Raw genomic sequence first — 108,790 nt, 5'->3', positions numbered from 1 at the left:
ACTTATCAAGTTCTTTCACTTTCAATTTGGAAATGTCACCATTTCTGACAAGCGCATCCCAGTCATATTCATCAAATTCAGATATGTTTTACAGAGATATGTTTTAAGCATTCCAAAAATTCCACAGTTTGTGCAAACACTACTTTATGAAAATGTTTATTGAGACTATATTGGAGTATTTGCTCATATTGTTTCAGTTCACTACCTCACTCCTGCCATATATCGTTAGGGTAACTTTATATTGAGAGTTATGTCAAAGTTTATTTATTTATCTTTATATTTACAAGTAATAATATATTCATGCAAAGTTGAAAAGTATGTGCAAAAAACTTATTTTACTTTTTCTCTGTTAACTCAGCTTGTGAGATATTGTCTTCTGTTTCACATGTAGCAGACGTTGCCAATATGCTAATTTTAGGAAATATTTAGAATGTGTTATTAAAAGGTTCTGTTGAAAATTATAGTCATATCTATAGGATGAAAAAATACCTTGCACAGAAGTTTTTGATAATTGTCAAGTATGTTTTAGTGCAGGTGCATCTTTTACATTTTGATGGCAGGCTGAGATGAACCTTTTCCAACTCTTTTTTTTTAACTTCCAAGAGCTGCAAATGTAAAATGTTGTCTGTCATATTTGTCTGTCATTTAATACTAGTAAGAATTTACATGAAAAAGTTACATATCATTGTGATAACCACAAACCAAAACACAGTCATGTCACAAAGAATATTTTCAGTACAGTGTAAAGGTAATTTCACCCACTCAATTCGCCCATTTCAATTTATCATACATTAACAGTTTATTAAAAGAAAATTAAAATGTGACTGTTTTTGTTTTTCATTTTACTAACTTGTGAGCAACTGTTGTTTGTAGCTGCTGGTTGTTGTTGTTGTTGTTGTTGTTGTTGTTGTTGTTGACTTGTTGTTGTTGTTGTTGTTGTTGTTGTTGTTGTTGTTGTTGAAAAAGGAAGACCAACATTTTAAAAGCTTATTTTCCCATGTTTGAAAAGTCATGATGTCAATTTATTTTCAGGTACCCCCCCCCCTACAACCCATAACATTTTTTCAGGTACCCCCCCCCCCCCACACACACACACACACACTATCCATATATTTTCAAGTCGTCCCCCCCCCCAACAACTTTTTGTGAAAGCAGCCTTAATAGAAGCAAAAAAACTGCAGATCTGCCAGGGGGAAAACCCCAAGGACTCCCTCACCCCAGAGGTCACCCATGCATTCAACCAACAATCTCGATGCACCAACAACCCTACCATTAGATGTGCTGACCTTTACTACATGTATATAATGATGCCATTTAACTTTTTAAGAACATATTTCAACCCTATGTAAGTTATAAAGAATAGTTTCTGATACTTGATGGCACTGTCTTGTAAAGCATGGATTAAGTTATTGCTTGAAAGGGTCTGAATAGCCTAAATATTGGCTTTAAGAGTGAAAACCCTCCAGGGCTTCAAGAGGGAGACCCCTCGGGACCCCCCCCCCCCATGAGGTGTACACATCCCAGTCTCAAGCTCTTCCCCTCTCACTGTCAAGATGCTATAAAACTATATTTCAAATATATTTCAACTCTATGTAGTTGCTTTTTACATGATGGTGCTGTCTTGTAAAGCTTGGAAATTATTTTCTGAAAATGTCTGAATAGTCTCAAAATTGACTTTCCAGAGTTAAAAACCTCCTGGGTTTCTAGAGGGACCCCCTAGGACCCCCCATAAGAAATGTACATATTCTCTTCTCAAGCTTTCCCCCTACCGTTCACTGTCAAGATGTAATACATGTATATTTACCCTGCGCTGTGTAGTCAATAATTATAATTGTGACTGCTAACCTGGGATCTTATAAGGTAGATGCAAGACAGTCAAGCAGTCCACACTTAACCACGATCCAAAATACCTGTCATGTGAATATTATATATGGGGGGGGGTCATCATGTATTAGAATTAAGTTATGGGGGAGGGGGTCAGCCTGTTTTTGGTTTTACAGATAGGGGTGACTTTTTGTTGGCCCGATTTAGGAATCCTCCCCACCCCCACCCCCAGGCTGGCGAAACTGACCAGTATCGAGCCCAAACCCCTGTGGATATACCAAAAGTACCAGGCAAAACTTTCTGGAAATGGCTACTGATTTCTCTATAACCTTTTCCTGAATCGACCATTTCTTGAACTTCATTTGGCTGAATGTATAGCCCTAAATTCATTGTCTGAAATATACTACAAGTCTAACGAAGTGGTATCTATTATATGTAACCAACTGTGTCTGTGAGTGGAGGTGTAAATGGTAACGATACTGTATATAATAGAATAGCATCTTTATTGCATCCGTTATGAAAATCTATATTTCTTCATTTGATTTTCGGCAATAATTGTTGGTGGAAAAAAAACTACGAGTAAAATAGATCAACTAGAGTAATAATAGTTAACAAAATAAGGTATAGGAACTAGACTATATCCAAGCAAGCCGAAGAAAGTATGTTACATTACATAGCAAAATATTGTTTGATGTGCTAACATTATACGTCTTCATGCAGTACCGTGAGACTACGTCTTTATGTAGTACCTCGTACTATTTTCTCACTAGAGGGCAGGATTTTCTGTAGCTTTATATCGCCATTTTTCATCGTACCTGTTTCATGCGCGATATCCGTCCGCAGTCTGTGTATATCCATAGAAATGAAATAATCCTCAAAGGGCTAGGGCTACATACTACTAAGGTGACAGCGATGCTGCAACGGTTCCGCACAGAGGGGGATTGAAGAGGGTGGACAAGGGATATTTTCGTACTTCGTAACTGCATGTTATCGACACTACTATAAATGACCACATCTCATCAGATTCCAGTTTCTATTACATAGTACATGTAGTTGGTATGAGGACCTTACATTCTCTAACATACCAGTGAGTTTACTATATATCTGCAACAGTAATGCCACTATACCAATGTTACGGACACTACCTGACCCATTTTTATGTGTCATGCAAAACCCATAACTTACACTAGCTTAAGCTTTTCGAAGCTGTGAAATATTATCTTAGCATGTAAAAGCTAAACTTGCCTTAATAGAGCCAAAACATCTCTAGATCTGCTAAGGGGAGACCTGCTAGGACTACCTCACCCAGAGGTCACTCATGCAGTCAACCAACAATCAGATGCACCAAATTTTTACTGTCATAATAGTATTAAACTTTTCTTAAACATTGATTGCTAATTTTAGATGTACTATCTAGTAGAGATGTGAAATTATTGCCAGGATAGTTTAAAACTTGCCTTAAAAGACTTAAAGTAAAGAAACTCTCCAACTCTCCCCTACCAATGATACAACCCCTTTACTATAATGATGCCATTTAACTTTTTAAGAACATATTTCAACCCTATGTGTAAAGAATAGTTTAATTTCTGATACTTAATGGTGCTGTCTTGAGTTATTGCCTGAAAGGTTCTGAATAGCCTAAAGGTTAGCTTTAAGAGTAAAAAACCCCAGAGCTTCTTAGATAGGGGGTCTCTAGCCCCCCTCCCCCTCACAAGAGGTGGACATATCCTAGTCTAAAGCTCTTCCCCCTATCTCTTACTGTCAAGATGCTATTAAACTGTTCTTTTAATATTTCAACCTTATGTAGTTGCTATTTACATATTGTTGCTGTCTTGTAAAGCTTGGAAATTATTGTCTGAAAGGGTCTGAATAGAATAACAATTGGCTTTAAGAGTAAACAATCGCCAGGGCTTCTATCTTTGGGGGAAACCCCCTAGGTCCTTCCCATGATGAGTGTACATATTCCCATCTCACGCTCCCCTTCTTTTTTCTGTCAAGATGCATGCTATTAAACTATAAAAAATATTCAACCCTATGTAGTTGCTGATTACACATTGGTGCTGTCTTGTAAAGCTTGGAAATTATTGTCCAAAAGGGTCTGAATAGCCTAAAATTGGCTTTTAGTGTCAGAAAACCTCCAGAGCTTCTAGGGGGAGACCCCCTGGGACATCATGAGAGGTCTACGTATTCTCATCTCAAACTTCCCCTACCTTTTACAGTAAAGCCGATATCAAATTCCTTTTTTCAATATATTTGCCCTGTATAGTTGCTAATTTGGTATGATGCTATCTTATAAAGTATTTAGTCAAGCAGTCCGCTCTTAGTCACTATCAAATACGTGTCATGTAAATGTGATATATTTGGGGGGGGGGGGGGGGTCGTCACTATGTTTTTGAATTAAGTCGTAGGGGGGGGTCAGCCTGTTTTCGGTTTTACAGATAGGGGGCAGTGAATCTTCGTCGGGCCGATGGAAAATCCAACGAACCCCCCCCCCCCACCACCACCACCACCACCACCACCACCACCACCACCACCACCATCACCACCACCACCACCACCACCACCCGGCTGTAGAAAAATGACCTGCCCCTTATTGGCAAGTTGTTTGCAGTAATCCTGAACACAAGGCTAATACATTACCTTGAATATAACAAGATCATTCATGATAATCAGACTGGATTTCGACAAAAACATCTCACCACAGATCATGTTTTGACCTTACATACCCTGGTGAAGAAAATACCAATTCAAAAAACAACCCTTATATTCATGCTTTGTGGATCTCAGAAAGTGCTTTGATACTATCTGGCGGAAAGGTCTGTTCTACAAACTCCAACATAACAACATAAACGGAGCAATTTACAAAATTGTGAAGAATATGTACCAAAATATGAAAGACCAAGTTAGACTAGAGGGAAAACTAACACCAATATTTACTTTAGATGCTGGCTGTCCTATGAGTCCCAATCTGTTTAACAACTACATCAATGATCTAGTCACAGAATTGACAAGAGATCAAGAAGACTTCAACCCACGTTTAAACAACCAACCCATCTCTTCAGTGCTATTTGCCGATGACGTCGTCCTTCTATCTAACTCGAGAGAAGGTTTACAAACACTGTTAAACAAACTCTACAGCCACACCAGTAAATGGGGACTAGAAGTGAATAACGAGAAAACAAAAATTATGATTTTTACAAAATCCCAGAAAAAATTTGGTAGAAGGCCACTTTTGTTAACCATCCAAATGAAAGCAATTACAGTAGTATAGAAATATAGAAGACAATAAGAAAGGACACATTGATCACGCCATGAAAGAATTACAAACCCAGTTACCCAGTTATTCTAGCGTATGGCTAGATAATTTAAACAAAGTGAAAGAAGAATATGGAATTTCAAACATCAACAATACCACAAAGGAACACTTTTTTGAACATTTGTAAAGATTATTTCACTAAGAAATGAACCACTTCAAGACAATGATAGACAAGCCTCAGAACTTACAAATTGTTACACAAAAAGATACTAACAGCCAATTATATTAAAATTATGAAAAACAGAGAAGAAGTTGGTTTAATTTCAAGAATTAGACTGAGCTCACATGATCTACAAATTGAAATTGGAAGACATAAAAGACCAAAAATAGAGATAGAAAACAGATTATGTAACACCTGAAATATGATAGAAGATGAAATACACTTCATCACAACATGCAACAAGTATAACATTGAGAGACAACAAATGTATGCAAGACCAAGTGCAATCAGTGGTCTGATCAAAGACACATACTTATGGCACTGACAACTTTCATAAAATCAGCATTTATCAAAAGGAACGACATTCCAGAATTAAAAGATATACATTATATTTATCTAACCTGAAGTTTACACTTTCGTATAAACCTTGTTTTGTTCCATTGTTAACTATTACTTTAGTTGATATATTTTCTAGTTTGTTTTAGCACTAAACACTTATTGCAGAAAATCCAATGAAGTAGTTTTCTTATCGGATGCAATAAAGATTCTATTCTATTCTATTCTATTCTATTCTATTCTATTCTATTCTATTCTATTCTATTCTATTCTATAATATTCTATTCTATTCTATTCTATTCTATTCTATTCTATTCTATTCTATTCTATTCTATTCTATTCTATTCTATTCTATTCTATTCTATTCTATTCTATTCTATTCATATACTATACATTGTAAAACATTGCAATATTAAAATCGTAATTCAGTGGTCAGCGTACTGCGTAATCAACTGTTTATTTTGACTATATCCGTAAAAGGGAAATACATACAACTGTACGCCGTCGGTACAAAATACAGGCCAGGCCAGGTCAAGTAAAGACTTAATATCAGTCATTGGACAAATACTTATTGTTTGAACCCAATTACAGACGTAATGCCTTGGGTGGCCGTGCTTTCTCATGGGCCGCACCGCGTCTTTGGAACAAATTGCCACTGGAGCTTCGACAGACACCCACAGTCAATGCCTTCAGGAAGAACCTTAAAACACAACTTGGTCCTTTATTACCTGTGTATCATTATCATTTTCGGATTTCACCAGAATTGTTGCCTCATGCCCATAGTCTTCAAACTTATTCAAGTACTTACACTGTTGAATTAGCGTTTATAAAAGAGAAGGTGAACTTTGCCATGAAAACCAATATATTTTGCGAATAAAAACAGATGACGAATCTTTGGATCCGACTGTGAATGTGAATCTTAAAAAATATACAGTCTTTACCTGGCCTGGCCTGGCCTGGCCTGTACCTGTATTTTGTACCTACCGATTCAAACTACTCAATGCAAATTCTCGCAGTTTCTTGTAATAGTGTTATGCTCAGAAACATCTAAAAGACTCATCGAGAGTAAAATTAAACTCACAGAAAAAAACTAAATGGCACTCAAATACACTTTTCGACAATCGTACATGTTGGTAATAATCATGATCAGAACTAACACTGGACTCATACTTGCGCTGCGATACTACGACACATCATGGGACTATCGGAACGCATATTATAAGACTAAGAGCTCGATCAGAACAGGCCATAGTTCTCAACACGTTTGCAATTTAATGATTGGATCGGAATGTTTTTTTTCATTTTGACAAATACATGCCAAATGTCTTGGAATATTTTAGTCAAACTTCGAACGGTAACTTATTGAACGTGGAAAAAATATTTAGTGTTTAGTAAAGCATAGCTGTGTGAATACTCGAGTCCCGGGACATGCAAGTAACATTTACATTTTATACAGCTAAAATGATGTAGGCTTGGTGTTTCACTCATGCAACATGATATTTATTACACACCCTCAGACAACTTTTAATGCAAAAGAAGCAATTACATGGGTACCGGGGTACCGTGTACTGTGGGGATGTAGAAGTAATCAAGTTTAAATTTTGATTGTCAGTTAGAAAATAAACAATTACAGCCATTAAAATCATCAAGTCCATGTGTAATGTCTTCATTAATAGAAGCCTGTTTTACAGCACTGTGAACGAATAGCAATGCTTTAGGGACCGGTCAGTTTCTCCAGCCTGGGGGGGGGGGGGCGGTGGATTCTTAAATCGGGCCGACAAAAAGTCACTGACCCCCCCTATCTGTAAAACCAAAAACAGGCTGACCCCCCCCCCCCTATAATTTAATTCTAAAACAGGATGACCCCCCCCCCCCCCCATATATAATATTCGCATGACAGGTATTTTTTTATCGTGACTCAGTGTGGGCGGCTTGACTGTCTTGCATCTACTTTATAAGATCCCAGGTTAGCACTATCATATTTATAATTATTGACTACACAGGGTAAATATATTTGAAAAGGAGTTTAATAGCATCTTGACAGTGAAAGGTAGGGGGAAAGCTTGAGAAGGGAATATGTACAGCTGTCATGGGGGGGGGGTCCTAGGGGGGTCTCCCCCTAGAAGCCCAGGAGGTTTTTAACTCTGAAAAGTCACTTTTGAGACTATCCAGACATTTTCAGAAAATAATTTCCAAGCTTTGCAAGACAGCACCAACATGTAAAAGGCAACTACATAAGGTTGAAATATTTTTGAAATATAGTTTGATAGGATCTTGACAGTAAGAGGTAGGGGGAAGATCTTGAGACTAGGATGTGTACACCTCATGTGGGGGGGGGGTGGTCCTAGGGGACTCCCCCTAGAAGCCCTGGAGGTTTTTAACTCTGAAAAGTCAATTTTGAGACTATTCAGACCCTTTCAGACAATAATTTCCAAGCCTTAAAAGACAACACCAACATGTTAAAAGCAACTACATAGGGTTGAAATACTTTTGAAATATACTTTGATAGCATCTTGACAGTAAGAGGGGAAGAGCTTGAGACTGGGATATGTCCACCTCATGTGGGGGGGGGGGTCTGAGGAGGGTCTCCCTCTAGAAACCCTGGAGGATTTTTACTCTTAAAGTCAATATTTAGGCTATTCAGACCCTTTATAGCAATAACTTAATCCATGCTTTACAAGACAGCAAGTATCAGAAACTATTCTTTATAACTTACACTAAGGGTTGAAATATGTTCTTAAAAAGTTTAAATGGCATCATTATATACATGTAGTAAAGGTCAACACATCTATAATGGTAGTATCATTGGTAGGGGAGATTTGGAGTTTAAGGCAATTTTAGACTATTTTGGCAAACGTTTCAGATCTTGAAAAGACAATATCATATCAAATTAGAATAGGGTGAAAATATTTAAGAAAAGTTTAATACCATTATGACAGTAAAAAGGTTGTTAGTGCATCTGATTGTTGGTTGAATGTATGAGTGACCTCTGGGGGTGAGGGAGTCCTTGGGGTTTTCCCCCTGGCAGATCTGGAGTTTTTTGCTTGAGATACTAAGGCAATGTTTAGGTTATTCATAACCTTTGAGGTAATATTTCCAAGCTTCGAAAAGCTAACGTAAAACGTTTTTAAATGAGTTTCTCATATCACATAAAATGGACACGTAACATTAGTATATAGGGGCATTAATATTGCATGTATAATAAAGTCACCGGTATGTTAGAGAACTTTAGGTGGTCATACCTAGTGTATAATAGTAACTGGAATCTGATGAGATGTGGTGATTTGTAGTGTCAATAGCATGGCGAGTAGAACAATTTAGATTAACTTCATTTATTAACTATCTATGAAAATTACCATTACGAAACCTTCAAGTTCACTTTTGCCCCAAACTGCAATATAAGCGAAGCATTGATTGTGAAACAGCCAAGCATTTACATGACATGTTTTGTAACCGTGTGGTAGCTAGGTAATACCGGTACATGTATATGAATATGTATAGTTAGGTTTGAACTAATAAGTAATGTTAAAGAATACATGTAAGAAACAGGGACAAGAACAAATATTGACATGTACCACATTTCAGACAAGGCTATATGCCATTGTAGAAAGGATTTTTTTCTTCCATCAAAACACAATGACCCCCCCTATCCACAATTTTCAAAACAGCATGACCCCCCTACTGCCAATTTCAAAAACAGGGTGACCCCCCCTACCAATCCACCGCCCCCCCCCCCCAGGCCGAAGAAACTGACCGGTCCCTTAGCGTGATATTGGGCAAAGGATCCTGCTGTGTTTATTGTGTCTCTGTTATTGTTAGTCTAGAGTCGATATGCGTGTAACTTTTGTGTCAAAAACGCAAGACCAAGCCTACATTTTAGCTATAAATTATTTAAACGCACAGTATACAAACTTGTATTCAACTCATTCAGGATATTTCAACCGGGTATGGTAAACAGTACAGTTACTCTCGATAATCCACAGGGGACCAAGGAACCGTGTGACAAACAAAACAAAACTAACAAATGAATAAACTATCAAATAAATGTAGTGGTGGGTACGAAAACCATATCTAGTATACCCCCACGAGGATCTGTTTATTTGTTGGTTTATTTAATTATTTTATTTGTCCCTATGCTTGTCGTTCGTTTGCTTGTTCATTTGTCATGTATTTGATAGTTTATTTATTTATTTATTTGTTTGTTTGTTTGTTTGTTTGTTTGTTTGTTTGTTTGTTTGTTTGTTTGTTTGTTTGTTTGTTTTGTTTTGTTTTGTTTTGTTTTGTTTTTCACACGGTTTCTGGGGCCCCTGTGGATAATCTAATTCAAAACCTTTTGTTTTATTTCTCTTATATAGTACCTAGTCCTATATAATTAATGAACCCATGTGATAAACTTACAGCCCTGACCAGTCTTTACCGAAAAAGATAGTGATTCTCATCAGCTTGGTCGTTAATTATTCAGGAATAAGTTAGGATTACGTCGTTTGCAGAATGAACCCGTGTGATAAACTTGAGGAGTGTCAAAATTTTACTTCGGGGGGGGGGGGGGTCAGGGGTTGGCCATCAATTTTTCTCAGGAAATATTGGGGGGGGGGGCAAAACAAAAATTTCACAAATTTCTAGAGGGGGGGGGGGGGTCATGGAAAAAACTCTTTCAACAAAAATCAACCTACAATTGGATCTGCCACTTCTCAAAGTAACTTGTCCGCGAGGATGTGCAAGACTTGTTTCATCACAATCACTATCAGTGAATTTTCTGAGCTATCAGTATCACAATTGTCTCTATCACTGCCTAGAATATGTATTACAGAAGTGTCACTTTCAGTCTCAGAGTCACAACTATCTGTTTCACTCAGCCCATGATATTAGTTTTAATTTCATTTGCAGTCAATTTTCTACTATGTGAGTGGATATTATGTCTAATTTTTCTCTTTTTAGTTTTCTCGGTTTTGGTAATTTATGCTCATCAAGATATTTATCTAACACTTCACATTCAGTTTTTCAAGAGTTCCACTCAAGAACAACTTCAACCAGTCATAGTCATTATATTTCTTGTTTTCTCTTTTTTTTCTGTTGCTCTTCCCGATGTTTGGATCTGATGTTTTTACTCTCTCCAGATTTTTCAAATGTTCAATGTAGTTTTTGACAATACTTGTGCTGACAATATATTTCTCATCATGTAATTGTTTTCAAGCATACAGCATTTTTTATGTTGGCACTTGGCAACACAAAGCGGCATTGGAACTAAAGTTGTATTCAATACATTGTCATGACTCTACATGTTTTAGTATTTAATAAGATAGCATGTCTGGAGAACAATTGTCCTCAAGGCGTCCTTTTGTTTCAAATTCACGGACGCTTCACATAATAGTGATTTGTAAAATTAGAACAATTGTCCTCAAGGCGTCCTTTTGTTTCATATTCAGATTCACCGGCGGACGCTTCACGTAATTTACATATAGTCATGTTTAGACAATAGACATTCCAAGTTTTCCTGTATTAGTGATTTGTAAAATGTTGTTAATATGTTGTTCTTGTCATTGTGCATGAAATGGTTATCTCTCCCCCCCCCAGTATAATGATTTACCCTGTAAAAGTTTATACACAAAACATTTATAAATGTTGTAAGTATCTTTTTTAGCACAACTGAACAAAGGTTCAGAGGTTCAAAGGCAAAAATGAGTATTTAAGTATTCGTTGGTAGAGAAGGATTGGCGCTTATAATAAAGCCTCTTGTTCATTGTGAGGTTTGTACTCTTTTGTAAATTGCATACACACATACATACATACATACATACACACACACATACATACATACATACATACATACATACATACATACATATATAACATACATACATACATACATACATACATACATTGTGTATAGTGTGTTTGTGTGTAAGTCTATGGGGGCATGGAAAAAAATATCAAGAACTAGTAGGGGGGGGGGTCAATTTTTCCCAAGCTTTTGTAGGGGGCATGAAAAAATACACAAGGAAAAAAGGAAAATCCTCCGGTGTCCCCTTGGAAGTAAAATCTGGACACTCCCTTACTTCCCTAAAGCAAGCCGATGTCAAGGCTATACAGCGTACAGATCTGTCACGTGACTACGTCAGCTGATAACGTCAGCTGATAAGGTTCTATGTTGTCAATAAATAGTTCGCGAAGTTCAGGACAGTGTTGAAGTCCACTATGGCGACAAGTTCATGTTCATTCTCCGTTATCGATGATTTAGATTATCTAGTGAACCCAAAGACCACAGTCAACGATTGTCAAAAAAGACAGTTTGGTATCGACAAAGACAAACTGGACTTATATCTACCAAAAGAGGGGAACGAGAGCGAACGAGCGTGGGAGAAGAGTGTAACTGGGACGTCCTCAAATCGCAATGGCATCAACACACCGATCGTTGTCTTCATTCATGCCGGTGGGTGGAGAAGGGGAGACAGAAATTCTTGGAGACATTACCTGTCATCTTACGACACTAACATTTTAGTTTGCTTGTGTCATCTATTTTTCTCGCTTTTCCGTAATGTGGGCAAAGCCTTTGCTACACATGGGGTAGCGTGTGCTGTTATATCATATCCCTTAAACAGACTTAGATTTCCCCTGAATATCATGGAAGTGCTGATGTCATGCTGTATGTCCATTTCTGCCATAGGAGCAATTTTCTTCGGCATAGCAGTTGCTATATGTTTGCCTATATCGCTCCTTATTAAAGATAATTTCGTAGTTCAGATGTTCACACAGTTCGAATTTCACTGGTCATCGGTATGGACGTATATAGCGGCTTGTCAAATCATCATATGGGCAATTATTTTGCTCAATAAACGAAACTACCCATCATTGCGAACGGAAGTTGTGTTTTTAATTGTTATTTTACCTGTTTATAGTTTTATATTTAGCAAATATAATGTCTTTAGTGTTGAACTTTGTTTGATGGCCTGGTCATGTCAGTTCGTAGTATTGTCTCAAGTGTTGTTAATCGTCGTTCAAATGATGGACGTACCAATCCAAAAACACCCAACTCAGATAAGAGCAGTAGCACAGAGTGTAAAATGGGTCCATCAATTTGGACAATTATCGGGCTACTATAACCACGAAGCCCTCTTCCTGTGTGGATATTCAGCTGGCGGACACCTGGTGTCGTTACTGACACTAAACGACAATATTTACCTGCAGGACGTTGGACTTACTAGCAACCATATTAAGGTACTGTACAGAACACGTTATAATAGTATTTGAATATATTAAACTTCTTACAGACAAATGAAACTGAGCCGAGTCATGAATTTAAATACTAAGATGTATCTGCACTGTTATTGTATACAGTGAACATATCTCAATGATACATCTCACCCACTAAATGATAGGTTTCAATACCTGCCTTCAGGTTGCCGTTTACGTATAGGGCTCATAAAAATCTTTTATCCCGTCGACAGTTGCCGTTTTAAACACGAGCATTTCAAAATCATGAACAAGGGGCAAAGCTCCCATTGCATTTTAGATTGTTAGTCAATTCTGGACGGTTAATACGGCTCTTATCCATTTATACAATTGTAGCGGCTTTGTCTTTTAATGCAACATTGTTTTATTTACATTGTTGTTCTTGTAACCTGTCTGTTGTCTTTATATGTATCGCCTAGTGCCAAAACAAATTTCCGTGTTTTTTGTGGATAATAAAGTATAGGCCGAGTCTAGTTACCACCCCGGTGTCAGCAGCCGGTCCTCACTGGAGAGACTACTACCACCGCGGTGGCACTAGCCGTTCCTCACTGAAACGGCTAGTGCCACCACCCACCCTAAAGTATATCTTATCTTATCATGATGATATGTTACGGTTGAAACTGAACAGACCCAGGCTGTTACCAATATGTTGATTCCATCATAATAAACTATTCGTTGCAGCTGTGTAATTATGCGAATTGTCATTATTGCAAATATTTATATTCATATAAATATGTGTTGTAATTATACTGGTACTAGTACTAGTACTACTACTACTACTAGTAGTAGTAGCATAGCATAGTCTTGCTTGCAGACTGGTTGTCTGATGACTTCGTGTCTGAAATAGTATAGCGGTCAATTTTAGAAATGGCATGATAATTTTGGCCCTCGGCCCCCAACCCCACCCCTGGTAGGAGTCGAGGGGGGGGGGGCTACTGATACCGCCGGGGTCACGGTGGTACTAGACACTCCGATCACAGGCATTTGTTTCTCGAGTTATGTCTCAGAATATTTCTATCAGAATACAATAAAATGTCGATAATATCGTTAATATTGGCGTAGTCAGCCAACTATATATGAAAGGGGTAAAATTACACTTGTTTCTGTGATCGCGCAGGTTCACTCACTGAGAAAGAAGACACTTCTTTCGCAGTGAGAGGGGGAGGGGTAGACTCTACTGAATGAATGCGACTCAAAAGAATGAGGCGGGTTTTATGGTCACGATCCATATATTATCGACAATATACAGTATCCCGTTAAACGTCAATATTACCAATCATTATCTAGGGCAATGAACAAACACACCATAATCACCCATAGAAATGATACGTGTACGATACAGGCGTTTATTTTCCTGTGTTGACGCACGGAAGTATAACCCACTTCCATGGTTGACGTAAACATTTATTTTCATACTGGTTACTGATAGGTCAGTGGCAGTGTCAATCAACTTTGAAGGCCGCCAATACTGGCTAAGGTCAGTGGCAATGTCAATCAACTTTGATGGCTGCTAATACTGGCTACTGATAGGTCAGTGACAGTGTCAATCAACTTTTTGATGGGTGCTAATACTGATTACTGATAGGCCAGTGGCAGTGTCAATCAACTTTGATGAATACTAATACTGGTTACTGATAGGTCAATGGCAGTGTCAATCAACTTTGATGGCCGCTAATATTATAACAGGAAACATCTTCATGCTTTATGAATACCTTCACAGCATCAGAGTAAAGGTAGCTGACTAGATGATTTTCCCAAGAATTGGTCTTTTTTTATTGATCATACATAGGTAGATGTTTTCAACTCGGGCCACACATCCCTGTCAGAAAATTTGGGGGATTACTCCCTCCTCCTCCATGAAGAGGGGGGGGGGGGGGAGAGATGAGTATGGATGACCTAAAAATTGATGACTTTCTGTTTTGTTTTTCTTACAGGGAGTGATATCAATATCTGGAATACACAATCTCTGTTCACTTACTGGTGGTACCAGGTTGTTACAGGAACTATACATCCACCCAACGTTTGACATTGAAGAGTTAGCATCAGCTTCTCCAATTACATACATTAAAGAACAAGTGAATAATGACAGAGAGACAAAGTTCCTTGTTATAAATGCAGAAATGGATTTGGCAGTGTTCTTGAAAGATGGATGTGAATTTACAAAACGACTACAGAACTCGGGTTATGATTGTAAATATGTCATTGTAAGTGGGATGAACCATTTCACATTAGGGTTGTTTTTTGGCCTGGAATACTTGACAAACAGCCCAGTGCACACTACCTGTTTATCATTCATATATGATACAATGAAACATTCATCCAGTGTCACAGAATAGATACTTCAAGTGTATATGTTGTCTTGGTTACCCACCCTCACCACTAATGGGGTCACTTCATGGCCAAGTGAGACCTCTCTTGGGGATGGCAGAAGTTAGTGCGCCTGAGTAACCGAGACTAGTGTAAATGCAGTTTAAACTTTGAAAAACTGGGTGCTCAGGTTCTTGCCATTTATGTCTGTTAACATGTACATGACATTAGGGACTTGTACTCTGAACTCTTATTCATGTTGAGTGACTTTAGCTTTGGTCTTATGTCATGTAATGTTCATTTAATTGACACCCCCTCTATATTTGTATGGCATAAATGATGTTAGTTAATACAGAATATTCACTACAAACCCATGTATGCTACAATTCATCTATGTTACACCATGTATGTTTATCATAGAAGTGATATTTTCAATATAGTACAAAAATTCACTTCATTCACTTGGTGTCTGGGTTGGTGTATAACAAGAAAGGTCACCAGGCCTCTAGGGCCAACAAAATACTTCAAATGAAAAGTACAACAAAAAGTGATGGTGTATTTTATTTGGATTTAGAAATGACTATGTTTTGAATAAATAAATTATCCTACAATATCGACACTAGATGTAGCTATGTTTCAACATCCTCAGTGAAGAAGAGAACTCATGTAGATATAACATTGAATAGTTCTAAAACAATATTGCCAATATTTTGAATGAAAAAAAAGAAATTATCTATTTTAGACTTATCAAATGAATGTGAAATGTATATACTGTGTCATTTTGCTGATAATATTACATAATCCTTTCTCCCAACTTATACTTAGTTATGTACAAATACCCAATACGGAGAAAGAGGGTTAAAATCAGTTGTTTTCAAGATGAATAATTATGCATTGATATACATAATTTAATTAAATTTATGCACTTTATCAAATGCAATGAATTTTATGATATATGAATTATATATATCAATTTGAGCTATCTGTAAAATGTAATATAAATTAAACTGAATATTTTTAGAGTTGTAGTAAATGTATGTATGTATGTATGTATGTATGTATGTATGTATGTGTGTGTGTGTGTGTGTGTATGTATGTATGTATGTATGTGTGTGTGTGTGTATGTATGTATGTATGTATGTATATATGTATGTATGTGTATGTGTGTGTGTATGTATGTATGTATGTATGTATGTATGTGTGTGTATGTATGTATATGTGTATGTATGTATGTATGTATGTATGCATGCATGCATGCATGCATGCATGCGTGCATGCGAGCATGTGTATTTATATGTATAAGTATGTGCATATGTACGTATGTATTTATGTATGTATGTACATAAGTATGTATGCACACATGTATGTATACATGCATGCATGCATGCATGTGTGTATGTATGTGTGAGCACATGTGTGTATGTACATATGTATGTACATGCTCACATATAGTAATATGATTAAAATTATGAGACAATGTGATATCACACTTAAATTAGTACACATTTGATATGTACAGTAATGTTGGATTCTTACAATAATTATTACACACTGACAACTTGCAGTAAATCCATCAACACATGTCATTATTTTCGATGTTTTAATGGCATTATTTACAAAGGGCTTCACAAGTCACATGGTATATTGATGTAATGAGACTATATTAGATATAGTAACAGTTAAAACTAGACAATTTATGTTCTAATGTCACACAGTGTTAGTCACTAGTTTGAAAACCTGTCAGATGTTATACAATATCAGATTTCAGAATACCTACATTACTATGGTGACAACAAGTTTGAGAAGTGAACACATTATAAATATGAAGACTGGTAGTTCCTTGAGTTTCTCCTGCAGTAGAACTCTCTCTATCAATACATTTGTACTTGATGGTACTGTGTATACAAATAGTATAACTCTCTATCAATGCATTTGTACTTGATGGTACTGTGTATACAAATAGTATAACTCTCTATCAATACATTTGTACTTGATGGTACTGTGTATACAAATAGTATAACTCTATCAATACATTTGTACTTGATGGTACTGTGTATACAAATAGTATAACTCTATCAATACATTTGTACTTGATGGTACTGTGTATACAAATAGTATAACTCTCTATCAATACATTTGTACTTGATGGTACTGTGTATACAAATAGTATAACTCTATCAATACATTTGTACTTGATGGTACTGTGTATACAAATAGTATAACTCTATCAATACATTTGTACTAGATGGTACTGTGTATACAAATAGTATAACTCTATCAATACATTTGTACTAGATGGTACTGTGTATACAAATAGTATATCTCTATATATCAATACATTTGTACTTGATGGTACTGTGTATACAAATACAACTCATAGAACAAGACTTCTCCCATTAATACAGTCTGTATGCTTCAGTTTACTACGTCAATGTAATTATAATGACACTGAATGACTTCAATGTAATAGTGACATTTTCTCTATCATCCTTGCTAGTTATACAGTTTACAAGTTTTCTTTGCATCAATCAATAACCCAGAACATGAGAAAAGTAACTTGTATCCTTTGAAGGGCTCTAGTTTCTGTAAATAGGGATAGCATTAAGATGACACTCACTATGCTGGCTGGCTTTGACAGGATGGAATGACACATACCCCATAATGTTTATTATGTTCTCTTGTTGTGGACAATTGATTTGATGCTGGATTTTATATATATACTAATGAACCAACAAACACCTCCTATGGTATCACACAAAAACATAAAAATATTATTTAAATAAAATTCTTGTTTGTCATACTTTTGAGAGTTGGAACTTGAAGGAAATTATGAAAACCCTTTTCTGTCAATAAAAGAAGATTTCACATTTCTTGTGTTATACTTACAAAACCATGACAGACCAACAAATACCATTCTGTTCATTTGACATTACTATATCATGATTTGAATAAAGTGGAATTTTCCTATTATTCATTGATTCGTATTATGACAAGCAAAACATCAAACACTGTATATTGAAACAACATAGCAAATGTTATTTCCTACAGCAACATCATAAATAATTATTTTGACCAAGTTAATCATTACCAGTCCTGTTTCAATGATTAGTTGATTTACTTTCTGATAGTGTTTGACAACTTGTTGTGTTAGTTAGTATCATGGGAATAATAAAGCCTAGAGGACTTTGACGTCAGAGAATAGGATATTGTTCAAACACACAAATGCAAACAAAGTAAAGGTCTGAAAAACAAGACTGCAAATGCCATTTTTCTGATTCACAAAGACAGACAAAATTTATGGCTATTTGGAAAGTGTGAGTGAGTTTATATTATTGATGGCCACCATATTACAAGACAACATACACGGTTGACATTTTACAAGGCACTGATATATAAGAATCAACCCTAATGTTAAACTAAAAACTCATCTGTTAACATTGACATAAACTTTGTACTGCAATGAACAATGTGTGACTTGACATCCCTGAAGAAGACCTGATTTTTACTAAAACAATACTGCCATGCATAGTCAAATCTATAAATTGTCATCATCTTTGTTACTGGGGATGCTAAATGTTGGCAAGGCTTCTATAATAAAATACAGGACAGCTTAGAGTATTGTGCTATACACTTGGGTGTCCTATCTGTCTTGATTTTGAACCATCCACCACTTTAAGAAAGAGATCGGCAGCATTTTATCCATCACCACCACCACAATGGAAGTCCTTACAATATCTTCTTTATCAAACCTGTATCGTTATAATTTAGATATAGAATCCATTTTGTAGCTACGAGTCAACTTGAGCCATAGGTTTCAGATTTTCAGCCACTTCAAATGTACAGCCTGTAGATTCAACGATGTCTTCTACAGTCACTCCTTCAGCCAGCTCTGACAAAGTCAAACCTTTCTCCTTATCCACATCAAATACACACTGTATGAGACAAGTCAAAAAAGTCAAATGAATTAATATTTACTGAACTCAATACTCTTTGATAATAATTTCTAATACTAATGTTTCGCTATGGTGGACTCTCTAGGACCTTAATACTAATGTTTTGCTATGGTGGACTCTCTAGTACCTTAATACTAATGTTATTGTGTACCTTGTCTCCATTATTTCATTTGGGTTGCAAAACAGTCTGGGGTACCCAACATAAATCTCTGGCCTAGTGTTCGTAAAGTCTTGTTGCATCATACTTGTATCTGTATATGAGGTAACACTGTCTACTCACCTTCTCTGTGATAATTTTATTGACACACTTGACACCTGTCAGAGGGAGTGTACATTCTGACAGAATTTTATGTTTGCCGCCCTTAGCAACGTGTTCCATAGTAACGATAACCTTTGTGCCACCACTAGCACTAGATACTAGATCCATAGCCCCACCCATTCCTTTGACCAGCTTCCCTGGAATCATCCAGTTAGCAATATCTCCATACTTAGAGATCTGCATAGCACCAAGAATTGTCAAGTCCACATGACCCCTGAAAAGAGAACAAGCCTTCATTGATGACACAGCCCCACAAGAAGTATTTTGGTATATTTTAATGGTAAACACTTATTGCATGTAACCTGTTCTATATATTGTTCTCAATCATGTTCAAAGGAAATAAACCACAATTTAATGTCATATAGGTGAGGCCTGTAATTATACAGGAAATTGTTATTTTTTGTGTCAGACTCAAAGCTGCACCAGCTGATAAAATAGGAAACGTTGTATAGCAATTTGATCACTTTTGATTGATTATGGTTGTGTGAGCTACAAAACAGAATAATAACAAATGTATGGATTACTAAAAAGTATACTCAGTTATTGTACTCCCTTTTTCAACTCATGTAGATGTTTGACTCTTGATTTTCCAAGCAGTATAGAGAGGTAGGACCCCCTCTTTGAACACATCTAAACTTTTTAACCCCATATTTTGGACAGTGTATTTTTCAGGTTGCCTTTTTTCACTTTTTTCAAGATTTTACAAAAATCACAGTTACTGGTTGTCAATTTTCAAATTTTCCAAGGATTTTGATTTGTATTTTCATGCAAAATATAGACATTTGACCTTCAGTTTCTGGCTGAAATGTATACTATCCCTTAGTTTTTAAATATTTGTGTTTGTAATTTGATTCCACCAGGGTACCCATTACCCGGCCAAGTACCCCCTCCCCCCCTTCCAACTATACAACAGTTGACACTATTATAAGTCTGTTATCCAAATATAAATGAGTAATACAGCTACACCTTTCAAAGTATAAGTTCAGAATATTCTAAGAATAATTTGTACAATTATAGAAAGTGTTTGGGATAAACTGGTGACATATATACATCAATTTACTGATGATGTAATAAATCCTGTATATTCAGTTCCAATGCTATCAAAGTCATAGTAACATGTATATTGACAATAATTACAAATTTGTCCTTACCCTCTAATCATGCCAAATGATTCATCACTGGAAAAATAGGAAGCTCCTTCAATGACTGTGACAGTCTCTTTGCCAGCATTGATGAGATCCGGATCTTGTTCACCAGGTTTTGGGAATGGACCCTATCGTAAAGAAGATATAAGTACCAAGAAATTAACATACAGGGACAAAGTATGAATAAGTCAGTCATTGCAGTTACTAAAACCCACTAAATACATCTTGAATGATCAAGGGTTTTTGATCTCAATTCTAATCTTACTTTCACACAAGCCCTTAAAGACAATGACATGGTTTTCATTTGTCATACGCCCTCACATGGCCAAAACATGCCATTATCAGACAACATATTGACCAATCAGAAATTTCCTTTTTACACAGCCACTTAAAAACACACAACAAATAGATGAAGCCATTTTTAAATGGAAGCCTACTAGTATTTGCAGTATTACGAGTGTGTGTGTATAAAATAAAACATGTACAAGATATACAACCATTATCTGTTTCCTAGTGGTTTTAGAAACAATGTTGTGAGCAAGTTAGAGTGGACTAAATTCGAACTGACAGACAATAAAGACAACACCTGTTGGGCCAAGAACTCCATTGGGTTAGAAGTGAACTGAGAGTGTACACAGACAATACTTACCAGGCCAAGAACTCCATTTTCACTCTGTAGATGTACTGTCATACCTTTTGGAATATAATTACTGGCTAACATAGGCATACCAATACCAAGATTGGCTGATTACAAATGTAAGGAAAGTCATTTTACTAAATACTACATACTCTGTCTTGTTAGTTTGGTATGGTTGGTCTTATTTAGCAAAACATACATAAACATTACAAGTGCAGTGTTACCTTCTACTAACTATACATGTATTGTTATACAGTGGAATCATCATCACTATCCCATCCCCCCCCACTACTATCACCACCTCCACCACCACCACCACCACCACCACCATCATCATCATCATCATCATCATCATCATCATCATCATCACCATCACCACCATTATCATCATCATCATCATCATCATCATCATCATCATCATCATCATCATCATCATCACCACTATATTCAAAGGATACCATACATGCCATCTTCAAATTCTAATGCAGCTCTCTTAATAATTCTTTCTCTAAGGGCAGCAGCTGGACTCTTGGGTTTACCATCATCTTTCTTTTCTTTAGTTAATGTCAGTCTCTGAGAGAGGACCACATGTATTAAGATAGGTAAATAGTAGTACACCAAATGGACATCATGATAAGTGATGTGATATTGTAGAATGAAATTAACATTTATGATACTATCAGGGATTTGATGTGCAATTTTTCATGATTATTCAAATGGTGATGTCATTTTGTATTTGCACTCTCAATACGTTATACTTGTTTGTGTCTATCTGTTTGTGTTTTTGTTGTCTTTTAGTTAAAACAGGAAACTTGCTGTACATTACAATTATTTACTACGACTTAAAACTGTATTTATGTGCATAGTTTTGTAAAGTGCTACAAGAATCCAACAATTATGGTAACCGTTAGTTGTCCGCAATAAAGAACATTAAAAAAAAATATCAATTAGGTATGTGTGATTAGGCTTAGTTTGAATATACAAATAATCTCATTCTTTCACAAGATGTATATGTGTGTATACTCTGTACTGTACTACTTATGTGTGTTGACTAATATTCAGATGCCCCATAAGATGGTGTTTGTTACTTCAAATACTTACCTCAATTCTTTTCTCATACTTCTTTCCTTTGACCACTCTGTTTACAAATATGCAAGGAATGTCAACATCTTCAGCCGGGATTGTACCATTCTCAACAATTTCCTCAACCTGCATGGCAGTTAACATAATTTGATTTTGACTAGTAAAGGTATCAGGAGATAGTATCTGTTGTTAGCGTACACACCAACAACACTTACTCTACATACTATTACATTACTGTTTACCTATTGTTTGTAAATGCACCATGGGCAAACATAGTTTCCATGGTAATATGATATTTTGTTATCATTATATTTCAAATAAATCTTTCATCAAATTCCATAGATAGTAATGGTGACTAATTTCAGCTATGTTCAGAATGTAAATGGTGGAATTACCATAAACAAAACATATTAGATGTTTTGAATTCATACATATGTAAACATCATATGAACAATCAGAAGATGGGTACTCTTTGAGTATTGCTATATGCTTACACATACAAACTACATGCACAGACTTACACACTGACACAACACACACACCATGTGCTACATGCACATGCATGTGCACACACACACACACACAATACATGCACAAACTTACGTACTGACACTACACACACACAACATGTACTACATGCACATGCACACACACAATACATGCAAAAAACTTATGCACTGACACTACACACACACACACACACACCATGTACTACATGCACATGCACAATACATGCAGACTTATGCACTGACATTACACACACACACACACACACACACACACACACACACACACACACACACACACACACACACACACACACACACACACACACACACCATGTACTGTGCACACACAAAATACAAAATATGTCATGGTATTCCCAGCAATATTTAATTTTAGTGTTTGGAAGAAACCAGCATTGTAATTCTGTGTACTCACCTCTACAATTGTCATTTTTGCTGCTTTACACATGGGAGGGTTGAAATTCCTGGCAGTTTTCCTAAATATGAGATTTCCAGCTTTGTCAGCTTTCCATGCCTTAATGAGTGCAAAGTCACCAGTAATGGAATTCTCCATAATGTAATCTCTACCATTAAATTGTCTGGCCTGGCAAAAGTAACACAAAGCATATCTATTTAATAATTCCATTCCCTTCCACATTAGATTATTCACAAATTGTCAATGAACACGTGTAGACATGAGTTTACCTACTTTAATGTTAAACTTTTCTTTATTCAGTGTACTATTTGTTGTCTCATTAATGCATTAAATAGAAAAGATGAATAGTTCATTACATATTTCCAGTAATTGCAATGTTGAAGAATTGAGTCTAATAAAAATAAAAATATCTGTTTACACCAGCAAAGCAGATTAACTCCTAAACTGTCAATACACTCATCTCTAATAATGGTAAGATAAAACATTGTATACTTTGGCCACTGGGGGCACTATTTGGCTACAGATTTTGGACTAAATTGAGGGGTGCTGTAGATATTTACTTATTCAGTGTAGAATCTCCAAATATTCCAGCATACATAATGCAAAGACAGTAGAGTTGATGGTTTCAAATCTGTCCTCATCGGCATCCATGTCACTGACCATATAAATGACCTGATACTGTCTTTGTAGCTATTCAAGTCATTCACACCTTATATTCCACATAACACTTTGTAGCTATTCATGAGTCTGTAGTCACCTGACAATGAAACTTGTAGTAAAGTGGCCAATAGGATTATGATGAATGTTAGGCAAGAAGTGTACATATACAGTTTGACATACCTCTCTGGGATCACTGGTTATGGCTACACTACCATCACCATTATATTTGATTGGTGCACCACCCTCGTGAATCAATGTACCAAATGCTGTAGGTGTAAAGAATGCTGGGATACCTGCACCACCAGCACGAATCCTTTCAGCAAGGGTGCCCTGGAAAGAAATGTTGTCATGACACCAAGAATTATAATATTTGATATCAACTTGGTTATTTTATATGACGACTGAAGTTTTAACACAAGAATACATCTATGACCTCTACGTGAATTTTATCAACCTGAACCACACCAAAAAACTGTCTACCCACCCTTGAATGAAATTGGTGTTATTGGAACCACACTGTTTTTTCTTTGGCCTTAATACAAATAGGGAGTAATATAATAACGTCATAATATCACAAGAAATTAATGCAAATACTGTGACTACCAATACTGGCAGTCACACACATCATGGCATTCTCATATAATTACACTGTTTATTTCAAAAAATTTCATAAAATGTACCCACACGAGTTCACCTGATTTCATAATTCACTATATATACTTCAAATGTTTGTGTACCACAAAAAAAAAGACATACATTACTATTATTGTTCACCATTACAGATATTAACAGCTGGTACAAACTTCCACCTTTTGTCAACCACAGATTCACACCTTATATTCCACATAACACTTTGTAGCTATTCAAGTCATTCACACCTTATATTCCACATAACTTTGTAGCTATTCAAGTCATTCACACCAGATATTCCACATACCACTTTGTAGCTATTCAAGTCATTCACACCTTATATACCACATTACACTTTGTAGCTATTCAAGTCATTCACACCTTATTTTCCACATAACACTTTGTAGCTATTCAAGTCATTCACACCTTACATTCCACATAACACTTTGTAGCTATTCAAGTCATTCACACCTTACATTCCACATAACACTTTGTAGCTATTCAAGTCATTCACACCTTACATTCCACATAACACTTTGTAGCTATTCAAGTCATTCACACCTTACATTCCACATAACACTTTGTAGCTATTCAAGTCATTCACACCTTACATTCCACATAACACTTTGTAGCTATTCAAGTCATTCACAACAAGAGAGTAGTATTACCAAGTTTCTAACATTTACAAGTAGATTTATCGTTGACAAATCCTGTCATGTTACAATGTATATACTTTGGGTGAATTATACAATAACTATAAAGTTGGCTGCCATTACCTGTGGAGTAAGTTCAACTTCTAGTTCTCCACATAAATACTGTCTTTCAAATTCTGCATTTTCACCAACGTAAGATGAAATCATACGTTTGATTTGCTTCTTTTTTAAAAGAAGTCCTAGACCAAAGTCATCCACTCTGTAAGATATGTAGCAAAATAGTTTGGAATATATTAATGATTGTATGTGGAATAAAGGTCAACACACTCTAAGACTTATCTTCCAGGATATCAGTAATGTTAATGCATCTTAAGAATGATTTATTTATCCAGATAATACCTCAGTCTTAACTTGACTATTTCAGTTGGTTCAAGTCATCACAAACTATAGTCTACATTATGCAGCCTCTTCTGCCCATGTTGAACTGACTGCCCTTAAGAGTGAAAATGCTATGGAAAAATTTCTGAGCCATGATGCAAATGGACAAAGGTAATGCTTTGTTGAAACAAATATATTGGCATGATAAAAGACTGCATTAGAAGAAACAAACATGAATCACCCTATCAGCCACATTAAGCCATTTTTGCTAAGAAATTTTCTATAGCATTTACTCACATTGTCTTGAGGTGGAAAAAAGAAGAGAGCCCCCAGTGGTGGGTTTGGGTAACCATGACTACACAAACTTACCCTGCATTATTGCTGACTGCTGTAATACCTTTGACACCTGACTCTAGTAGACCATTTATAAGATTTTCAGGAATTCCACACAGACCAAAACCTACCAACAAAATCATTACAATTAGCACAATCATGCACTTCAAGATATTGACTTAAATAATAAATTGTACAAATAGAATAATAATGATGATTAAAGCATTTTTTGTACTCATTTCATAGTACTGACAAAGAAGGATGAACACTAACTTACTTACACCAAAGTTTTTGAAAAAGTTAGGGTGTAAAATTATATTTGTAAGTATATAGGTTTTGTGTCAAATTACATTTGAAATGGTCACAAATATAGGTTTTATTGCCAAGTACCATTAAATATTTTGCTGCATTATGTCATTTTTTTCAGTACTACTAACAGTGAACCTGGGGTAAGATCAGATGCATTGATTAAATGAAACAAAGTTTGCTATCAATTGATTTCTTAAAATACCTGTAAATTTTGCCTGCATCATTTGGAATTAGTGTGTTTTTTAAAAGTCAGTGAAGACACACTCTTTAAAGTATACAGGGTATTCATACATTATAACCCTTGCCATAGTCTACATTCAGTTACAATTTACTACATACATTACTAACTAAATATAATGAATTTTAACCAAATCTTGAATGTATCCACCTGTGATGAAGGATTATTACTTTGTTCTATCTGAGGTACAGTAAACATTTCCAACTTTGACGATACCTCCAATCAACAGTGTCAACTTTGACCCTACCTCCAACCAACAGTGTCAAACCATCTCAACTTTGACCCTACCTCCAACCAACAGTGTCAAACCATCTCAACTTTGACCCTACCTCCAACCAACAGTGTCAAACCATCTCAACTTTGACCCTACCTCTAACCAACTGTGTCAAACCATCTCAACTTTGACCCTACCCCCAACCAACAGTGTTGAACCATCTCAACTTTGACCTTACCTCCAACCAACAGTGTTGCACCATCTGGGATATCCTTCACTGCTTCTGTTGCATCATCATAGAACTGTATTTTGCGTTGACCAGTGGTTGAGAAATAGGCACACGATACGGTCTGTGGAAAAGAGAAAAATCAATAATTACTGCATTTATCTATTTTAATTAATTAATAATTAAAACTTTTATAGGACCCAATCTTTGAACTCATAGAACAGACACCAAGCTCATAAAGAAGTGAAATAAATCAAAGAAATAGACACTTCAAAAGTTAGCTACTTCAAAGTACTTCAACAGTTAGTTGCACCCCTGTCTAGGGGTTAGTGACTGAACTTTAACAGTACACAGTGATAATCTGTGTATGCCACAACATAAATCATCAAACACTGCCTCCAAGACACTGTTTCTTTCTTTTGTGTCTACTCACCCAATTTTTTGGCCAGACACTAAAATACAGAAGAGTCTCCTTTTTATATACCAAATGAGGAAATCTTTTTAACAGGTGACTTGAGTGCAGTGATTACTCCACTATGGTATGGTGCATTGCTATAGATATTTTGGACCATACAGACAGTACAGTGTATACTTATTTATCACTAACTCAGCACTTCAGAGAATACACACACAGGTCTGATTTTGTTACAATCTGACAACAGAGAAGCCATTTGTCATTTTTAAATTTTGTATAATTCATAATAAATCAATTTTATCAATGTTTAAACATATAAAATTTCAAATTTTATTTGATTAAGCTGGTATTGTATAAACAATGAATGATTCTCTTTCAAAGAATTTAAACTTTAACAAGATGAAATATCTATGCCAAGTGTACAGGAATGTAGATATTTTCAAAAGCAATGTATTCAAACTAATAATTCATTGGAAGAACAATTATTACTAATGCTGCCATAAAATATACATCCACATTTATTCTAATTTATTTTGATCAAACTTATAGGCTAGATTTGTATATGGTGTGGTCCTAGTACCTGTACTTTATACAAAGTGTGTAAATAAAAATCTCTAGTCTGAAAGTAGATTGAAAGCGAGTTAGAATAGTCACTAACTCTGAAAGTAGATTGAAAGCGAGTTAGAATAGTCACTAACTCTGAAAGTGGATTGAAAGTGAGTTAGAATAGTCACTAACTCTGAAAGTGGATTGGAAGTGAGTTAGAATAGTCACTAACTCTGAAAGTGGATTGAAAGTGAGTTAGAATAGTCACTAACTCTGAAAGTGGATTGAAAGTGAGTTAGAATAGTCACTAACTCTGAAAGTGGATTGAAAGTGAGTTAGAATAGTCACTAACTCTGAAAGTGGATTGGAAGTGAGTTAGAATAGTCACTAACTCTGAAAGTGGATTGAAAGTGAGTTAGAATAGTCACTAACTCTGAAAGTGGATTGAAAGTGAGTTAGAATAGTCACTAACTCTGAAAGTGGATTGAAAGTGAGTTAGAATAGTCACTAACTCTGAAAGTGGATTGGAAGTGAGTTAGAGTAGTCACTAACTCTGAAAGTGGATTGAAAGTGAGTTAGAATAGTCACTAACTCTGAAAGTGGATTGAAAGTGAGTTAGAATAGTCACTAACTCTGAAAGTGGATTGAAGGTGAGTTAGAATAGTCACTAGTGAATATGAAGTCATACACATGTATAGCCATGAATCTCATCACTTCAGCTAGAATATGTTTTGGTGGGCTTACAGCAATGTTTTTGCGAAGGTTGGGAACCCCTGTAACAGAAAGGGGAATATGTTAAAACTGGCATAGTTTCCAGTATAGTACATGTACACCACAATTTTGGTGGGGAACCCAGTAAAATGACAAGGGAACTCAGGTAGATTTTACCTACTTACCACTGTTAACAAAAACACTACAGTAACTGTACATATCTACAGTGTTTCAGTAATGGATGGAGTCGAGTGCTATCCTTGGCATCAAATCCCAAGATTCAAGTTAGAGCTCGGCTACAATTGGTGCCAAGAAAGTTAAAATCTACCTGAGTTTGCATGTAGTTAAGTTTACAAGGTTCCCAACCCAAATTATGGTATATAACATACAAAATGTATGGACATCTGGTTTTAAGGATTTCTATGAAGATTTACCAGATTTCTCCCCTCAAGGTTTACTAAATCGTAGAAAAAACACTGAATGACCGTCACTGGACTTACAATGTTTGTATTATTATCATTTCAGTCAGAGTGAAATTTTGATAGTCAAACAATAATTAAAACTAAAACACCATGATGTGTGTTTTCAAGATACAAAATAACGACACATGCACACTGAGCTGGGTAGGAATGCTTTGTGGATTACACTGTACTCAAATTACAAGTCACAGGATAATAAAAATAACATTACTTACTATATTTTACGTGAGATCTATTCAACATTCTATTAGTACATGTATGTGACAACTGTCGTGACTCAATCAGAAGAGTTTATAAGTTCTATATTACATAATTCAAATTGTTACTGGGCATTGAAGGAATTGAAACAAACTATTCTCACTGACTCCTAATCATTAATTTTATCATCTATTGCGAAAAATGCAGATGAAACTTCCTAAAACTATTTTCTTTTAAACACAAACAGCTCCCACCAGAAGGCTTCATGTTGTCACCAAAGAGTTCTATTATACTCTTTCTATTTTGATAGTATTTTAACATAACAAAGACATATAAGACTTCCAACACAAGATTGTTATTAAGGTAAAATATCACTTGATGTAACTGATAATGATATAAGATTTTTTTTGTTGAAGACAGGGGTTTAATTCATACTGATGTTATATTATCCAGATTTGATTGCAGTATGCCTGCAACACAATACTACAAATACCTACTAGTACAACCAATGTTACACTGAATGGTAATTCAAAGGTAATGATAGTTTGCAAATCTTTGGCATATGGCTGATTGTGGAAATTTCGGAAAGTTTAAATCATATATACATCGTATTGGAATTAAAAGTTGTGTGTGTAATATGTCTGTGCAAAGCGCTTACAATATAAATGAAGTAAAATTATAAAATCTCACTGTATGACCGTACACGTGTAGGGTGTATGATTACAATAACGGATTACACTAATTCTAATACACCGGTGTTTATACAGACAGAACTGTTATTTTCTCTCCAGTGTCTATCAAAGTGTACACGCACATTCACACTGGCTTGTTTGTTGTCTAGTGAGGTCATATTCCAATTACCGGTAAAACCTTCTCGCCTTTTGTAAAATGTGTGCTGGTTTTGTCAATCTTTAGGCATAGGGCTGTAGCTATGGTTACTAAGTCGCTAATTCAGCATTTGATTTTCTACATGTAAATATATGTAATGTGGGTCACACATGACACATTGGGGTCACCACAGGACATGTGCGTCATCGCATCACCATGCAGCCTTGCAAAAGTTTCTTTTCGCGGCAACAAACATAAATGATACAATATTCTACACAAACATCTTCAACTGCATGTTATACAAACCTTCAAACTATGCCCACTTCGGCCGAAAATTGCCGCCTTCCTTGATGCGCGCTGCAGGACGAAGCTCAGTGCACGAAACGACGCCATTTTGGATATCGTGAACACCATCTGCGCATGTCATGACCTCCAGCTCACCAATCTTTATTACATGTCATGTTACTTTTATTTATAGCCGAAATGAAAATTGCATCGAAACATTTTTTTAAAAACGTGTTGTTATGCACAATAATTGAGCTCGTAATATCGTACACCCTGAGCAATTGTGGGTGGGTGAACATGTTTTTTTTAGTTGTTTACATGATAAATCAAATAGAAAATTGATTTTTTGGGTCCGCACCCAAAAATAAGCGTCCTCAACGTCGACCACGACAATACTTCGAGCGAGTGTCAATCCAATACAATCTTTATTACGCTACACACACTACCAGAGAGTGTGGTATGGTACACATTTTGAAGAAAAAAAATGAAATATAAAAGGTTCACAATTGATAAAATGTATACAATCCACTTGCTGCATGGAGCTACTGGAGAGTCAGTACATAGCAGTGTTTTTAAAAATAAAACAAGATTAAGATAATTGTGTTTCACTATCATTTTTTAAGACTTTTCCTTTTTTTTAGTATAAGTATTCAAATGAAAACTTTGTAACAATATAATTCTTTCAGATTTGAGTTCCTTACATGAAAATAATAAGTGATACTTATCATCTATTTCATTATTATTGCATCTGTGACAAATTCTTTCATTTAAAGATAATCTTGGTTTTACATTTTCTTCATATTTCAATACCTAAATTATGATCACTTAGCCTAAATTTTGACAAATTTCTACTTAGTGTAAAATCTAATGCAGTTTAATAAGTCTTCAAACTTAAATTCATTTTTGAAAATTCTATAAGTATGTATATCGTTGAATAAATTTGTTTCCAAGCAATCAAATATTCATTAGATAATTTCTTGTTTTATTTTCTTGTTTATTATTATTTATTATTATTTATTATTATTTATTTATTTCGGAATAGAAAAAAATTCCATAAACTGAAGAAAAAATAGAAAAGGGGAAAAAAGATGGATTAAAAAATCCTCTGGCCCCACACATTCCACAAAGTGCTTTTGGTGACAATGGTGTTATATAAGACACTCGCAATAATCGGGTTTTGAGATGCCGAAATTCGTTGGTAAAAAGCACTTGTTTTTTTTCTTAAAACTTCATCAAAAGTACAGACATACATACTTACAAACAATGCACGGTTGCTTTGAATAACAGAATGTTTAACTGATAATATATGATTTAACTCCTAATGATTTGAACACATTTAGTATGATTGTAACTTCCTAAATTCTGATGAACAAAATTTGCCCAGGGTGAATTTATATCAGTATTTACTTTAAATGCTTTTTTCAGAATGTGATTACTTGGTAAACTATTTAATCTACTCCAATATGTAAATACAGACATATGACATGTGAAGACACCCTATCCATGTATATCTCAACAATACGTCGCTGAGCAAACGAATGTTATGGCGCCCTCATACTTGCTAATGCTAACACAGCGTTAACATCGCACTTGGCGAGATCTATGCACGCGACTTCGTTGCTATCAACATGGCGGAGTTTCATCGCTGATCCAAAACATTGTATTATATTGCTCCATTGAAGAAAAAAGTTTGGACTCTCCAAGTCCAAGAACCTGCGTAAGGTTTCTTTCTACTAAAACAGGTGAGAGACGACTAATTTTATATTATACCAATCAAAAGAACTCGAGGGACGGACGACGTTTACTGGCTCTCGCATCGTACGTAGATTCAGTGTACACTCACCCCACCAGAAATCTGAACGTTTTTCGGTTAGTCGGTATCCTGGTATCGATGGTGTAGTTGTGGTTGTACGACATATTTCACGAAATCATAAACAATTTCACAATACCTTTTAAATTCCTGGCCATGCATTACGTGTAGCAGCGATTTAAGCTGTACTAACACAATAAAACGTTTGAAAACACAGCCCAGCAGTATTGAGCTATAATTTACAAGTAAGCTTATAACATTATGTATGAATGATGTAGAATTTTATGAAAGTAATACAACCCGAGATATTTGTTATGCAGTGAAATCATTTTCAATATCTCAAAAGAAAATGGGGCTTTCTAAACCACAAATTGTAAGTTAGATTCAGAGCTAGCATTTCTCTAAGGAACAACTTTTTTGAAAGTGCAGTGTAAATAAACACCACGCTACCTACACCAAAGCATGGATACATCCATGACCAAAGTGACCAAGTATTATGATAGTGTCAGTTTTGTTTCAGCAAGGAGGTTTAAGAGAATCCCGTCATACCTGTATGGTTTCTTGTACTTGTAGTCATTAATTTCACAAAGGAAGGGACAGTGAAAACACTTACTTTAAAGTTTAGGTCCCTCACATATTGAAGGCCTAGGATTTGTTGTGTACGTTCCTTATCATCACTTGTAATTAGTAGATAGAGTTTGTCTTGTCAGTGTGTTTGCTAAGGTTGGGGAACTCCGGTAACAGAAAAGGTTGAATATGATAAAACTGGCATAGTTTTCTATATATTGTACCATAATATTGGTGGGGAACCCTGGTAAAATGACTTGGGGGAACTCAGGTAGATTTTACCTGCTTACCACCCTAAACAAAAACAGTGGGCGGTCATTTCGTCCCAAAACCAACTCGTCCCAAACTAACTCGTCCCAATAAAGTTGTTCCCGGGCCAACTCGTCCCACTGCCATCTCGTCCCATTCAAAGAATTCCTGTGTGGTTCATAATTAATTGCAAATAGGCATAACGCATGTAGCATCATAGTCCTGCTTGCCGACGGTGCACGGGTCTACACTGTCTTGAGGATCAAAGGGATGACTATTAAAACTCTGTATGCAAACAGGACTAGTGGCATCATAGATTGTACGTCAAAATTTCTGTCATCGTATTTTTCATATCAAAGTTCGGAAACATAACTATAAAGTAATTGTTTGTAATTGCAAAAACTTTCGACAGATGAAAAGTCGTGTTGCCTTCTCGACAGAATCTGCCAAAGTTGCATCATTTCACGTTTGTGTTTTGTGTTCTGAATGCGTAGCGTTTTGGGACGAGTTAGTCGTGGGACGAGATGGCGATGGGACGAGTTTGTTTGGGACGAGTTCATTTTGGGACGAGATGTCTGGCAACCAACAAAAACACAGTACAATGTATGTGAATGATTTAATCCTACATGTATGCAGTGGTTATGGGTAACCCTATAACCCTATCCCCTAACTTGAAGAAAGCCTTCCTTTGATTTGTTTCATGTTCTGTATAGAAAGTCTCAAAGTGTGTTGATCCACCTAAAATAACATGTATTTCAAAAGTGAGGAGGGGGAATAAAGAAGTCATATCAGGGCACTTCCTGTAACTTGCAGCAGGACTAAATTTTGGGATAGTCAGCTATTTTATTCATCTGTTACTAAATGTGATTTAGTTATCTAGTGTCCCTGTGTTCAGTGTTGGATGGGCATTTGTCTTGTTTCTAATCGCACAGCTTGACTGGAAAAAACAAACATCTGCTTTATCCCAGAAGTCTTCTTATCTGTTCTCTAGCTCTGCAAATTAAACAAGCTCTTATATACAATTGCTGGTCTGAGACCCAACTCCCAAACAAAACCTGTAACTTTAACTTTGACCTTGACTTGAGCTTGAGGGTCAATTATCACAATCCATTATCCAGCCATTCTTACCTATCACAGACACTTACATATACATAGCAACAAGACCATGCCCATAACAACAGCCAAATGATACAAATGTTGCAAAATAAAATTAGGGATGGTTAAAAACTTAGTGAAGTGGATAAACATCTAAAAAGGGATTGCATATATTCCTAGTAGTGAGACCACACCCTTAGCAACAATGAAATGGTGATGTATGGTGCATAGATAAAAATAGGGATGGTTAGGCAAAAGGATAATGATCCAAAACGTGAATGCATATATGCCTAGCAACAAGACCATGCCCACGGCAACAATGAAATGGTGATGTATATTGCGAAACTAAACAACATGATGGATGGTTAGGCAGGTGGATAAACTTTCAAGAAATTGACATAATTGACCCAGTAATGTAGATACTGCCCATACCAACAGTAAAAATATGGTGTATGCAAAAGTTAAGAATCAACAACACATACTCTATAGCTGTGCTACAACACTGTTGGTACTATTTTATACTTTTGTATTTCAAGTGAAATATATGTCATCCATGTTCCAGTTTTTGAGTTGTTTCCGCTCTCTTTTCATCTCAATTATTTTTACGTACAAAGCAGGGTGTGAACTGAAAGTACAGACATGGAAGACAGTTCTGATTTGCAGTCCCCTGATGTTCAGGATGATTTCCGTCCAGAAAAATATTTCATGGAATCAGAAGAAACCCCTCTTGAATATGAAAGTGATCCAGAACTGTGGTCATACAGTGATGAAACTTCACATACTGGGTAAGTTAGTATTTACACATGTACAGTACCAGTGACTACTTTATCAATCATGACTTGCGTTCTTGGACTGAAGTTGTTGTGTTTTTGAGTTGTCATGACTTGCTGTATATTCTCTCTGTGACTAAAGTTGTTGTTGTGTTTTTTTGTGTTGGCCTTATGTAGACCTGATGAGAATGACTACCCTCTGACCACATCAGAGAAGATAACAAGACAAGAAAAACTGAGAATGATTGCATTACGAAGACACTTGGATGAACTGAGTGAGAAAGTACTAGATACGGAATATCTAGTCACCAAAACAAGGTACGTGTTGAAATAAAATTGGTTTGTTAAACTTAAAGGAACAATGGCTAAATCAGTAAATACTGCTGAGTTGTATTTTGTTTGAGGTGAAGAATCACAGCTTACTCAAACTTGTTGAATCTATATATCTGTCTGTGTTCAGGGTAAAACAATTTGTTGAATCTATATATCTGTCTGTGTTCAGGGTAAAACAATTTGTTTAGTCTATATATCTGTCTGTGTTCAGGGTAAAACAATTTGTTGAATCTATATATCTGTCTGTGTTCAGGGTAAAACAATTTGTTTAGTCTATATATCTGTTGGTGTTCAGGGTAAAACAATTTGTTTAGTCTATATATCTGTCTGTGTTCAGGGTAAAACAATTTGTTTAGTCTATATATCTGTCTGTGTTCAGGGTAAAACAATTTGTTGAATCTATATATCTGTCTGTGTTCAGGGTAAAACAATTTGTTTAGTCTATATATCTGTCTGTGTTCAGGGTAAAACAATTTGTTTAGTCTATATATCTGTCTGTGTTCAGGGTAAAACAATTTGTTGAATCTATATATCTGTCTGTGTTCAGGGTAAAACAATTTGTTTAGTCTATATATCTGTCTGTGTTCAGGGTAAAGCAATTTGTTGAATCTATATATCTGTCTGTGTTCAGGGTAAAACAATTTGTTTAGTCTATATATCTGTTGGTGTTCAGGGTAAAACAATTTGTTTAGTCTATATATCTGTCTGTGTTCAGGGTAAAACAATTTGTTTAGTCTATATATCTGTCTGTGTTCAGGGTAAAACAATTTGTTGAATCTATATATCTGTCTGTGTTCAGGGTAAAACAATTTGTTTAGTCTATATATCTGTCTGTGTTCAGGGTAAAACAATTTGTTGAATCTATATATCTGTCTGTGTTCAGGGTAAAACAATTTGTTTAATCTATATATATGTCTGTGTTCAGGGTAAAACAATTTGTTTTGTTTATTTATCAGGGAAGAACTGAAAACATGTCGAGAGAAAGTGGAGAATCTAGAGATTGAACGAGATGAAGTCTATGAAAATATTCAGCAAGAAGAGGAAGCTAATAACATGGCAGCAGTATATAGACTTAGATCAAAACATGAGAAGTTGTGTGTTGAACTTGAAGCAGAGGAGGCCCTTGAGCAAGAAATCTCACAGAGACTTGAACAGTCTGAGTATGTATAGACTAATATAATTGAAATGACTGAGACAGTGTGAGTATGTATAGACTAATATAATTGAAATGACTTAGACAGTCTGAGTATGTATAGACCTATATAATTGAAATGACTTAGACAGTGTGAGTATGTATAGACTAATATAATTGAAATGACTGAGACAGTCTGAGTATGTATAGACCTATATAATTGAAATGACTTAGACAGTGTGAGTAAGTATAGACCAATATAATTGAAATGACTTAGACAGTGTGAGTATGTATAGATCTATATAATTGAAATGACTTAGACAGTCTGAGTATGTATAGACCACTATAATTGAAATGACTTAGACAGTCTGAGTATGTATAGATCTATATAATTGAAATGACTTAGACCGTCTGAGTATGTATAGACCACTATAATTGAAATGACTTAGACAGTCTGAGTATGTATAGATCTATATAATTGAAATGACTTAGACAGTCTGAGTATGTATAGACCACTATAATTGAAATGACTTAGACAGTCTGAGTATGTATAGATCTATATAATTGAAATGACTTAGACAGTCTGAGTATGTATAGACCACTATAATTGAAATGACTTAGACAGTCTGAGTATGTATAGATCTATATAATTGAAATGACTTAGACAGTCTGAGTATGTATAGACCACTATAATTGAAATGACTTAGACAGTCTGAGTATGTATAGATCTATATAATTGAAATGACTTAGACAGTCTGAGTATGTATAGACCACTATAATTGAAATGACTTAGACAGTCTGAGTATGTATAGACCACTATAATTGAAATGACTTAGACAGTCTGAGTATGTATAGATCTATATAATTGAAATGACTTAGACCGTCTGAGTATGTATAGACCACTATAATTGAAATGACTTAGACAGTCTGAGTATGTATAGATCTATATAATTGAAATGACTTAGACAGTCTGAGTATGTATAGATCTATAGAATTAAAATGACTTAGACAGTCTGAGTATGTATAGACCTATATAATTGAAATGACTTAGACAGTCTGAGTATGTATAGACTAATATAATTGAAATGACTTAGACAGTGTATGTATAGACTAATATAATTGAAATGACTGAGACAGTCTGAGTATGTATAGACCTATATAATTGAAATGACTTAGACAGTCTGAGTATGTATAGATCTATAGAATTGAAATGACTTAGACAGTCTGAGTATGTATAGATCTATATAATTAAAATGACTTAGACAGTCTGAGTATGTATAGACCTATATAATTGAAATGACTTAGACAGTCTGAGTATGTATAGATCTATATAATTGAAATGACTTAGACAGTCTGAGTATGTATAGATCTATATAATTGAAAAGACTTAGACCGTCTGAGTATGTATAGACCTATATAATTGAAATGACTTAGACCGTCTGAGTATGTATAGATCTATATAATTGAAATGACTTAGACCGTCTGAGTATGTAAAGACCTATATAATTGAAATGACTTAGACAGTCTGAGTATGTATAGACCTATATAATTGAAATGACTTAGACAGTCTGAGTATGTATAGACCTATATAATTAAAATGACTTAGACAGTCTGAGTATGTATATATCTATATAATTGAAATGACTTAGACAGTCTGAGTATGTATAGACCTATAGAATTGAAATGACTTAGACAGTCTGAGTATGTATAGATCTATATAATTAAAATGACTTAGACAGTCTGAGTATGTATAGACCTATATAATTGAAATGACTTAGACAGTCTGAGTATGTATAGATCTATATAATTAAAATGACTTAGACAGTCTGAGTATGTATAGACCTATATAATTGAAATGACTTAGACAGTCTGAGTATGTATAGATCTATATAATTGAAATGACTTAGACCGTCTGAGTATGTATAGACCTATATAATTGAAATGACTTAGACCGTCTGAGTATGTATAGACCTATATAATTGAAATGACTTAGACAGTCTGAGTATGTATAGATCTATATAATTGAAATGACTTAGACCGTCTGAGTATGTATAGACCTATATAATTGAAATGACTTAGACCGTCTGAGTATGTATAGATCTATATAATTGAAATGACTTAGACCGTCTGAGTATGTATAGACCTATATAATTGAAATGACTTAGACCGTCTGAGTATGTATAGATCTATATAATTAAAATGACTTAGACAGTCTGAGTATGTATAGACCTATATAATTGAAATGACTTAGACAGTCTGAGTATGTATAGATCTATATAATTGAAATGACTTAGACCGTCTGAGTATGTATAGATCTATATAATTGAAATGACTTGAACAGTCTGAGTATGTATAGACCTATATAATTGAAATGACTTAGACAGTCTGAGTATGTATAGACTAATATAATTGAAATGACTTAGACCGTCTGAGTATGTATAGACCTATATAATTGAAATGACTTAGACAGTGTATGTATAGACCACTATAATTGAAATGACTTAGACAGGTTGAGTATGTATAGACTAATATAATTGAAATGACTTAGACAGTCTGAGTATGTATAGACCTATATAATTGAAATGACTTAGACAGTCTGAGTAAGTATAGACCAATATAATTGAAATGACTTAGACAGTGTGAGTATGTATAGACTAATATAATTGAAATGACTTAGACAGTGTGAGTATGTATAGACTAATATAATTGAAATGACTTAGACAGTGTATGTATAGATCTATATAATTGAAATGACTTAGACAGTCTGAGTATGTATATACCTATATAATTGAAATGACTTAGACAGTCTGAGTATGTATAGACCTATATAATTGAAATGACTTAGACAGTGTATGTATAGACCACTATAATTGAAATGACTTAGACAGGTTGAGTATGTATAGACTAATATAATTGAAATGACTTAGACAGTGTGAGTATGTATAGACCTATATAATTGAAATGACTTAGACAGTCTGAGTAAGTATAGACCAATATAATTGAAATGACTTAGACAGTGTGAGTATGTATAGACTAATATAATTGAAATGACTTAGACAGTGTGAGTATGTATAGACTAATATAATTGAAATGACTTAGACAGTGTGAGTATGTATAGACCACTATAATTGAAATGACTTAGACCGTCTGAGTATGTATAGACCTATATAATTGAAATGACTTAGACAGTCTGAGTATGTATAGATCACTATAATTGAAATGACTTAGACAGTCTGAGTATGTATAGACTAATATAATTGAAATGACTTAGACAGTCTGAGTATGTATAGATCTATATAATTGAAATGACTTAGACAGTCTGAGTATGTATAGACCTATATAATTGAAATGACTTAGACCGTCTGAGTATGTATAGATCTATATAATTGAAATGACTTAGACAGTCTGAGTATGTATAGATCTATATAATTGAAATGACTTAGACAGTCTGAGTATGTATAGACCTATATAATTGAAATGACTTAGACAGTGTGAGTATGTATAGATCTATATAATTGAAATGACTTAGACAGTCTGAGTATGTATATATCTATATAATTGAAATGACTTAGACAGTCTGAGTATGTATAGATCTATATAATTGAAATGACTTAGACAGTCTGAGTATGTATAGATCTATATAATTGAAATGACTTAGACAGTCTGAGTATGTATAGATCTATATAATTGAAATGACTTAGACAGTCTGAGTATGTATAGATCTATATAATTGAAATGACTTAGACAGTCTGAGTATGTATAGATCTATATAATTGAAATGACTTAGACAGTCTGAGTATGTATAGACTAATATAATTGAAATGACTGAGACAGTCTGAGTATGTATAGACCTATATAATTGAAATGACTTAGACAGTCTGAGTATGTATAGACTAATATAATTGAAATGACTTGAACAGTCTGAGTATGTATAGATCTATATAATTGAAATGACTTAGACCGTCTGAGTATGTATAGACCTATATAATTGAAATGACTTAGACAGTCTGAGTATGTATAGATCTATATAATTGAAATGACTTAGACAGTCTGAGTAAGTATAGATCTATATAATTGAAATGACTTAGTCTGAGTATGTATAGATCTATATAATTGAAATGACTTAGACAGTCTGAGTATGTATAGACTAATATAATTGAAATGACTTGAACAGTCTGAGTATGTATAGATCACTATAATTGAAATGACTTAGACAGTCTAAGTATGTATAGATCTATATAATTGAAATGACTTAAACAGTATGTACAGACCTATATGATAGACTGTGGACTGACTAGGAAAGCCTTGATAGTTACACAGTAACTTGATATGTGTTTAACATAACCCTGTCATGTAGTCCCAAAAGATGAATGAATTTCTCAGAACTGTGTGATTGTGTTTCCATGTATATTATATATCATGTTGGCATAAAAAGAAAATGGGTTGGAGCAATTCCCAGCACACACAGTTTTAAAAGAAAAATAATTTCATCAAAAATATCAGTTTTTGTGAAATAATATACAATGTAAATATTGGTATGATTGTGATAACTATTTTCTGTTTTCCCCTCTTTTCTTAACCATGTTTAGATTTCAACTTGCCAAAGTGCAGGTTGAACAGGGCAAGTTTATATTGGTAGAAGAAGACCTTCAGAAAGATGAAGAGAAATGGCAGAGAGAACGTACTGATGTGGCAGCTCAGAGGGCCAAGAAAGAAACGTTGAAAGTATTACAGGCTGAGAGACGAAAGAAGAACAGAGATAGGTAAGGTCAATCAGACAGTAAGACTTTGTAAAATTTTCACTACGGTCTCTTTTCCATTGAGTCTTCAACATTTAATAAGCTATCACAACTGAGCCACCACTAATCTCTGTGTATACTTAATTGAACTATTCATATTGTGCAGTCCATGGTGTGTTCAATTGAAATGCAATGAAATTGAACTGAATTATGGCTAAACTCCAATGTGTATATCCCATAGTCTTGAGTTATGGCTAAACTCCAATGTGTATATCCCATAGTCTTGAGTTATGGCTAAACTCCAATGTTTATATCCCATGGTCTTGAATTATGGCTAAACTCCAATGTTTATATCCCATGGTCTTGAATTATGGCTAAACTCTAATGTTTATATCCCATGGTCTTGAATTATGGCTAAACTCTAATGTTTATATCCCGTGGTCTTGAATTATGGCTAAACTCCAATGTTTATATCCCACGGTCTTGAATTATGGCTAAACTCTAATGTTTATATCCCATGGTCTTGAATTATGGCTAAACTCTAATGTTTATATCCCGTGGTCTTGAATTATGGCTAAACTCCAATGTTTATATCCCATGGTCTTGAATTATGGCTAAACTCTAATGTTTATATCCCGTGGTCTTGAATTATGGCTAAACTCCAATGTTTATATCCCATGGTCTTGAATTATGGCTAAACTCTAATGTTTATATCCCATGGTCTTGAATTATGGCTAAACTCTAATGTTTATATCCCGTGGTCTTGAATTATGGCTAAACTCCAATGTTTATATCCCATAGTCTTGAATTATGGCTAAACTCCAATGTTTATATCCCATGGTCTTGAATTACGGCTAAACTCCAATGTTTATATCCCATAGTCTTGAATTATGGCTAAACTCTAATGTTTATATCCCGTGGTCTTGAATTATGGCTAAACTCCAATGTTTATATCCCACGGTCTTGAATTATGGCTAAACTCTAATGTTTATATCCCGTGGTCTTGAATTATGGCTAAACTCCAATGTTTATATCCCATGGTCTTGAATTATGGCTAAACTCCAATGTTTATATCCCATGGTATGGTTTTATCAGTAGCATCATAGAGACAGAGATTGAATAGGGTGGTCATTCTTATATTTTGGACCAACTTTTCCTATAACTCACACCAGAATGTTAATTTTAATCTGACATTGACTTAACCATCATTGCAGCCAACTATACGGTTATTTCTGTATGTGTATGTATGTATGTGTGTGTTTGTGTGTGTGTGTGTGTGTTTGTTTGTGTGTGTGTGTGTTTGTGTTTGTAGAGATCTCATTTTAATCTGAAACTGCAGCCAACTAACGATTATTTCTGTCTGTGTTTGTAGAGATCACATTGCAGCATTACGTGAGAGAGACAGGAAGCATCGTCAAGCCATTGTGGCTGCTAGGAGAAGTAGAGAAGCTGCCAATAAATATCTCAAAGAAACCCTTGCAAGGTAAATGACAACCTTAAAGACATCTTGCTGTTGTTGTTGTTATTGTTGTTGTTTGTGGTGGTGAGATCATCCATGTCAAATCTCATAGTCTATATGTAGTTAGATAGTCATTCACAGACATGTAACAACTCGATAGCAGGACTACTATAACAGAATTATGGTTTAAAGTAATACTTTGTTAATCCAAAGGCTAATACTTTGTTAATCCAATATGGTTGCCGCTGAGTAGTGACTTAGTGTACTAGTAGTGAAGGCAGGAGGAAACCAATGTACCAGGGAAAACCTGTGTTGTTTACTTTGCCATCACCTTCTACACAGGCCTACTTAATTCAACCCAGCCAGTATTGGCTAGGTTCAAATCCATAATGTAGTGGTAAACGACAAACCAGTACACCATTTGGCCATTGATAATATATAGAAAGTATCATGCATCATTTTATTAAAACCCCTAACATAACAATAGGACTTTAAATAGTAGCTTAACCCCATTAGTCATATTTAAAACAACAATTTGAAATTCTACTGTTGTATAGTTGTTTGTACCAGTCAAAGATATGTAAGTTGTATGCTTTTAGAAGTGTAACGTATACATATTTCATATAATACATGTATACTCAGAATTAGAATAACTTTATTCACCCCATAAAGGGAGATAATTAAAATGACCATTCACACTGATAAAAACACAAAACATAAAACAAAAATAAAACCACGTAGTACAATATTGTTAAAATAAATCCACAACAAGATATTACAAAGAACTGTTGTGGTGGTTGCTGTTAAGAACAGAGATAGCAGATAGGACAAAGGATGATTTAAAATGGTTGGTTTTAGCTAATGTAGTATACTTTGTCCTAGAAATATGTCAGTTGTTGAATTCTGCATAGAGGGATGGGAAGGGTCTTTAATAACGCTATTAGCCTTTGTCTAAGTTAAAGAATTTCTCACAGAGAGAATCTACACTTTTGCTTTGTATACTGGCCACCTTTCCTGATGACCTTATTAATAGTCTTCCCCATTCATGTCTGCATAAATTACCTCCCCAGCAAACAATATCAAAAATGAGAGCACTACAACCAACTGCATTAAGAAATGTTCCTAAAAGGACCACCACCAACATGATGCCAGTTTCCTAAGACAGTACAGACGAGTGTTAACTTTCTTAACAATGAAGTTGATGTTCTCAATCCTGTTTAATTTAATACAGTCAAGCTTGAGGCCCATGTATATTGTAGTACTTTGAGTTGAAGATTTAGGATTGAAAATAATGACATTACGTTATATTTGTATTACAGAGTTCGACAACAGGAAGCTGATGAAGAAGAAAGGAATAGAACTGAGATGGAACAAAGAATGGAAACCATACTGTCATTAAAACAAAATATTGGCTCTAACCGAGTAAGTAAAAAATAATGGCTCTAACCAAGTAAGTAAACAAAATATTGACAGGTGTTAACCAAGTAAGTAAACAAAATATTGACAGGTGTTAACCAAGTAAGTAAACAAAATATTGACAGGTGTTAACCAAGTAAGTAAACAAAATATTGACAGGTGTTAACCAAGTAAGTAAACAAAATATTGACAGGTGTTAACCAAGTAAGTAAACAAAATATTGACAGGTGTTAACCAAGTAAGTAAACAAAATATTGACAGGTGTTAACCATGTAAGTAAACAAAATATTGACAGGTGTTAACCAAGTAAGTAAACAAAATATTGACAGGTGTTAACCATGTAAGTAAACAAAAATATTGACAGGTGTTAACCAAGTAAGTAAACAAAAATATTGACAGGTGTTAACCATGTAAGTAAACAAAATTATCTCAAATCAAGTAAGTAAAAAATAAATTCATATACAGTTGTAAATGTCAGAGTCAGTGACTGGTATTGATACACAGATTAACCATGATTTAAATTGTCAGAAATGTTATTGAAATTGTTGAAAAGGTGGAAACATTACAAGTGGAGGTGAAAATATTTGTACCAGAAAGTCTGAGTAATACAAAATATATAACACAATAATGGTAGCAATGGATGGATGGATGGATGGGTGGATGGATGGATGGATGGATGGGTGGATGGATGGGTGGATGCATGGATGGATGGATGGATGGATGGATGGATGGATGGGTGGATGCATGGGTGCATGGATGGATGGATGGATGGATGGATGGATGGGAGGGTGAATGGGTGGGTGGATGGATGGATGGATGGATGGGAGGGTGAATGGGTGGGTGGATGGATGGATGGATGGTTGAATGGGTGGGTGAGGGGGGTTAGAGGAGTGTCTAGAAAAATGGAGAGAAATGAAAAACAATTCAAACATTTCCTTTGTTTGAAAATACACAATTATAGTGGACGGTGTAGATAGTTGAAGACTTAAAATAATGACAAGGAATATTATATCTTGATATGTGTGTTTTATCTACAGGAAAATCTGCGAGCCATTCAGGCCAGAGATCGGTACCTAGCAAGACAGGCCTTAGATTCTGAAGATGCCGAAAGACTAGAGTTATTGGAAAGTGGTAAAAATCCTGATGAAATTATGCTGAGAAAGAAAAGATATAAAAACTTTGAAGCAGAAAAAGAGTAAGTCATCTGGATATTTATATCTTATTCCCGGGTATTTAGATTTTATTTCCCAATGGTTTTTATGATTCAGCCAAGGAAATATGAGGGACCTAAGGAGCCATGTCACTACGAGTCACTAGGCAAGTAATGACAAGGTCCCCTAGCTAGTATGTACTGGCTGAATGTAGACAAATAGGTGCATGATATAATTAATTTAATTTAGCAAGCATTATAAAAAGTCGGGGGGGGGGGGGGGGGGCAACGGTGATTTTGAAATTGACTATTGCAGAATGCAATGATGTAGATGCATTTTGTCATGACGTTGAATAACCAGGGTCTTATATTCTTTGTTTGAATGTGTTCAATATATTTGTAGATTTATGTTATTTTAATCCTCTTTTGCATTTGTTAGGCTTAGTATAATAACATGAACATGACCTCAGTAAGGGATGTTCATACAATGTTGCACAAGCAAAATAAAGGAACTTTGTTCATTTAGGACAACCCCCCCACCCCACCCCACCTCACCCCCACCCCCCCCATAAACAAACATGCACAAGTAGTGCGACATCGACAACTTTATATATAATGTAAACATAATGAAAACTGTAGCGGTCACACCACTACGATTGATGCAATGTAAAAACATGATATTAAACACATTGAAATACTACTAGAAACGAAGTACTATATATCACATTAGAATTAAATTTAAATCATCTTATCAACTTGTCAGTAAATACAGAACCTGTTATCATTGAAGGTGTGAAAATTTTCAAAATTTGGTTAGAAGTGCAAAAATGAAGTTCAGCAATCACCAGACCCCCTCTCCCCTAAATAAACAAAGTTCATTTATTGAGCTTGTATAACATTGTGCAATCATCCCGAAGAACATACCAAACTTTAGATGTCAACAAGAATAACTGATAGCCACATTTTACCCACATTCTAGATTTACCTAATATTGTAAAACATTCTTATAAGATAAGTCAGTATGAGATAACCTTTCTGTAAAATACAAGAACAAAAATTATGAAAAATGCTCAGCAGGTACAGCTGCATGTATATGTAATGGGGCCTTACAAGTGCTTGACCTTTGACCTTGATGACGAATCAATTGACACAGATGTCACAAAGTTTACAAAAGTTCACTAGCCATGTCTTTAGCCATAGTATTGTTCAAATTTCTGAGTCATGTCATGTCAAACATAATATTCTACCTGTAGCCTAGGGAAGTATGAGTGAATTGCATGGATATGTAAGGGACCTCGACACTGACTTGCACCTTGACAAGTATAGTAATGAAAAAACCTTTAGGTCACAAGTATTTTCCTGTTAAATGATTGAAAAATAGTGAGGATGATATATGTGTAAATATACCTTCACACGCATAATTATGAAAAATTGGGAAAAAATTTAACATTTTTTACTTATATTTTTAGCACCACAGAACAGATAATGTAGCAGTATATTGTCATGATGGGGAGAAACCAGGGCATCAAACCCATATTTTTGTTTGAACATATTCAACTTGGCTTGCATGAGGTATAATAGCTGTTATTCATTGCAGAGAGTTTGATGCTGATCAAAGAGATAAACAGGTTGAAATAGTTTCCAGAATCTTAAAAGAAGAGAAACAGATGAAGAAACGTATGCAGCAGTATCCCCAATTATGGCCAGAATCCAAACGAGATAGAGAGAGAGCCAAGAGACTTGGACGCCCTAAACGTAAGGCTAGAATTGGTATTATTCATGAAACTAGTGGGTCTTCTTCTATGGAGTATAGTGCAGATGTGGAAGAAGCAGCTCCAGTACGTGACCCCTCAAGTATGGCTGCATTTGTAAGTATATACAAATAGTGGTAGATGAAAATTTCTGCTCACAGAATAAAACTTTATTTATGAGATAATCTCAAGTTGTTGATACATTGTACCACCTCATGAGCATCACAAGGAATGTATTACTATTGCTGACATCAAAGCATTGATGAATACAACCTGTTATTAACAGGGAAAGTAAACAAATGAATTAGATTAATAACACTTGGCACAGTGTGTTGGAACTGAGAGACTTGTATTACACACCATGATTTGCTAAGAACAGTTTCACGGCCTCTCTATGTGCACATGAAATACCAGGGGACCTTCTAATTTGTTTGTGAACATGAACTATTAATGTAAAGAGGGCATACAACAGTTCCTATCAAATTATGGGATATGTATTACTTGTCTCTATACTTCTAACATGCTGTGTTAATCCAATTCAGTTGTTCACTTTCCCTGTCTGTAACAAGTTACGTTTGTCAATGCTTGGCCTGGTGCTGATTATACAATAGGTTGTCATCGTTGAAGAGAAAACGTAAGTCAAGTCATGAAACAAGCTTGAGAGACATAGTTCAGATCTCAGTGCCTGCACTCTGTGATGACAGACACAGCTGATATCTCAGTGCCTGCACTCTGTGATGACAGACACAGCTCAGATCTCAGTGCCTGCACTCTGTGATGACAGACACAGCTGATATCTCAGTGCCTGCACTCTGTGATGACAGACACAGCTGATATCTCAGTGCCTGCACTCTGTGATGACAGACACAGCTGATATCTCAGTGCCTGCACTCTGTGATGACAGACACAGCTCAGATCTCAGTGCCTGCACTCTGTGATGACAGACACAGCTGATATCTCAGTGCCTGCACTCTGTGATGACAGACACAGCTCAGATCTCAGTGCCTGCACTCTGTGATGACAGACACAGTTCAGATCTCAGTGCCTGCACTCTGTGATGACAGTACATTGTATTACACCCCTTGACAATGGCAACACCAGTGAAAATTGGAATTGCTTCCAAAAAGTGTTTTGAATCTGTGAGTGGCAATTTTCAATTGTAACTATGAACATACGTTGATATATATTGGAATAAGTCTTTCTTGTGTAATCATTATTTTGGCATTCACATATCCAGGTATCAAAATGATTTAGAAACTGAAAACATGTGTAAGTTTAAGTGACTTACAGTGTATGAACCACATTATGGAGACATGTTTCATTACGTATATGACAAGTGATGTGATTAATGCCAATTTAGAATAAAGATTATAGATTGGCGTTTTAAGTGAAAAGTTTTGGCAAGTTGTTTTACAGATAGGAAGGTATATCCTATACACTAGTATGACAGAATCCCATGGCAGTTTTATACAAGTTCTATTTTGACAGAATCCCATGACAGTTTTGTACAAGTTCTAGTGTGACAGAATCCCATGGCAGTTTTATACAAGTTCTAGTGTGACAGAATCCCATGACAGTTTTGTACAAGTTCTAGTGTGACAGAATCCCATGACAGTTTTATACAAGTTCTAGTGTGACAGAATCCCATGACAGTTTTGTACAAGTTCTAGTGTGACAGAATCCCATGACAGTTTTATACAAGTTCTAGTGTGACAGAATCCCATGACAGTTTTGTACAAGTTCTAGTGTGACAGAATCCCATGACAGTTTTGTACAAGTTCTAGTGTGACAGAATCCCATGGCAGTTTTATACAAGTTCTAGTGTGACAGAATCCCATGACAGTTTTGTACAAGTTCTAGTGTGACAGAATCCCATGACAGTTTTATACAAGTTCTAGTATGACAGAATCCCATGACAGTTTTGTACAAGTTCTAGTGTGACAGAATCCCATGACAGTTTTGTACAAGTTCTAGTATGACAGAATCCCATGACAGTTTTGTACAAGTTCTAGTATGACAGAATCCCATGACAGTTTTGTACAAGTTCTAGTGTGACAGAATCCCATGACAGTTTTGTACAAGTTCTAGTGTGACAGAATCCCATGACAGTTTTGTACAAGTTCTAGTGTGACAGAATCCCATGACAGTTTTCTTCTCTGCAGCCCTACTTTCATGAGCAACGTGTGTGAAAGCACACCACAAATAACAATGCAAACACAACTGCTAACTCCTTGAATACCAACACTGGTACTCATGAGGCATGGGTTCTCTTATTATCACAGATGTTAATCTGAAATAGTACATTTTGTGAAAAATACAAAACTGTGTTACAGTGTGTATTCATTTGATTTCATGTAATACGACATGGAATGATCACACACTCATTTGTATACAGTATACATACCGTAATACTTTCTGCATTGTAAATACTAGTAGATCGTATACTGTCTGGTGTTAGTAATCATGGGTTCATTAATACATGTAATAGTAGTTGAAATATCTGTTTTATATTGAATAGAAACCAAGTAGTAAGCTAACTACAGTATCATCTGATGATGATGATGATTTTAGTCCATATGGTGTTACAAGTCGTGATGAGAAAGGAGAAAGTGATAGTGAAGACAGAGATGAAACTCTAGCTAAACCTGAGTTCCAGGGACTTTGGGATAAACGCCACAAAGCATACAAGGTAAGAAGTCATGAGAGTTGAATGGCCAGCATAGAATCTATGGGTTGCAGGTTGTGGTGGTGTCATGATGGTGGAATGGTTAGAGTGGCCAGCTTAGAATCTATGTGTTGCAGGTTGTGGTGTCATGATGGTGGAATGGTTAGAGTGACCAGCTTAGAATCTATGGGTTGCAGGTTGTGGTGGTGTCATGATGGTGGAATGGTTAGAGTGACCAGCTTAGAATCTATGGGTTGCAGGTTGTGGTGTCATGATGGTTTGAGTGCCCAGCTTACAATCTATGGGTTACAGTTTTGAGCCTCTGTGCTGCAGTTTGTTTCTGAAGGGCAAGATTGTGTCCCCCATCGTTAAAAAGACCTTATAGATGTGTACCAATATTATCACAGTATTATTAAGAAAGAAAACAAATATTAAAACCAGAATTTCATGTCATGACATTTTTACACACTCTTATTTTGGAACCAAGGTTGTCACCCAATGACCAAAAAAAAAAACGCTGTCAGAAGAAAGACTGAAATGAATGAAAACATTTACACAAAAAGTTTACAACAAGTTGACTATACTTGAAATGTGTATCATTATTTCAGGTTCCTAAAGATGACGACCAAAAGTTTACACTGTCTCATTACCAAAGTAAGATGGAGAGAGAAATGATGACAGAAGCATTAGAAAAACATCGATCTGGTGCTGTTAAGAAGCAGATAGCAGCTGGCAAAGAGTTCAAAGGTTGTCCATTTTACAGTAAACCTGATGTCATTCATTTTAAGGTAAATATAACAATTGACAGAAACTAAAACTATAATTACAACATGTTGATATAAGCCATAAAAGGACATTACACTGACAGTAGGGTGGTGTCTCTGATAGCAGGTAGCATCACATTCAACCTCATTCAGTGTTTACACTATCTTAATTACAGGGTGATTGTTTTGACATACCCAAGGCACTGCTATTCACCCACTTTTTAATTTACTACAGTATCACATACAACATCAATAGTTTTAGTCTGTGTCAATCTTAAGATTGCTGATAGCTTGCTTTCCATGGTAGTATTATTAACTGTTAGCTAAGTAATACAGAGATAATCTAAAGATGATATTGCAACATGTTGAGATAAGTTGTAAATGAACTTTGATGTAATTACACTCACAATATGGCAGTGTCTCTGACTGCAAGTTTTCCTCAAGTGGACACAATTAACCTCACTTCAGTGTTTACACTATCTTGATTACCTGTTGATTATATCTACATAAACCAAAGCACTGCTATCACCCACCACATACAACAACAATAGTTTTAGTTTGTGTCAATCTAAGTTTGGCGATAGCATCTTTTTTCTTGTACATGTACATTGTCGGTCATACATTTATAATTCTGTCTCAACTAGAAATTATATGTGATTTTAAAAAACATTGCTAACTTTTTGCTGTTTTTCATTAATTTCTGTCTGTTGAAAAACACATCAATTTGTTAGGAGAAGTCGTTCAATATTTCTAATTAGTAATGCTACAAAAAAATTTATTCCTGTAGGATTTTGACGTTGGTAAAACATACAAGAAGAAAGTGATACTTACCAATGTATCTTACAGTGTAAACTTCCTCAAATTGATTGGTATCTCAGAGCATTTAAAAGACTTTATTCATATTCAGTAAGTTATTTTACATGTCATCCTTTATAGCTATATATCAAATTTGCTGTTAAGTTTTAAAAAGTGATGTTATTAATATAGTATTACATTCAAATAGATTAATAACATGTATATTATATATGCAAATAACTTCATATCCACCAATACCAGTTGTCCCATGTAACTGGTAATTTCTTTCTTTATCTATGAAATTTGGGTTTTGCATATGATACGTGTGTGTGTGTGTGTGTGTGTGTGTGTGTGTGTGTGTGTGTGTGTGTGTGCGTGTGTGTGTGTGTGTGTGTGTGTGTGTGTGTGTGTGTGTGTGTGTGTGTGTGTGTGTGTGTGTGTGTGTGTGTGTGTTTTAGTCCTTTCAGTAATAAATGAATTAAAGTGTAATCACATATTAAATCTTGTATTTCACTAAAATACTTGAGAAATCCTAGCTTTCACAAGCTGAGTCCTCATGTCTTGAGAGATGTGAAGTCATGTGTTGTTTACGCATGTATTAGTTCAAAATATTGACCTATACAGGTGGTAGAGTGTATTGGCCTGTGTATCTGTAAAGTGAGGGTTCTAATGTTATGATGGCTTCTTTGATTCCCCTAACAAACTAGTCTGGTTCTCTATCCAAGATAGAAACATTTTCCATGTCAAGCTATTTCCAGGACAGCCATTCTGGAATCCAATGTGTTTGGAAACTTTTGATGTACAAATAGGGTGTCAGTGTTCCTGATATCTGTATTTCAATGTTCTTTCCATTTGACCAATGTAGATCATCTATACACAGTGATAGGTCATAGTATTGAAACCCTTACACATAATATGACAAACAGGACAACACAGTCTAATACCCAGCTCAGATTTATCCTAAGTATTTTAATGCAGTACAAAGTTTTAATTAATCTGCACAGATATAAAGTGTAATCATTTGTTTGTTTTCCTTTCACCTAGTTTTGACCCACCAGGTCAAATGTCAGCTGGTCTGACCTGTGAAATGATGGTCACTTTTAAACCTATGGTAAGTTGAATATATATATATATTTACTATTTAATTGAAGTTTTATATACTATGTTGTTGTTGTTGTTGTTGTTGTTGTTGTTGTTGTTGTTGTTGTTGTTGTTCTTCTTCTTCTTCTTCTTCTTCTTCTTCTTCTTCTTCTTCTTCTTCTTCTTCTTCTTCTTCTTCTTCTTCTTCTTCTTCTTCTTCTTCTTCTTCTTCTTCTTCTTCTTCTTCTTCTTCTTCTTCTTCTTCTTCTTCTTCTTCTTCTTCTTCTTCTTCTTCTTCTTCTTCTTCTTCTTCTTCTTCTTCTTCTTCTTCTTCTTCTTCTTCTTCTTCTTCTTCTTCTTCTTCTTCTTCTTCTTCTTCTTCTTCTTCTTCTTCTTCTTCTTCTTCTTCTTCTTCTTCTTCTTCTTCTTCTTCTTCTTCTTCTTCTTCTTCTTCTTCTTCTTCTTCTTCTTCTTCTTCTTCTTCTTCTTCTTCTTCTTCTTCTTCTTCTTCTTCTTCTTCTTCTTCTTCTTCTTCTTCTTCTTCTTCTTCTTCTTGACTTGATTTAATCTCCATAAATTGTTGAGCCATAGGCTCTTCTTACACAATTTGTATTACATTTACAATAAGTTGGTAAAGTAAACAAAATAAAGCATTAGTCAAATGATAGTATTAAATGGTTGATAGCAATACGTAACACATGTCTGTATCAGTTACTACTGTTTCCTTGTTAGTTACAGTTATATATAACTTATATTGGATATAGTCACCAAATTACAGTTATATTGGGTATATTCACCAAATTACAGTTATATTGGGTATATTCACCAAATTACAGTTATATTGGGTATATTCACCAAATTACAGTTATATTGGATATATTCACCAAATTACAGTTATATTGGGTATATTCACCAAATTACAGTTATATTGGGTATATTCACCAAATTACAGTTATATTGGGTATATTCCCCAAATTACAGTTATATTGGGTATATTCACCAAATTACAGTTATATTGGGTATATTCACCAAATTACAGTTATATTGGGTGTATTCACCAAATTACAGTTATATTGGGTGTATTCACCAAATTACAGTTATATTGGGTATATTCACCAAATTACAGTTATATTGGGTGTATTCACCAAATTACAGTTATATTGGGTGTATTCACCAAATTACAGTTATATTGGGTATATTCACCAAATTACAGTTATATTGGGTATATTCACCACATTACAGTTATATTGGGTATATTCACCAAATTACAGTTATATTGGGTATATTCACCAAATTACAGTTATATTGGATATATTCACCAAATTACAGTTATATTGGGTATATTCACGAAATTACAGTTATATTGGGTATATTCACCAAATTACAGTTATATTGGGTATATTCACCACATTACAGTTATATTGGGTATATTCACCAAATTACAGTTATATTGGGTATATTCACCAAATTACAGTTATATTGGATATATTCACCAAATTACAGTTATATTGGGTATATTCACCAAATTACAGTTATATTGGGTATATTCACCAAATTACAGTTATATTGGGTATATTCCCCAAATTACAGTTATATTGGGTATATTCACCAAATTACAGTTATATTGGGTATATTCACCAAATTACAGTTATATTGGGTGTATTCACCAAATTACAGTTATATTGGGTATATTCACCAAATTACAGTTATATTGGGTGTATTCACCAAATTACAGTTATATTGGGTGTATTCACCAAATTACAGTTATATTGGGTATATTCACCAAATTACAGTTATATTGGGTATATTCACCACATTACAGTTATATTGGGTATATTCACCAAATTACAGTTATATTGGGTATATTCACCACATTACAGTTATATTGGGTATATTCACCACATTACAGTTATATTGGGTATATTCACCAAATTACAGTTATATTGGGTATATTCACCAAATTACAGTTATATTGGGTATATTCACCAAATTACAGTTATATTGGATATATTCACCACATTACAGTTATATTGGATATAGTCACCACATTACAGTTATATTGGATATAGTCACCAAATTACAGTTATATTGGGTATATTCACCAAATTACAGTTATATTGGGTATATTCACCAAATTACAGTTATATTGGATATATTCACCACATTACAGTTATATTGGATATATTCACCAAATTACAGTTATATTGGGTATATTCACCAAATTACAGTTATATTGGGTATATTCACCAAATTACAGTTATATTGGATATATTCACCACATTACAGTTATATTGGGTATATTCACCAAATTACAGTTATATTGGATATATTCACCACATTACAATTATATTGGATATATTCACCAAATTACAGTTATATTGGGTATATTCACCAAATTACAGTTATATTGGGTATATTCACCAAATTACAGTTATATTGGATATATTCACCACATTACAGTTATATTGGATATATTCACCAAATTACAGTTATATTGGGTATATTCACCAAATTACAGTTATATTGGGTATATTCACCAAATTACAGTTATATTGGATATATTCACCACATTACAGTTATATTGGGTATATTCACCAAATTACAGTTATATTGGATATATTCACCACATTACAATTTGGATAAATTTGATGGAGGAAAGAAAAAACACAAAATTTGTATTGTTAACTTGTATTCTTAATGTAATACATCAGAATCAATAATGAACAAAGTTTGAACAAGTTGGCATGGCGATGAAAACAATTCAGAGACATACTTTACTAGTCAAGACAAGTTGGTAATGAAAACAATTCAGAGACATACTTTACTAGTCAAAACAAGTTGGTAATGAAAACAATTCAGAGACATACTTTACTAGTCAAGACAAGTTGGTAATGAAAACAGTGCAGACACATACTTTACAAGTCAAAACAAGTTGGTAATGAAAACAATTCAGAGACATACTTTACTAGTCAAAACAAGTTGGTAATGAAAACAGTGCAGACACATACTTTACTAGTCAAGATAAGTTGGTAATGAAAACAGTGCAGATACATATTTACTAGTCAAAACAAGTTGGTAATGAAAACAATTCAGATACATACTTTACAAGTCAAGATAAGTTGGTAATGAAAACAATTCAGAGACATACTTTACTAGTCAAGACAAGTTGGTAATGAAAACAGTGCAGACACATACTTTACTAGTCAAGACAAGTTGGTAATGAAAACAATTCAGAGACATACTTTACTAGTCAAGACAAGTTGGTAATGAAAACAATTCAGATACATACTTTACTAGTCAAGACAAGTTGGTAATGAAAACAATTCAGAGACATACTTTACTAGTCAAAACAAGTTGGTAATGAAAACAATTCAGATACATACTTTACTAGTCAAAACAAGTTGGTAATGAAAACAATTCAGATACATACTTTACTAGTCAAGATAAGTTGGTAATGAAAACAGTGCAGATACATATTTACTAGTCAAGATAAGTTAGTAATGAAAACAGTGCAGACACATACTTTACTAGTCAAAACAAGTTGGTAATGAAAACAATTCAGACACATACTTTACTAGTCAAGATAAGTTGGTAATGAAAACAATTCAGAGACATACTTTACTAGTCAAGATAAGTTGGTAATGAAAACAGTGCAGATACATACTTTACTAGTCAAGATAAGTTGGTAATGAAAACAATTCAGATACATACTTTACTAGTCAAGATAAGTTGGTAATGAAAACAGTGCAGATACATATTTACTAGTCAAGATAAGTTGGTAATGAAAACAATTCAGAGACATACTTTACTAGTCAAGATAAGTTGGTAATGAAAACAGTGCAGACACATACTTTACTAGTCAAGATAAGTTGGTAATGAAAACAATTCAGACACATACTTTACAAGTCAAGATAAGTTGGTAATGAAAACAATTCAGATACATACTTTACTAGTCAAGATAAGTTGGTAATGAAAACAATTCAGATACATACTTTACTAGTCAAGATAAGTTGGTAATGAAAACAATTCAGAGACATACTTTACTAGTCAAGACAAGTTGGTAATGAAAACAATTCAGATACATACTTTACTAGTCAAGATAAGTTGGTAATGAAAACAGTGCAGATACATATTTACTAGTCAAGATAAGTTAGTAATGAAAACAGTGCAGACACATACTTTACTAGTCAAGATAAGTTGGTAATGAAAACAATTCAGATACATACTTTACAAGTCAAGATAAGTTGGTAATGAAAACAATTCAGACACATACTTTACTAGTTAAGACAAGTTGGTAATGAAAACAATTCAGATACATACTTTACTAGTCAAGATAAGTTGGTAATGAAAACAGTGCAGATACATATTTACTAGTCAAGATAAGTTGGTAATGAAAACAGTGCAGATACATATTTACTAGTCAAGATAAGTTAGTAATGAAAACAGTGCAGACACATACTTTACTAGTCAAGATAAGTTGGTAATGAAAACAATTCAGACACATACTTTACTAGTCAAGATAAGTTGGTAATGAAAACAGTGCAGATACATATTTACTAGTCAAGATAAGTTGGTAATGAAAACAGTGCAGATACATATTTACTAGTCAAGATAAGTTAGTAATGAAAACAGTGCAGACACATACTTTACTAGTCAAGATAAGTTGGTAATGAAAACAATTCAGACACATACTTTACTAGTCAAGATAAGTTGGTAATGAAAACAGTGCAGATACATATTTACTAGTCAAGATAAGTTAGTAATGAAAACAGTGCAGATACATACTTTACTAGTCAAGATAAGTTGGTAATGAAAACAATTCAGACATGTACTTTGCAAGTGATGAAAATGTCAAGATTTACAGAATTAGATAAAGTATCTGTTGTTATTTCTAATTTCTATAGATTAATGAAGATTTGGATGGTGAAGTTGGTTTTATGGCTCAAACTGGACCTTTTATTATCCCATTGATATGTAGTACCAAGAAATGTGATGTAAGTATACTAACTGATATGTAGTACTAAGAAATGTGATGTAAGTATACTAACTGATATGTAGTACTAAGAAATGTGATGTAAGTATACTAACTGACATGTAGTACTAAGAAATGTGATGTAAGTATACTAACTGATATGTAGTACTAAGAAATGTGATGTAAGTATACTAAATGATATGTAGTACCAAGAAATGTGATGTAAGTATACTAACTGATATGTAGTACTAAGAAATGTGATGTAAGTATACTAACTGATATGTAGTACCAAGAAATGTGATGTAAGTATACTAACTGATATTTAGTACTAAGAAATGTGATGTAAGTATACTAACTGATATGTAGTACTAAAAAATGTGATGTAAGTATACTAACTGATATGTAGTACCAAGAAATGTGATGTAAGTATACTAACTGATATGTAGTACTAAGAAATGTGATGTAAGTATACTAACTGATATGTAGTACTAAGAAATGTGATGTAAGTATACTAACTGATATGTAGTACCAAGAAATGTGATGTAAGTATACTAACTGATATGTAGTACTAAGAAATGTGATGTAAGTATACTAACTGATATGTAGTACTAAGAAATGTGATGTAAGTATACTAACTGACATGTAGTACTAAGAAATGTGATGTAAGTATACTAACTGATATGTAGTACTAAAAAATGTGATGTAAGTATACTAACTGATATGTAGTACCAAGAAATGTGATGTAAGTATACTAACTGATATGTAGTACTAAGAAATGTGATGTAAGTATACTAACTGATATGTAGTACTAAGAAATGTGATGTAAGTATACTAACTGATATGTAGTACTAAGAAATGTGATGTAAGTATACTAACTGATATGTAGTACTAAGAAATGTGATGTAAATATACTAAGTGATTTAAACCTACTTGTCTGTTTTCCCCACACAGTTGTCTGTGGACAAAGCATTGATAGACTATGGCACCCAGGTTATTGGTGAAACTTTGAAGAAAAGTATAACATTGACTAACAAAGGAGCTTTGGGGACAACATTTGAATTTCTTAAAATAACTGGTAAGATGATGGTACTTAATATGTATACATTCATACATTTATTGAAGCCATTTCAATAGTATACATTTCCAATGCAAGAGAGGAATTAAAATATGTCTTTGTTGTAAAAATAGACTAATAAAATTATATGGAAGAAATATGCACAATTCTCCCTGCTGTACAATGCTGATTTGTAAGTTAGCTACCCTTAGACAGGGACCCTATGAATTCAATGTATCCTTAGGCAGTTGAAAGGCTAAAGGTTAATGAGTTGACGTCTCACTTGCTGAGGAATAGAAAGGTACATCCCAGAACAACATACAGAAGCTACCAGTGAACACATTAGTTCAGTATATCAGACTGACTAGAATTGGACATGGGTTAGACTCATACATGTATTTTATTAGAGGCAAGGGCTAATTTTCCATCCCAGGTCAGTATCTTGACACTTCCCAATGTGTATCATGCCAACATGTTATTGAACACAGTTCCCAATATGCAACTAATTTCCAAAATACAGTGACAGATTTCTTTCCTGTTTATTCATAATACTGCGTTAATACCATAGTAATAGTGTAATACTATCTAAAATGGTAGTTTCATAAGATGATACTCTATGAGCTCTGTCAGCTTGTTACATGGTCAAATTCATCTAGTATAATGAGTGTCTTAAACCAAATCCTATTTATATACAGATTAAGCCTTTCATTTAATCTAATGTCAATATTATATGTATGATTATTTTCAGGCATGAGACCTCAGACAACAACCTCTGCATTGGCATCACTTGGAGGAATGGTAAGTGAACCGATCTTCTGCAGTACAACATAACCAGTTGAAACAAACTGACAACTCACCTTAATGACATTTAGCCCAACTATTTATATCATGCATTGCATCAAGCCTCCAATTGGTCCAACTATCAATATCATGCATTGCATCAAGCCTCCAATTGGCCCAACTATCCATATCATGCATTGCATCAGGCTTCCAATTGGCCCAACTATCCATATCATGCATTGCATCAAGCCTCCAATTGGTCCAACTATTTATTATCATGCATTGCATCAAGCCTCCAATTGGTCCAACTATCCATATCATGCATTGCATCAGGCTTCCAATTGGTCCAACTATCCATATCATGCATTGCATCAAGCCTCCAATTGGTCCAACTATCCATATCATGCATTGCATCAAGCCTCCAATTGGTCTAACTATCCATATCATGCATTGCATCAAGCCTCCAATTGGTCTAACTATCCATATCAGTGTTCTCCCCAGGATTTTGTCACAAGAGGGGGGAATTGTTGCTGAGCGGAGCGAAGCACTGCGTGCGCTTTGCGCACGCTGGGGGGTGGTCAGGAGGGGGGTGTCCCCCCTCCTGCCTAGGAACTTTTGCAATTTGCATCTTGAAATGGTGGCTTTTGGTGGCACTTTATTTAGCCATTTTAACCCACTTTAATCATGTGAATTTCAACACAACTGAAGTGTCAAAGTGAGTTTTGATATCTTAATGTTTAAATAGTGACAGAATTTAGCCAAATTTACCTGTGTCAAAAAAATAGTTTTTTAATAGTTTGTCCTAAATAGTTACTCAAATAGCTCTTTTTAACACAAATGCTGAAAGAGTGTAACAAAACAAAATCTTCAACTTTCTGTAAAAAATTGCAGCAAATTTCAAGATGTTTCAGGACAGTTGTAGTGTTTACTACAAATGAAATCCATTTTCAAGAGCTTCATTGCATCATCACCATACCACTACCAAAACAAACAAAAGTCAAACACATAAGGGTGAAGATAACTTTGCCTTTATGCATAACAGCCGAGTAACTTGTCTCACTTTTGTGAGAATTCTCCTGTCTTTGTAATTTCCCCATTGGTGACTGCTTGTTCAAAGTAAACAGTGTCAGATTTGGTGCATCTATTGATATTCCCATAGTGATTCAATTCGTCTAAATGTACTGTTTTCTAGTTGACTTCTCATTAAATTTATCATTTAATTCCCGGACTTGAGAACTGCTCAGAATGACGGACCAGTATTTGCGGTGACGCAAAACCATGCGTATTATACCGTACGCAATGGAAATTAATTTTATGCATATTTGATCGAACGATCCGTATCCTATACGCAACGAATTTTGTTACATTTGCCATACCCCTCGACTGACGATCGTACTGAGTGAGAGTCGATTGTTTTTATTTTGATACATAATATTATTATAGACCACTAACGAACTTGTACCCTGGCCCTGTTACAGTCAATGTAAAAAGACGCAACACTAATGTTGCAATTTTTGTTGCCATTGTTGTGTCTAACTGGAAAATTAATAGTACATGCCAAACACAGCTGCACATGTTCAAATGGACACTCAATACGTCACGCTCCCACGTCAAAAAAAAACTCACACTGTTAGACATGCCTAGCCATGATATAGTTCTCTTCAGCATGTTCAGTTTTTTTTACGAAAACAAAAATAGTCGGTGACAATACGGCATGGCAGTTTCAGTTAGTACAGGTCTTTTTTGAAAGAAGGCGAAACCGCTTCGTGTCACTATGGCTGGTAATGAAGTCAATCAAAAGAAAATGAAATAAAACGAATCGGAATACATAGTTTTCAAGTGGGACAGGTATCGACAAAACTTTCTGCTACGACGACTCACTAAGATTTTGAAAGGTCAAAGATTGTACTATGACGACACATGCAACGTCCGAACTATTAAACTAAAGGGAAGGGACAGAGGGGAATTTAGCGTTCAACTTCAATACTGACGTAGCCATGGAAAATCTTACTTGCGTGTTTTTATATTAAGAGAAGCAATTCATAGACACAGCGACTCTGAAAACCATAGATTTTGTAGTACATTTAGTGTACACGTAAAAACAGACCGTTCCGAGACTTTTGTCACGGCCCACCTATCCATGAACAATGGAATCGCCCACATTGACACCACGTGTTTATCTGTGTTGAGGCCATCGCATCTCACCCGATATCTCCGTAAGTTCGATCGTGGTTCGAGTTTGATGAAAGTATGCGTGAATGTGATTCGCACGAAGTTTGACATCAGTGACAGTAGCCTCTTTACTGAGATATTTGACTTTCCAAAATGGCGACCATGAGATCGTAGCGAAACCGCGAGAGAAGTAAATCGTTTTGCCCCGTTTGTTGAAAAAATATTCAATTCATTTTTTTCCCGTCAAAACTTACAAGGGGGCGCCAAGAATTTACAAGAGGGCGCGGCGCCCCTGTTACCTTGTTCAGGGAGAACACTGCATATCATGCATTGCATCAAGCCTCCAATTGGTCCAACTATCCATATCATGCATTGCATCAAGCCTCCAATTGGTCCAACTATACATATCATGCATTGCATCAAGCCTCCAATTAGCCCAACAATCCATATCATGCATTGCATCAAGCCTCCAATTGGCCCAACTATCCATATCATGCATTGCATCAAGCCTCCAATTGGTCCAACTATCCATATCATGCATTGCATCAGGCTTCCAATTGGTCCAACTATCCATATCATGCATTGCATCAAGCCTCCAATTGGTCCAACTATTTATTATCATGCATTGCATCAGGCTTCCAATTGGTCCAACTATCCATATCATGCATTGCATCAAGCCTCCAATTGGTCCAACTATCCATATCATGCATTGCATCAAGCCTCCAATTGGTCCAACTATCCATATCATGCATTGCATCAAGCCTCCAATTGATCCAACTATCCATATCATGCATTGCATCAAGCCTCCAATTGGTCCAACTATCCATATCATGCATTGCATCAAGCCTCCAATTGGTCCAACTATCCATATCATGCATTGCATCAAGCCTCCAATTGATCCAACTATCCATATCATGCATTGCATCAAGCCTCCAATTGGTCCAACTATCCATATCATGCATTGCATCAAGCCTCCAATTGGTCCAACTATCCATATCATGCATTGCATCAAGCCTCCAATTGGTCCAACTATCCATATCATGCATTGCATCAAGCCTCCAATTGGTCCAACTATCCATATCATGCATTGCATCAAGCCTCCAATTGGTCCAACTATCCATATCATGCATTGCATCAGGCTTCCAATTGGTCCAACTATCCATATCATGCATTGCATCAAGCCTCCAATTGGTCCAACTATCCATATCATGCATTGCATCAAGCCTCCAATTGGTCCAACTATCCATATCATGCATTGCATCAGGCTTCCAATTGGTCCAACTATCCATATCATGCATTGCATCAAGCCTCCAATTGGTCCAACTATCCATATCATGCATTGCATCAAGCCTCCAATTGGTCCAACTATCCATATCATGCATTGCATCAAGCCTCCAATTGGCCCAACTATCCATATCATGCATTGCATCAAGCCTCCAATTGGTCCAACTATCCATATCATGCATTGCATCAAGCCTCCAATTGGTCCAACTATCCATATCATGCATTGCATCAAGCCTCCAATTGGTCCAACTATCCATATCATGCATTGCATCAAGCCTCCAATTGGTCTAACTATCCATATCATGCATTGCATCAAGCCTCCAATTGGTCCAACTATCCATATCATGCATTGCATCAAGCCTCCAATTGGTCCAACTATCCATATCATGCATTGCATCAAGCCTCCAATTGGCCCAACTATCCATATCATGCATTGCATCAAGCCTCCAATTGGTCCAACTATCCATATCATGCATTGCATCAAGCCTCCAATTGGTCCAACTATCCATATCATGCATTGCATCAAGCCTTCAATTAGCCCAACAATCCATATCATGCATTGCATCAAGCCTCCAATTGGTCTAACTATCCATATCATGCATTGCATCAAGCCTCCAATTGGTCCAACTATCCATATCATGCATTGCATCAAGCCTCCAATTGGTCCAATTATCCATATCATGCATTGCATCAAGCCTCCAATTGGTCCAACTATCCATATCATGCATTGCATCAAGCCTCCAATTGGTCCAACTATCCATATCATGCATTGCATCAGGCTTCCAATTGGTCCAACAATCCATATCATGCATTGCATCAGGCTTCCAATTGGCCCAACTATCCATATCATGCATTGCATCAAGCCTCCAATTGGCCCAACTATTTATATCATGCATTGCATCAAGCCTCCAATTGGTCCAACTATCCATATCATACATTGCATCAGGCTTCCAATTGGTCCAACAATCCATATCATGCATTACATCAGGCCTCCAATTGGCCCAACTATCCATATCATGCATTGCATCAAGACTCGAATTGGCCCAACTATTTATATCATGCATTGCATCAAGCCTCCAATTGGTCCAACTATCCATATCATGCATTGCATCAAGCCCCCAATTGGCCCAACTATCCATATCATGCATTGCATCAAGCCTCCAATTGGTCCAACTATCCATATCATGCATTGCATCAAGCCTCCAATTGGTCCAACTATCCATATCATGCATTGCATCAAGCCTCCAATTGGTCCAACTATCCATATCATGCATTGCATCAAGCCTCCAATTAGCCCAACTATCCATATCATGCATTGCATCAAGCCTCCAATTGGTCCAACAATCCATATCATGCATTGCATCAAGCCTCCAATTGGCCCAACTATCCATATCATGCATTGCAGCAAGCCTCCAATTAGCCCAACTATCCATATCATGCATTGCATCAAGCCTCCAATTGGCCCAACTATTTATATCATGCATTGCATCAAGCCTCCAATTGGTCCAACAATCCATATCATGCATTGCATCAAGCCTCCAATTGGCCCAACTATCCATATCATGCATTGCATCAAGCCTCCAATTAGCCCAACTATTTATATCATGCATTGCATCAAGCCTCCAATTGGTCCAACTATCCATATCATGCATTGCATCAAGCCTCCAATTGGTCCAACTATCCATATCATGCATTGCATCAAGCCTCCAATTGGTCCAACTATCCATATCATGCATTGCATCAAGCCTCCAATTGGTCCAACTATCCATATCATGCATTGCATCAAGCCTCCAATTGGTCCAACTATCCATATCATGCATTGCATCAAGCCTCCAATTGGTCCAACTATCCATATCATGCATTGCAGCAAGCCTCCAATTGGTCCATTGATCAGCATAGCCTGTACTTTAAGCTCTCTAACAATAATGTTACTTGTCTTCATTTTATGAAAATTACAGAATGGGTTAAAGTATACAACATAGATATTGTGTCCAGTGTTCTTTAGTCTAACTCTTACCAGTTAAGTTTAGTCACTTTTATTATCAGTATACCTTGCCTGATAACAAATTGAATCCTTTCTTTATAGACTGGTATTGAAACAGAAAGAACAACAAGCTTTGCTGGTAAGGAGGAAGAAGATAAAGTTGAGACACTGAAAGAAAATGACAAAGCCTCTGAGAAAGATGAGAAGACACCAACACCATCAGAACAAGGAGCTCCTACCACAATACAAGAAGAAGGAGAGACAGTCAGTGGAACAGGTAAGACTGGAGGTTAGTTTATGATAACACTACAGTGAAAAGAAGGAGAGTTTTTGCTCTGGTCAATTACTTACACCAATTTACATCCTGGTATGAAACTTGTCAGGCTGACTGTCACCAAGAAACCGTAAAGTCAACAACAACATTATCATTTCACTGTTGATTAGTTAATACTTGTTGTGTTGTTACAGGTGAAGGTGTTGAAGATGAAGACAAACAAGAACCAGAAGAAAAGGAGAGAGATGAGACAGCACTGAGTGACAGGGGTGTGGATGAAAAACCTACATCAGCTAAAAGTGGTAGAAGTGATGAATTGACTCAGTTCACTGATGGGGTGGATAAAGATGGTATGTTAGATGCTATATAGTTCATTCACATATCATGACTGTGTGTTACATTGGACACATTAAGTAGATTTACTATGAATCAAGCAATATACCACTACACTTGTATTATATTACCCACAAGGCCTTGCATGACTACTTCATCACACATGGTATTGTTTGCATTTTATCAACTCTCACATTCATACATGTTCATTTTATTTTTATTTTTTGTCCCATTTTTCCAAATAACACCAAATGAAGTCAATCATTAATTCCTTACATTTTGTGCTTGAATAAAGTGTCCTACCACTTTCAGAAATTGAAAACTATATACATATTATCAGATACGCATATTTTTAACTTTGAAACATAAACTTAATGGTAACCCAGAAAAGTGTTATTGAATGCGTTGTAGGCGGGAGTATTACTACAGGATAGATTTAGGGGGTTTCAGGTTCAGGGTGTGTTTACATTTCATGGATACTGAACTACCTGAAGTAGGAATTAATAGAGTTTTATATGCCAGTGTATACAAGTTACTGTAAACCTAAATATTTTCACCACCAGAAAATGTTGTGATATTACAGTCTTCAGCTAGTTCTCAAAGACTGATTTTTACTGGTACATTGTTTTCATATGTAAGAAGGTATTAGTCACCACCTATTTTTGCATTTTTGTTTTCTAGTGAAATATTAAAGCCAAAATAAGTAGAGCAAACATTTTCAGGTTTACAGAAATTGTCAATATGTGATTGTTATACTGTTATAGATGTGAGTACTGGTAGTGTACCATTAGATCCTGCAGACTTGGAAGATCTGTCTAACTTAGATGGTATGAAAGCAGGCAGTGTAGTGGCTGGTGAAATAGCTCCATTCTCATCTGTCAAACTAGAGGTTATCTTTGCTCCATCCATCCCTGGCAAAGTAGAAACAGACTTTGAAATCAGATTTATGGATCCATTGTCAGAAACAGTAAGTTTAATCTCTTTTGTTTAGACAAAATATGATAAAGGTTTATTTGACGTGGATGGAATACTTTATTTTTATTTATTTATTTTTATTTTCTTATTGTTGCCTCTTTCCTAATGAAGTCAAATTGCAATGGGATTACTTTTAAATGTACTATTTCTACTTGTCGTCTCATTTTGAATTGCTGAAATTAACATACATTGTAAAACAGCCCATTTCATGTTTGCCAGAGCACAATAACACAAATCTTCACACAATCTAACGTAAGTGAATTTTCATTCAATAGCTCTTCACTACTGATTCTTTGTCTGATTGTGCCACCAAGTGTTTGACTGACAAAAATATCTTCCTTTTGTTTTTATTTACAGATCTCTATTCGTGCCATAGCTTCAGCCATTGATGTACCTGTGTGGGTAGAGAGACAGAATGTGGACCTGAAGATTTGTATGTTTGACAGATTATATCAGGATTCTATCCTTGTTAATAACAGAGCTACTACTGCACTCAGACTTAGATTTGAGGTTTGTAAAGAACTCAGAAACCATCTAGAGTTACTACCGAAGACAGGTTACATTCAGGCACAGTCACAGTTTTCAGCACAGATGAAATTTTTACCCAGGTAAGTTGAGTAATGGTCACTTACATTGACAGTGTAAGATGTGTTATAGATTCTACTTGATGTTATTGCAACTGAAGGACACCAAGCCAGCCATTCTATTTGATACTGTTTTGACTAGGTATTATTCACCAATATTTTTCTTTGTTACGCCAAGGAAAATATGAGTGACCTAAGGGGCCTTGTCACTACGAGTCACTACACAAGTAGTAACAAACCCTTTCATCACAAGTATTTTCCAGCTGAATGAAGAAAATATTGGGGAATAAAATTAAAACCCCTCAAGTATAATTTATGAAAAATCTGGAAAAATAATATCAATGTGGAACACTTTGACTCATATTTTGAGCACCGCCGATCTAGTATTGTAGACACAGGTTGTCGTGACATACAACAACCAGGGTATACAATCCAGATTTTCTGTTCAAAGACAATATCTTGGCTTGTGTATGGTGTAATACCAGAAGTAAACAATCATGTGTTTGAGTTGGCCCTGTACTTCATTTCTCTTGTACCTCAAAATAGACTAGATTAAACTACTATCACAAACAATAATCCTGTGTGTGTGTGTGTGTGTGTGTGTGTGTGTGTGTGTGTGTGTGTGTGTGTGTGTGTGTGTGTGTGATGTGTGTGTATGTGTGTGTGTGTGTGTGTGTATGTGTGTGTGTGTACATGTGCGCGCGTGTGTGTGTGTGTTATAGCATAGAAGTAGGGTCTATGGTTATAGGTATAATTTTATACTAAAACCAATCACAATATCAGAAGTATTACAGCTTAAAGACTAAGTGGTTTGATAAATAAATTCTTTTTATCTACAGACACACATTGATTGAAGAAGGTGGTAGATATTTTGATAATGAAACTGGTGTGTTAGAAGCTCCCATGACTATCAGGGTAGCTGATCAGGTAAGTCACAATATATTATGACAGACCCCCCATGATACGTGAGTGCAAGTATGTCGCAGTCAAGGTATTTGCACAAGCGCTTGCAGTGTTCTCATACTTTCACGAGTGAAAGTGAGGCAGAAAACATTGCAAGCATGAATGCAAATACCCCCGAGTACCCAAACTGATACTTATGTGGCATGGTTTCTGTTATTATTACAAAATGTTATCCGAAACATCAACTGCTGTAATATTTTTTACTGTGCAATTCATAGCATACAACCACTACATCTCTTTAACATTGAGTTTTTTGTGTTGTATTTCAGACTGCACCTGTACCCTTCACTGTGCATGCAGTGGTAACCAACTCTGATATGGAGTTTGATACGGATTTCATTGATTTTGGTTTCTGCAGTATTTATGAGTCTGTAGTAACAACTGTCAAACTAACCAACAAATCTATTTTATCACAAAGTTTTGGTTTTGTTAGTATCCCTGATGTAAGTATAGTCTATGTTTCTTAATTAATAATACAGAACATTATGTGCTCTTCAAATATTCCCAAACTTTCAAGAAAGTATGTATGACCTCGTTAAGGGGTTAGGTAAAGATGACACTCATTATACTAGATGACTTTGACCATGTAACATGCTCACAGAGCTCATAGAACACCTATGAAACTACCATTTCAGAGAGTATCACAGATTGTTTACATTGTTGGACTACAGTATTATGAATATACTGGAAAGAAATCTGTCACTATATTTTTGAAATTAGTTATGTTTTGGGGACTTTTTTGGTGAATATGTCGATGTGATACATGTTGGAAGTGTCGAGACACTGATCTGGATTGATATTAGCCCTTTAATTAGTTCTCATTAAATTTCATGTGATGTGGTTTATGTAATTCACTGTTAATCAGTCTCCTGTCTTATATCAGATATAACACAAGTTTCAAGGGAAGGGGATTACACCACTACATTTTAGGGGCATATTCCTTCCCAGTGTTGGCTAAGGGTAGCTTCACTACAAGGCTATATTCTTCAAAGTGCATTGTAAATTTAGTTGGTGCACCAGATGTGCTTTACTGATAAATCTTTGATCTCTTAAGTACTAAGTTGGGTATATGTATATGAAGTGGTGCTAAGTTCTACATCTTTGCATTACTTACATGTTTTACTAACCAAGATACTAACACTTTCTTTTCTTGTTTAGTTTGTAGATGTTCAACCAAATGATGGATTTGGTACACTACTGCCTTTAGAGACATTAGAACTAGACATCATCTTTAACGCTAAGAAGGCAAAAGACTACAGCTTTGAATTAGTATGTAAATCAGGTATCAACAGGTGAGAGACTACAGCTTTGAGTTAGTATGTAAATCAGGTATTAACAGGTGATAGACTACACCTTTGTGTTAGTATGTAAATCAGGTATCAACAGGTGAGAGACTACAGCTTTGAGTTAGTATGTAATCAGGTATTAACAGGTGAATTTTATACGAGGCCTCAGAGATCTACTGTAGCTGTTGGTTAAAAATACCAGGAAGGAAACACTTATAACATATAACATGAAGTGCCAATGACTGTTTTGAGACTGTGCATTTTTTAAAAAGTGGTTTGGAATGTGATGGACATTAACAAAACTATGTTTATTTGTCAACAGAGATTTCAAGATCCAGTGTAAAGCAGTGGGAGTACATCCACCATTGAAATTATCTCATTCTATCATACACTTTGCAGCTACAGCATTGGATGATACATCCTTTGCCTCATTCCATGTTCATAATAACCATACCAGTGCTAATGAATTCACCCATCCTGTACCTCGTATTGGTACAGGTGAAATTGCACCAGTTTGTCCCACATCATTTGAGTTTTTGGTACCAGAGAACACACCAATCACAGTGTCACCTAGAGTAGGAACAGTTATGCCGGGAAAGGTGAGTAGATATCATATGATACAACAGTGTACTGGAATGTAATGATATTTCAGTCCTCTCCCTAATATTATTTCACCAGAGGACCTGGTCATCAGTAACAACAGAGAGAGTTGTTGTTTTGAGATCTGAAAGGGAGCATCATGGGCCTGGTTGTTTTGATATGAATTGGATATCATTGATTTGTCATGTCACTTGACATGAATGCTTTGACTAAGTTTTTCATTGTAAACTGTAAACTTTGTATAAGACTACCTATAATTCTTGTACATGCCTTTTGTAGGCGTTGCATGTTATCTTTATGTGCAGGCAATATATTTTGAAATTGCACCCATACTTTTACTTCAAATACTTTGTTATTCATGTAATCCAAAGTTACATGTAGTTCTACAAAATTGTATATGTATGACTAAAAAGTAACATGCTTCAAACTGATAGGAGTACAGCATCCCTTGGCTGAACTGAATCACACTTTAGCCTATTTATTTCCATGATATAAATATTTGATAGCGGTACACAGTGATATTCAGCCCCATTTTGTCCCTTATCCAAACTAAATCATACTATTTATTTCCACAATAGAAATGCTTAATATCGGTGAAATTCAGCCCCACTTTGACAGAGTCTGCCATCAAAGAGGAAGGTGTTAGAATGATCACTAGAAACCTAGAGGCCAAAGCTAGAAAGGAGTTTGAAGAAGCCCAGTTAGCAGCAATAAGGAGTTCGGAGGCAGCTGCAGAGGTGAGATTTCAACTTATGAAAATAAATCCTTTTCTCTCACTGTAAGATGATGCAGTCCATATGACGAATCAACTTTCTACACTCTGGTTGATAGAAAAGAACTGTCTACCGATGAAAAACATCTGTCGAAAACTTTTTCTATAACCAAGTTTTTTTGTAGGAATGACTCCTGATACAAGTATTTGATATGTTTGCTATGAGAAGGGGAAGGGGTACTCTGTTTACCATCTATCCTTCAAACTTTGATACTATGGAATACTTTATTATTGCTGGATTGTATTTTGTGAACTGGGTCATAATGACATTTTGGTGTGAGTTGATTTTCAGTTTGTCCATCCATATGTAATTAGTTAATTAATTGATAATTACCTAAACAACAAGACAATAACAACGTGTAATGTCAGATCACTTTCTTGATGTTGTAAGTGTCAATCAAATTGATAAGGACGGCCCACCATTAACAAATGTGACATTGTATGTAAGTGTCAATCAACTCATAGCCTACCTGTAGACTTGAAGGACTAATGATACTGCACTTAACGGACTTTGTGATTTTTTGAAAAAGTAAAAGGAGATATCCAGCAGAAATAAAGTATTCCACTCCATTTCAGTCAATCCACATCGATATTAGGTCCTGTCTGTTTTCTTTAATTTCTTATCCCTCTTTCTGTTCTTTGTTTCTACAAGGATGATGGTGATCCTAAAAACAAGGTTGGTAGGATTGCTGTGTGTTCAAATCATTGCCAACATCTAAAAACAACAAATCAACATCCAAAAATTAACAAATTTATGGTCATAAAAATTGTAATTTAACCCTAAAGGTGTGGTCATTTGCAGTGATGGTGATAATGCTGTTACTAACTATAACATCATGTTGACATTATCAGGTTTAATTTGTGGCTTTCTTTAATAGCTACATTTGTGCTTTTCTCTGTTGCTGTTCATTGATGCAGAGATATTAAAATATGGAATTTTGATGACATTATAAACTAACTACACTGTAACCTTGATTTAAGAAACATAGTATTATAAGGAAATTATAACTTATGACTTCACTATATTTAATAAAATCTTTGATAGTAAGTGAGATAAAATGTGTTGGTTTTATTCACTTTCACTTACCAGTTGGTGAGTAGTACCACCCCGGTGTCAGTAGCCGACCCTCACTGGAGAGACTAGTGCCATCGCACTGAAACGGCTAGTGCCACCAAAAATGATACCCCGATATTTCTCGTTGCTGAACATCTCCCAACAAATAAATCACACAGAACTCTTCAAATGCTTCCATTTTACCTTAAAACACCAAATGGAAGGCTATTATTTAATTTCTCGTGCAGCGCACAACCACTCAAAAAAGTCTCCATAGTGGTGGTGTCACAAGTGTCAGTGTTATTGTGCGTATGCATGACATTGTACATGCCCAGCTGAATGGCTGTCGCTACGAGACTTTTTGAGTGGTTGTGCGCTGCACTTGAAATGAAATAATTAGTTTGCATTTGGTATTATAAGGTAGAATGGAAGTGTATGAGGAGTTCTGTGTGATTTTTTTGTTGGGAAATGTTCAGCAACGAGAAATATCGCGGGTGGTGGCACTAGCCGTTCCAGTGAGGATCAGCTAGTGCCACCGCAGTGGTACTAGACACTCTGGATCGGCTAGTGCCACCATGGTGGTACTAGACACTCTGGATCGGCTAGTGCCACCATGGTGGTACTAGACACTCTGGATCGGCTAGTGCCACCATGGTGGTACTAGACACTCTGGTTCGGCTAGTGCCACCATGGTGGTAATAGACACTCTGGATCGGCTAGTGCCACCATGGTGGTACTAGACAGTCTGGTTCGGCTAGTGCCACCATGGTGGTACTAGACACTCTGGTTCGGCTAGTGCCACCACGGTGGTACTAGACACTCTGGTTCGGCTAGTGCCACCATGGTGGTACTAGACACTCTGGTTCGGCTAGTGCCACCATGGTGGTACTAGACACTCTGAATCGGCTATTGCCACCACGGTGGTACTAGACACTCTGAATCGGCTAGTGCCACCACGGTGGTACTAGACACTCTGGTTCGGCTAGTGCCACCATGGTGGTACTAGACACTCTGGTTCGGCTAGTGCCACCACGGTGGTACTAGACACTCTGGTTCGGCTAGTGCCACCATGGTGGTACTAGACACTCTGGATCGGCTAGTGCCACCACGGTGGTACTAGACACTCTGGATCGGCTAGTGCCACCACGGTGGTACTAGACACTCTGAAAACAATAACCTCAACTTGTCTAATAATAGGTTTACATCATAACAAACAATCGCACAATGTCATACAAACTCAATAAATGATGTTTGTTCATTTAGTAGACAAAAGCCAGCAAACAGAAAGTGATTCTTGGACTATACAGTCATACACTTACTGTATTCCTACAAGTTTCCTAATTAAAGGTTACAGTGTAATGATTAACCCAATTAAAATTTCTCAATTTCAGCAAAAAAAATTCATTGGCATTTATATTGCACTTTGAAGAATTGACATTAATATTTGATCTTGTCCATGCCAAACCAACCAAACACCTTAATGATAATAAACAAATCATTAGGCAAGTGTAGATGTATGGATACATACCTATATACAAGTCTGCTATAATATTCAATTTTTAATACAAAGGTGTAACATTTACCATGATAGCATCCAAATGTATTGCCGTCTGTGCACAATATATGTATTACCATAGCAACCATAAAGCAGTTGAGAGTGTGATGATTTCAAATGTCTTTCAAAATCAAATTTGACCATAATGACTTTGTGAAGAATTAATTTCTTGATAGTGTCTTTAAGATGGTAACACCAAATTCAGTTGTTTCCAAATATATTAGATATGTACATGAACTCATTATATCTTTTTAGAAAATGATAAATATTTATATAGTATGGATTTTGCCTGTAAAAGTGTCAAAGTGTACAAAACTAAGTCTGAACATTGAGTAGCTGTCATTTAGATAAATCTCAATAAAACTGTACAGGTTTACTATAACACTGACTAGCTGTCATCTAGATAACTTCAACAAAACTGTACAGGTTTCTATAACACTGACTAGCTGTCATTTAGATAAATCTCAATAAAACTGTACAGGTTTCTATAACACTGAGTAGCTGTCATTTAGATAAATCTCAATAAAACTGTACAGGTTTCTGTAACACTGACTAGCTGTCATTTAGATAAATCTCAATAAAACTGTACAGGTTTCTATAACACTGAGTAGCTGTCATTTAGATAAATCTCAATAAAACTGTACAGGTTTCTATAACATTGAGTAGCTGTCATTTAGATAAATCTCAATAAAACTGTACAGGTTTCTGTAACACTGCCTAGATAAGTCAAAACTTAAGCCATGTTAGATTTCATTATGGCCACCAACTACTGTGTTAACTTCTAAGCCATGTTAGATTTCATTATGGCCACCAACTACTGTGTTAACTTCTAAGCCATGTTAGATTTCATTATGGCCACCAACTACTGTGTTAACTTCTAAGGGAAAATAAAAGATTGTCAATTTCCTTCAGAGATTTAAAGAACTTTGCTTTTCAAGGAATTTGGCTGAAGGCACATTCTACCTTGGTTGAAGTGTATATAGATCACATTATAAAATTACTAAATATATAAGCATAAAATGAACTGCTATCAGAAAGAGGATTTAATGTTTGTTTACAACGGTACAGGTTATCATAGTGTCAAAGAGTACAAAAGTAAAAAGTAAATTAGATAATCTGTCCTGTCAGATTACTAAACTCACTGATTAGCTTTGACTAAGTTTGTAAGTATTATTAGGTATTCAAAGTATAGGTGTATGTAATAATTTGAGGTCAAATTAGCATTGTGAAATAAAATCTAAATATTCCCCATTCAATAATGCACTGAAATGACTATTTCCTGTCCTGCTGTGGCACATTTGATCAAAGGCTTGAAAGTTTAAATAAAAAGTTCATGAATTAATTTTTGTTTTCATATGTTTGGTGTAATGTTGTGTGTTGTTTTTGATGTTTTGAATGATACTCACACATATTTCATATTTTGCTTGCACCAGCACTGATTTTACCCCCTAATTGATGAGTAAAGCCCAATAACAAATCATTAACACTATAGTCCATTAAAAATGACAATTTTACTTTAACAGAGTTTAAACAAAATAAAATGGATGCAAAAAATGGTGAATACATTTGAGTAGCATTTTATTGACTATGTCAATGTCTGATTGTGTTTATAGAAGGGAAAGAAGGCAGGTGGTGGTAAGAAGGGAGGAGCCGGTGCCAGTAGTAAATCTCCTGGTAAAACACCACTAGGAAAACAACAAAGTCCTATGTCGATGTCCGGACCCAGGCCCATCACACCTCCAAATGCAGAATATATTAACCCAGAGTAAGTGTCTCTATTATTATTATATATAATATACAATTAATTGATCCCTATGCACACACATACTAGTATTGACACTGCAGTACCATACCTAAACATTGCATACAACAATGTACCTATATAAAAACAACATGTGCCTGGAGTGCAATCATTTGATTGTATATATACAAATCATGGGGTAACACAGTGTGATTTTTATGGAAATGTGCTAGTGTAGACTAAACTTGTGTAAAAATAACATAACCCATAAACACCTACGTGCCAAACATGTACACCTATGTGCCAAATGTATACACCTATATGTACGTGCCAAACGTATACACCCATGTGCCAAGCGTATACACCTATATGCAAAACGTATACACCTATGTGCCAAACGTATACACCTATGTGCCAAACGTATACACCTATGTGCCAAACGTATACACCTATATGCCAAACGTATACACCTATGTGCCAAACGTATACACCTATATGCAAAACGTATACACCTATGTGCCAAACGTATACACCTATGTGCCAAACGTATACACCTATATGCCAAACGTATACACCTATGTGCCAAACGTATACACCTATGTGCCAAACGTATACACCTATATGCCAAACGTATACACCTATATGCCCAATGTGTACACCTATATGCCAAACGTATACACCCACGTGCCAAACGTATACACCCATGTGCCAAACGTATACACCTATGTGCCAAACGTATACACCTATATGCCAAACGTATACACCCACGTGCCAAACGTATACACCCATGTGCCAAACGTATACACCTATGTGCCAAACGTATACACCTATATGCCAAACGTATACACCCACGTGCCAAACGTATACACATATATGCCAAACGTATACACCCACGTGCCAAACGTATACACCTATATGCCAAAAGTATACACCCCCCATGTGCCAAACGTATACACATATATGCCAAACGTATACACCCACGTGCCAAACGTATACACCTATATGCCAAACGTATACACCCCCCCATGTGCCAAACGTATACACCTATGTGCCAAACGTATACACCTATATGCCATGGAGGATGGAGGATGACTTAGTCTTATTTATAGATTTATTATTCATATATTCAAGGCTTTCGTTTATATCAAGTCAGTCTATGGTTTTACAATATAGTAAAAGTACAGAATTTTCTACTAAGCAGTATAACATATAAACCTACGTGCCAAACACTTACACCTACATGCCAAACGTATACACCATAATGACAGAATCCAATCTTTTCACTTTCCAGGTCAGATGACTATGCAGCAGCTAAAGGTTCCTTGTTGCGGAATTATCGGGGTAATTTTGGTAGCTACTCCATTCCATGCTTTGTTGCTTCAGGAACACCTGGTGACCCTGGTACACTCCCATACAGGTAGATGTCTAACTTTGTCAAAAGTATTCATAAGTTTCTGATATCTAATCGTCAAAATGATATGTTAAAGGAAAAGTCCAGTCAGACTTATTTCTGTACTGAAAGCTGAGTTTTTAGCTCCGCTGTCAGCGAAAGCTGAAAGCGTAGCTTTAGGTATAGGTTGTATAGAGTATAGAGTGTATAGGTGAATCATAGGTGTCCGTCAAACTTTTATATTTTCACTATCCTCTCTGAAAGTAACAACCAGAATACTTCGATATTTGGTGTGCATGTTCCCTGGGGGGAGGCTATTCAGATTTGTTCATGCCAAGTTGATCTGTGCCATTTTCAATTTTTTATGATTTTTTTTCCAAAAATGACATTTTTATCAACTCCTCATAAACTTCAAGTCAGATTGCTTTGATATCTGGTGTGTTGATGCACAGAGGGTAGCTTACTCAGATTTGTTAATTTCAAGTCAGCATGTCTTCTCTTATATTTTTTATGATTTTTTTTTTGTAATTTGAAAAAAAAAAGAATATGTTAATGAGCATTATGACCGACGCCATATTGGAAATCAGTCCGCGAGACTTTAGGTAAAGTGCAACTTTTCAAAAGACACTATTGACGTCAAACAAGCAATGTAATATATGTTATAGTCTTAATTCTACGCATTGTGCGCCCAAATGACAAATATTTGTTCGAAAAAGGGTTGTAAACTTCAATCCAAATTCTCTACCTCTCCTACAGAATGGTTCATTCCAGTATATGCACCTCACGATCAAGTGAGAGGTTACTGCCATTGCAGGTAGTCCGACGGGATAGTGTCTTTTCGATAGGTATATTAGGGAGCTCAGAATTCAAACCACCGGCTATGTGAATTCACGGTCATAGTAAAATTCATTTGATTTTTAATTTGCTATTTTGACCAACTCCGGTTGTCTATTCGCGATAAAATTACGATTAGTTTGGAAACGGGGTAGATTTTCTATGATTCCGTGTCATAAAAGCTTATCATGTGTTGTGTAGTTTTCGAAAAGCACACCCGGTGGGAAAGTCGCCCAACAGGCGATCTCGCGCCATTGCTGTACTACGTGGCACTTTATTCTGGCGGGGTGTCTCTTGAAAACGGGAATAGTGAAGGGTGAGCCAATCAAGTGAGACCTTTCAAATGTAGCTAATATTATAGCCAATAAAATTAGTTGTACGATGATATGTGTATAATAAGGGTAAGGCTGGGCTCTACACTGTAACAAGAAATCTTTGTCGCACGATTTCGTATTTATGTACGGATGCGTAGTCTTTCTAAACAGTAATTTTTAGATCAGTTAGTATTTAAACTACGTTTCTGAGTTAATTATTCGGTAGGTTATTGACGAGCTCCCTTCGTAAAAACGCTGTACAAATTGGATGTCAGCGCAGCGTTCGCCCGGGCTCGGCCACGTTCAGCGGAACCATGGATGTACTAATACATCCATGGCGAACTAAGTGAAGCTCAATCATACTGGTGGCTGTCAAAATCGAAGACGCAATTTGACCGTATTGTTATTTCAGTGAGTTTATTCAGCAAGAAAACAACGTGTTCTATGTTTTTGTACTTCCAACATGATGTGATTATCGTCTTTTTTACCGGTACAACTTACAGCCTACAATGAAACTGCTAACTTGGCTAGTAACACTGACACGATTCCGTGTTCCGTGTTCATGTTTTGGGGCACATTTCTAAATACACGAAACCAGTTATTGAATGTGTAGTGGATATTGATATTCAGTTTGAAAAATTAAAATCCTGAACTTTATTTTGCGAACTGTTTTGTCATTTCTTAGTAATTATAGGACCGACTGTATCACGTTTAACGTTTATGTCAACCCGGAAGTACATAGACACGAAAATAGACGAAGTGACTTGTACATGTAATTAGTAACAAAATTTTGCTGTAACTGCTGATAACCTTCAAATTTATTTATTTTTATGTTGTAAATACATTCTAATATGCACTAAGGACAACACTATTAAGACTTGCTCTATGTAAGGTAATTTTTTGTCTTTTAAAAATGCAATAGTTAGATCAATGTGTACCAGAAATGTTATGTAGTATTTAAGCTAGAAATAAGACCACATAATATCTTATTACTCCCCCCCCCCCCCAATTAAGACAAACTACTCACAGAAAGCAACAAAAAAAGAGAAGAAGCTCCAAAACATAAACAAGAGAATAAAATTACAGTAAGGAGTTGATGATGCACAAACAACTACAAAGAAATAGACAGTTCAATTACAACACAGGGTTTGAAATAAATATGGGGTTTGGAAAAGTGAATTAGAAGTAGAGCAAAAACTAAGAGAGATGAAGAGCCTAAGTGAACAAGTGAAAGCACTTAAAGATAGGACCACCACATTTTTTGCAGGACTACTACGTTATCAATTTTCCTAGTCCTGTGGGATAGTGACTTTTTTACTCTAGTGTCGAACCCTGAATTGGCTGAGAATGACTCTCTTTCGGGTACTTGGGATTGTCGCCGTACGGAAACTAAGATGGCGATTAATACATTTCTTCCCTATATATATTTACTACAACTAGTACAAGTTGAATGTTGTTGACTTGGTAAATTTGTTAGAAAATTGAAATTAAAATTGCCTCAAAATTGTTTTAGATCCCTAGTTTATTTCATTCATCATTAAAATTTTCCAGGGTTAAAGCTGTAAGACACTGGAATTATTTATAGCCAACCTCAAAATCCTCTTTTTTTTTCTTTTTCTTGTGTGCATTTCCCAGTCATTTTTTTCTGAGATTTTGTGCAATTTTTCATAACAGTAGATTTTTGTTATAAAATGGTGACTATGGTATAAAAGTACAATACATTACCAACTTCTGTGTAAAATGTGTTTATAGTGAGACATCATATGAAACCACTAATCACTTTATTGCATCGCTAAAACAAAACTGCATAGTGAAGAGCTGAAGAACTGAACCACTTCTACATGTCACCAAAATAAAAAATAAAATTAAAAAAAAAACAGTGGAGCTATTCTGACCGATAGGTCGCTTGTTTAAAGTACAGGATGGGGAAGGACCACAATCACTGGAGGATTGAACACACACACACACAGATGTCAAAGATGTCAAACTAGAACTGGTCTAATTTCTATCTAAATAAAAAAAACATACAACACTTTGTACAGAGAAATTGCTCTTATACACTTGTACTGATTACTGCTGTCAACTTAAATGTGATTTTAGGTGATAAAATAGCACCTTGGTAACTTGCCCTGTGTGTTCAGCCATGGAGATTTCCTGCAAAGGTTTATTGGAAAACTGTACTTATTGTACTTAATGGCCATTGGCCCAAAATAATACATAATCTGATAAAAACGCCACGATCTCAGAAAATATTATTTACTTCTTTTTCTCAAAGATAGTGTATAGTAAAGAAATGAATCATGAATATATACCTTAATGTCATATACAAAAGAGATTAATATTGGTGGTTTTTATCAAAGGAGGCTATCATATGCCTTAACTATCTTGGTCCTCACTTCCGATCCGAAAGCTGCCTCCAAAGGGCACACCTAGTTTCCAAACTATACAATTTTTTGTTTTTCTGATAACCAGAATATGGTGTATTATTGTTTTGCAGTGTTTACAATACTCTATACTTAGAAGTACATTGTCCAACTGTGAAACCTTCACTGGTGGTTATATCCAATCATGGTAGGAATACCACAGACTTTGGAGAGGTCTCTACTGGACAGAATATCATCAAATCCATCACTATCCAAAATATATCAGATCAACAATTGGATGTATCCTTTGACATTTTACTACTGTGGAAACCTAACTCTCAGCTTACTAAGATAGTCAGTCTGATTGTATCTATGTCTGTAGAATACTGTAAAAATAAAAAAACCAACAGATTATTACACATACACAGATATCTATATCTGTAGAATACTCATACTGTAAAAATTTAAAATAGGCGTAATAAAAAAAAATGTGTGGTTCCAATTACGTTCAGTTTTAGAAAAGGTAGGTAGATTTTTTATTTTATTTTATTATATATTTTTTTCATGTGTGAGTGTCTAGTTCAGGTTTTCCATTGTTTTCCAAATGGTCTCTGTGTTATTTATTTCTTCCTATCATATATATATATATATATATATATATATATATATATATATATATATATATATATATATATATATATATATATATATATATATATATATATATATATATATATATATATATATATATATATATATATATATATATATATATATATATATATATATATATATATGAGAGTGTCTATTTCCGTTCGTTACGTTCAACTTGTTTTCCATATAGTCTCTGTGTTATTGGTTGCTTCTCATCAGATGTACAGCCATTACAGATTGGAAGAACAGTTTTATTTTGTCTTTTTAAGTTGATGTCAGTTTCCACATCCACTATATTTCTTGCGATTTTATTATTTTTTTCGAATACGAAAAAAAAGTTTAGGGTTGGCAGTGAAAAGCTAGGTGGGGTCAGGTAACTGGAACCAAACAATTATTTTTTTTTAGGCCTTATTACACACATACACAGATATGCAAATAGTGAAGCTGATAGCAACTTAGTAATAATGAATATGTTGAACAATGCCAGACAAAGGGTTTTCTCACACCTAAATTTGAATCCTTCTCTGAATACGTTGAAAATGAAATGTTTTTCCTTGACCATCATATCAGTTGAAATCATCCTTGTTAGATACATGTGGTCCATTTGTTTTACTGAATGCCCTCCGTCCACTACAAGCAGATGCCACACATACATTGCTAATATCATTTACACCAAAACAAGGCAAAGTGGTAAGTTCAATTATTGGGGGAAATGACTTGTATTAATGTCAATATTTCTCAATCTGTTTAACAAGTATTGCATCTAAAATTTTGACAACTCTCATTCTATTGGAGCCTTTGTTACTATGGCAACTGAAGTACCTATATTAGCAAAAATGAAGGTGTTTTTTTTTGTCAGTGTAGCACATCCAACAAGACAGGATCAATAAGATATATCCATAGCAGAATTTAGCTGATGTACCCTAGTAACGTTCCACATAGTTATTTTTTAATGTATGTTTTTTATTGTCTTTTGTAGTTCTATGAAGTGTTAGAGATCCGTTGTCCAACATCCACCCTGTCCATAACACTTCAAGGCAAAGGTGTGAGTCCCAATGTCAATCTAACTGTACAGAATGGTGTTCTAGATATGGGCTATGTACTAGCAAGTGAAGAGAATGTGGAGACATTTAAGGTGAGTTCTACAGAATGGTGTACTAGATACTGGAATATTGGGCTAAAGAAAATGAAAGAGTGAGGACATGGAGAATCAGAGAAATAGTGAGGTTTACAGCTAGTTGAGTCTTGAGACCTACAGTAGAAAATTATGAATGATAACAAACTAGATGTTTATCCAAATTGAAAGAGAATACAGATAGTTTGTTTACATGAATTAACACCCATAGTCTATATCTACAGCACAATAGTCTATATCTACAGCACAATAGTCTATATCTACAGCACAATAGTCTATATCTACAGCACAATAGTCTATATCAACCAGTCTAGGTGTCAGTTCAAGAATATGCAACTACTAGTCACAATTCTTAGACTACCAATTTAGGAAAGTGGTAGTCTACTGAGATGAGACTATCCCCCAAAAAGTTAATTTTAGTCCTGCCATGCAAAGAAGATTTTTGGCAGGGTCTTACATGTACAAGGTTTCACCACAGGGTCGCCACAGGGTCACCACAAAGTCTTTTATTAGATAACATAACACAATGCATGTTAATGTCACCAACAGATTGAGAATACATCGTCATTATCTGTGAACTATGCTATCAAGATGGACAGTTTATCACTTACAAAACATACAGATCAGCAAGGACTGCCACTCTTTATCAAGAGAGATCCACAAATGAAATCACTTGTTGGAACAGCCAATTTGAATGGCCGTTGTGTATTTGATTGCACCCCTGTGGAAGGAACCATAGAGCCAGGTATGTCTAAAGTTAACCTTCAGATGATAATAACATGACTGGAAATATCATCCTTCACAAAATTTCTGCTATTTTGAGTTTTAATAATTTTATTTTAGAGCATTTTTTCCAACTGTGAAGTGTCATGGTACATTAACTGAATCGAAAAAAGTCTTACATGTCATGCGTTATATCATAGACCCTACACCAGGTCTATGGTTATATTCTGTGATAAGAAATGTTGGACATCAGAATTAAATGCTAATATTTACCATACAAAATTGTGTCAAATTTTACTGTTTGTATTTGTGTTTCAAAACATTGAAGATCCATTTTTAGTTGAATTATAATAGAGAACATTGTCAACATAATCTTAGCTTATCTTAATTTTATAATTTCTATTTCAGGAGGTAACAAAGAAATCACTGTGACCTTTGCCCCTGACCATGCCAGTGACTATTATTCTGATGGTGCTAGGATCTCATTGTTTGGTCAACATGAGTCACATGTCATCCGTCTGATTGGTAGATCCAGGGAACATACCATGTATGTAGTAGGGGGTGATGAGATCATGACATGTGTAGAGTCCTTGGCTGCAGGACCTCTACCAGAGGAAGAAGAAGGTAATTATTAAACACCTCCATAATCCAGTTTCACTTGACAGTACACTTAAATATATTCAATTATAATTCAAAATAATAAACATAGTTATGAATATTAATATCATGAGACCTGAAACAAAAACGTCATCTCGTCTAACTCAACAAAAATCTTACTAACATTGATACATTTTATCATCAGACTCAACAAAAATCTTACTAACATTGCTACATTTTATCATCTGGCTCAACAAAAATCTTACTAACATTGCTACATTTTATCATCTGGCTCAACAAAAATCTTACTAACATTGCTACATTTTATCATTTGGCTCAACAAAAATCTTACTAACATTGCTACATTTTATCATTTGGCTCAACAAAAATCTTACTAACATTGCTACATTTTATCATTTGGCTCAACAAAAATCTTACTAACATTGCTACATTTTATCATCTGGCTCAACAAAAATCTTACTAACATTGATACGTTTTATTATCTGGCTCAACAAAAATCTTACTAACATTGCTACATTTTATCATTTGGCTCAACAAAAATCTTACTAACATTGCTACATTTTATCATTTGGCTCAACAAAAATCTTACTAACATTGCTACATTTTATCATGTGGCTCAACAAAAATCTTACTAACATTGCTACATTTTATTATCTGGCTCAACAAAAATCTTACTAACATTGCTACATTTTATCATTTGGCTCAACAAACATCTTACTAACATTGCTACATTTTATTATTTGGCTCAACAAAAATCTTACTAACATTGCTACATTTTCAGTGTTGCTGCCAGACTGTGTTTTTGTATCATTTGACCCACACTTTTTGTACCTGACCTGCATTATTTGTACCTGACGTACATTTTAACTGTACGTGACCCACAATTTTACAAGTGATGGATCATAGATGATCAACTCTAAAATAAGTTTTAATGCCAAACAAATTCCAAGTTTGCACTGGAAATATTGTTATGAGTGAGAATATTGACCAACTATAGATGCAATGCATTTACTATAGGGAAAATTCTTCTATTTCTCAATTTGATGACATTTTTTTAGAAATATTTGTATTTAGGTACAAAACAAAGCCATTAAAAGTAAAATCATTTTTGTAGGATGAGAACTAAATTGACCTTCCCCCCCCCCCCCCACCCCACATGTATTAATTGGTTAGAGCATAGTAACAGTGAAGCTGGCCTGAATTACTATCAAAGTTTTATGAAGTGATCAACGTCACTGCTCAACAAGTGAAATTTGTAACCAGATCATGCAAGTGTGTACGACTGAGGATGATCAACTTCTTATTGTTACTAATTCTTAAGTCATGATTGAATTCCCCATCTCAATATTTGAAAAAACTGACAAAGCCTGAACTTTCAAACATATCAAAGATAACCTGCCCTACTATTAAGTTTTAAACTTTCTTACCAGCAAAGATAACCTGCCCTACTATTAAGTTTTAAACTTTCTTACCAGCAAAGATAACCTGCCCTACTATTAAGTTTTAAACTTTCTTACCAGCAAAGATAACCTGCCCTACTATTAAGTTTTAAACTTTCTTACCAGCAAAGATAACCTGCCCTACTATTAAGTTTTAAACTTTCTTACCAGCAAAGATAACCTGCCCTACTATTAAGTTTTAAACTTTCTTACCAGCAAAGATAACCTGCCCTACTATTAAGTTTTAAACTTTCTTACCAACAAAAACTAGCCAGTTCACTATGTCTCACATTGCTTTACAAATTTTTTGTCGAATGACCTAATAAATTTAGGGTCACCTTAAAAAAAAAATTATGTTGCGTTGGGTGACCAGAACCACACAATTTTTTTTTCAAAAACAAAGTTTTGTTTGAGCATCTTCAGTTACTGGCTAGGTTTTGTAGCATGGGCCTTTACACCGTGTACAATGAATGGTTGACAACTGGTGAGCTATAAACCTAACAGTAGTGTTATTTTTCCATAGGTGAAGTCAAGCCCCCAGCTGTGCCAGTACTTCTATCATTCAGGAGTGTTGGTAAAGAAGATGGACACCAGCCAGCAACCAGATCTATAGAAATTGGGTGCATACGGACTATGGCTGTCAGTCAGAAAAAGGTTGAACTGGTTATGCAATCCTTTCATGTGTGACTATCTACTGACTCTCTAACTAACTCACTGACTCTATGTCTTTGCTCAAAAGTTCATCTGCATGCTTGTACTAGATGTTGCGTGTTTACTCTTTGCATGCTTGTACTAGATGTTGCCTGTTTATTCTCTGCATGGTACTCATGTTTCAGTTTGGAAAAAAGTTTACATGAAACTCAAACTGTAAAAGACAACTGTAAAAACAGTAGATTTGATAAAATGATATATTACAGTAGATTTGACAAAATGATATATTACAGTAGATTTGACAAAATGATATATTACAGTAACAGTAGATTTGATAAAATGATATATTACAGTAACAGTAGATTTGATAAAATGATATATTACAGTAACAGTAGATTTGATAAAATGATATATTACAGTAGATTTGATAAAATGATATATTACAGTAGATTTGACAAAATGATATATTACAGTAGATTTGACAAAATGATATATTACAGTAGATTTGATAATACGATATATTACAGTAGATTTGATAAAATGATATATTACAGTAGATTTGATAAAATGATATAATACAGTAGATTTGATAAAATGATATATTACAGTAGATTTGACAAAATGATATATTACAGTAGATTTGATAATATGATATATTACAGTAGATTTGACAAAATGATATATTACAGTAGATTTGATAAAATGATATAATACAGTAGATTTGATAAAATGATATATTACAGTAGATTTGATAAAATGATATAATACAGTAGATTTGATAATATGATATATTACAGTAGATTTGACAAAATGATATATTACAGTAGATTTGATAAAATGATATAATACAGTAGATTTGATAAAATGATATATTACAGTAGATTTGATAAAATGATATATTACAGTAGATTTGATAAAATGATATATTACAGTAGATTTGATAAAATGATATATTACAGTAGATTTGATAAAATGATATATTACAGTAGATTTGATAAAATGATATATTACAGTAGATTTGACAAAATGATATATTACAGTAGATTTGATAAAATGATATATTACAGTAGATTTGACAAAATGATATATTACTGTAGATTTGATAAAATGATATATTACAGTAGATTTGACAAAATGATATATTACAGTAGATTTGATAATACGATATATTACAGTAGATTTGATAAAATGATATATTACAGTAGATTTGATAAAATGATATATTACAGTAGATTTGATAAAATGATATATTACAGTAGATTTGATAATATGATATATTACAGTAGATTTGACAAAATGATATATTACAGTAGATTTGATAAAATGATATAATACAGTAGATTTGATAAAATGATATATTACTAGATTTGATAAAACGATATATTACAGTAGATTTGATAAAATGATATATTACAGTAGATTTGACAAAATGATATATTACAGTAGATTTGATAAAATGATATATTACAGTAGATTTGATAAAATGATATATTACAGTAGATTTGATAAAATGATATATTACAGTAGATTTGATAAAATGATATATTACAGTAACAGTAGATTTGATAAAATGATATATTACAGTAGATTTGATAAAATGATATATTACTAGTTTTGATAAAATGATATATTACAGTAGATTTGATAAAATGATATATTACAGTAGATTTGACAAAATGATATATTACAGTAGATTTGATAAAATGATATATTACAGTAGATTTGATAAAATGATATATTACTAGTTTTGATAAAATGATATATTACAGTAGATTTGATAAAATGATATATTACAGTAGATTTGATAAAATGATATATTACAGTAGATTTGATAAAATGATATATTACAGTAGATTTGATAAAATGATATATTACAGTAGATTTGATAAAATGATATATTACAGTAGATTTGATAAAATGATGTATTACAGTAGATTTGACAAAATGATATATTACAGTAGATTTGATAAAATGATATATTACAGTAGATTTGATAAAATGATATATTACAGTAGATTTGATAAAATGATATATTACAGTAGATTTGATAAAATGATATATTACAGTAGATTTGATAAAATGATATATTACAGTAGATTTGATAAAATGATATATTACAGTAGATTTGACAAAATGATATATTACAGTAGATTTGATAAAATGATATATTACAGTAGATTTGATAAAATGATATATTACAGTATATTTGATAAAATGATATATTACAGTAGATTTGATAAAATGATACACTACCATTCACAATAAAAAATATGACAAAAAGCATATAGAAAAGTTATTTAAATACTATTTTTTAGCTTTGCATTGTCCAATTGCAAAACTATTTGTCGGAAAGAGAAATACTTGAATTGTGGTAAAAAGTAAATACTGTAATATAATGTGAAGTTGATGATGAAAGGTAACTATACACCGCATAGCTAGGTATTTTCATGTGTAAATCATAGTCATGGGAAAGCACAGTCAGTTTGTTATTGTACAATATCATAGCTTAATTTTAAATGGGACACTGCGATAACACTTAAAGCAATTTGAAGAAAAAATTCACACTAGTTGCTAAAAATATCTGGTATATAGTTACTTTGTGTATGAGTTAGCATTTAGCTAACCATATTTGTACCTACATACAAAGCTGACTAACTCATATTTGTACCTACATACAAAGCTGACTAACTCAACTAGTCATGTTACTTAAAGTGACTTGAGGGACATTTTATGATTTTGACTGGTCTTCGTTCTTTTTCTCTGCCTCTATAGGCAAGTCTATTTGTTGATAAAATCTTAAATTCTTTTTAGTTTGACTTTATCTTGTAACCTACTAACATATAATTATATTTTATTTGTCTTTTATGACTTTATTTGTTATACTTTTCATACTTTAACATTGTAGAAAATTGCAGCATCAACAAAATTTGAATGATCCTGGTTGATTAATAACAAATATATGTTTGGAGAGAAATATTTATAATTTTAAATACTTGTGTTCTAATTTAGTATGAAAGCAGAGTACAGCATTTGATTATCAATTAGTTTGTTCCAGATGTGCATGAAGTAGATTACATAATTACCATATTAGATGGTTTGTTCCAGATGTGCATGAAGTAGATTACATAATTACCATATTAGATAGTTTGTTCCAGATGTGCATGAAAGTAGAATATAGAATTTTTGGAGTGTTTTATCTCAAGCATGACAGCAGGATTTCTACCATAATTTATTACATGGAGTTAGTTGTCCATGATTGTAAAGTGCATAGAGTCAGTGTGTTTTATGATCAGTATATAGTTTTATCACATACATAGGTGTGGTGTGGGTTTTTCTCTCTGATAGTCATAGTACTATGGTCACCAATTCAATCCATCTATATCAACTGATCACATCTAAATCACTGGTTTACTTCATCTAAACCATATATCTCACTGGTTTACTTCATCTAAACCATATATCTCACTGGTTTACTTCATCTAAACCACATATCTCACTGGTTTACTTCATCTAAACCATATATCTCACTGGTTTACTTCATCTAAACCATATATCTCACTGGTTTACTTCATCTAAACCATATATCTCACTGGTTTACTTCATCTAAACCATATATCTCACTGGTTTACTTCATCTAAACCATATATCTCACTGGTTTACTTCATCTAAACCATATATCTCACTGGTTTACTTCATCTAAACCATATATCTCACTGGTTTACTTCATCTAAACCATGTATCTCACTGGTTTACTTCATCTAAACCATATATCTCACTGGTTTACTTCATCTAAACCATATATCTCACTGGTTTACTTCATCTAAACCATATATCGCACTGGTTTACTTCATCTAAACCATATATCTCACTGGTTTACTTCATCTAAACCATATATCTCACTGGTTTACTTCATCTAAACCATGTATCTCACTGGTTTACTTCATCTAAACCATATATCTCACTGGTTTACTTCGTCTAAACCATATATCTCACTGGTTTACTTCATCTAAACCATATATATCACTGGTTTACTCACTGGTTTACTTCATCTAAACCATATATCTCACTGGCTTACTTCATCTAAACCATGTATCTCACTGGTTTACTTCATCTAAACCATATATCTCACTGGTTTACTTCATCTAAACCATATATCTCACTGGTTTACTTCATCTAAACCATATATCTCACTGGTTTACTTCATCTAAACCATATATCTCACTGGTTTACTCACTGGTTTACTTCATCTAAACCATATATCTCACTGGTTTACTTCATCTAAACCATATATCTCACTGGTTTACTCACTGGTTTACTTCATCTAAACCATATATCTCACTGGTTTACTTCATCTAAACCATATATCTCACTGGTCCTCTTTCTCCCAAGGGGTATTTTTTTAAAACAGTAAGTATGAGTTGGGAGAAAGAGGATTAACGTGTAGAGGACTTCAAAGTTTGTGATTACACTTTACTAGGGCTTTTAAAGAAGTAGATATTGTGTAGATATTGGTTAGAAAACCATACAATTGTAATAGTCAGGCAAGTAGGGTTATATCCAGATCTCTAACCTGTACTAATTGTTGTCGGTGGCTGAGTGGTTAAACCACTTGCTTCTTACCACTGCAGTCTGGGTTTGAATCCATTCAGGGTTTGATTAGATTTACCACACTGTAAGTAAGAAGAGTGTCATTCAGTTTGACTCTACTTTGGTTTCCTCCTGCACTAACACTGAACCAAAGAAGCCTATAAATGGGACTAGCTACCGTTGGTTGTCCTTGAAATAAATAAATAAAACATATATAATAAATTAGTGAAACCAGGGAGAGCATTCTCAGAATTTGTTATAATTCCCTTTCAAATTAATACTAAATGTAATGCAAATGATATTGAGGTATAATTATAATTTTATCTTGCCTACATTGAATACTAGAGATGTAATCCTCACAAAGCCTAGACATTCGCCAAGTCAGCAATCATGCTATGCCTAGGGAAACATGTATTCTCTCTGTTGAATTTCAATTACCAACAATTACCAATCTAAATGGAGCGTTAATATAAACTCATTATGTTAGTTTGTCCACACGTTACTTTCATTCTGACAGAAAGGTTGAGACATATCGTAAACATAATTTACATACAAATATATTGCACTGATTGAATGTTAAAGTGGTACAAACTGAGTTTATAATCTTTTTACTCAAGTGAAAATACTTACATAGAATTACATACCGGTATAATGTTAACTTGTCTGACATTCTTAGAATTGTTGATTGTGTAGTAGGAATTTCCGGGAAATTTGTCGATGTGCATAAATTACATAAAATCATAAATTACATCATCGGATCATTTATGAGTTATATCTTAACACCAACTTTGAGTTCAGTCAATTGCAAGTGATGGTTAAGAGTGCTGCAGTAAGTACAATAATGCGAGTACCTTAAAATATGCAGTAAAAACTATGCCTAACCATGTGTAAACTCAGCTTGTGCCCTTTAATGATCAATGATATGAATGAAGTAGGTAGGCTGAGCTTAGCATTTGATATAGCTACATTTGTGCTGGTATATATTTGGCAGGTAGGCCTAGCTTAGCATTTGATACAGCCACATTTCTACTAGAATATATGTTTCCCTAGGTCTGTAAATGATCATTGATTTCAATATCTCTCCGAAGTACAGAGGGAAATTAACTTTAAAAACTATCAAGTTTGGAGTAAAGATACTATTGTGCCATGATTAATGATTAATTAACTACATACAGTGATATTAATTAATTAAATACAGTGATATCACTACAAATATTCTTATTGTGCTTTAATTTAAGAAATTAACAGTGATTTTTTATCCCTGTATAAATAAACAAGTTCCTTTTAAAATACACTAAGCCACAATATAATACCATAGGTTTCAATGCTTTCTTTCACAGAATGGAGAGTTTATATTTGACAACATTAACATGATCACAGCAAAAGGTTTCCAGATTGACACTCAAAAAGGCATGGTTGAAGCTGGTTCTACCAAGACAGTTAATTTCACATGGATACCACAAGCTGGACATGATGTAAGTAAAATGATAATGAAGTCCAAACTAAGAAAAGTCATGCATACCTATGTAGTATGTTAGAAAGCTTACAATCAGTTGCTTATAAACTCCACCTACAAGATCTTATCATTATCAATTACTTGATCCATTCATAACTCTCAAAAGAGCTACATGTAAATTGTATGTGTTTGTAAGGAGGAAACAGGTCCTTCAAATGCATGGTAATCATGAATTCTGAATTTCTCCTGTCTGTAATGAATACAGACATTTATTAAGACAGTACTTCTGAATTTCTCCTGTCTGTAATGAATACAGGCAAAGACAAGACTACTTAGTACTTCTGATGTCCTATGCTATGCTAAACAATGTCTTTATACCTGTCTTGAATAAGTGTAGATTCTTCACCATTGCTTTTTTGTTTTCTTACACTTCAGCCCAATGCAACAGTTGAAGCCAGTATTGTATTAAACATGAAAGGAGATGTAGCAGAAAGATACAACATTCTTTTGAGAGCAATGGTAGTTTCTGAATAAACCCCTACTTTACCACAGTCCTACACAACTACTTCAGTTTATACCAACTTGTAAATGTTTGTCATCGTGAAATGTACATATAGTGATTGAACTTGAAGTGCTTTATGAACTCTGGATATCTGTATTTCTAAAAATCATAAACACTGTTACATTTCTCATATATACAATACAGTGTCACTTCAACTAAACTATTCACCTCAAATATTGATGGGTACATACACTTATCTATTAGAAAATATACATGTAACTATACCTCTACAACATTTCCAGGAAAATTTGTTATCCCAGGTAACAAGTACAGACAGATCTAGTCTTAACTAGGGTATTCAGTTAAGGACAAGGTAACAAATAGTCTTTATTTGTGTATGCAGTCAGCATGAACCTGTCTTGGGATGTGGTGATGCTTTTGATGCACCAGTTATCTAGATTTATTGCTTATCAGAAAACAGATAATTAAAACTGGCTTTGCAGGTGCCAAAAAGTCATCTCCTCATTGCACTATCAAACTGACATGTATTGATCTGTCATGTTTTTATCAGTTTGTTTATGTCTGTGAAAGTTAGTCATATTGCCATATACAACATGTCTCACTGTTGTTTTTGTATCAATGTATCTCAGTGTGATAGCGTGATAAGGAGAAAACGTTTTGTCACCTTCAAAGCCAGTTTTAACTGTCCACTACTGATAAACTGATGTTGTGGTCAGCAGCATTTCTAGATAACTGTTGTAAGGGTTGTATAACCTGTAAAATCTATGTATGGATCCAATCATCATTATTTGTACAATAAAACCAAAATACATTTTGTCAAATTTCAAATATTGTATGCACCAAGTTTTCCTAAAGGTAGAAGTCAAGACAAAGCTGTATCTTTCCAGTTTTCATAAGTTTTTCCATACTTTTTTCCATCAGTGAGTGCATGTGTATTATAAGAATACAACGAACAATTTCACATATTTATCAAGTTTGCCTGAATGGTACTTATAGTGGCACAAGCTGAGTTTATAAAGGTTGTTTACTCAAGTGAAAGTCCTTGCAAAAAATAATTTATAATTTATTTAGTATAATGTTAATGTTAATGTATGTCCTCTATGACATTACAATGTGTGTTCTTGTATTAATAGAACTGTTGATATCATAGTAGGGAGTTCCTGTACATTTTTTGGTACGTATAATAAATTACGTCATCAGATCGTTTATGAGTTATGTATTAATACCAGGTTTGAGTTCAGTCAATTGCAATTGATGATTAAGTGTGCTTCAGTAAGTAGAATACTGTGAGTACCTTTTAACATGCAGAAAACAATGACATCCCAAAAATATGCAAACTCGGCTTGTGCCCCTTTAACATAAACCGCATTTGGTGAATCTTTAAACTTGGTAAAACTTCATGAAACCAATCTTGAATATTGAGATATAACAACTTTTTGATAAGAATTTGATAAAACACTAGCCTTTCTTCACATTTGATGCTTGTATGATACGGTATTTGTACTTGCGTAACTGTGTATATAAATACTTTAACATGAAATCTTCATTCATTATTTTATTGATGTGTATGTAAGTATATACTGTTTATATATCATGGTTTTAACATGTTTTTTTTCCCCATTTAGTGGTAAGTTTTCTATTCACTGGAGTGTCAAGATAATAAACTTCAAAACAACATGTTCCAATATAAATAAAGAGTAAATCATTAAACTGATTTATGATGTCATGGCTTCTCTTTCATTTGATTGCTAGTTACAAGTAATAAACATAACAAGGTTTTCAGATTGTATTCTAGACTTATTCACCCTATTTACATAAAGCTGCACTAGAAGCACTTCCAACTGAAGTCATACACCCTTAAGGCTGCACTAGCAGCACTTCCAACTGAAGTCATACACCCTTAAGGCTGCACTAGCAGCACTTCCAACTGAAGTCATACACCCGTAAGGCTGCACTAGCAGCACTTCCAACTGAAGTCATACACCCGTAAGGCTGCACTAGCAGCACTTCCAACTGAAGTCATACACCCGTAAGGCTGCACTAGCAGCACTTCCAACTGAAGTCATACACCCGTAAGGCTGCACTAGCAGCACTTCCAACTGAAGTCATACACCCTTGAGGCTGCACTAGCAGCACTTCCAACTGAAGTCATACACCCTTAAGGCTACACTAGCAGCACTTCCAAATGAAGTCATACACCCTTAAGGCTACACTAGCAGCACTTCCAACTGAAGTCATACACCCTTATTAAGGCTGCACTAGCAGCACTTCCAACTAAAGTCATACACTCTTAAGGCTGCACTAGCAGCACTTCCAACTGAAGTCATACACCCTTAAGGCTGCACTAGCAGCACTTCCAACTGAAGTCATACACCCTTAAGGCTACACTAGCCGCACTTCCAACTGAAGTCATACACTCTTAAGGCTGCACTAGCAGCACTTCCAACTGAAGTCATACACTCTTAAGGCTGCACTAGCAGCACTTCCAACTGAAGTCATACACCCTTAAGGCTGCACTAGCAGCACTTCCAACTGGTCATACACCCTTAAGGCTACACTAGCAGCACTTCCAACTGAAGTCATACACTCTTAAGGCTGCACTAGCAGCACTTCCAACTGAAGTCATACACTCTTAAGGCTGCACTAGCAGCACTTCCAACTGAAGTCATACACCCTTAAGGCTACACTAGCAGCACTTCCAACTGAAGTCATACACCCCTGAGGCTGCACTAGCAGCACTTCCAACTGGAGTCATACACCCTTAAGGCTGCACTAGCAGCACTTCCAACTGAAGTCATACACCCTTAAGGCTGCACTAGCAGCACTTCCAACTGAAGTCATACACCCTTGAGGCTGCACTAGCAGCACTTCCAACTGAAGTCATACACCCTTAAGGCTGCACTAGCAGCACTTCCAACTGAAGTCATACACCCTTAAGGCTGCACTAGCAGCACTTCCAACTGAAGTCATACACCCTTAAGGCTGCACTAGCAGCACTTCCAACTGAAGTCATACACCCTTGAGGCTGCACTAGCAGCACTTCCAACTGAAGTCATACACACCTGAGGCTGCACTAGCAGCAATTCCAACTGAAGTCATACACCCTTAAGGCTGCACTAGCAGCACTTCCAAATGAAGTCATACACCCTTAAGGCTGCACTAGCAGCACTTCCAACTGAAGTCATACACCCGTAAGGCTGCACTAGCAGCACTTCCAACTGAAGTCATACACCCCTGAGGCTACACTAGCAGCACTTCCAACTGAAGTCATACACCCTTAAGGCTGCACTAGCAGCACTTCCAACTGAAGTCATACACCCGTAAGGCTGCACTAGCAGCACTTCCAACTGAAGTCATACACCCTTAAGGCTGCACTAGCAGCATTTCCAACTGAAGTCATACACCCTTGAGGCTGCACTAGCAGCACTTCCAACTGAAGTCATACACCCATAAGGCTGCACTAGCAGCACTTCCAACTGAAGTCATACACCCTTAAGGCTGCACTAGCAGCACTTCCAAATGAAGTCATACACCCTTCAGGCTGCACTAGCAGCACTTCCAACTGAAGTCATACACCCTTAAGGCTGCACTAGCAGCACTTCCAACTGAAGTCATACACCCTTGAGGCTGCACTAGCAGCACTTCCAACTGAAGTCATACACCCGTAAGGCTGCACTAGCAGCACTTCCAACTGAAGTCATACACCCGTAAGGCTGCACTAGCAGCACTTCCAACTGAAGTCATACACCCGTAAGGCTGCACTAGCAGCACTTCCAACTGAAGTCATACACCCGTAAGGCTGCACTAGCAGCACTTCCAACTGAAGTCATACACCCTTGAGGCTGCACTAGCAGCACTTCCAACTGAAGTCATACACACCTGAGGCTGCACTAGCAGCACTTCCAACTGAAGTCATACACCCTTAAGGCTGCACTAGCAGCACTTCCAAATGAAGTCATACACACCTGAGGCTGCACTAGCAGCACTTCCAACTGAAGTCATACACCCGTAAGGCTGCACTAGCAGCACTTCCAACTGAAGTCATACACCTCTGAGGCTGCACTAGCAGCACTTCCAACTGAAGTCATACACCCTTGAGGCTGCACTAGCAGCATTTCCAACTGAAGTCATACACCCGTAAGGCTGTACTAGCAGCACTTCCAACTGAAGTCATACACCCTTGAGGCTGCACTAGCAGCATTTCCAACTGAAGTCATACACCCGTAAGGCTGCACTAGCAGCACTTCCAACTGAAGTCATACACCCTTAAGGCTGCACTAGCAGTACTTCCAACTGAAGTCATACACCCCTTATTGTTCTTGTCCCTGTTTCTTACATGAATTCTTTAATATTACTCATTAGTTCAAACATAACTATACATATACATATACATGTATTACCTAGCTACCACACTAGTTACAGAACATGTCATGTAAATGCTTGGCTGTTTCACAATCAATGCTTCACTTATATTGCAGTTTGGGGCAAAAGTGAACTTGAAGGTTTCGTAATGGTAATTTTCATAGATAGTTTATAAATGAAGTTAATCTAAATTGTTCTACTCGTCATGCTATTGACACTACAAATCACCACATCTCATCAGATTCCAGTTTCAATTATACACTAGGTATGACCACCTAAAGTTCTCTGACATACCGGTGACTTTATTATACATATATTAATGCCCCTATACTAATGTTACATGTCCATTTTATGTGATATAGGAAACTCATTTAAAACGTACATTTACGTTAGCTTTTCGAAGCTTGGAAATATTACCTCAAAGGTTATGAATAACCTAAACATTGCCTTAGTATCTCAAGCAAAAAACTCCAGATCTGCCAGGGGGAAAATCCCAAGGACTCCCTCACCCCCAGAGGTCACTCATGCATTCAACCAACAATCAGATGCACCAACAACCTTTTTACTGTCATAATGGTATTAAACTTTTCTTAAATATTTTCACCCTATTCTAATTTGAGATGATATTGTCTTTTCAAGACGTGAAATGTTTGCCAAGATAGTCTAAAATTGCCTTAATCTCAAAATCTCCCCTACCAATGATACTACCATTAGATGTGCTGACCTTTACTACATATATATAATGATGCCATTTAACTTTTTAAGAACATATTTCAACCCTTAGTGTATTAAGTTATAAAGAATAGTTTCTGATACTTGCTGTCTTGTAAAGCATAGATTAAGTTATTGCTTGAAAGGGTCTAAATAGCGTAAATATTGGCTATAAGAGTAAAAATCCTCCAGGGTTTCTAGAGGGAGACCCCCTCAGACCCCCCGCATGAGGTGGACATATCCCAGTCTCAAGCTCTTCCCCTCTTACTGTCAAGATGCTATCAAAGTATATTTCAAAAGTATTTCAACCCTATGTAGTTGTTTTTTTACATGTTGGTGTTGTCTTGTAAGACTTGGAAATTATTGTCTGAAAGGGTCTGAATAGTCTCAAAATAGACTTTTCAGGGAAAAAACCTCCAGGGCTTCTAGGGGGAGACCCCCTAGGACCCCCCCATGAGGTGTACACATCCCAGTCTCAAGATCTCCCCTACCTCTTACTGTCAAGATCCTATCAAACTATATTTCAAAAATATTTCAACCTTATGTAGTTGCTTTTTACATGTTGGTGCTAGTGTCCTGTAAAGCTTGGAAATGATTTTCTAAAAATGTACTAGCTGGTTGTCTTGTATATATAACTTACAATTGTTATCCATGTCATAGAAATATGACATTTTGCTTGGATAGTAGGGAACCATCCACAACATAACAGGCCACAGGCTTTTAGGAAAACACTTTTAATATTTTCAAAGTGTAGAATTGCCACAGTTGAGTTTCTTTGACCCCCTAGGACCCCCCCATGAGGTGTACACATCCCAGTCTCAAGATCTCCCCTACCTCTTACTGTCAAGATCCTATCAAACTATATTTCAAAAATATTTCAACCTTATGTAGTTGCTTTTTACATGTTGGTGCTAGTGTCCTGTAAAGCTTGGAAATGATTTTCTAAAAATGTACTAGCTGGTTGTCTTGTATATATAACTTACAATTGTTATCCATGTCATAGAAATATGACATTTTGCTTGGATAGTAGGGAACCATCCACAACATAACAGGCCACAGGCTTTTAGGAAAACACTTTTAATATTTTCAAAGTGTAGAATTGCCACAGTTGAGTTTCTTTGAACGAGCTACCTAGTAATTCGATACATTTTTCAACAGAATTTCTTGAAAGATGTAGACTATTTACAAGGAAGCTGAGATGAACCTGAGTAACAGCTGAGTTTAATCCTCAGTCCTAGAAAGAAAAAGAAATTCATTTTTGGCATGCAAACATGCATATGGAAATATCACCTTTCACATTGCAACCACTACTGTTTCCATAGCAACTACTCAATTTCATTGACAATGCTGGTTTGCAATATTCAAATACACTTGTGATGTCAATAGCTGAAATTTTCTAATGGGTATCCCAATTTTGTTTTCAAATTTCAAATAATAATTATTATAATATACATCCAACGCTAACCCTGCCATCTTTTAGAGTTGGTTAATATTTCACATTGGAATATGTCAATTGTTATTATCCTGATGGTCAGGCATCTTTTGAAAGTTTTGCGTCAGGCCTGGCAATAATTGTTTTCAAATATCTTTGAACACACTCTTTTTTGCAAATGGAACCCTATAATGACGTCAAGAGGGAAGCTTGTAGAAGTGAGTGTGTGATGGATGTGTCTGGTCGTTCACTATATTTAAGTGTCTTTCTTTTTACTGCCTATTAACTAAATATACATGACAGAGAAGACTTAGCTTTCCTATTTGGTGATGGTTGCTATGGTACCAATAATTTTCTCGGCAGTGTGGACGATACAAGAAAGTGTACTTCTGTTCTTTACCGCCAAATTTCCATACGAGAGTACTATATTATTAAAGGTTAACAAGATTTGCAATATTAACCATAAAAATACCTCCAAATATGTTGTACCACAGCTGAAGGTTGGAATGGACATTTAGGCTATGTCAGGTACACTCTAATTTATTGGCAGGCATGCAGGCAAAAAAACATATTTGCAAATTCAGCTGCAGCCATGTGTATTTATTTTATTCAGTAGATATTCATGAAGAGAGAGAGAGAGAGAGAGAGAGAGAGAGAGAGAGAGAGAGAGAGAGAGAGAGAGAGAGAGACTGAGTGAGTGAGTGAGTGAGAGACAGTCAGAGTCAGAGAGAGACACACACACAGACAGACAGACAGACAGACAGACAGACACAGAGAGAGATGGAGAGGGTTATCATTGTCACATTGTTTCTTATTCTTATATTAGGATGTCTTGACAGCTGTAGACTTGTTGTTATTATTATTGTAATCACTATTATTTCACTGTTTTGATGTCAATAATATTTGCTTTGAGGGTACAATGGCTGCTGATAGTAAAATTTATATTTTTTTTCAACATTTTATATCAGCAGCTGCATCATATCAACATCACATTACATGGATTCTCGATTTTCCATGTTACCAATTTTTCTTCCTTATATATATATATAACGCTCTGCCACTGCGGTATAGAGCACTGTCTCATCAAAAAAAATATATAACAACTGGCATTAAATGCAATGTAAGGTAGAAAAAGCTGAATTAATTTTGTAACAAATACTGTTTTAACTGAGATTTAGTCCTGGATTGTATTTTTTTCAATTCTTCAGGTAAGGAGTTCCAATGTTTTGCAGCTGCATACTGAAAATTGTGTTGCGTCAAAGTAAGATTTACTTTTGGAATGTAAAAGTTATCTCTCGTTGTATTCCGAGTGTGATACGTATTTGGTGGTGTGTTGAAATAGTCGTTAACTGTTTGCGGGAAGTGACCGGCCCTCAAATCAAAAATAAATAAAGAAGTATTAAATTTGCATTGCTGGTGGACACTTAGAATTCCTAGTTGCTGAAAAAGAGGGGAGGAGGGAGCACCAATTTTTGAAAAAGTTATAAAGCGAATAACTTTCTTTTGAAGGTTTAAGATAGGCTTGAGAAATGTATTGTATGTATTGCCCCATATCTCTATACAATATGAGATATGGGGCAAGATCATAGAGTTATACAGCAGAAGAAGAGTAGATTTAGGTACGTAATAGCGAATTTTGGAAATTATGCCATTAATTGGAGAAATTGCTTTCCTAACTTTTTCAATGTGTGATGTCCAAAGCATATTTTGATCTAAACACACGCCAAGATAATTGGTTGACGTTACTTGTGAAATTTGTGAGCGATTGATGCCCAGACTTCCCTCCGTTTTCACCAATCTTTGCGAAGTCTTAATAATCATGAAATTCGTTTTTTCTACATTGATAGTGAGCCTATTGGCGTCGCACCAGTCACAGACTTTCCTGAAGTCGAAATGGAGTTGATCAAGCTGAATTATATTTGAGGGATTGTTGATAAATTGAAACAAGTTTGTGTCGTCGGCAAATAATCGAAATTCAAATGCATCAGTAGCGTTCACAATATCATTGATGTAAATCAGAAAGAGAAGGGGGCCTAAAATTGAGCCTTGTGGTACTCCACATTGTATTTCGCTATATGGCGAGGTAACATTATTTATACAGACACACTGCTTACGCTGGGAGAGATAACTTTTAAACCAAAGTAAAGGCAAGCCTCTGACACTGTAGAAGAATACTATGGTCTATTGTGTCAAAGGCTTTCCGCAAATCAATGAATATACCACATGTCAGATATCCATTGTCCAGCTTATTAGCAATACCAGTGATCAGGTCAACCAGGGCAAGCTTAGTACTGTGTTTTTTCCTGAAACCAAACTGAGTTTTGATGAGGATGTTGTATTTTTCAAAATATATAACAAGTTGATGATTGACAATAGATTCAAACACTTTACTGATTACGGGCAAAATTGAAATGGGGCGATAATTGCCAACATCGCATGGCGAACCTTTTTTATAAATAGGTATTACCTTGGCAATCTTAAGTAGACTTGGAAAAATACCATTGTTGAGAGAACAGTTAATTATATGTGTGAGAGGGCATGCAATAATGTGAGCAGCGTGTATAACTAAGAGGGGATTAATTGTGTCCTGACCGGTAGCTTTGCGGGGATCAAGCTTGAATATTTCTCCAAGGACGTCTTCTTCAGACACGGGGTGAAAGAAAAAGGAGTTGAGGTAGTTCCCATCCAGGTATTGTCTAAAGTCTTTGTTGCTTGTAATCTTTTGAGCAAGATTGGGCCCAATACCAGTGAAATAATTATTGAATTCTTGAGTAATATCTCTTGTATCTGTTAAGCATGTGTTTCCAGGGTTGTTTGTAGTTAATTTATCGGGAGAACATTTGGTATGTGTTTTGTTCAACATCTCTTTAATAATAAGCCAAGTTTTGTTGATGTTGCCAGAGGCATTTGAAATTTTATTGGTGTGTAGTTTTTCTTAGCCAACCTAAGGAGCTTCGTCAATGTAATCCTGTACCTAGTATACATATTTTTAATTTGGTTATTCCTTGGGTGATTTTTCATTTTCGAGAAAAGTTTATGTTTTGTATGTATGGATGTAAATAAGCCCTTTGTGATCCAGGGTCTTTTAATTGACTTTTGTGTTCTTGTAAATGTTTTTATTCGAAGATGTCTTCTGATAACAGTATGAAATAAATCATTAAAAATATTGTATGCTTCAGACGGATCTTCGCACATGTGGACTGGTTGCCAGGATACATTGCTTAGGTCAGCTAAGAAGGCCTCTTTGTTGTAATTCCAGAAATCGTAGGTGTGTGTTTTGGTACTGTTTTCAAAAACGTGATGCAGACTTTTAATAATGCCGAAAATTGGATAGTGGTCTGAAATGTCTGTTTCAATTGTACCGGACTCAATAAAGTGGTCAGTATTATTTGTGAGGTGTTAGTAACTCTGGTAGGGGTGTTAATTAATTGTGTCATATTGTATGTATTCAGGAGAGTATTGTAATGAGTAACGGGTGGGCTATCTAAAGATGTGTCAATATTCATATCGCCAAGGAGAATACAATCACGCCCGTTCACTGACACCTGATCAAGGCATGCTTCTAAACTGTCAATGAATTCATTAAAAGGTGTGTTGGGTCTTCTGTAGATAACGCCTATAACAATCTTTTTGTTGTTGATCATAGTTTCCCCAAAGATGGATTCGCAGTGATTAATTTTACATGTGTTAATGCGAGAGAAGGACAGCGAATTGTGAAAATACAGAGCGACTCCACCACCTTGTGAGGCTTCACGATTACAAGTAACGAAAGTATAGGAAGGCAAATCATAAAGACAGCAATTTGAATCGGGATGTAACCATGTTTCCGTTAGAGCTATAAAAAGAAAATTTTGATCTAACATGCTTAGAAAGTTAACAAAGCTATCAAAGTTTTTTGTAAGGGATCTGACATTGCAATGTAGGAAAGAACATGAACTGTTTAAAAGATTTCTATCAGAATTGAACTGGTTGACGGTGCAAGACTTACAGCTGTATTTGACTATGACTTCTTCGTTCATCATGAAATGACTGACATACTTAGAGAATAAGTAATCGAAAAATGTGTTTTTAATGTGCATTAAGTTAGTTTTGTTTGTTTGATATGCTTGTGTGTTTTGTATTCTTGAATTTTTCATTTTTAGGAGCCTGTAAATGGGACTTGCCGGCCTTCCGTGAAATAAATAAATAAACTGTATGTCAACGAGTTGAGTAATTGGTAACAAAATACAACACCTTATTATTCCAAGACAATAGCCCCCGTCACCACGTCCTGGTTTTCACATAATTTTATACATTACACTTTCATTCAAACGGGGGTCGACACATACATTCATAATTCATCAACAATACCGGTGCTTATCCGTCATTGCACGCATTTAGCGAGGAACGCTAGTCTATACCTTCATTACACAGTGTTCACCCCTGTGCACGTTACATAAGTTTGTATTCCTGTAAAATAAAAGAATGTGGAGAAATCAACTCCGGACTTTTGATTGGTTGTTTGTCAAATGTAACACGTGTACTCCCTGTCAAGTGATTGACCAATTTGAAACAAACAACACCTAACTAGTCTTACAAACACAATAGTTTTCCCTGCCACCACCTTTAAAGTGCACCTGGAGGGGTAGAGGAAAATTTTGATCCTCTAGGTCTGATTGGTTCATGGTTCTCGACAGGAATCTAACATCTTGGGTTGGGTATATAAATGACGCGTGATACATTTTCAAACTGTCTTTGCGACTCCAGCAAACGATAAACAAAGATGGATACTGGTATTGTGCTGCTCACCCTGGTCTATGTCGTCATAGTATATGTCCGAAGCCTTGTACTGCTGAGAGTGGATGATAGAAGAATATTCCGATGTTTGGTATGGGTCCTGGATGCTGTATGCTGTCTACTTCGCTCACTGGTCGAAAAGAGGAAGTTGGAAGGAAAAATTGCAATGTGTATCACCGTATGGATGCTGTGTTTGCTTCAGATGTTTGTTCGCTGTACAATAGAGACTGTTCGAGAATGGAAGTCAATGGTTTGCGTATTGGTTCGTCAATTTATCATGGTTTGGTCCCTGCGAGAACGTCGAAGGATGGTATATGAGATAAGTCGGTTTGCTATGTTTGTTCTTTCTGCTGCATTTGGGTCCGTTGTATGGGAATGGGGGCCATGGTGGCAATTTCGGCGCGGTACCTTTTTTGGCGGGAAGGTGGCGGCCCGGGTTGACAGGTTAGGATTTAGACGGTTTTGTCAGGAGGAAAGTTTGTCATTGGTTGTTCAAGTGGCACAGACTGTAATATTCCCCATTTTCGAAAACATTAAGAACGCAAAATACATATCAAAATTTATCTACGAATAAAAAATACAAATCAAAATTTATCGACAAACAAATTTGAATAGATACGTCATACATAGTCATGTACACAAAGTTGTTCTCGGGTACCCAGATTCCTATAAATTCAGCCACCTCCGGTATACACATTTCTTTCACAACCGAAACAATTGTATTTTGCCATGTTCAAATGAAAAATCATTGATGTTTATATTAGACTATTTACGAAACACAAACTTGAAAACCATAATTGCCTATAACCACAGAAAACCACTTCTATTTAGGGTCCCATACTAAAGTTACCCCAAAACTAGTAAACCAAATGTAAACTTAAAATAGGTTGTTCCTAGAAATACAGACTGTGCCACTTCTAATTAGGGTTCCCATTCTAAAATTAACAACTTTCGCAAAAACTAGTTAACTAAATGTAAACTTAAAATAGATTGTTTCTAGAAATACTGACTGTGCCACATCTAATTAGGGTTAAAGTTTTCGCAAAATCTAGTTAGTTAGTTTTTTTTCAAGAAATACAAAGTTGAATCGAAATAATTCTTTCATTAAAATGCTAATCATACAAAATTAAAACCCGTGTATTTTGCTCTGCAGCGCATATTTTTTTCATTCATGTTACAAATTTAAGAGTTATTTCCGTAAAGACATTCTTCTTTGAAGATGATGAAAAAGATAAGTTTGTTTACAATATTACAAATATAGCTAATAACCACATAACAACCAACAATGTGAACCAAATTTATTTTTCGTTTTGTGATGGTCAGAACATTCATAAATTACAATACAAAATAATGTCACCGCTTCAGTTATACCCATGGTATAGTGATCAAATATATGTGTCTCAAAACCAAATTAAGGCTTATGATCTCATCTTTTTGGTCAAAGATCTATCATTAGATTAAGATGCTTTCTGGATGTGTTTATCTCATCAGTGATATGCAAATTAGGGCTAAAAAGACTAAAACTAAGTCTATATTTACAAAGTCTATAACAAGATGATCCAATCAGTAATATGCAAATTAGTGCCTAATAATATGTCTTTTTGGTCAAAATTCTATCATTAGATTAAGATGTATTCTTGATGTGTTTATCTCATTAGTGATATGCAAATTAGGGCTAAAAAGACTAAAACTAAGTCTATATTTACAAAGTCTATAACAAGATGATCCAATCAGTAATATGCAAATTAGTGCCTAATAACGTGTCTTTTTGGTCAAAAGTCTATCATTAGATTAAGATGTATTCTTGATGTGTTTATCTCATCAGTAATATGCAAATTAGTGCCTAATAATGTGTCTTTTTGGTCAAAAATCTATCATTAGATTTAGATGTACTCTTGATGTGTTTATCTCATCAGTGATATGCAAATTAGAGCTAAAAAGACTAAGACTAAAAGTCTATATTTACAAAATGTCTAAGATAATCCAATCAGTAATATGCAAATTAGTGCCTAATAATGTGTCTTTTTGGTCAAAAATCTATTATTAGATTAAGATGTATTCTTGATGTGTTTATCTCATCAGTGATATTCAAATTAGGGCTTAAAAGACTAAAAATAAAGGAAAGTCTATAACAAGATGATCCAATCAGTAATATGCAAATTAGTGCCTAAAATGTGTCTTTTTGGTCAAAAATCTATCATTAGATTAATATGTATTCTGGATGTGTTTATCTCATCAGTGATATGCAAATTAAGGCTAAAAAGACTAAAACTAAGTCTATATTTACAAAAAGTCTATAACAAGATGATCTAATCAGTAATATGCAAATTAGTGCCTAATAATGAGTCTTTTTGATCAAAAGTCTATCATGTATTCTTGATGTGTTTATCTCATCAGTGATATGCAAATTAGGGCTAAAAAGACTAACAATAAAATAGTCTATAACAAGATGATCCAATCAGTAATATGCAAATTAGTGCCTAATAATGAGTCTTTTTGATCAAAAATCTATCATTAAATTAAGATGTATTCTTGATGTGTTTATCTCATCAGTGATATGCAAATTAGGGCTAAAAAGACTAAAAATAAAATAGTCTATAACAAGATGATCCAATCAGTAATATGCAAATTAGTGCCTAATAACGTGTCTTTTTGGTCAAAAGTCTATCATTAGATTAAGATGTATTCTTGATGTGTTTATCTCATCACTGATATGCAAATTAGGGCTAAAAAGACTCAAACTAAAAGAAAGTCTATAACAAGATGATCCAATCAGTAATATGCAAATTAGTGCCTAATAATATGTCTTTTTGGTCAAAATTCTATCATTAGATTCAGATGTATTCTTGATGTGTTTATCTCATCACTGATATGCAAATTAGGGCTAAAAAGACTCAAACTAAAAGTCTATATTTACAAAAAGTCTATAACAAGATGATCCAATCAGTAATATGCAAATTAGTGCCTAATAATGAGTCTTTTTGATCAAAAGTCTATCATGTATTCTTGATGTGTTTATCTCATCAGTGATATGCAAATTAGGGCTAAAAAGACTAACAATAAAATAGTCTATAACAAGATGATCCAATCAGTAATATGCAAATTAGTGCCTAATAATGAGTCTTTTTGATCAAAAATCTATCATTAAATTAAGATGTATTCTTGATGTGTTTATCTCATCAGTGATATGCAAATTAGGGCTAAAAAGACTAAAAATAAAATAGTCTATAACAAGATGATCCAATCAGTAATATGCAAATTAGTGCCTAATAACGTGTCTTTTTGGTCAAAAGTCTATCATTAGATTAAGATGTATTCTTGATGTGTTTATCTCATCACTGATATGCAAATTAGGGCTAAAAAGACTAAAACTAAAAGAAAGTCTATAACAAGTTGATCCAATCAGTAATATGCAAATTAGTGTCTAATAATGTGTCTTTTTGGTCAAAAGTCTATCATTAGATTAAGATGTACTCTTGATGTGTTTATCTCATCAGTGATATGCAAATTAGGCCTAAAAAGACTCAAACTAAAAGAAAGTCTATAACAAGATGATCCAATCAGTAATATGCAAATTAGTGCCTAATAATATGTCTTTTTGGTCAAAATTCTATCATTAGATTAAGATGTAATTTTGATGTGTTTATCTCATTAGTGATATGCAAATTAGGGCTACAAAGACTAAAACTAAAAGTCTATATTTATAAAGTCTATAACAAGATGATCCAATCAGTAATATGCAAATTAGTGCCTAATAATGTGTCTTTTTGGTCAAAAGTCTATCATTAGATTAAGATGTATTCTTGATGAGTTTATCTCATCACTGATATGCAAATTAGGGCTAAAAAGACTCAAACTAAAAGAAAGTCTATAACAAGATGATCCAATCAGTAATATGCAAATTAGTGTCTAATAATGTGTCTTTTTGGTCAAAAGTCTATCGTTAGATTAAGATGTACTCTTGATGTGTTTATCTCATCAGTGATATCCAAATTAGGGCTAAAAAGACTCAAACTAAAAGAAAGTCTATAACAAGATGATCCAATCAGTAATATGCAAATTAGTGCCTAATAATATGTCTTTTTGGTCGAAATTCTATCATTAGATTAAGATGTAATTTTGATGTGTTTATCTCATTAGTGATATGCAAATTAGGGCTAAAAAGACTAAAACTAAAAGTCTATATTTATAAAGTCTATAACAAGATGATCCAATCAGTAATATGCAAATTAGTGCCTAATAACGTGTCTTTTTCGTCAAAAGTCTATCATTAGATTTAGATGTATTCTTAATACCATGATCTCATCGGTGATATGCAAATTAGGGCTAAAAAGCCTCAAACTAAAAGTCTATATTTACAAAACGTCTATAACAAGATGATCTCTTCAGTGATATGCAAATTAGGGGCTAATAATGTGGCTTTTTGGTCAAAAGTCTATCATTAGTTTAAGATGTATTCTTAATACTATGATCTCATCGATGATATGCAAATTAGGGCTAAAAAGCCTAAAACTAAAGGTCTTTATTTAAAAAAGTCTATAATAAGATGATCCAATCAGTAATATGCAAATTAGTGCCTAAAAATGTGTCTTTATGGTAAAAAATCTATCATTAGTTTAAGATGTATTCTTGATGTGTTTATCTCATCAGTGATATGCAAATTAGGGCTATAAAGACTAAAACTAAGTCTATATTTACAAAAGGTCTATAACACGATCCAATCAGTGATATGTAAATTATGATCTAAAAATGTATTTTTGGTTGTCTATAATTAGATTAAGATGTATTCTTGATATGATAATTTCATCAGTGATATGCAAATTAGGGCTAAAAAGACTACAACTAAATTTCTGTAATTACAAAAAGTCTATAACATGATGATCCCCGAGCACTGAGCAAGGACCATTAGTTTTTCACCATTAGAGTAGTTTTTGTTACATGGGAGGAGTTTTAAAAACAAGTTTTTATAAGAGAACTACCGTCTCCCTCATTAACCTCTGTAAAAAATAAATAAAATAAAAGCTGTAAAAATATAACTGGTGTAAACCAAAATGCTCCTGTAGGTTGCAATTGGTTTTGCTAAATTAAAACTGAATCATAAAAGTTTGATTCAATATTTATCAATTGAAATTTTGAACAAAAATATTATGGTTTACCACACTTGTGTTTCTCTCTCAATCAGAGATCACAATGTTTAGAAAAGGGAATAGAATTCATCCAGCAAAAGCACTTTTAGTCCCCCAAAGTGAGTGACTATTACAATGGGCTCAGACTTCCAATATCTGATTTCTTTCAAAACTGGCACAAAGGTGACATGTCATTCGGAAAATATGCCATATTTGTCATCAAAAATCAATATTTTCTGCATAATTAATCATAAAACAAGCTTTATTTTGAAACCTGGCCTTGAGCTCCCATGGACTATACGGGGAAGGTCTGCTGTAAAGTCTGTATGCATATGTCATAAGGTACATGTACATGTATGATATAGGGTATATACTTTTCTAGGCGAGAAGATTTTGGATAACCCTGCCCATCTAGACTGGTTGATTTTATTTTAATTGTAGTTCAAAATATTGATATATTTTTCAAAATAATTCTTACAATTGCTAAAAGTAAGATTTCATTTCTCAAAAAAATAATTATTTTTGATCAGTTTTTAGGTATTACATCATATGCACTACCGTCTGCATGTATTATAGACCTGTATAGTATGTATTTTGAGTGATACAGTTGGTATAAGAAAGAGTCAGACCATTTTTAGGGTGTGTAGTATGACAACGGTTTGGTTTTTGGGGGTTTCAACATAGCCTCCCTATGTCATTTCACAAAGAGTTGCCCACCTCATCCTGGGATATATGGTCATGTGAACAAAATTAATGAAAGTGGTTTATTTTGCCAATACTAGTTCAAAGAAGCACACTTTAGATAAATTTTCTTTGCCGGCCCTACTATTAAATTCTATCTTAATAACAATAATGATAATAATAATAATAATAACTTTAGGGTAATAATAATAACATATAATAAATAATCACTAATAAGTAATAAGTACTAATATAATAAATACTAATGTATGATAAATACTAATATATAATAAATACTAATATATAGTAAATAAGCACATAATTAGGCACCAATGACTGTTAATTTCTAATTCTCCTTTCATAATTAATTGCACTTAAAGTTGAAATAGTATTGGCATTATGGATTACTCTCATTAAACATGTTCATATGACAGGACAACTCTGTGTGAAATGATACTAGGAGGCTTTGCTAAGATTACCAAGCCCTTACTGTTGTCATACT

At 34.9% G+C, this 108,790-nt stretch overlaps 2 protein-coding genes across 5 annotated transcripts; one reads left to right on the top strand and one right to left on the bottom strand.

The window, feature by feature from the left end:
• Positions 1 to 16,788: 16,788 nt before the first annotated feature.
• On the bottom strand, positions 16,789 to 30,471 carry LOC144436188 (succinyl-CoA:3-ketoacid coenzyme A transferase 1, mitochondrial-like). The gene is made up of 12 exons (XM_078124905.1): positions 30,377 to 30,471; positions 26,906 to 27,017; positions 25,943 to 26,033; positions 25,319 to 25,454; positions 24,093 to 24,242; positions 23,253 to 23,420; positions 22,329 to 22,436; positions 21,686 to 21,800; positions 21,240 to 21,334; positions 20,597 to 20,718; positions 19,407 to 19,659; positions 16,789 to 19,105 (listed from the first exon to the last, which is right to left on the bottom strand). The coding sequence occupies exons 1-12, from the start codon at positions 30,461 to 30,463 to the stop codon at positions 18,962 to 18,964; spliced, it is 1,581 nt and encodes a 526-aa protein (XP_077981031.1). The 5' UTR covers positions 30,464 to 30,471; the 3' UTR covers positions 16,789 to 18,961.
• A 1,487-nt stretch (positions 30,472 to 31,958) lies between these two features.
• On the top strand, positions 31,959 to 92,914 carry LOC144436090 (cilia- and flagella-associated protein 74-like). 4 transcript variants are annotated; one of them, XM_078124774.1, is made up of 36 exons: positions 31,959 to 32,097; positions 34,694 to 34,861; positions 35,024 to 35,164; positions 36,136 to 36,339; positions 40,901 to 41,074; positions 42,423 to 42,533; positions 43,829 to 43,931; positions 44,963 to 45,120; positions 46,673 to 46,913; positions 49,345 to 49,515; positions 50,100 to 50,279; positions 51,043 to 51,161; positions 52,095 to 52,161; positions 57,035 to 57,124; positions 58,054 to 58,177; positions 58,905 to 58,954; positions 64,479 to 64,653; positions 64,845 to 65,000; positions 65,748 to 65,950; positions 66,316 to 66,566; positions 67,382 to 67,469; positions 67,775 to 67,948; positions 68,664 to 68,797; positions 69,114 to 69,390; positions 69,970 to 70,128; positions 70,816 to 70,839; positions 74,386 to 74,537; positions 75,805 to 75,930; positions 79,549 to 79,714; positions 80,639 to 80,758; positions 81,048 to 81,203; positions 81,753 to 81,948; positions 82,335 to 82,550; positions 84,507 to 84,637; positions 90,562 to 90,696; positions 91,113 to 92,914. In XM_078124774.1, exons 2-36 carry the CDS (start codon positions 34,716 to 34,718, stop codon positions 91,209 to 91,211), a joined length of 5,217 nt encoding a protein of 1,738 aa, XP_077980900.1. In that variant the 5' UTR covers positions 31,959 to 32,097; positions 34,694 to 34,715; the 3' UTR covers positions 91,212 to 92,914. The 4 variants fall into 4 exon arrangements, with proteins under 4 accessions (XP_077980900.1, XP_077980897.1, XP_077980899.1 ...); XM_078124771.1 differs by having other exon boundaries at positions 46,673 to 46,943; XM_078124772.1 differs by having other exon boundaries at positions 32,001 to 32,097; positions 34,691 to 34,861; positions 46,673 to 46,943.
• Positions 92,915 to 108,790: the final 15,876 nt, after the last annotated feature.

Source organism: Glandiceps talaboti, chromosome 6 (assembly GCF_964340395.1).
Source record: "Glandiceps talaboti chromosome 6, keGlaTala1.1, whole genome shotgun sequence".
NCBI classification, from domain to species: Eukaryota; Metazoa; Hemichordata; class Enteropneusta; family Spengelidae; genus Glandiceps; species Glandiceps talaboti.
Note: the sequence above shows the minus strand (reverse complement) of the source record. Positions and strands in the feature narration are given on the sequence as shown.

Excerpts from the sequence above, each read along its gene's own strand:
- LOC144436188 (XM_078124905.1), bottom strand. The coding sequence starts at position 30,463 with ATGGCGTCGTTTCGTGCACTGAGCTTCGTCCTGCAGCGCGCATCAAGG. Across the intron at positions 26,034-26,905 it reads TGCAACACTGTTGGTTGGAG|GTTTTGGTCTGTGTGGAATT; the intron begins GTAAGGTCAAAG and ends TTTTGTTGGTAG. Across the intron at positions 24,243-25,318 it reads AAGTTGAACTTACTCCACAG|GGCACCCTTGCTGAAAGGAT; the intron begins GTAATGGCAGCC and ends ATTTCTTTCCAG.
- LOC144436090 (XM_078124771.1), top strand. The coding sequence starts at position 34,716 with ATGGAAGACAGTTCTGATTTGCAGTCCCCTGATGTTCAGGATGATTTC. Across the intron at positions 41,075-42,422 it reads CGAAAGAAGAACAGAGATAG|AGATCACATTGCAGCATTAC; the intron begins GTAAGGTCAATC and ends CTGTGTTTGTAG. Across the intron at positions 65,951-66,315 it reads TGGATCCATTGTCAGAAACA|ATCTCTATTCGTGCCATAGC; the intron begins GTAAGTTTAATC and ends TTTTATTTACAG.